This window comes from Amphibalanus amphitrite, unplaced genomic scaffold (genome assembly GCF_019059575.1).
Source record: "Amphibalanus amphitrite isolate SeventyFive unplaced genomic scaffold, NRLGWU_Aamphi_draft 000453F_arrow, whole genome shotgun sequence".
NCBI classification, from domain to species: Eukaryota; Metazoa; Arthropoda; class Thecostraca; order Balanomorpha; family Balanidae; genus Amphibalanus; species Amphibalanus amphitrite.
In genome coordinates this window covers 1-140,313 of record NW_024881947.1, presented here as the reverse complement: position 1 = coordinate 140,313, position 140,313 = coordinate 1, and the positions used below count along the sequence as shown (strand labels likewise).

Genomic DNA, 140,313 nt, shown 5'->3' with positions numbered 1-140,313 from the left:
CATACTCTGCAATTTGCACCATTAGTCACAGGCATTAGGAGCAATGTCTGAATTAAATGCGCCACGCCAAATCGGTGTGTCGTCGTCTTCCCGTTCCGGATTGCTGCTAATCATTCGCGATGATCTGATGACCGTATGAAATGCTGACTCGATTACTTGCAGTTTTACAAAGGAAAACTACATTGGTAGTGCTCTATGCTGAGTAAAACGATACAAAATATTGGGAAAAACCGTTGAGCGCAGAGCAGCTGGAGCTCAACGGTATATAGATAAGCGGTTAACGCTAAAAGCACACTAAAGTCTAAAATACCTACAGCTAACGATGACACTATTATTTGCAGCCGGAAACGTACTTCTGTATTTCGTTGAAGCTGGACCAAAACAACGACCAATATGTAGGTAAGTCTAATGCTACAATCACACACTACTCCAGTCTCCATATCAGTAGTCTATGCTAAATATAAATCGCTTTAGTGATTGCAACATTGCAAGTGCATTGCCAATCAAAACTAATCGCTTAGAAAAATATCAATATAAGGTTTATTATAGACGTTTTATCAATGGAGCCTATCGATGTTAACATCCTATAGCCGTTTTAGTACGGCGCGCCACCGTGAACGACTCTTTTCTGTGCGCGTAAACTAGTTCATGTTTGCACTTTTACACGCCGCCTTGCATTGGGACGCCGAAGTAAGGCGCCCCCGCCCTCCCCCTCGAACGTTTGCCGTCTAACGGGACCGGAGACGAGCAGCTGACACGGTGCGACGAAAGCGGCGCGTCACGATTGTCGCCCTGCGCCACATCCGCGCCAGCTGCGCCGCGCTCCGCCGCCCTGACAGTGCGGTTGAGTCATTAGAGCGGAACCGCGCGTCGGTTGAACGGGACGGAACCTGAGAGGTTTACTAGACTGACCTGACCCGGTGCAGCGCGGTGGTGTGAATTATGCGTAGATGGTATTTTATTGTGGAGCAGTTGGTCAGATGTACCATAATTTACCGAGTTGAATATTGAATAAACGGGGATGCAGTACTGAACAGTGAACACTACAACAAACTGCTCATCTGTTGAATTCCAAAATTTTACCTGAACATTTGAATTAGATTGAATGTAATGCCTCTGATGGCTGATGTAAAGCCCTGATGCTGAGTATCAATAGACAAGTAAAATAAAGTACGCAGTTCCACCCACAAAATGCTTAGTCAGCCTGGTGTAGCGTACCATGCAGACAGGTTGTAAAGCTCGCATTCGCTCACCATACGAGTACGACGTTCGCTGCCCGTGTTCCGAATCCACTGTCCTGCTTTTGTAACCAGCGGCAGAACGCAGGTCACGCTCGTGCCCAGACACCGTGTAACCGGGGCACTGCGGTCTAAGGTAATTTGACAGACACCTGCAAACACAGGCACAAAGGCAGGCTCTGACGACAGCCAGCGGTGACGGTTTTGCCGCCATGCCACTAGCTTCGTGTTTTAAAAAGAGGACGGACCGGTGCGAGCGTAAACACTACTGATTATGCTGCGTGCCTTTCGCTGACGACCTTATGTTGGTCATACTGATGCGCTTCCCAGTTACTTACGTTAGCCCTCGCCGGCAGTGCTTCCCAGTTACTTACGTTAGCCCTCGCCGGCACAAGCCATTTTGAGTCCTTCGACGGCACAAGGGGGGGGGGGTTGGTACGAACCCCCTTCGCGTTTGGCCCCTGATCGAGCTAGAGCTTCGCAAAAAAAAAACGAGCGTGTTGCCCGTCACGAGAGGAAGCCGATGATACCCAATTTTAAGGTCCTAGGTCATCGGGTGACCTTCCAGGTCAGGTCAATGACCCGAAAACCGGGAAAATCGGGACCTGTTAGAAAGTCGTAAAGTGTGGCTGCTATGTGGTTTTCCGGGGTGCTGATCACGAATATCGTGTTAGTTTTGATCAGAGATGATGTCTTTAAGCATTTAGACCAGGTCGGGTCAGGTCAGGTCAGGTCAACCGGTAGGGGTTGTGACGGGTATTCGTAATACGTGTCAACCGCCTCGGACAGCTTCGTAACATGTTACGAAGGCACCAAAACTTCTTCGTAAATGTTCAAATGGTTGCTAAATTCGAATTCAGCTCCAAAAACTAGCCTAGAAACATGTAAAACTCGAAAAGGTGAACCGAGGTCACCCGAGGTCACCAAAGGTCAATGACCTGACCTGACCTTCAGGTGACCTTGACACCCACCCTAATGCATGGGGGCAACATCAAATCACATGTTTGAACGTTTGAAACCACGAAAAGCTTGCAAACGCGCGGCTAATGCGAGCCGACATGCGCCGAACCGCGATTTCGGCCAAACATGGTCACAGAAAAGAGGTCACAGGTCAAAGGTCATTGGGGTCAGGGTCATGAAATTTTCAGGGTAGGTGTAAAATTGATCAATGCGAGGGTACTGAAAGTTTCGTCGCGATCGGCCGCTTTTTACGCGAGTTATTCGCGAAAAACCTTAGGGGGGTTGCATCAACCCCCCCCCCCCCCCTGTGCCGGCGAGGGTTAGAGTAGGAAGTTAGTCCGTGTCCTGTATAATGTAACAGAAAATAGATTATACGAGTAGTGGGCGCTCTATAATAGATACATTTTTAACCTTCGCCCCAGTGGGGGGGGGGGGGCATATGTTACCACCCTGTCGCGTTTTTTTGCGCGTAAATAAAAAACCGCGGCGCGTAGCGCCGCACCGCTTGGGGTAGCTTTTGGTACATCAATTTTAGACAATGTGTGAAATTTTTGACCCCAGGTTATGTCAGATCAGGTCACCAGGTCAAGTTAACTGACCAAGCCTAAAAAAAAGTTTGCAATCATGTCCAGCCTGCAGTGTTTGTCAGAAAGCTTTTAAACTTGGTGGATTGCATGCTGTTATGGGCGCCTACAATTTGTATATCTCGGATTTTTTATATCCGTGACCTAAGTCAGGTCAGTGGCGTGACCTTTCCATTACAAGTCAATGGAGAAAAATGAAAATGCCTCTAGATCCGTGTGTACGCATAGGAACAGTCCAAATATTTCAGAATCACAACGATTTAGTCCACTCGTGATGACCAAGGTGTCATTTTTGCTGATAGCCTCTAGAAAGGTCATCCGAGGTCATTTGAGGCTACAAACAGGTTTTTTGCCAATAACTCGCGATTGGAAAGAGATAGAACGCTGGGGATGGTCTCATTGTGTTTGTCTTGTTGAGCCGCATCGACTGATATGCAACATGACCTTTTCCGGTCAGGTCATGACCTTGACCTGAGGTCAAATTTTCAAGTTGACCTTTCAAGGTCAAATTATAGTTCATTCGACGCGTCTCGGCAAGGGAAACACGATTCTGGCAACAGAAATGTCGTGGCTTTTTGTAGTCGAAAGTTATTATCGAAAACACTTTTCGTAAAAACAGCTATTTTTGGAGTTTTTGCCCTGTGGAGGCTAAACCGTTGACCTGAGGTAAATATTGATAAGGACCTTTTCAAAAGAAGAGTTCAAAAGCTATCGTTTGCTCTTTCATGCGTTTTTCTAGCTACCATAGTTCCTGAGATAGCGGCATGTTTTCTGAAAAATATAATGACAATTGACAAATTTTGACCTTTGATGACCTCTGGTCAGTGGCGGTCGCAGGGGGGGGGGGGGCCATCAGGGCCATGCCCCCCCCCCAAAGGCAAATCAGGGGGGCCATCATATCATTTGGCCCCCCCCCCCCAAACAACCGATGGGCCCCCATGTGCGTATTGGGGCCCTGGCCCGTATTCGATTGTCACGAGGCTCGAGAAACCCACGAGGTCCTACTAACAGCTCCCATACCGGTCTTTGAGGGTCCTAACTACACTCACCTCTGAGGGCCCTTCAGTGGCGGTCAAGCGCCCACATTGACCGCTGAGGACCCACGTTGACCTCTGAGGGCCCTCCACTGGCCTTTAACCCTCGCCCGCACATGCCATTTTCCCATCCTAGAACGCACATGGGGGGGTGGTTGCCACCCCCCCGCGCCATTTCGTTCCTGTTGGAGATAGAGCTTAGCAGTAAAGACCAAAAAGATTCTTTGGGAAGAGACGAATCCAATGATACCCAGTTTTACCTTCTCAGGTCAGTCATTGACCTTCCAGGTCAGGTCAAACTAAAAAATGTTGCTGTTTTGGGTCACCGTTGGATATCAAGTGCGCTGCTTATCAAATACCGATGACGATGCTGTTTTCTAGTGCCAAGCCAGCTAGAACCTCTTTGTCACACTATCCGACCAGAATTTTGCTGCTGAGGTCATTTCAGGTCAAGTTAGGTCAAGGTCAATTATATGTGTTTGTATGTCTGTGTGTGTCTATGTGTATACTGATGTGTGCACCGATTGTTTTTGGGTCCATATCACATGAAATCATGATCTGAGAAGCTTTTACCAAAAATGCAGTCAAAAAACTTCACAAAAAGTAAATTCCGCTTGCCTAAAACGCAATTAACTTAGATGACCTAGGTTGACCTTGACCCTGTCCTTGACCCCTGTACGTCGTCGAACAACATGTTCCATGATAGGTGGGAGGTAAGACTGGCAAAAAAGGCCGAAATCAGAGTGTCAAAAGCTCACAAGGCCCATGGCAAACGCAAGATGTTGAGAATTGGCCATTTGGGTCATGACATGACCTGAAAAACAAGGTCATATCTCCGAAACCAAAAATCACAGAAACTTGAAATTTTCAGTGGACATCAAGGAAGGATAGACGAGCAGCTATACGAAAAATCAGCCTTCTAGCTCTAAAAATGTTGAGTGCAGAGCAGAAAGACTGCCGGGGGGGGGGTGGCAACCACCCCCCCCCCCATGTGCGGGCGAGGGTTAAGGGCCCCTAAACCGGTCTCAGGGGCCCAACCGGCGGCTGAGGGCCTCACACAGGCTCTGGTGGCCTCATTTCTATCTCAAGACTAGCCTTTAATTGCCTCTGAGGGCCCCGCACTGGATTCTGAAGACCCGATGTCGGCCACTAAGAGCCCGGATCGACCTCTGAGGGCCCCTCTTGGTCTTTGAGGGCCCTCCGCTGGTCTCTGGGGTCCAACGCCGGCCTATGCCGGTCTTTTAGGGCCCCACACTGACCTCTTAGGGCCCCATGCTAGCCTATAAGGGCCCACATTAGCCTCTGAGGCCCCCCGCACTGGATTCTGAAGACCCAATGCCAGCCTCCAAGGGCCCGCATCGGCCTCTGAGGGCCCATCTTGGCCTTTGAGGGCCCTCCGCTGGCCTCTGGGGTCCAACGCCGGCCCATGCCGGTCTTTTAGGGCCCCACACTGACCTCTGAGGGCCCCATGCTGGCCTGTAAGGACATACATTAGCCTCTATGGGCCCCGCACTGAATTCTGAAGACCTGATACCGGCCTCTAAGGGCCCGCATCGGCCTCTGAGGGCCCATCTTGGCCTTTGAGGGCCCTCTGCTGACCTCTGGGGTCCAACGCCGGCCCATGCCAGTCTTTCCGGGCCCCATTCTGACCTCTGAGGGCCCCATGCTGGGCTGTAAGGGCGCACATTAGCCTCTGAGGGCCCCACACTGGATTCTGAACACCCGATGCCGGCCTCTTAGGGCCCGCATCACCTTTGAGGGCCCATCTTTGGTCTTTGAGACTGGCCTCTGGGGTCCAACGCCGACCCTTGCCGGTCTTTAAGGGCCCCACGGCGGCCACGCTAACCTCTGAGGGCCCCATGCTGGCCTGTAAGGACCCACATTAGCATCTGAGTGCCCAAGTCGGTCTCTGATGGTCTCAAACTGCCCTTTGCAGGTCTTGTACTGGTCTCTGAGGGCCCTAAACTGGCCTCTATATGCCCCCAACTGGCCTATGAGGTCTCTACACCGGCCACTGATGGCCGTATTACGTTCTTTGGGGGCCCAACACTTACCTTTGGGTGTCACGCATTTGCCTCTGAGGGTCCACATCAGCCTCTGGGGCCCCATCTGGGGCCTTTGAGGCCCTTCGCTGACCCTTGGGTCCAACGCCGGCCTCTAGGGGTCTGACACTGTACTCTAAGGGCCACATTGCAGCCTCTGTGCGATAGGTATCGCCGAAGCGTTATCCATGGGCCTATTAGTGTAGGAGCCACGGGTGCAGTGGGTGAAGTTGCACCAACAATAATTATCCAGTGGGTGCAGACAATGTATTCTCTACCCACAATAATCTGGAATAAAACCCATTTTCTCATCAACACTACTTTCGATGCAGCACGACAAATTCAGGATATTTTGCACACTACTATCCATCTTTCGATGCATTTGCTACTGTCATGGTCTTCAAAACTTACTTGTGTGCTCAAGTGAAAAATAAGAAACGGAACACATGTGATTGAACACATACCGATGACCCACTGTCAAAAGTTTTAGCACGATATCTTCAAAATGGCTAAGTTAGCCGGTTTTACTTCTTGCGGTAGTCAATTCACAGTTGCGTGAATTATTGACATTACCAATGCTTCCAAATGAACTTACCTTTTCGACATAGTACACTCTCAAAGCTGGCAATGAGCCTCCGCTCGGGTGCCGCTCCCTACCCCCCCCCCCCCCCCGCTTCACCGGTCATGGCTGGATTTCTGCACTCATGCACTACGCCCGTGGGCCCCTTTAAGCTAGCACCGGGCCCCCCGGGTCAGTGCAGGGGCCCCTTTGCCAAGTTGGCCCCCCCCCCCCAAACGCCAAGTCTGCGACCGCCCCTGCCTCTGGTGACCCCAATATTGCTCTAAGGTGAAAAATGACCGAAATATTTTCAAACGTACGCATTGAGAGCTATCGACTGCTTTTTACCGCGTCTTTCTAGCCCTCTTAGTTTTTGAGTTAGAGGTGGGTGGTAACATATGCCCCCCCCCCCCCCCCCCCCACTAGGGCGAAGTTGGCTGAGACCGCCACTGGGGCGTGGGTTAATTAGGGCGCTACATATATCCGCATTTCATTATCGGCTGTCATTTTCAGTTACATTTCCCCTGTAGTGCTACACCGAACCGGTAATAACCCGACACAACCCCCTTCATCTGTGCCATTTCCCCTGCCCTGCGCCTCTTCAGTGAGCTTCGAGCCGAACGCCACGATGGAGACGGCTCACCACATGCTGCTGTACGGCTGTGAGCGACCTGGGACCGACGACAAAGTGTGGAACTGTGGGGATATGGCCATCAGCGACCCGGACAAACGCACCGGGCCCGTCTGCCGCGGCGCCAACAAGGTGGGTCAGGTCATCCGAGGTCAGCCAGTCGTAACAGCGTGAACAAGGTGGGTCACGGCAGTTTAGAGGCCAGATTGCCAGATTAAGTTAGCGCCAACAAGGTGGATCGCGGCAGGTCAACAGAGGTCAGATGGTCACCAGAGTGTCTCGAGGCAGACGGAATATTAGTAGACGTGGTGTGCATTGACGGAGTATATCTGGCTGTATTTATTTCACGTCTCGTTGTTTGACAGATTATCTACGCGTGGGCCAAAAACGCCCCAAAACTCGTTCTGCCAGACGGAGTTGCGTTCAAGATCGGAGGAGCAACTAAGGTTAAATACCTGACCTTACAAGTGCATTATGCTGATGTTTCACTATTCCAAGGTGAGCGCTGCGCAATCTAGCACAAAAGAATTAGGTACACGACGATAGTAACTATTTGCTGATCACTTACCTATATACATGCCTCTCAGAGAAAATGGTTACAATCAAACTTAATAGAATATTTAGGCGGTCCATCAAATTGAATTTTGGCTTTAATTAGGCATAGTTATTAAATATAGTTATTATAGTTTTAATATAAAAGTCATCTGCATGGATTCAGTGCTTCGAAACTCCGTAGGATCATTTAAACATTGTTCTATTACGACTTAAATCAATTCAAACATCTAACTTGTTTCTTTATTTTACAGACGGAAAAACGAAAGACGACTCCGGGGTGTTTCTCACATACACAACAAATCCGTTAGTATCCGGCATTACATCATGTTTGCTTGGAAGTCTTTCACCGCCGGCGAAATGGTTTCGGTCGGCGACTGAAACTGCAGGCACCGACTTCCCTGCGTGTGAAATGGGCATGCATTGTTAATAGTGAAATCCGTTGAATCATTACCTATTAGGTATATTTTTGCTGTTACCGATGTGCTCACTCGTCCTCAACTGTGGTTTGATAGTCGCGTTTTGCGCTGTTTGAAGAGTGCTAATAAGCTCTAAGCTACTAATTACTTATTAATTATTTATTAATTATCAGTACAGCCCTATCCCGAAGTACAGACACATGTAACATTTGCAGTGCTGTGTTGAGTTGCTCCCTGACCACAAGCTGATGCTCGTCTGCAGTCAGCCCAAGTCAGCGGGCGTCCTGCTGATGGGCACCGGCGGCTACATCTTCCCCAACTCGGAGGAGCACATGGAGACCGCCTGCGACATCACCGAGGACACCGTCCTGCACCCGTTCGCCTTCCGCACCCACACGCACCAGCTCGGTATGTGTGCAGGGAACTGTGAGCCGTGACGTGACGGTGGCAGCATCTCTAACGTCTGACAAAACGTCCGACAAAACGTCTGACAAAACGTCTGACAAAAATGTCTCACAAAACGTCTGTAATAGCTCGTTTTGCTATTATGCTAAAAAGATATTTCTCACCAGTCACATCTGACGTTATCGTGAAAAGATAATTGCAGCGTTTGTGTTTTTTTTCTTCAGTTTTTTTCCCATTGTTTTCTCCTGCTTACATATCGTGATATTGTCATTCGGGATTTGCGATGTCTATGTAAAGTGATCGTATTTTGTCTGATTTCCTTATGTATAATTAATAGACACATTTGTCCTACATATGTCCCATTCGATAGCGCTATGTTTCTGCAGGCACGGTGGTGTCGGGCTGGCGCGCCCGGTACAGCCGCTCGGACGGCTACCGCTGGACGCTGATCGGCAAGATGAACCCGCAGCTGCCGCAGATGTTCTACCCGGTGCTGGACAACGTCACCATCACCACCGGCGACATCGTGGTACGCATCACCATGGGCAGGGCATGGTCTGATCCTGGTTGATAGCATTGTTTATGGTTTTGACCTACCTAAACTAGCGAATTGCGAAATGCAGTGCATCGTTTACCAACCAATGGCCGCTGGACTATGTTGACCTCCTGGCGTGTTTCAGGCTGCAAGATGCACGATGAATAATTTCCGGTCACGATTCACAAAAATCGGGTGAGCAATGAGCGCAAAGTCCCACAAAGTAAAATAAATATGTTATTTTTTCCGGTGACAGATCCCAATTACTTGGCTGATCAGTATAACGGCCAACAAATTGCTTTGTAAATGTAACACTGTGCAGCATGCATTTCCAATTAGAGTATAAAATGAGTAGCTGTTGCACATTACTTAGGGAGGGAGGCGTTTTTAACTCATGGGTACATCGCAAAATTGGCAATTTACTGTAACTAACGAGTATCTTATACCACAATTTTACCAGCATCGTTTCTCTGTCGCAGTCTGACGGCCGAAGACGAGATGTGCAACTTCTACATGATGTACTGGACGGACGGCGCGCCGCTGTCCCGTAGCAGCTGCTTCAGCTGGGGCCCGCCGTTCTCCTACTGGCACCGGCTGCCTTTCGGTCTGTCCCGTCTGTTCAGCCACCCCTGGCTGACGCAGATACCGGACGAAGAGAGCGCCTCGGCCATCAGCAGAGAGGAGCTGAAAAAGTACTTTACCGGACGCATGATCGGCGCCTAGGCCAGTGGCCAGGCGGGCAGTGAATGGTGGTCAAGTGCTTGTAAACTCACTTTCGTTGGTGTTGGCGAGTTGAGGGCGTTGGTAGGCGCCTTTCGCTGAAATCTTCAGCGTAATAGGTGCACAGACACTACAGCAGGGTAATGTGCACAGCGCACGTGAAAAATAAGATCGCATGTTGAAACACAAAGTTGATGACGAAACGATTCGCATTGTAAAAACTAAAAAGTCGATGCATTGCATTGCTTAACGAATGGGCACTATATTTTCTGTGAAGATCGTCTTTAATTTTGGTATTTGTGTATGTGTTCGGCATATGAATGTCGGAATCATGCTTGTTGCGCTTCGGTATTTACTTTTCACTATTGATTACGTGCATTTACTGTTGCTGGCATTAAGTAATTTATTTATTAGGGTAGATTGTTGCTGCTTATGGATATAAAAGCCGAGGGAGCAGAATACATATTACACAGTCATCACGATCACATCTATTTAGCATTTTAGCTTAGTGCCAACACCCCCACTGGAGTTATGAATTCTCAAGCATTGCTGGAGGAGAGAGGGGTGGGTCGAACAATTAAAACCCATCTAAATTCGTTTAGTGCTTGCTGAATGTAAGGCTTTTAAATCGTTTCATTGTTTTAATACATTTTTTTTATTTTTTCAATACAAAAATACATGAATGAAAAGTATAATTTTGTAAGGAGTTCATTCAAAAACAATAAAAAACCATCTAGCTCAATCCATGGTCCACGTCAGTTCGAAGGTTTGTTAAAAATCGCTTCGCTCATTACTCCGACAGACCAATGCTTATTTTTACACTAACACTGAGGAAGTCTGATACCTACTGTCAAGGGACTGGTTTTCATAAACTGTCATATCTCAGCTCACTGGCTGTAATGCTCACCGGACATTCAAAAACAGCTGACAGATAGCGGCCGAGAGCACCTTCCTGGTCGTTTTTGGTCGGTCGTCGACGGACGTCCCACTTCCGCTCGGAGTATCTAATCGCCGCCTGAGTCGCCGTTTGTGCACCGACCGGCCGGGGTCAGTCCACTGTTGGAGTTGGCGACGCGCTGTTGTGGCCCATCTCTCACTCTTACTCGACTGCAGTGTCTTAGCGAGCAGGAGAAGCAGTGTCTGCTCCGCTGCCGTCATGTGGCGCTGGTCGGTGCTGCCCCTCCTGCTGGCCGGCGGCGTCCTGGCGGGGACCCGGTTCGAGCGGCGTTCCTTCACGGTCGGTCCCGACTCGTTCCTGCTGGACGGCCAGCCGTTCCACTACGTCTCCGGATCGGTACACTACTTCAAGGTGCCGGCGGCCTACTGGCGCGACCGTCTGACCCGACTGCGAGCCGCCGGGGTCAGCGCGCTGCAGACGTACGTCGAATGGAGCTCCCATCAGCCGGAGGAGGGTGTCACCGACTTCAGCGGCCAGCAGGACCTGGAGCAGTACCTGCGGCTGGCGCAGGAGCTGGGCCTGCTGGTCATCCTGCGGCCGGGGCCGTACATTGACGCCGAGCGGGACCTGGGCGGCCTGCCGTACTGGCTGCTGCGCCGGCAGAACGTCAGTCTGAGGTCGTCCGACCCGGCCTACATGGAGGCGGTGACGGGGTGGTACGACCAGCTGCTGCCCAGGATTCGGCCGCTGCTCTACAGTAACGGCGGACCGGTTATCATGGTGCAGGTGAGCGAGAGCGACGGAGAGGTGGTCACACAGAGCAGCCGACGGAGATGAAATCACTCAGTAGTGCTACTGAGTGATTTCATCTCCGTCGGCTACGCACAATACGCACATCATATCACAATGATGTGCACATGTGCACATGCTCATGTGCACACAACCCCTTATTCTTATATGCATATTGTATAATATTGTAACGGTCAGATCAGTCACGGAAGGAACGTAAGCGTTAGGTGTTTTATTCAGCGTTATTGTTTCGATTCATTGTGAGTCGATTCAGCGTTTATTAATTAAAAACTAAATAAAAAAGAAAATAAATTAGGATGATGTACTTAAAAACTGATGACGTTTTTGCAGTGGACAGCTCCGTTTAACCCTATTAGTGGCAGGGGGGGGGGGTTGTTTTTATCCACCCCTCAGGTTTTTCGGGAATATCTCCGAAACCGCTGAAGCTACGATGCTGAAATTTTCTGACTTTTCCTAAAACTAAATTGGGCACATTCCCTGAAAATTTCAAGTTCATAACTTTACCAGGGGCGGCTCCAGAGCACTGGGAATTGGGGGGTCCTATTCGTGAAGCGAGTCATTTGGGCGAAGATCACGATGCTGCACCAGTTTTACGAACAGTGAATAAAAGGTATCATGTGATAACATATACAGTTATTGTGCATCCTCTTTTGACACGTTTTTGCTATAATAGGCGGATCCAGGCGTCCAAAAAGGGGGGTTATGTTTTACCTCCCAACATAGGTGCCCTGACACCGCCTATGCATTACCAATACAATTTTAGTCGTTCTCTCATAAGAAAATTATAACATAACAAGACCATTACCACCCTTTTTAGAAACAGTACCAACAAAAACCTTATTTACTATACTTTTTGTGTACCCCCAATCTCAATGATCTGTATCCGCCTATGATTTTTGAAAATGCATATTTTTAGGATCCATGTGAATTCCTGGTTCATTCTCTATCGATCGGCAAAAGTTGCGTTAAGATTGGTTCAGAAACCTGGCCGTGATAAACAGTCTAAAATGTATCTGCAATTTGCCCGTTTTTACCCCCCTCCACCCCCCATATTGACATTTTTTAATTTTTATTTTTTAGAAATGTAGATCACGTTGAGCGAAATCGAATGCCGTTTGAATTTTGAAAATCGGCCCGTTAGATCTCGAGATATCAAGGGGGGTCGTAAACAGCCCCCCCTGCCACTAATAGGGGGTAGCCAGGAGCCTGCCACTAATAGGGTTAAAAGGCCGTGGACTGGGATTAATAGTGAACCTGACTCCCATTGTCGTGATCCCGGATGAATGAGTCCTTCCATGGCGTTCGATAACATGGTGCTCATTCTGTAGCTGACCACAGCCAGTTGGTCAGTGAGTATTGTCAAGCAAGACATGGTTGTTAATATTTTTGTTTATATGTTTTATCTTTGTCTATTTATTGTCACCCCTTAAACCCTAGACCGGCGCGATAGGTATCATGACCAGATAAATATGACATAACCTGACTTGGCCCATCCTTCCAAGTGAGGATTCTTCTTTCTTCGATCCGTTCGCTCAAAAATATCCAAGCGAAATTAAAGAAGAATAAATGCCATGTCTCGCCTACTGTTAATTCCCTGGAGGGATCTTCTGGTACCGTTAATTATAAATATATAGTTTCTTTGTATTTTCTTGTAGTCGGAGTCTTCTTGAGTCATAGAGAAAGAAAGGACATCTTCTACGGGGTTTATTGCTTGAGTGACACTCTCATAGGCGGTATCTTAACGCAAAACATTACCGTTTCAATCGTGGTCACCAGCAATTCCTCGTAATATGCACTGTCTACATTATATGAATATTTCTCTTAAATGTTTCACATTTGCTATTTCCTTAATATTTTCCCCGTTACGAAGTTTATGACCTCCTTACTAACTAACTAAAAACCTTGACCTTTCTTCAATCAAAATATTTACAACAATTAAAACACTTCGCTCGCGTGATCATTTCCGGGAGCGCTCTCGGTAGAATATTCAACACCCTCCCCTTGAAAGAACTCTTTCAACATTTACATTCGCAAGGTACCTACGACATGACATACACAGTAGTCATACACAGCACTTATTACATTTTCACAAGTTTGGTAATCGGACGCTGCACTGTAACACCTCTGATGTTCAGAGTCACCGATCTCACTAAGCCGTCTTTTGACATCTTGACTGACTCGACCCTACCGATGGGCCATTGGCCCCGTGGCACACTATCGTCAGCCATCAATACCAAATCGCCCACAGCCAGGTTTTGCCTGGCCGTAGCGGTGCTGGTGGACCGCTGCTGGAGCAGTGGAACGTACTCTCGACGCCAGCGCTTCCAGAACACATCTGCCATATAGCTCGCCTGTTTCCACATTTTCCGTTTGTCATTGTCAGATGCAGAGAAGACATTCAAGGGTGTCGTTCCGGAACTGGCCCCGAGTAAGAGTATGTCGTTTGGAGTGAGGGGCGGAGCATCGAGGGGGTCACTCGATGGCGAGACCAGAGGCCGGCTGTTCACTATCGCCTCGGCTTCACACAGGAACGTTTGCAGCGTCTCATTCTTCAGTGTTTTCGCGTGGAGCATCGTGTCCAGAATCCGTCTAACTGTTCTAATCATTCGTTCCCAGGCTCCACCATGATGAGACGCTCCTGGAGTGTTGAACTTCCAGTCAATGTCGTTGGCTAGCATCTCCTTTGCCACCCACTCTTCCTTTTCCTCCAGCCGCTTCAGCTCTTCACGTAGTTCTCTGTGGGCTCCAACAAAGTTTGTTGCTCGATCTGATCTCAGAGTCTTGACGTTCCCTCTTCTAGCTACAAATCTTTTCAGCGCACAGATGAACGAGTCCGATGACAGATCCTCAGCCACTTCAATATGTATGCAGCGCACTGATAGGCAGGTGAAAATAACACCATATCGCTTAACTTGTCCTCGACCTTGGCTGACGTAGAAGGGTCCAAAGTAGTCTACCCCAGTTCTTGTAAACGGTCGCTCCCCCGCTGTGATCCTGTCGCCTGGAAGATTTGCCATCTTTTGTTTTTCCGTTTTCGCACGTAGCCGCTTGCAGGTGAAGCACGATTTAAGCACTCTCTTGACAGCCGATGTGCTCTTCAAAATCCAGAACCTCTTCCTTAGTTCTGCCAAAACATGCTGTCGGCCAGCATGTCCTGTTCGTCTGTGGACGTCTTCGACAAGTAGCTTCACATAGCTCGCATGACTCGGGAGAATGACTGGATGCTTAGCATCATATTCAAGAGCTGAATGTTGCAGTCCTCCGCCGACTCGGATGATGCCGTCTTCAAGGAAGGGACTAAGTTTGCTGAGCTTGCTTGTTGCACGAATGTCTTTGCCTGAGTTCAAGGCCACCACCTCCTCTGGAAACGCAGCGGACTGTATGCTCATCATAATAGCTCTCTCTGCTTCTCGGATGTCTTGAGTTTCCAGCAAAATCGTCTTCCTTTGCGTCGTGACTCCTTCCTCCTTACTTCGACGAATCAACTCCTGTTTCACCTTCAAGATCCACGCTACTGCTCGGAGAAGCCTGTGCCTGTCGCTGTAGTGTGCAGTGAGTTTCAGCAGTGGGTTTTGAAGATCATCTTCTTGAGTCGCATCATAAGCCTTCGCTGCACACACAGTCATCTTCTTGACCTCCAGGTCATCTGTCGTGTCTTGTAACGCTTGAGGCGTTTCTGGCCACTGAGTTTCGTTTTTCCAGAGGTATTCTGGCCCTGTCAGCCACCTGTCACTCTGAGTTCCTCTTGACACATCGTCCGCCGGATTTTGAGAGCTGGGCACATGCCTCCACTGAGCAGGGTGTGAGCCGTCATGTATGATTGCCAGCCTGTTCGCAACGAATGTGTGAAATCTTGCTTTGCGGTTGTTGATGTATCTCAACACCGTAGTGCTGTCTGTCCAGAAGAACTCTTCTACTTCAACCGACAAGCGCTCTAACTGGATCTTCAATGCACCCAGGATCAGTGCACTGAGTCTCACGCCTGTCACAGCGGCCATCAGTTCGAGTCGTGGGATTGTTACCATTTTCAGAGGAGCCAGATGTGCCTTCCCTTTCAGAAAGCTCACCTGAACGGCACCGGCAGCGTTCGCCAGCCTGATGTATGACACAGCGCCATAAGCTGCCTCGCTCGCGTCGACGAACGTGTGTATCTGACAAGTGGTGACACTCCCAAAGTCCCTAGGCTTTATGCATCGCGAGATGCTCAGACTGTCCAAGCCTTCCAGAGTCGAAAGCCAGCCATTCCAAGCTAGTTTGTCCTCTTCTTCCAGTTCAGCGTCCCAGTCCATCTGCTTCCGGGTCGCGTATTCGCCAATTGTATTACACGAATCGGCCAACCAATAGCTTGCCTCCTGAGTGACGTCAGCGTGGCGTCATACTTTCGGTCCTCGCCCTGGTGGCGTCTATTGAAGCTAGGTTTTAACTTATTGACATTTAAGCTACATGGGGTACATTACCGCCGTGGCTAAGTGGTTAGAGTATCGGACTAGTAATTCAGAGGTAGGTGGTTCGAATCCACTCGGCGATTCCGATTTTCGTGTCATCTGTCATTGTGCGTTTTTTTATACATTTGTAACGGCGTGCACCTAAGAAATCTCAAATCAGACGTAGGCATTCTTCTAATGAATATGTTGCATAAGATAGATATTTGCAGTCCAACCGATTGGTTCGGTTTCGGTATTTTCCAATGGTCTTTGTTTGTATTTGGTTTGGTAGCGGTGTTCTGATTTTCTGTGATTGACATCACTAATGCATAGTGCATACTATGCGAACGTAGCCAATGGAAAGACAAATGGTGCTGGGCGATGGCCATTCATTGATCAATATTTCTCACTGCCAATGGGTGATAGCACGCAGCATTGACAGGGGCGGCGCTGACCTTTTGAAAGTAGGTGGGCACTTGGCAAGGTAAAGTACCTAAAAGTAGCGAAACCTAAGATGAAAAGTAAAAATCGCACGCTGGTAAGCAGGCTATTAGATAGCTTTTCGTGTAAGAATCACCATGCACAAAAAAAGTTCGGCATAGCTGTTAGCGTAATCACGGGACGAGATAATCAGTTTCCAGCCGTCAGAGCGTCATCTATAGGAGCTATGCCCTAACTATAACTTTTACATTTCAGCCGCCAGGGGGATACCTAAGTCCTCTTACTTGGAATCTAGTTAAAGTCAAAAGATTTATATTAGACGTTTATGAAGATAACTTGGGACTGGTTGTTAAGTTGCATGCTCACGGCGGGCTGTCATCAATTTATCTCTATACATGTCTTATCTGATCGATGAAATAATACAGGAATCTGTTGTCATTCGAGTGTGTTTCATAATAGCTCTTCCGACTTTGACGAATATCGACAGTGCCGTAACAAAATTGGTAGTTCAGGTATAGACTGCAACTGCAGTTCTTTTGCAACTTATTCCTTAATCAGATGAACACTTGTCAGAGATTTATTGGGCGTACGATATTGGCGTGCGAACGTAGGGGCCAAAATGCGCGTGTCTACGACAGACTTCTTTTTAAGAGAAAAGAACCGCTGAAGCAAGAATCGATCCACCGACCTGTCGTCAATCACACCAAGACTCTAGCCACTCGGCTACGGCGACACATATATGTCTGGCAGCCATATACAATGCAAAAATAGTCTCAACTCAAATCTAGCCTCAATGCATGCATTGTCGCGGCGGATGGCTATGACGTCGCACTAGAGATGTCGCTAGTTGATGGGCCGATTCGTGTAATACAATTGGCGAATACGCTTCCGGGTCAACTCTTGCAGGAGACGACGTCCCTGTATCACGGTTGGTTCAGCCATACCTAGCGGGTCATATACCGAGCTCACCACAGAAAGCAAACCGCGTCTTGAGCAGGTCTTCACCTTCGCGCCCTCTGTTTGTGGAGACAGCTTCAGAAGATCATGTTCTGGGTGCCATATCACCCCGAGCACCCTCTCGGTCGGCAGCTCATCCCAGAGGCCAGACCATTTCTTCATTTCAGTCGATCTGTCTTCGTTTTCGATGGCTTCTACCACGGCTGGGCTGTTCGATGCGAATTTAGTCAGATTGAACCCTCCCCGTTTGCACAGGTCCTTTAGCTCATTTGCTAGAGTGATGGCCTCTTCGTCTGTCGGAACTGATCGTAGCACGTCATCTACATAGAAGTTTTCATTGACAGTTGTCACGCACTCTTGCGAGAAGTCGTCACCCGCGTCGGCTGCAGTCTTTCTTAAAGCATAGCATGCTACGCTGGGTGAGCTTGTGGCCCCAAATAAGTGGACCGTCATTCGATAGTGACGAGCGCGACCACTGATGTCTCCGTTCTCAAACCAGAGGAATCTGATGAGATCTCGATCGGCTCCATCGACCTTCACTTGGTTAAACATTCCTTCAACGTCGGCTGTGACCGCCACCCGTTCTAGCCTGAATCGCAGCAGCACGTCCACCAATGAATTCGTCTGATCTGGACCAGTCAGGAGCATGTCGTTGAGTGATACGCCATTGTATCTTGCTGCGCAATCAAAGACAACGCGTATCTTGTCAGGTTTTGTCGGGTGATACACTGCGTGATGTGGCAGGTACCACACTCGTCCATCTGCTCTTCTCTGTTCTTCTTCCGGCACTTCTTCTGCATACCCCTTGTTGATCATTTCTTCCATAAATCCTTTATAGTCCTCAGCAAGTTTTGCATCCTTTCGCAGTCGCGATCGGAGATGCTCCAGTCGGTTTTCGGCCATCTTCACATTCACTGGCATCCTCTCTTCTGGCGTTTTTGTTGGCAAAACAGCACTGTAATGGCCTTCTTGCATCTCCATTGAGGATTCAATTTTTTGAACCCATTCTTTGTCTTCCACTGATAGGCCTCTTCTTGTGCAGTGCAGTTTCTCCTCATATTCGCTGTCGTACATGTTACGCACCATTTCTTCGATGGACGCTCTCTCGTCTTTCACAGCCGCTCTACACACTGTGGTGTGCGACTTTCGTGATGGTGAATCAAGACCGCTGACCACCCAACCAAATCTAGTCAGCACCGCGTATGGGCTTCCGTCTACACTTTGAATCACTCTCACTGGTTCCATGGCTAGGAACGCATTTGCTCCCAAGAGCAATCCAACTTCACTTATCTCGGGCTCTGGTAGCTCTAAATATCTGAGGTGATCCCATCTTCTTACATCTTCTGTCTTGGGGTAGTCGCTTGGGTCGGCAGGTATATTCTCCATGCTGAAGAGCTTTGGTAAGTCCATTCTGTTATCTCCGCACAGGTCCGTGATGTGAAGTCCTTCCACTTCCCGTGTTGGAATGCTGATGTCCTCCTGAGCCACAGTCGTGATGGTCAGGTGCCTGCTGGGCTGCTGTTTAATGCCGAGTTGATCCATCAAGCTTTCAGTAGCGAACGAATGGGTAGACCCACTGTCGAGGAATGCGAATGTCTTAATCTTTATGTTGCCGTTACAGACGATGACTGGGACCAGGGGTAGTGTGGGCCGATCTGAGTTTTCCGCTCCTGCAGTTCCGCACACTGTCGCACCAGTAGTACCGGTCCTCTCTTGTGGTGGCTGAACTGTCTCTCTCGGTGGTCCAGTTTCATGGCCACGACTTTGAATGGCGAGTTCATGACGTCCTTGGTCTCGGTTCTCTCTCTGTGGGCGTTCCAGATGCATCGCAGTCGGATGACGTCTTTTGCATATTCTGCACTCAGCTCGTCTTCGGCAATCGGCGCTCATGTGACCTTGTCTTAGGCAAGAGAAACACAGGGACCTGCTCATTGCGAACGCCTTTCTCTGCTCCGGTGAAGTAGCTCGAAGCTGCTCACAGTCGGCTGTGACGTGCCCTATAACGTCACAGAACACGCAGGCTGCCTGATTCTGGGTTTGGGCGGCTGCAACAACGGGCCTGGTGCGCCTCACACTGCTGCTGCCTGCTCTGCCTTGGGAGGGGAGCACTGCGCTGTTGTCGCGACTGTACATGAGACGACCGTAGGTGGGATTGGCTGCTATCCTAGCCTCATCTCCTACAAACTTTACGACGTCTTCAAACTTCACTTCACGTCCCTGCCTCTCTTCAATGTCATCAGCATGTCTCCTCCAACTGTTCAGCATCGTCTCCGGTAGCTTGCTGGTCAAAGATCGCATTGTTCTGGGATCTCCCATCATGTGCGAGGAAGAGCCGAGGGCATTTTTGCAGCTGAGCAGCAACAGCGCAAATCGGTCGAGCGCCTCGACATCATTCGCCTTAATGGTACTGAACGAGTTAATACGATCCATGAATGCTGATGCTATATGGCTAGGCTGGCCGTACCTCTTATTCAGCATTCTTATAGCCTCTTGGTATCCGTTCTCCAGATACATGCAACTTGTCACTATAGCGTGCGGTTTGCTGCCCGGTGCCATGTGCTGTTCAAGATAATAGAGCTTCTCTTGTGCGCAATCCAGCTTTGAGGCTATCTTGAGCTGGAAACCCTTCATGAACTGAGCGAACTCGGTCACGTCTCCTCCGAATTTCTTCATCTCTATGATCGGTAAGCGCATCAGTGAGGCAGTTCGCTCGCGCTCTTGGGTCAGCTGTCTGTTGTCCGGCTCGGGGTTATCTGACGCGCCGTCGTCCCTGGCGAAGCTCACCCTGTTTGATGACGTGGCGGGCTGGTCATCGATGACAACCGCGCTCGTTGACTTGTCTCCACCGACACCAGACTCGGCGGTCGGCACTGGACAACGGTGAGATCCTTGCGAGGTATTACATTCGTTGACTGCGGCACCTGCCATTTCTTGATCCTGGAAACATTTAATAGCCTGCTCTCTAGCGGACACTTCTGCTATCTTGGCTTCCAAATCTAGCAGTTCCTCTTTACGTTTAAGCTCGGCAACCTGTCTTTCTATTTCCTGTTTTTCCTTAACGGCCTTCAAACGTGCCAGCAGTCCAGCTCTGGCGGCAGCTTCATCTGCCTGTCGCAAAGTCAGAGACTCTGACGTCGTTACTCTTGTACCTGCTTGGGATACGCTGTCATTTGGCTCTACGTTGTCATGTTCTTCTAGAGCCTCTGCCAATCTAAGCCTAAGCTTTTCCTTATTTCCCTGGCATGACAAACCTCGTGCCTTTAACTCGCGCTTCAAGTCCTTGACGTTCATATTTAGCATCATCTTACAGCTGGTCTTATAGCATCATGACACGAAACGAATAGCAATAAAAGGACATGAATAAGATTCGTAAATTACCTTGTAGGAGCGCTGATCCATCCGCATCACATCAAAATTGAGTACCTTGTGATGCTTGAATAGGTAGATTTTACGTGGTCATATCGTTCGTATTTAATATAATGAAACTATTCCTTTGTTATGAGCAAGAACAAACTTCGTAACTGTTAATTCCCTGGAGGGATCTTCTGGTACCGTTAATTATAAATATATAGTTTCTTTGTATTTTCTTGTAGTCGGAGTCTTCTTGAGTCATAGAGAAAGAAAGGACATCTTCTACGGGGTTTATTGCTTGAGTGACACTCTCATAGGCGGTATCTTAACGCAAAACATTACCGTTTCAATCGTGGTCACCAGCAATTCCTCGTACTATGCACTGTCTACATTATATGAATATTTCTCTTAAATGTTTCACATTTGCTATTTCCTTAATATTTTCCCCGTTACGAAGTTTATGTCCTCCTTACTAACTAACTAAAAACCTTGACCTTTCTTCAATCAAAATATTTACAACAATTGAAACACTTCGCTCGCGTGATCATTTCCGGGAGCGCTCTCGGTAGAATATTCAACACCTACCGTCTTAGTATAATATCGATGATGTTTGATAAAAACATCATCTAAGTATTATGTTTTGTCATAACCCAAAACATCTAACGACAGATGATCTATGTCATTTACGTCTTGATGCACTTGTTGCCAGATATAGGTAACGTCTGCGCAGTTAATTCGAGTGACAATACCGTACCTGCTATCTTGAGCCCTGTGACCAGCAATCGTGACTTCAAAGCGGCAATTGTTCAGATCTGATGACAGCTCAAGATAGTAAAACCCTCTTGACTCTTGACTGTTCACTTCACTACCCACCTATTACAACTGCAACATCTGAGAGCTGATATGATGGGTAAACATGAGATAAGCGTGTATGAGATGTCTCAGATGTCTTCTTGTCTGCGCTCTCATTGTGATATGATGTGCGTATTGACGGCAATAATTACCTAACGTACCTATCCAATCTATCAGATTGAATTTTAACAGTCTTGTCTCATTGTCACGTATTATAAAAAATTAACAGTGACTGCGAACATCACCTATGATTAAGAATGTAGTTAGTTATGCACATTTTACACTACATAGAATTAGAAAATAAGAATATAAGCATCTTATCATCCTGTCCTTCTCCACAGGTGGAGAACGAGTACGGCAGCTACTCGTCGTGCGACGCCGTGTACATGACGCAGCTGCGCGACCTGCTGCGGCGTCACCTTGGCGACGACGTCCTCCTCTTCACCACTGACGGCGGTGCCGACTACTTTCTGCGCTGCGGACCCGTGGACGGCGCCTTCGCCACCGTCGACTTCGGCACCGGCTCGGACGCGGCCGAGGCGTTCGCGGCGCAGCGGCGACACAACAAGATCGGGGGCCCGGCAGTCAATTCGGAGTTCTACCCGGGCTGGATCAACCACTGGGGCTACCCGCGCAACATGGTCTCCACGGAGGAGGTGGTCAACGCCACCAAGACGCTGATCTCTCTCGGCGCCAACTTCAACGTGTACATGATGCTGGGAGGAACGTCGTTCGGTCTCAGGGCCGGCGCCAACATGGGCGACACGTTCGAAGCCTGCACCACGTCCTACGACTTCAACGCGCCGTACACGGAGAGTGGCAACATCACTGACAAGCTGTACGCCCTGCGGGAGCTCATCTATCCTTACACGAACATGACAGAGATGGCGGTTCCCGACCCGCTGCCTGTCACCTCTTATGGCGAGGTGAAGATGACGTGGCAGACCAGTCTGCTGGAGGCCGTGCAGGCGCTGAACGTCACCCGGGTGTCAGACTCGCCGGCGGTGCCCTTCTGCGACGTCCACCAGGCGTACGGCTTCGTGGCCTACTCTGCGGCGGTGACGTGGAAGCCGCCGCAGCCGGCCGTGCTCTCCGTACCCGGCGTGCGCGACCGAGGCTACGTCTGGCTGGACGGTCGTCCGGTGGGCGTCCTGTCGCGTGCCGAGAGCGCCTTCTCCATACCCCTCCTCGCCGCCAAGGAAAGCACAGTCACCATCATTGTCGAGAGCCTAGGCCGCATCTGCTACGGCGACATTCACGATCGTAAGGGGATACTGGAGGCGGTCACCCTCGGGGGCAGGGAGCTGACCAACTGGAGCATCACCGCCCTGCCGCAGGACCTGACGCAGCTGGTGCCGGAGACGCCGACGCCGCAGGGGGACGCGCTGCACCCGGCGCTCTACAGGGGCACCTTCTCCGCGGCCGACCCACCCGCCGACTCGTTCATCCACTTTCCCGGCTGGCACAAGGGAGTGGCGTTCGTGAACGGGGTGAACCTGGGACGCTACTGGCCCGCCGTCGGACCTCAGATGACGATGTACGTGCCGGCCCCCTTCCTCCGCGCCGGGGAGAACACCGTCACCCTCCTGGAGCTGGACGGCGCGCCCTGCGGTCCGCAGGAGTCCTGCGCCGTGGCGCTGAAGGATTACCCCGACCTGAATGGCCCGACTCCGGACAGGATCTCTCCCTAACGAACGGTGCAAGCCCAGTCTAACTAGATGACAATTTTAGGCATTTGTAGGAACATTTGGGGATTACAACCTGGCATTTATATTGTTCTTCCACGGGTATCATTTGCGAGTGATTATACGTATTGTAAATTCTAATGTTACAAGCTTAGAATGTGAATAAAGAGGAGGCTTCGTCGAGGACTTCAATCGTTCTCAATCGGGCGACATCTTTAAACTATGAACGAAAACCACTTGAGCGAATTCGCTTTGGAACTACTTTTTCATCAATCATATTTCAATGCTTGAAGAATCATATTTACTCCCCGGATATCCTCTGTAAAAATGGAGTTCCCTTGATTCTTGTATCGGTATCAAGTGCGTTCTAAAATCAAACAGAAATGAAGATTAGCAGTTAAATGTCAAAGGCTTCAGCTAATTCTTCCTTATCTACGTATATATGACTCCAGAGTAAGGAGACAAGCGTGTCATGTATGTATTTCGGCACAATATTTGCACAGTCAACCCGCGTTTCGTCAGCAGTATCGTTGGAACAGGCCGGGTGAAGGGTCTTTCGAGTACAATATCATATGGTAGTGGATGGCGCATCAACACTCACTAACAATAACCATTTTTAACAAATTCAGCAGCCACCGATTTGTTTTCGCCTCGCCTTCCAAAGTCAGCAGGCAATAGCCGCAAGACACCACAGTTAGTGGACACCATAGTAGTTACTGTTCAGTGGTCAGCTGGTCGACAAAGCTGAGGTCGGTGCCGAGCAGGTTTTCTTCTATCCAGGCGTCCATCTTTTTGACCATCTCGGGCGTCAGGTGGGCCTTCCAGCTGCCCGTCTGGCCTGGCGGTGACGTAAAGCAGGAAAAGGAAACATTAAAGTGACCATCCCACCTTAACATTAGTTTTGAGTTGAGATAGCCAAATGGTGGCCATGGCCTGCAAATACCGGTTTGGGCACTCACAACATCGAAAAATGCTTCAATTCGGAGAAATGGAATTTCAAACTTGCAAGTTTCGGATTCTAAGGGGCTAATGCATTGGAATGCCCCCTTAGAATTTGTGACGTCAGCGGAGATCTAACGATTTTTAAAACTTTGACTAAAACGTTTGGTAGTACGCGGTGGTATTCGCTGCTTTCCGCGCAACAAATGCCGCACTTTCAAATAAAGTCGCTATAGTCTGTTTTTCGTATCTTCTACCTTCACTCAAAGACGGTAAATTCTCTAATCACGTGCTCCAGCGAACATCCAATTAAATCAACACCGCTGCAAAGTCAATTTTTATCTCGAAGCAACTGCAAGATCGAACGTCTGTCCCCTTGGCCTATCCCGTTAATCCAAATGCGATGTTCTTTGTCAAGTGAAATGCATTTGCATAAAAACGTGTCATCATATTTTCATTCTGGCAAAATTATCCCTTTCTATAGGAACGGAATCCCTTTCTATAGGAATCCCTTTCTATCCCTTTTTATAGGAACAGCGGAGATCCCAAAATGTAAACAAAAATAAAAGTCTAATATCTCGAAAACCGGTGAATATCTTTCGATGAAATTTGGTAGATATTCGTTTTTGCTCTTTCTGAACCGAGCGACATCACTTTCATGCCAATTCATTAGCTTTTCTGAAGGTGGGAGGGTCCTTTTAACATTTATCCCAGCGAGACAGCTACGTTGACAGCAGCTATGTAAGCTGGTTGAAAATTAATGGACTTCATATTGTATTATACACTCGTGGTATACAAGTAAAACAATGTATTCAAGCACGTATTGGAGTACTTAAGAGCTGAGATATGCACTAAGCAGTGATGATAACGGCAGCGCAAAAATGCCTGTGAAATAAACCCAAAAATGTAATTGCTTGCAAGTGTTATTATGTAACCTAAAGCGTTTTTTCAGCATTGAAATGTACATTTCATTTAGGATGATAAGAATATCCGTACATGTTTATCCTCATTTTCGATCCAGAATATTTCTTAACTATCTTTTTCTTCAGCTTATCCCTTCTTATATTATTAACCCGCGCACCGACGGGGGGGGCGGATATCCGCCCCCCCTGAGGTTTTTCGCGAATAGCGGGAAAACCGCGGCGCGTAGCGCCGCGAAATTTGGTATGACTATAACCTCATCAATTTTACACATGGTGTGCAAGTTTGAACCTCCTACCTTTCAAGGTCAGGTCACCAGGTCACTTTGAATGACCCAACCTCAAGTCACTTTTTTGCAACTTTGTCACCGTGCCAGAGCTACAGTAGATGTCGGAGGCCTTTGAAAGTCGCAGGATATTATAAGGTCATTAGTAGCTACAAGTTGTATATCTCGGAATTTTGTTATCGGTGACCTAAGGTCAGGTCAATTTCGCGACCTCCCCATTATAAGTCAATGGGGGAAAAATCAACTCCCTGTTTTTACCACTAAAACGGGTCGGAATGGCCCTATATACCATACATGACTTCATATACGATCAACCTTCACTACCTTGAGGTCTGTTTTGCTGTTGGGCAGCTGTGAGGTCATGTGACGTCATCAAAGGTCACCAAAGGTTTTTGGCCAATAACTCCGTACAGGAACAAGGTACAGACGCGTGGATGGTCTCATTGTGTTCAGCTCGTCAAGACGCATCGAATGATATACATGATGACCTCGAGGTCACGTGACCTGAGGTCAACCTTTGACCTTGACCTTTCGAGGTCAACATATATATCATTCGATGCGGATTGACGAGGGGATCACGATGATGCCCTTAGTTTGTTCCTATCTTGACTAATTCGAAAGTTATTCGAGAAAAACTCTCTCAATATCTAGCGCCGCCATTTTGACTTTTTCGACCCCTGTGACGTCATCTTTGACCTGACCTGAGAATGACCTTTGTAAAAATTGTAGATCTTGGCCGTGCGTATCCGATGCCGTTTACCGCTTGTCGCTATCTTGCTTCGTTCTCGAGATCTCAGGGGGGGGGGGCGGTCATCCGCCCCCCCCCCCCCGTCGGTGCGAAGTTGGCGCAGACCCCCGTCGGTGCGCGGGTTAATTTCCTAACAAATTTAGGGTAATCCCGTTCAAACCATATCCACGTTACAGACATACATACACACCCACCCGTTCAAAACCTTCAGCAGGACGGCCTTACCTTTGTTGATGAACGACCGTTCCGGGTCCATCAGGCCCGGGACATCCCTCAGAAACTCGTTATTGACGTTGGGGTTCTTCCTCATGTTGTCGATGTGCAGGTGATTCACTAGCTTCTCCATCTGTTCATCCGTCAGCGTCTTCCCGAGAAACTTGGCCACTTTGGTGATGACGCTCCTCAGATCCTGCATAGAGAACAAAATCATTCGTCCGTTAACCGGAGCCCCTGGGTAATTTTGAACGAGAATAAAGTATTTTGATTGACAGGTTTAATTCAACCATAGATCACTATATATCTATATTTAGTGGTATATGATTCAACATATTGCGCACAGAAAAAAAAAACGAGAGTAAAGACTCAGTCGACCGAGGAAGGAACGCATCACTGTCGCTATTAGTTCCAAATAATATGTACGATATTGAATACATTACACATACCCACGCGTATCTACATATAAGCCTACCTTTTTCATGTCTTCGTAAAAGATGAAGCACATATTGGGGTGCCGCCGGAGGTGCCAGGCCTCCAGCACATGCGGGAAGAACGGTGTCTCCAAAGCTGCAAAACAAAGTAGGTAGGTGTTTATTTACACGTTATTTATTTACGCGTTAGTGTCCGATCGCCCATACCGTGTTTGTGTAAAGCGAAATCAAAATCTTTAATCGTAGCCAATAATCATTTAGCATTGAACTAAATTTGAAGTGTGAATTGCACAATTCGCCTTAGCTAATTCAGTTTTGAAGGGGTACATACCTACAAATTAAAGGGACCCTCCCACCTTAACATTAGATTTGAGTTGAGATAGCCAAAATGGGGTCCCTGGCTCACAATTACCGGTTTCGGCACTCACAACATCGAGAAATGCTTTAAATCGGAAATATTGAATTTCAAAATTGCAGCATTTTGATTCAGAGGGGCTAATGCTTAGGAATACCCCTCTGAATGTGTGACGTCAGCGCAGATATCTAACGATTTTTAAATGTTTGACTAAAACGTTTTGTAGCACGCGGTGGTATATGCTATTTGCGCGAAACATCTGCCGCAAACGCCGCACTTCTAAAATAAAGTCGCTAGAAACAGCGGAGATCCCAAAAAGGTAAACAAAAGTAAAAGTATAATATCTTGAAAACCGGTGAAGATTTTTCGGTGAAATTTGGTAGATATTCGTTTTCGCTCTTTCTGAACCGAGCGACATCACTTTCATGCCAATTCATAAACTTTTTTGAAGGCGGGAGGGTCCCTTTAAACCACACCTGGCAAAAAATGACGACACGGAAAGGGATATTCCTTCTTTAAACATTTTTGAGTGCGCACTTTGTACATTTGTGTAAGCATGCCGTTGTCTTACTTTGGCCGTTGATGAAGTGCTCGAACAGTGTTGCGAAGTCTGAGTCGAAACCCTGGAGTTTTAGAGCCTTCAGATGGTTGAAATAGGAAACAACCATATCCTTTGGGTTTCTTGCCACGTATATAACCTGTAAGCACTAAGCAGTCAACGTCTCACAACATGTAACCAGTGATTACTCCCGTAACCAGTGATTACTCCCGAAACCAGTGATTACTCCCGTAAGTCCAATAAAGAAAACGATTTTTTCTGCACGCAACTCCAAATCACCAACTATTAACTAAAATGTTCCTCAAACCATTGGTGTCATCACCTTGGCCTTCTTCAGAAGGTCCGGCGGGTTCAGCGACATCGGCAGGTGGGACTTGACGAAGCGCGAGTGCTGAGTGGAGACCGCCAGCCGCTGGGCCGGGTCGAGCGTCATCTCGGGAGCCAGCTTCTTGGCCTCGGCGAACATGTTCCGTACATGGTCCGGGTCATGGAGAAGTGAGAATCTGCCGGACCAAGATAACAATTTACTAATATGCCGGACGACGCCGAGAAGGTAGCTCAGTTGGTAGATGCTCTATCAACTGAGCCTGTCCCGTACCTCAGTTGGTAGAGCATCGGACTCCCGGTAGTGAGAGCCCGGGTTCGAGGCGCTCCGGCGCTCGATATTTGAGACTCCTGACGGGGATGGTCTGCAGGTGGGAGCAGCCGCAGCCAGTTGAAGTCAGTTGAGTGGGACAGGCCGTGTCCGGCTTTGAAGGGCACGTTAAACTTTGGCATCTAAATTCTCCCGATACCCGGAATTGCACGATCGGATGGTAGGGGTCGGGGTCTACGCAACAAGCTCTGCTTAGCGTGGGCTTCGGCTCTGTCAATCCGTCCATTCAAACATTCGAGCTAAATTTATAAAAAAGGTAGGAAGATGCGCGTGGGAGACGAGATGGAATCGTCGCCAGACCTTTGGGATCTTATATAAAGCAGATATTTGTATAGAAATACGACATGAATTATCTATGGCTGATGGCATAGTTATTCAACAAAATCCAACTATGTTTGAACTGAAGATCATAAAAATATGCGAAGGAGTCGTAAGAATCAGTGAAAACGTGGCCGTGCCCTGGCCTCTATATTTCCTCGTAGACAATAGCGTTTTCACGACGGCCATCTGGCACACATTTGGCGCAGGGTATATTGAATTGGCGCACATCTGGTGCAGATTAGGTGCAGGTCTGGTCAAATCAGGTTCAGTGTGTCTGTTAGCAGTTATCAGCTAGGGTTGCACTAATTGCTGATATGCCTGCTTTGTCATATTATCAGAGAGCATATTCGATTAAAACACTGAAATAAATTCATAAAATGAAGATATTTGCTGTAAAAGAATTAGGTGCAGATTTGGTCAAATTAGGTGCACTCGCTGGATAGCCCGTCGTGAAAACGGCTAATGTCCTATGGTAAATAAATAGATAACATTTAAAAACTTTGACATCCTTCTGGTTTCCGAACGTCCTGTACGAGAGTGGTGAAAAGCCACTTACTCTAGAAAGTTGTACCGGTCGTCCAGTGGTCTGGTGGCCGTCTCGTACTTGAGGTCATTGGCCAGCAGCCAGACCATCTCCTGTGTCCACGTGGTCCCTGTCGGCAGGGTAACCGGGTGACAGTGAGGACTGTGGGTGGGTGTATCTGCTGCGTAAATGTCATTTATGGTGCCACATCACATAAGAAAAGGAAATCAACTGATTCATACAAAAGTACTTAGGTATGTCCTGGACTGACTTACCACATTTGGGGAGTGAGACAACCCAGATATCTCCGTCCTGAACCGGTTTGTTGTAGCACTGCTGGAGCATCTCTTCTGTGACGTGACCCATCAGAACGACATCCCAGTGGTTTGCCTTTACAAACCCTTTGGGAAATCCCTTGCCGAAGTCACGGGTTATCCTCTCCTGAACGTCTTTTTCAAAGGGACGCACCTTGAAAGGAAGCTCTTTTGGCGGGTCCATGGCTGGCCTGTGAAAATAAAGGACGTCTTGTTTTAGTAACATTATTGCTGAGTGCGTGAGCGTATCTCACATCTAAACCACTCAAGTGAGGATTGGTCCGTTTGTCTCCGATAGTCGGTACTTCGGCAGTTATCTAAAGGTTAGGGAGGCTGAATAGTGGACGGCTATGTGTCACGCTACTCTGTCTCTCTGTCTCTCTGTCTCTCTGTCTCTCTGTCTCTCTGTCTCTCTCTCTCTCTCTCTCTCTCTCTCTCTCTCTCTCTCTCTCTCTCTCTCTCTCTCTCCCTCCCTCTCTCTCTCTCTCTTTCTCTCTCTCTCTCTCTCTCTTCTCTCTCTCTCTCTCTCTCTCTCTCTCTCTCTCTCTCTCTCTCTCTCTCTCTCTCTCTCTCTCTCTCTCTCTCTCTCTCTCTCTCTCTCTCTCTCTCTCTTCTCTCTCACTGTCACCCTCTTTAGTCATGAGAAAATCATCAGTGGATGATGCATGAGCTGGTTTTTACTTAGTTATTTTGTATAGCCTATGTTTTGACAAAGATGTATTCATTAGCTCGTCAGAATCATGAACACTTATTCCATCAGCAACTAAATTGTATACCCGTCACCCGATTCCCGGACCCACAGAAAGTGCATATAATTATTGTCTTTAACTTTAACTGAAAGCCCAACTTGCTGTCAGCAATCATATGTATGCCTCAGTAGCGGCGGAACACCTTCAATTAACCCGCGCCCCGTAGGGCTACCGGCGGACCCTACCACCCGTAGGGGGGGGGGGGCGTTTCGCCCCCCCCCCTAAGATCTCGGAAATTTACCGGCCAATTTTCCAAATTCAAACAGCGTTCGATAGCCCCATCCGGGAACTACCTTGGTACCAAATTTCATTGACCTAGGTCAAACCGATGACGTCACAGGTCAGGTCAAATGTCGGATTTTCACCGTTCACAGGCATTTCAAGAAATGTGTTGTGAAATCGAGTAAATTGGTAATTTATTGAAAAACATCGATGGTGCATTGTTCGTCAAACACATACTCTGCTATCTGAGGTCACTGATACCAGGTCAGGTCACAGCAAGGTCAGGTCACCGGGGGTCACAATATGAAAGTGTCGTGTGATACATGTTTTATGGTCCATTTTACATGACAAATGCGATTATGTGGGTTAGGCAGCCTTTGGAACCAGCCTAGGTCAGGTTTTGGTGAAGGTCAGGTCAAGGTCAGGTCAAATTAGGTCAAATCTCAAAGTTGATATTTTTGCATAAAATGGATATCGATGCAATGCAGCTCGTCACGGGGAGTCTAATGGTGGTCTTTGTTTTGCTCTACGAGGTCTAGAATTGCCAAAAATTGTTTGAAAATTTGGCGTCATCATTTTTGAGCAGTTTTTTGGCTATAACTTGGCCAAAAAACGAGGTATCGATCTGAAATTTGATATGTAGATAGAAGACGGTAGGTACTATCACATATATTCCGTTTTTTTTCGAAATTCATTTTTTTTTTTTATTTTTTTGGCTAATATATAAAAAAGTGCTTTTTTGAATTTTGGGGGTCGAAACTCCAAAATTTCAAAAATCCGAGATAGCAGTTTTGTAGCCCTGTCAATTCTACATCTTCTATGTCCTGATCATTTTTTTTGCATCTTCAAAGCTGTAGGCTTGACAGATCTTCTTGCGAGGGTCTTTTTTCGGTCGAAAGTGACAGAACATGACGTCATTCTGACGTCATTTGTGGCCAACCTATCACAGCCTCTGGAAAAATGTTTGGTGACAATGTGTAAAATTGATGCCCGGAGGGGTCCTGAAAGTTTGGTGGCGATATCTCTAGCCATTCAGGAGATATCGACGGAAAAAGACAGGGGGGCCGTTTCGCCCCCCTACGGGGCGCGGGAAGGGGGGCACTGCCGACTTTTGGTCCCATTCTTTCCATGCAACGCCCATAGGGCTAATGTTAAAATGCTAAAATCAAAGGGGGGCACGGTGCCCCGGTGCCCTCCCCGTTCCGCCTGATATGCCTAAATAGCGAACATCTCCTGCCAGTCCGTTCAATAAGACGGCTACTCACCTCTGCTGTCGGTGGCCGACTGCCGATTGTCTGTAGCCCAGTGCACGTGGTCTGTTGTCTGTTCTCGGTCGTCGGCCGCGGCTCCGTCCCCGCTGACCTCGGAGTTACGACTGGTGTACGGCCCCGTCCGACCAGTTTGTACCATGATCTCTCCTAGAGATGTCAATTGGATACCAACGTTTTGGTATACCGATACCAAACCGATACCAACTTGGTACTTGGTATTTCAATCGTAATGTGTTTGGTATTTTGTTGGTATCATAAACCCTCACTAATGTATAAGAGGCTAATAAATCGGTAAAAAGTTGGTATTTCCCTCATTTTCCCAAGTTGGTTTGGTTTCGGTATTTTCCCGGGATTTTCGTTGGTATTTGGTTAGGTATCGGTATTCTGATTTTCTGTAATTGACATCACTAATCCCTCCAATGGAGCACGTCGGTGGGCGGGGAGGAACGAATTCGACCAGTCACCGTTACCATGGGCGCCTTGGAATTGTCGTGGCCTTGACGGAACGACTGATAACAAATCGCCATGTGATGAACAAGGGTAAACTCAGCCAGGGGCGGATGCAGCCGGGCATAGCCTCTCAGCATGCCCTGTTTGAACTGTGTGGGTAAAGTCGGCAGTTGTATACTTGACCCCGTCTAACTATGTAACGAGGCTAGTAGAGAACAGCAATGACCAACTTTTTATCAATGGTGTGTCTGGATGAGTAAATGATGCCTGGACCACAATGCGGCGACGATGTCGGATCCGATCGTTGTTCATTGAGGCGAGAGTTAGGGGCGTGAAGACACTTCCCGCAAACATGGCTCCTGGGACACGTTTGCGTCGCGATAAACGGATAGGTAACGTTCAAAATGCAGTCAAATTTCAGATTAATTATTTTAATTAATCAGATGCGCCCATATGGTTCTCTTTGAACCATGTTTACTGCAACTTTTTTTCTCGAGAAGACCTGATAGGTATGCGATCTTTCTCTCTCTCTCCTCTCTCTCTCTCTCTCTCTCTCTCTCTCTCTCTCTCTCTCTCTCTCTCTCTCTCTCTCTCTCTCTCTCTCTCTCTCTCTCTCTCCTCCGACGGGCCAGTGGCAGGCACTACCCCGAGAAGGGAGATACCAAGTAGTACTGCAATCCCAGACCTTGCCGATCATCGTTATCGCGCGGTAGCTCCCCTTTGCTGGCGAGCTAGTCCGAACGGCATGCTATGTCGCACCAGCTGTTCCCAGTAGAGGACAAGTACGCAATTGTTTTGGAAATACCGGCATGTTATGAATCACGGTGAAGTGCACCCGTTCTCTCTCCCTGCGGGTGATATGTAACCGTAGCCGGACCAATTGGTTTTTTACATACGCGCCGGCCGAGGGCGGAAGCGGGGGAGGGGGAGTTGGTAGGCATGTGCGACCCCCCCCCCCCCCTTTCGCCGTTTCGCCCCTGATGGAGCTTGTGCGTCGCGGAAAAAAACGAACGTGTGCGCCGTTACGAGACGCAGCGACTGGTATCCGATTTTAAGGTCTCAGGGCAACCGGTGACCTCTGAGGTCAGGTCAAGTGGCCCAAGGCAATGGCTCGGTTATTATAATTAACTTCGCAAAGAACGGTCACAGCATCATCGTGTTCGCCTCGCTAAGGCGCGTCGAATGGTGTACTTTTTGTTCGGATGTCAACTTGAGGTGTTGAGTGTTGACCTCGGGTCAAGGTCAGGTCAGAGTCCCAGGTCATGGAGTTGGTCAAAGGAGGTCATATCGCATATCATTCGATTCGGCAGGCCTTCCTGAGTCCATTGGTGGCTTTCCTGACTCGCTAGCTCAATTTGATCTGGAGTTTTTGACGAAGAGTTCTTATGACCCTAGTGATGTCATACATGACGTTACGTTACATGACGAAAGGTCAACAATGCAAAAGTGAAGCATCGGAATTTCCTAGGAGTGCATGAAATCAGGACTCCCTGTGCTTGAGATAGTTTGAGATCGTTCCCGGAGCCAAAATAACAGTTTTCATTTTTTCTAATTGACTTATGACGGTGAGGTCACGTGACCGACCTGACCTCTTGTGACATTTAGAAAAAAAAATCCGAGATATACAAGTTGTGAGAACAAGTTTCCCGGTCCCGTAGCTCAGTTGGTTAGAGCGTTGGACTCCGCGTGGTGAGAGCACGCGTTCCCGGTTATGACAGTCCGGGTTCGAAGCGCGACGGGCGCTCGACATTTATGGGCCTCCTGACAGGTATGGTTGCGGTTGGTGGCAGGCCGTAGCCAGGCGAAGTCAGCGAGGGGACCGGCCGTGCGCGGCTTTGTGCGCACGTTAAACTTTGGACTCCAAATTCTGCCATAGAATCGGAATTGCGCGATCGGAGGTAGAGGGCAGGGTCGTCGCAACAAGCTTCGCTTAGCGGTGGCTCTGTCCTTGTAAATCCTTCCCATCAAAAGGTTCGGACTAAATTTATAAAAACAAAGTTGTGAGAGGATACTACGTCCTGTAAGTTGCACCTCCCTGTGAAAGTTCCTCTGGCACTGAGGGCGTTCGTTACGAAGTTGCGACATCTGATGACCGTGCATAGGTTCACTTTGACGTCATAGGTCAGTGACCTGACCTGACCTGAAAATGTGGTTGGTGTCACAAGATCTGACTTGAATCAAAGGTCACGCATGCCAAGGCTCAGCTCTCTAGCGCTGGCGAGTTTGGAGCTATCGCGAAAAGTATCGGGGAGGGCACTCCTCGGCCGGCGAGGGTTTAAAGGGCCAGCCATCATTCTAAGAAGTATTTTGAAGTATGCTTGTGTTGTGACCTTTGACCTTAAGTGACATTTTAAATCGTGTATGCAATTTGCCAAGGACCAGACCTAACAACTATCCATAGTCTGTACATATTGATTGCATATCATTATCGATTGCCAAAATAAAAAGAAGGTCGCGTCACACCGAACTCTGCCATAGCTGAGCATATTTCAAACAGCAGTGGCCGCCAGGAAAACCCACTGACGGATCCATAGGGGCATTTTGGGCAAAGCCCCGCACCTCGTGGCAACCGAAGGTCGCCGTGCACGGCTACGAAAATTTGCGTTTTTTAGAGAATAAAACTACTTTACTTTAAAACTATGTACTAATTTAATTAGGAACAGTATGCTTTAAACTCCACAGCAGTGCGTAATGGGTCGAAATCCGAGGAGTTTTCGGAAGTTGGAGAAACTTTTTTGGGAGTATGCCCCCCGCAGCGTCCAGACCACCGTTCTGGATCCGCCAGTGGAAATGCCTCGCCATTCACATAGAAGCTGCCGTGTCGTGCATTATATGTCATCTTATACACACAGTCTATGATTGTCGCGATACGTATTTTGTATTGTCGCTTGCATGTTTTTCGAGACACATGGGTGAAATTGATTTGTTGGAACATATAATTTCAGTAATTTCAGTCAGTTCTGTTAGCATTAACTATCAAAGACCCATACTACGGGAATGACATGTCTGACACCGAATTAGGCAATAAGACCATTACCGGTAAGATTGCATTACTTCCTATTAGAGCACATGTGGCGATGACCTTTAGCAGGGGAGGTCGGTGCGGATGATTGCGGCGCTCTGAGAGCAGAACGTCTGCGTGTTGTTCTGGCAGAAGTAGGAGTCGGGTCCCGGGCTGCAGACCCGGTCCAGACACCCCGCCACTCCGTCGACCACGCGGCAGGTCGGGCCGGCTGGGCCGCAGGTCACGCCGTCGCAGGGGTTCGGGAACGCGGGCGCCGTGCAGCTGCTGCTGCCGGAGGCGCCGCGGCAGCAGAGCAGGCTCGACGGACAGTCGTTGTCGTAGGTGCACGGCTTCACGCTGTCGGCCGGCACCAGGCTGGCCGCCGGACAGAAGCCGGGCTTCGGCCGGGCCCTCGGCACGCAGGCCGAGGTGAACTGGCAGCCGGGGAACGGGGTGCAGGCGGGCTGCGCGTCCGGCCGCCGCTGGGTCACACAGCGCGTGCCCGGCTGGCCGCAGAGGGCCAGTGCGCACGGGTCGTCGATGCAGACCGGCACCGGGTAGCAGGGCTGGGTGACGGCGGCGCACACCACCTCCTGCAGCACGCACACCTGGGTGCCGGCGCAGCGGATCGCCTGACAGCTCGGCGGCCCGGACGGCGCCGGCGGCTGCACGTCAACACACGCCGCCAATGAGAAACACCACAGGCCCTTCCAGCATTTCCGCACCAGCTTACATTCTTGGCCGGTGGGGCACTTCTTCTTGCAGCTTGTCAAAGGCTCTGAAAAAAGTAATAGCAGTGACTGCATAGAAATACGCAAGAGCGATATGTTTCTATTCACTCTCAATACCTCGCTTCATGCATATAATGCAGGACTCCAGTCTCCAGATAGCGTTAGACGTTTAAGCAGACTGCCACCTGGCTTTTTAACTTTAGAGACTGTAATGCTTGAATGAGAATAACACCAAGGGCCCATATTTGGCTTCCGTGTGCGCTGAACAGCGGAACGCTCTATTTGATCACAAATTATCGTAACAGCTTATGGAGACATGTGCAAAACTTTGAAGTCTGGAGACCGTGGTAAGGTAGCTTTGGTTCGAGCTTTGGATATTTTAGGCATGATAACAATATTCCATTTTAGCCTTATTCGACCTCTTTTGACCGAATATGCACTAAATAGTTTTCAGATGATCCATCGTAAAACACTTTTTATCCAATCGCTCGCGCCGTACTGAAGACGGCATATACTTGTTGCGTAACTTCTACATTACACACTGCGCTGCAAGCTTTGCAACTGCAAGCAGTTGCCCAATGCCGAACAATCTGCAAGCTTTCGTTAGTCAAACTTACCGTGAGCCCGCAGTTCGGCGCAGCAGAGCAGTAGCACCAGAGCCACTGCGGCAGATACCGACACAAGACGCCCCATGTCAACTGATCGGAGACCGGTGGTAGACTAAGCCACGGACAGCGGCCACGGACACCAGTGACAGACTAAACCCCCCCAGCGTTCCACCCGACACAGACTGGATGACGGAGTGAGCGGCGTAAAACCCCACCGCGCCGGCGCCGGTCGGCCTCTGGCTGTGCTCTGCAGACCAAGGCTCTATAGAACTGCAGACCACAGCACTACTGCGCCGAATGTCAGAACAGCCGCCCCGCACGTAATTTGACGGCCCGTCACCGTCAGAACCGCGCGGCAATATGACAGCTCATTGACAGCTCAACAAAACGAATGTCATGGCGTTAAACTCCGACCAATCCCACACATGCTACCCTATAAGTCAGTCTGTGCACGCCCCTGCCTGAACAGGTGACCCGGGTTCGAATGGGAACTGGGGTAGGGAGCCACGTTGATCTTGACGCACGAGTCACTCACAACTGCCCCAGGGTGCCGCTCCCCACTGGAGTTCGCCATTAACCCGCGCCCTGCTGGGGGGTGTTTGAACACCCCCCTTGTGGTTTTTCGCGAATATCTCAAAAACGGCGGCGCTCCGCGCCGCCGTTTTTGGTACACCTTATCATACATCCATTCTACACATGTTGTGAAAATTTCAGACCAAGGTCATTCAAGGTCAGGTCACCAGGTCACTTGAAGTGACCTCACCTCATAAAAAGTTCCAATGTCTGTCAAAGCTACACCGAGTGACCGATCGCTTTGAAACTTTCAGCGATTGCTAAGAGCAATAGCATGTATATACAAAATGTATATCTCAGAATTTTGATACCGATGACTTAAGGTCAGGTCAATTTTGTGACCTCCCCATTATAAGTCAATGGGAGAAAATTGAAATGCGCCTCTTTTTGACGAAGGACATTATAAACACTCCCAAACACGGAATTACAAGTGGTTTAGACACACTGAACATGAAAATGGTGTCCGTGACCCCTGTTTATGCCCTGAGGTCATCTTAGGTCACGAGTGGTATCTAACAGTTTTTCGCAAATAACTTTTGATAGAGGCATGCTAGAGCGATGAAAACGCCTTAGGTGTGTTCAGCTCGACGATACGGATCGACTGATATGCAACATGACCCTTCCCGGTCAGATCATGACCTTGACCTGCGGTCAAATTTTCAAGTTGACCTTTAAATGTCAAGTTATAGTTCATTCGACGCGTCTTGACGAGAGGAACACGATGCCGGTAAAAGTAAGCTCGTACAAGGCTTGGGTCAAAAGTTATTGCAGAAAAAAAAACTGTCTCCGAAAAAAATCGGCTATTTTTGCAGTTTTTTCCCCCTGCAGGCAAAACCGTTGACGTTAGGTCAAATCTGAGAGAATCACTCAGAAAGGGCGTTAATAGGGCTATCGAATGCGCTTTTCCGCAGCGCTGTAGCTCTATTGGTTCCCGAGTTATGCGTTGGCTTCTTGGAAATTGTCGACATTCGACCTGGAAATCGGCGAAATTTTGCCTTCAATGACCTCTGGTGATCTGACCTTTGACCTGACCAAAAAATTGACCGAAGTGATTTCGTCATTATTTTTGACGCTCTTTCGAACGCCGCCTTCGGCGTATCGCTACGTGGCCCAGGAGCCGAGTTAGAAGGGGGTGTTTGAACACCCCCCCCACCCCAGCAGGGCGTGGAAATCCAGGACCCCCAGCCGTATACGAACTTCTTCCCATACGTAGCTCACTAAAGTTTCACAAAATGTAAAACAAAAAGAAAACAGTCCGGCAAAGCCATTCACCGAAAGTCGGATATCCGGGCACTTGGCCTGACCTCAGACGTCACCGGGTGACTTGGCGCTTAAAATTAATTATCCCAGTCGCTGCGACTGGTAACGGCGCAAGCTGCACGCGTCTTCTTCCGCGATACTCTAGCTAAATTAGGGGTGACACGGCAAAGGAGCGGGTCCCACCATCTCAAGAAGACCGAACGATACGCGATATGAAATCAATTGAACGGATTCGTAACCTGAGTGGCTGTGACTTGATCTTGGCCTGAGGTCAACAAGCTAAGGCAACATCACAAAAACAGCATTTGACGCGTCTGGGCAGTGAGCATGACAAACACGACGATACACAATTTCCCAACAATTTGCAGCTCCGCGACCATTTTTTTTTTTTTTTGTTAAGCTATTTACCAAAAGTCAAGGCCCAGCCTAGGGGCTCTCGAGTCTCGACCCGTATACATATTATATTGAACATATATCGGGTCGAGTTGAACATATACCCATATACTCGTACAGGTACTATAAATTGAATTCGGATTTCGGAGCAGCAACTCAGTGGTCGCCGGTTGGCCACGTCCATTTCTTTCCGCGAAGCTCTAGCTCAATGAGAGGCAGAACGGCAGGACATCTGATATCTACCGTCCCCGTTGGCCGGGTAGGTATGCAGAAAACTAAAAGGTACGGCGCAGTGCTTTCCGCGATAACTAATTTTCGGACCTGCGATAACGAGAAAACGATAAGAAAGGTTTGCGATAACGATAAACGATAAACGATATTTTTTTTCAAAAAATTAACAGCGATAGCGATAAAGCGATAAAACGATAACGATAATTGTTTTAACAGCGATAACGAAACGATAAACAATAAAACGATAACGATAATTGTTTTTAACAGCGACAACAAAAGCGATAAGAAATACCTTTACATCTTAAATAAGTCACTTAAAGTCTATTTGCAGATCTATACCTACCTACAGCAGAGGGCAACAGGTTGCGCACACATTCTATCGCGCGGCATACACTGTCGATCGTCTTTCATTTTTCCATCATCCCTTTTTACGTTTTATCGTTTATTGTTCATAATTTTTTGTAACTAGCGATAAGTGTATGAGCGATAATTTTGAAAATTCAGCGATAAACGATAACGATAACCGATTTACTTAACAGCGATAATTATCGTTTATCGTTTATCGCTCATCCTATCGCATGCGGAAACCACTGGTAGGTACGGCGAGGCTTAACAACATTTCCGATAAGTTCACACACTGGAGAGCGCCCCAGGCCCAGAGACCGATCATTGAACTCCATCCTTGGCGGGACTAGCCTGCAGTCAGGGCCGGAGATGCTTCACGTCCTGTTCTTCACCGCACCACACCCGTTGACCGTTCCGATGGGCAACGATATACAGCCTCGGTTCTGACTTTCGAGCGTTCCGAGTGTTGAACCATAGTTGCGGCACTCGGCCTGTATAGCATAGGCGGTAGGTGTCGGGCCGCGAGCGGTGGGCGCTCGCGGCCGAGTCAGTCTGGTCCCGCTCTGAACTGTCTCGAGCTATCGCGAGTTATCTCGAGCCCTGTTCGCGGGTGGCGCGTACCCGTGCAGAGGGTGATGACTACCTATGTTTGGAATGGAACCCTTACTAATACTAAGTGAACTAAAGCCGGTGCGGACTGCGGAGTGCGGAGCTAGTACCTACAATCGGTCCTACCTATTCAGCTCATCGTGACTCCGAGCAGCTCCGAAGGCCACCGAATACATCTACGCAGTACGCTGCACCTACGGAAGCTCCGGCGGCACTAGCTTCTGCTCTGCATTGGCCATGGGGGTTAGGGCCGAAACATTGACAATTTGATATCCTCTTCGCTCTCACAAGCCGTACTAAAATTAGAGACTATAGTATTTACTAGTCTCATTCCTCTGTGGATTTCATACAAAGCTGGTGTCCAAGCTACAATTGTATTGTTTTATATTGTACGTTTTACTGCTTACGCAAGCAAAATCTCACTATAGTGCTTTGCAAATTTTCTGCTCTCGAAGGATCGTTAATAGCACTGCGTTAGCTATGAACATTACCTACTTGCACAGTGTATATGCCATATCGTTAGTATCTATGACCGTGCCAATGCCATATCGGATAAGGGTATTGAATCAGGAATGCATGTTGATATTGGCTGTAAATGTCGGTGTAAAATTATTTGGTACCTTCATAGCCTTTGTACCTGTAGGCTGTACCTACTCTCTTACAATTCGAAGTGTTGTTGGCGGTAGTTGGCTGGAAGGCTGCTAACTGTTAATACTAACTGTGATTTATACCTACGTTGGGGTCAGTACCTAGTCCGGTTGATATTGGTACCATTTTATGCAGAGTGTTTTATATACCTTCCTCAGGGTTAATTGCTCGTCACCTTGAATTACTTCAGGGCTCCAGCTCATAAGGAAGTAGCAAATTTAGATGTAAATACATGATAAAGTGAAGATAAGTGGAAAATGAGGGAACAAAAAGGGGCATTAGTAGAGCTTCCAACCGAGGAGAGGTGCTGTAGGTTTGCCAGACTGGAAAAAATACACGTTTTGCCGAATATGTCCGGTGTAGTGGCGGGATTGCACCAAAAATTTCAGCGCACGTCCGGCGTAACTTCGCATGTGCCGCATTCAGCGCATGGTGGCGGATGAATTTTTCGGCGCAGGGCGGTCGCATAATTTTTTGGCAAAATACGATCACCGAATTTATGCAGTACGCTGGACCCTCGGCGTGGAGATAGGTAAAGAAGACCTTGTTGAACATCGCCAAGCGTCGTTAAGCAATACCACATTGGGTTCCTGCCCACTGCGGTATCGAGGGGAATGAGAGCGCGGACGACCTGGCAAAACAGGCGGCCGCCCTGCCCTCAAACGCCCACTCGCTGACCAGGGCAGTTCACTGTGCGGCCTCGCATCGCACTGTCCGGCGCAGAGCGCGACAACTGCTCAGAATCACTATTCATTTCAAGCCACTCCTCGGGAGCACGCCGCCGCTCCCTATCCCCGGAGAGGACCGAGGATGCCGTTTCGGTGCACCAGATGAGGGCGGGCCACTTGGGGCCGCTCGCTCCAATACGAATACGGCACCGAATCGGCTGTCTCCACTCCGCGGCGTGCCAGCAGTGCCCAGACAAGCGGTGACCCGTGTGCCGAGTGCCGTGTGCCGAGAAGAGGGTGATGTGCCGGAGCACATGCTGTCCCGCTGCCCGGCCCTCGCTGACTCCCGCCAGCCTCGAACACATTGCTCCGCCGATATTAACATCGGCACTGTGGCACGGCCCTCATCGTTGTGGCCCCGGAACTCACGGCTCCAGCTTTGTTTCACGGCATGAAGCTAGAGTGCGCTAAGACTATTGAGGTATTGGGTTTCCGTGAAATCAAAAACTCATTCGGACGCTCAAACATGGGAGAGCGTACAAGGCCCCGGAACGCTCTGTCTGGTTCATATAGCCTTGATCGGTAGATGTGCACATGACATGTCACATGTGCTTTATATAAAAAGGGCTTAATTTTCGCAGAAATGGGCATTGAGCACCTAACTTTTGGCGCAAATCACAGAAATTTCAGCGCAAAATCGCTTGCGACGAATTTCGGCGCAAGAGGGTCTCACAGGCGTCCGGCGTAGTGTATGGATGTTTTCCAGTCTGGTAGGTTTGTAGGTTGTAGGGTAGGTTTGTAGGTTTGTAGGTTATAGGTTGTAGGTTTTTAGGTTGCAGGTTTGTAGGTTATAGGTTGTAGGTTAGGTTAGGTCAGGTAAGGTTAGGTTTGTTTAGGTTTCCCTAGAAAGAAGCACCACCGGGTATGGCGCCTCTCCTTGGTTGGAAAACCTTCGTGTGACGTCTGCTCTACTAATACCCAAAAAGGAGTGGAAAGCTGAATGTAAAGTGGAAGTGTCTTGTTCTTGTAAATGGCAGCTGCCAACCACAGCTTTTTTCTTAACACCTTTTAATCTGCAGCTGCCAAGTTTTGGATCTGTTTACTAGGAATTTATTTTTGAGAACCCTGCAAAATAAATAAGCCAAATCTGGGGATAAAATAGGAATTGGGGGTAGGTTATGTTTCCTGAGACCCATGCTAACATTCCTGGGCAATGCTACCAGTGCCTGGCCACTTGGAACAGTGTGAGAGCTCCGCTCTTGGTCCGCTGGGTGCTGGATATATGGTGCTTAACCCAAACCAACCAACCAGCCCCATGCTAATGAAAAACCTAATGGGACTTTAGCCCCACTTTTCAGATGTCCCTGGATCCACCCTTGCTTAGACTTCAACTAGCCTGTTCTCTTCAGATAAACACACAATTCTGCTACATGCTGTCTGATTTCTGCTGTAGGTATGGTATGCCAGCCCTGCCCCATAACAGCATGACTGATCTTGTATCCTCTTCTATCTTTACCAGGAGAAGCTTCCAGGATTTGCTCCCTCTGTGCAAATCAAGATCAGCTCCTGGAGAAGAAATTTAGCTTTGTTGGATTGTCATGGCTCAGGATAGAAAAAGAAAGAACCGTGAGTACCTATTCCATCTGCATGAGAACTGCTAGCTCATTAAACCAAATGTTTTTATTTTGATACAAAGTGAATGCAAATTGTTTTTACTTGCTTTCAAGGGTATTTAGGTACATAATCTATGGCATTACCATTACCTTTTCTTTACCTAATAGGGTCTGTCTTTGAAGGTCTACAAAGGAGGCTTAAGAATTTGCTCTACCTTGATATATTTGTTTTCTTGCAGGCATTTCACTTTGCAAGTTTCTGAAATCTGAAGTAACTCGTAGCTACTTCCTTCAACAACATGAAGAGCGATATGAGTTCAAAAGGGAGCAAATATACACATTTATGAAGATCCCTAGAGAGATTGAAAAATTGATTGGCTATGGATTTTTCCAGGTGAGTCTAGCTTTCCCTCTTCTTATCTTTAGACATGTTAGCCATGTAATTGTACACAAATGTCTTATTGATAGTCACTGAATTTACTTAAACTGCAAGCGGGTGACTGGTTGATGCTTTAAATCTGATTTTGGTAATGATAAAGAGGCGGTGCCCAGGGACGGTAATCTCAGGCGGGTATGACGTCTCACATCACGGCTGTGACCCACACCCACGTCTCACGTCACCGGCCGCGGCGGTGACCGTGGCAGTGAGTGCAGTCGAAGTTCAGGCATTGATGCATCTCAACTGTTGAGATTCATTATTATGTGATTGCCAGTTAACCCGCGCCCTGCTGGAAGGGGAGGGGGTTGAACACCCGTCTTCCGGTTTTCCACGAGTGTCGAGTATAGATGACTTTTGATAGAGACATGCTATAGCGATAAAAAGACAATACCTTGGATGTGTTCAGCTCCACGATACGCATCGATTGATATGCACGTTGACTTTTTTCCGTCAGGGTTTCGACTTTGGACTTTATTGCATTAACCTTAGCTCAAATTTTCAAGTAGACCTTTTTTATCAGATTTTACTTTATTCGATGCGTTTCGACGAGAAGCTCACGATGCTAGTAAAATAAAGGTCGAGCAACCTTGGCGACGAGTATATTTTAACAGTTTTTGTCCTCTATAGGCTTAACCATTAATCTTTAGTCAAATATGGAGGCAATAATTAGAAAGATCGTTAAAAGAGCTATGAAATGCACTTTTTGGCGGCGCTGGTAGCTCTATTCGTTCTTGAGTTATGCGCCGAATCGTCGAAAATTGTCGCTAACTATATGCGAAATATGTCTCTCTCTCTCTCTCTCTCTCTCTCTCTCTCTCTCTCTCTCTCTCTCTCTCTCTCTCTCTCTCTCTCTCTCTCTCTCTCTCTCTCTCTCTCTCTCTCTCTCTCTCTCTCTCTCTCTCTCTCTCTCTCTCTCTCTCTCTCTCTCTCTCTCTCTCTCTCTCTCTCTCTCTCTCTCTCTCTCTCTCCCTCTCCCTCTCCCTCTCCCTCTCCCTCTCCCTCTCCCTCTCCCTCTCCCTCTCCCTCTCCCTCTCCCTCTCCCTCTCCCTCTCCCTCTCCCTCTCCCTCTCCCTCTCTCTCTCTCTCTCTCTCTCTCTCTCTCTCTCTCTCTCTGTCTCTGTCTCTGTCTCTCTCTCTCTCTCTCTCTCTCTCTCTCTCTCTCTCTCTCTCTCTCTCTCTCTCTCTCTCTCTCTCTCTCTCTCTCTCTCTCTCTCTCTCTCTCTCTCTCTCTCTCTCTCTCTCTCGCACCCATCCTTCATCTTACCAGGACAGCGCCTGAGTGACATGTGCTCTCTCTGTACCACCTCCAGGTGGTGGATGCGTTCCTGTTCATCTTCACGTTCCTGCCGCTGCGTTTTGTGCTGGCCGTGTGGGCGCTGGCTACCAGACCTCTGCTGGGTGCCATCGGGTGAGTTCCCTACTCTGCGTGTACCACGTGCACACCGGTCAGAAAGTCGCCTCCTTTACGGGCGAGACGGTGCAGGGTAACGATGGATGCTATCCTCGAGTCTACACGCTAACTCGGTGTATTGATGAACTGGAGTTTAGGTCTGCCGGCGCCCTTTGGGGAAAAAATGAAAGATTATCCGTGAGTGCGGATATGAAAACTTTTGGATGATTTGGTTTGATGTTCAAGCGTCCATGGGCTAGGCTGTAGTTTATACTTTATTTGTAGGTACGATATCTGATCAAATTTTAACATCTTCGATATTTAGCAGCAATACTAGGCTATTTGAGTATTTGCCAAACCTTAATTTATTGTGTTTCTGTTGGTTTAGTGGCCCTGTGTCTGCAGACTGACGTGGTAGGGCAGCCACGGCCAATTCTAGTGTAAAGTGCGACTGTTTGCTAGCGTACTCTGTGGTGTGTCTGTTGATTTAGTGGCCGTTCTTTTTCAGTTTGAGGCGGCAGGGCAGCCACGGCCAGTGGCTGAAGCCCTCGGAGATCATCGACCTGATGAAGGGTCTGATTGTCATCATCACGTGCCGGATGATGGCCTTCATCGACACCTCCATGCTGTACCACGTGGTGCGTGCCCAACTGCCGGTGACCACCGCCCGTCTCCTGCATGGTGCAGTGATGCGTGCTGTTAACGTCAATCAACTTTTTATTCTTATTGTGAACTTGAAAAGCCATTGGGAAGTGAACATTCCATGATTGTCAGTTCACAGGAAAGCTGTGACGTCGTCGGTCTGTGCTTGATTCAGTGTCTGAGCTCCAACTGTCTGTCGAGTCCCGGGAACTGTGGGACTCACCTTTCCCCCTTTCAGGTGAAGAGCCAGTCCATCATCAAACTGTACATCTTCTACAACATGCTGGAGGTGGGCGACAAGCTGATGTCGTCCTTCGGCCAGGACTCGCTGGACGCTCTGCACTGGACGGCCACTGAGCCGCGCCGCCGCAAACGGCAGCACCTCGGCACCCTGCCGCACTTCTTCCTGGCCAACGTCTATGTCTGTATCCTTACCGGGCAGAGAGACGGCAGGGTCAGGCGCGGGGTGGTTGTTGGCGAAGGCTGATGAATGGGAAAAGGTAGAAGCCTGCGTAGTGTTTGTGCATATTTAAGTGTTGTGTATTGCTTGGGTGTTCAACATAATTTTGTTTTATGCAAATATGTGTGCTTACGTGTCAGTTTTGCGCATATGAGCTTTACAATCTGAGATGCTAATGACTGTCTCGCCATCATATACGATATTCGGCCTTGACTCGGCATTACGCAGTTATGCACAGTATATTGATCCTGTTTCAAGTAACGGTGCTGAACGTCGCCATAAACTCCAACAACAAGGCCCTGCTCACCGTCATGATGTCCAACAACGTAAGTACATACCGCTCCCACCAGTTTGGTGTCAATGGTGCATCGGGCGGCCATCACGGGACGGGCTGTTCGCTGAAAAATGACGATGACTTTTACTGCGGTTACCGGGCGGCCCCTGTCACCTCCTCCCCCGCCTGTGTTACTGGTCGGCTAACAAATGTCAGATGTATGTGTCAGAAAAGACACGTTTGACAGACATTTAGCGACACTATTTCGATAAATGCGTCGTTTATAATGACATGGCCGTTAGGATTATTTTACGCTTGCGTTTTAAATGAAAAATATGTACTGATATCATCTTTCTATAAATTCGTGGGCTACTTAATGCTAAAGCTAACCATGGCTGGCGATTTTCTGTTCGCAAAACTGGAACCGGTGAATTGTATAGCTTTTGACAGGATTTCCATTTTGTAGCCCAGATTCTGACACCAACCAGTAACTAGATGCTTTTTTAGTGTTCGTGTGCAGCTGACCATGCCGTTCTTCACTGTTTTACGGGCCGGCTCCGCCCCGTCCGCAGTTTGTCGAGCTGAAGGGCTCCGTGTTCAAGAAGTTCGACCGCAACAACCTGCTGCAGGTGGCGTGTAGCGACATCCGTGAGCGGTTCCAGTACTGTATCCTGCTCATGCTGGTCGTCGTGCAGACCATGAAGGAGTTCGGATGGAGCGAGGGTAGGTGCGATGTTGTCGGAGTGACTGGCCTTCTATGATTTCGATGATTTCCGGGTGACCAAGCCTTCGAGTTACTATCGGTTTTGTCGAAAAAGAATGCCTACCACGTAGTGAGACCAGCCGTGTTTACTGAAGGTGTTGTCCGTCAGCCCGTGTGTGCTGCTCCCCGACTGATGTATGTTATCTCATATCTGTTCTGTCCGACAGCCCAGCTGTTGAGTGTTGACTGATGTATGCTGACTGCAGTGGCTGTCTGTTCTTCCCGACAGCCCAGCTTGGGTGCTGCTCCCCGACTGGCGTTTATTATCTGTTTTGTCCGACAGCCCAGCTGTGGGTGCTGCTCCCCGACTGATGTATGTTATCTGTGCTATGAGGTGACTGTCTGTTCTGTCTGACAGCCCAGCTGTGGGTGCTGCTCCCCAACTGGTTTATACTGACTGTGGTGGCTGACTGTATGCTCTGTCCGACAGCCCAGCTGTGGGTGCTGCTCCCCGACTGCGCCATGGTGCTGATCGCCGAGCTGTTTGTCGACTGGGTGAAACACGCCTTCATCACGCGATTCAACGAGATCCCGGCCGACATCTACCGCGAGTACACGCTGACGCTCGCCTACGATCTCATCGCCAGCAAACAGAAATATGTGAGTGGCGTGACGCTGACCTTTAGTAACGATGTCATATGAATACTCCATGGCCCACGCATTATGTGGTTTGCTGCAGAGTGAGTGTAAAATGCTTATTTTCGCGTATGATTCGATAGAGTAAGATCTCGTTGGCAACGAGTGGCATTTCTTGCCTGCGATCAACCGATCTGGCATTTGTTAAGTGATCAGTGAGGTCCCGCTGCCAGTCCAGTGACGCTCCCCTCTCCCTCGGGGACCACTGACACCCTCCCCTTCCCCCTCAGGCGTCCAGTGACCATTGATAGTGACACCCACCCCTCCTCGGCAGGCCTTCATGAGTTATCACTGACCACTGGCTGTTTGCAGGAGTTCAGTGACTATCCGTCCAGTGACCACTTACTTTTTCACCTCCCCCTCCCCTCCTTGGCAGGCGTCCAGTAACCACTGACCAGTGACGCCCCCCCCCCCCCCCGCCGCAGTCATCCAATAACCACTGACCAGTGACACCCTCCCCCCCAGGCAGGGGTCCAGTGACCAGTGACCACTGACCAGTAACACTCCCCCCTAACCTAACGTAACCTAACCTAACCTACCCCCCCCCCGCAGGCCTTCAGTGACCACTCGGACGTGGTCAGCCACCGGATGGGCTTCATCTCGCTGCCGCTGGCCGCTCTCACGGCCCGCATTCTGATGCAGTCAGTTCGGCTCAGCGGCGCCGCCTCCTGGCTCGTGCTGGCCGCCGCCTACCTGGCGCTCACCGCCTTCCGCGTGCTCAACACCATCATCATACTGGGCAAGGTGAGAGCGACGTAGACACCCAGAGCAGATCAAGTAGGGTGTTGCGTAGTTGCCTATCAACTTGGCTGTGCTACCTGGTAATGGGAGATGTGCGGGGTTAGTTTCTGTCTAGCTGTATCAACCTTGCATCGGATTTTTTTTGCGTTCCAAGATTGTGACCTGTAAATTGCAATAAGGTGTGCAAATGTCGACTGAAATGTATTTTCTTTAACGAAATGAATGTATTGTTTGTTTGTTTGTCGATATAAAACGATAGTGCCGAATCAGGATCTAGTTTAATTGTGAAAGACGTATTTTAGCCAGACATTCGAAAAACGGTAGTAGCTTGAGGTCTTCAAATGACGTGTTTTTAATCTTCAATGTACATTCATCTGGTTCTACCGTTCCTTTCATCCCTAATCATCGTCCACTATCGGCAATCGTCACATACCCGCGTGTGACTCCCCCGCTCGGCAGGCGTGTGACCTGATTGACACGGAGGCGGCCGAGCCGTCGGGCGCGGCGGCGGCGGCCGCGGCCGAGGCCCGCTCGCGGCACGTCTCCGAATGTGAGCCAGCCGCCGACAGCTCCATGGCCGAGCCCTACAACGTGTTCCGGGAGTTCTCACCCCCGGACCCCGTAGACGAGGACGAGGGAGAGACGGAGACGGTTGGAGCGGAGTGTAGGTGCGCGGCGCACGGTGACGGAAGGTGCCAGCCGGCCGCCGGCGCGTCGTGACACGACTCAGGGGGGGGGGGGGGTGCCGACTGTGTCGGCGGGTCAGTGCCTGAACCTGTGGTAACCGCTGCGGTAGAGTCGTGGAATATGGAGGATTGTTGTTTGTTGTTATTGGGATAAGACATGCGTGCTGTGAACCGGAAATACAGGTGTTTTTATTTGTGTACTTACATTACGCTTGTCTTTACGGCTGCTGCACACAGGGCAGATGTGCCTAGGTTCAGAGGCGATTATGGGCTTCGGCTTCCCCGGATGCATAGTGGATACATGGCGCATGGTAAAAGCTGTCCAAGACTGGTCGAACTAACGACGAACTGTTGTTCATGGAGCATAGTGGATTCCACCAGTTTCCAGTCACTCGCGTTGAGCTTTTAACCAATGCTACATACCCGTGTTTCATTTAAATCTTATATTTTACAATGTATCTTTCACGTGCTTACACATTCAACAAAATACAAAAATACATTTCAGCTCATTGCGTACAACTTCTATCGTAAAAACTGTTCATCACAAGCAAGATCAACGCTCTTACAATCCAGTACGATGTCTAGCAATATTTGGGCACCCATACGACCATCAGCGGTCGCACTTCGGAGCCACACGGACACAGCGAGCCTGACGAGGCGAGTATACTGCAGTGTTAACATCCCTTGATAGGACGCCCACATTACGCCGAACGTGCACTGAGCGGTGCACGGCAGATCAGCTGTCGTGGTTCACCCGGGACCAGATCAGACCACGAGGGTGAATCAGACTCTCCCCCCCCCCTTATTTTCTCAGGCAGCAGTAAACAATGGTGTCTCCCGTCGTTCCTCTATCTCGGCAGGTACAAATTGATCACTTTCAACGAGCGCACATTTCCCTAGTCGGTGGGACGAGCGGCACCTTACCGAGCGTGAACTCGGCCGCCGCGAACTGCTCGCGATCCTGTTCACTTAGCTCCGAGGGCTCGCTGTAGGCGTCGGCGGGGGCGGCGGTCGGCTGGGTGCCGGCCGCGCCAGCCGCCGGCGCGCCGCCCTTCCCGAACAGGCCCCCGCCTCCCCCGGCCGGCTGCGCTCCGGGCAGTGCTGCCTGGCCGCCGAACACAGAGCCGGCAGGGGCAGCGGCGGCCGGCGCCGGCTGGCTACCGAACACCGAGCTGGCCGCCGGAGTCTGCCCTCCGAACGTCGACCCAGTCGTCTGAGGCTGCCCACCAAATGTTGAACCGGTCGTCTGAGCTAGACTGCCGAACGTTGAGCCGGTGGACGCAGTTTGACCGCCGAAGACTGAGCCGGTGGACTGAGTCTGTCCGCCAAAGGTCGACCCACTCTGTCCTCCAAACACAGATCCACTCGGCTGAGTTTGCCCTCCAAATACCGATCCACCCGACTTGGACTGGCCCCCGAAAACTGAACCAGTCTGTTGAGTTTGACCCCCAAAGACTGACCCAGTCTGTTGAGTTTGACCTCCAAACACCGATCCAGCTGCTGGCTGGCTTTGACCTCCGAACACTGACCCTGTTGACTGTGTTTGACCTCCAAACACCGAACCTGTTGGCTGGCTTTGTCCTCCAAATACCGAGCTTGTTGATTGCGCTTGTCCTCCGAATACCGACCCGGTCGTCTGGCTCTGCCCGCCAAACACTGACCCGGCTGCCGGCTGACTCTGTCCTCCAAATACAGATCCCGCTGGCTGGGTCTGTCCACCGAACACTGAGCCGGTCGGCTGCGGCCTCGCCCCGAACACAGACGCGGAGCCGGTCTGAGCGCCGAGCACTGACTGCCCGGTAGACTTTCCGAACAGGCCCGCACCGGTGGCCGCGGCCGCTCCGCCACCGCCTCCGAACAGAGACTTTGAGGTCTGCGGAGCGCCGCCGAACGTCGAGCTGCCGGTGCCGCCGCCGCCGCTCAGAGACGAGCTGAACATCTGCTGCTGCGGGTCAGAGACAGGCACGGCTCACACACTATCCTGCCAGCACTGGTCACCGGTCGCGGGTTACACACTTGCTTACGCTCACTGGCGGTCACCGTTACAAACCATGCCTTTGGTCACCACCACCACACAAAATCTTCGCTCCAAGTTGAACAGCTGGCGGGTCATCGATGGTCGACACATACCATTTCGCACAGAGCTTCAATTAATATGTTCCACTTTGATCTAAAATAAATATATTCGACCGAATTAATCCCCTTGAAGATGCCTCCGGCTCCTTCCTAAAGACCGGTCCTCGATATCCCTCGGGACTGCACTAGGCCTTATACCCCCATGACGTCATGGGCGACCATCCCACTTTTCGGAGCGGTATCGGCACGCTCCTAAGCACTCTAACCGTCCGTCCCCCGACCGTATGTCAGAGCGGTGACACTTACCATGTATGTCCTCATCTCGGGAGAGGCGTTATGCAGCGACGCCCGCTTCTGGCGATACTCGGCCACCTTGGCGTTGAAGAACTGCAACTGCACGCAGTGTGTCAGAAGGCTAGCGATGGCAGAAGTTAAAAGCGAACCAGCAATAGAAAACGGACACTACGCCCAGCACAGGATAAACCGTGCACGAGTTCTCGACGTTTGCCGGTAGAAGTATAAGTAGGATTTAAGGTAACAGCACACTTACATAAGCATCCGGCGTGTTGGCCACTTTGCTCTTGTACGCCTCCGCCCGCACCTCCTCCGGTGAGAGGTCAGTCAGCCCTGAGCGTGGAGCAGTAGGTCACACAGGATGTATACACAATTACCGACCTCTGAAAGCTAATACTCCATGTCAGGTCAGACAGCCCTGGAGTGCGCAGTCACAGTGACAGATTACGCTCGTACACCTGTCCTCTGTGATGAAAGTGTGGCAAGCCACTCTATATAGTTGTGGCCTCATATAATGAACCATGAGAAACGAAATTATTTCACAGACAGAATCGTGATCGGGAACATCAATGTGGCGCTGGAAATAGGGGAATAGGCAGTTTAGTGATAATAACAATCGTCAGAGCCGCCACACGATGCAGTAGTCGGGTAGGTCTCTCACCTGGGATGCAGGGCTGGCCCTTCAGTGGTGAGAAACAGGAGAAGGGCCACTGCTTTGAATTCTCCCACACCTTCATTTCATTGGCGATCCCGGTGCTGGAGAAAATAGTTTCGAGTCATTGGAAGTTCAAATTACATTTTGGTGGGAAAATAAGTGGCAAAGCGACTGTATGAATGAGGAAATAACATAAAACTGTCTTGATATGTCATATCTATGAAGAGACAGAACCCCCAGGTTAAGTTTGTCAGTAAACCTAAGGTACTTACAGCAACTCATTGAATGAGCTGGGAGTGCCTGCTGCAGCAGCTGGCTGCTGTGCCTGGGCTCGATAATTGGCCCCAGCGCCTGTGGCAATCAGGAGGAGTGGTCACAAGACAAACACTGACAGAAGGGAGCATTCAGTCATACCATCAGTCAGCATGAAAACATGCTCTGCGATTATCATTTGCAAACTCAAGACCTATAAATCTAATCTAATCTAATATAACATAAGATACCTAAAACTTTGCCACAACTTCTGAACAGCTCAACTCGAAAAAACAACAACAATAAAGTTGACCTTAAATTGTTAGGTTCAACATCCATCGCAAAAGATTGACAGCTCCAAGGAGTTTCAAGCATATGAATTATAAAAAAACAGCGGTGCATGACAAGCAGGCTGCACATGTCTACCATGAGGTCTTGAGGAGCATTTCTTACCTGCTGTTGGGCCCTTGAAGGGATGGTCGAACCTGCACCGGTCACCATAGCGGCAGTATCCCTGGTTGTAGTAGGTGCACACCACCATTGTTACACTTCACCTGTAAACATGTCATCGATTGATGAAAGAGGAAGACCAAAGCTGTTCCAGGCCATGTAAATATTAAATAATATCCAAATAAGTGTCAATTTATTTTCCATAAAATCTCGTTAAAATCAGAGATACTCTGAATAAGAAAACAACAGATGATTGTGGCTCTGGTAGTGGTGACATGGCTAGTTGCAGTTAACTGTTAAGGCACCCTCCCCATGGCCAGAGTTAGGATTTTGGAAGTTTCCAGTTTTGAATCTTGGTGCCAATTACTCATGAGTTGCAAGCCCAAGCTGCACCAGTCCAGGGATGGAAAAGGCTCCTAAGTCCTAGTCTCATTGCAGCCATGCTGATGCCCAAGGGAGGGGAATGGAGGAGAGGAGCATGATCCCTTCTGTAAATGGGCAAAAAAGACTGATTAACAAAGATTGATGAAAAAATGAAATAAAGATGAAAAGAATGATGAAATATGAATAACAAATAAAAAGCAATTGCTCCCTCTGGCATTCCATACCAATGAAACTGAGGAAACAATACTAATACAAATAAGAAAACATCTCACCCATTTTAAGCATGAACCTTTGAATTGCGACAGTAGGTACCAGTTCAGGTTCAGTCTACAGATTTGATTCTTTTAGCATTACACTATTCAGGATCTTTCATGGAAAAAACAGGCCCAAGTCAAAGCAGTCAACCACATAGCCAATAAATTGTGGTAGTTGTAAAGCAGGCGTCACACTTCTGTGTATATGGCTGGAGGTAGTGTGTTTTCGCTCTTTCTGATCCGAGCGACGTCACCTTTATGATTATACGAATTCATTAACTTTTTTGATGGTGGGTGGGTCCCTTTTTTAACGTGTATACATAGCCGCGCACACACTTACCCCACTCTCCAGCTTTGAGCTTGAGCTGAAATTTTTCAGTTCAAGTTTAGCTCAAGGTAGAAACAGATTGAGATATCAGCGGCAATATCCCTGGAAGCAGAATGATATCTTCTTGATGATTTAGCGCGTAATAATTGACCCCTTATAGCTGGGTACACATATGACAAAATGCTTTTCTAATTTCTGTGTAGTAGATAATAAATTACCAAAACCTCTCAAAAATCTCTCAATCCCAACCAATCTCAACCCAAGCGTTCAAAACAAAAAGCGTCTGTTTCGATTTTGAAACAGGTCATCCACTTATGTCGCATTTTGCTTCCTCAGTGAAGGAAATTCTCTCGCTGAAATGCTGCCAAATAATTATACGCATTGCACCGCGCGGTTCCCACGGGGTTCGGACGGATACGGCCTTGGCCCTTGGCCCTTGCTGCGATCATTGATGATTGTGCCCACTGGCGGTCGCAGGGGGGGCCACGGGGGCCATGGCCCCCCCTTTGGTGCTGAAAGGTGGGGCCATACTATCTTTTGGCCCCACCTTTCAGATCGAACAAAAGTCCTAGAAAAGCTTTTCGTATGTTTCATTTTCTTTCTTGCGCCATCAAAGGACGTAAATTTCACTCATGAGTGGGCTCAGTTTCGCATTCTGTCAATTTGGTGGTCAGCGTCGCTGGCACCGGTTCACGAGTATGGCCGGATCTTATATGGAATATCAGCGTGGGTTTACTTAAGGCTCTCGTAGGCCCAGCATTCAGCAATGGCTGGCATGCGACCCTCTTCGGCAGTGGCGGGTGGGCCCCGCTAAAGGAGATTGGCTCCAAGACGCTAAAGTAAGACCTCATAGGTTGGTGCTGTGCACCTCAGAAGCCCGGTGGTGATGCCGTATGCCGGCTTGGTTACTTAAGGATTAGCGTGGGACCTTCGGGGCCTGCATAGAGTTTGCATGAGCTAGTATGTAATCTCAGAGGCATGTGTGTAATGTGTACACAGTGGCGGTCGCGACTCGCGGGGGGCCGGGGGGGCATCAGGGCCATGCCCCCAAAGGTCAATAAAGGGGGCTATCATATCATTTGACCCCCCCCCCCCCTCAAACAACCAATGGGCCACCATATAGGTGTATGGGGCCCTGGCAATTATTCGATCGTCACGAGGCTAAAAAAACCCACGCCAAGCTATTAATATAGCTCCCACACCGGTCTTTGAGCGTCCTACACTGACCTCTGAGGGAACTTCAGTGGCGGTCAAGCGCCCACGTTGACCGCTAAGAGCCTACATCAACCTCTGAGGCCCCACATCTGGCCTATGAGGGCCCCTAACCGGCCTCAGGGGTCCCAACCGGCGTCTGAGGGTCTCACACCGGTCTCTGGTGGCCTTATTTCTGTCTCTAGTGTCCCAAGACGAACCTTTAGGTGCCAATAAGGGCCCGCACTGGCTGCTGAAGACCCGATGCGGGCCTCTAAGGGTCTGCATTGGCCTCTGAGGAGGGCCCATCTTGGCCTTTGAGGGCCCTCTGCTGGCCTCTGGGGTCCAACGACGGCTCATGCCGGTCTTTTAGGGCCCCACGCTGCCACCTCTGAGGGCCCATGTTGGCCTGTAATGAGTAAGGACCAACATTAGCCTCTGAGAGCCCAACTCGGTCTCTGATGGTCTCAAACTACTGGCCTTTGTAGTTTGCAGGCCCTGTACTGGTCTCTGAGGGCCCTAAACTGGCCTCTACATGAAAACATACATGGGTGGGTTTCTGAAGATCAGAGGGCTCACGCAGTCTCCGGCACAGCCTTACGTTGGTCCTGATCGAGATTGCTTTACGTCCTGATGGTCCCGCGCTGATTCCCTCATATTTCGACGTCGGGACCCCATGAGCCGGTGTGGGTCCTGGGGCTGGCAGAGACTGATGAAGTCCTTAGGGCTCAGGGCCAGTCTTTTTAGCAGTAGGACTAGGCAGGTTGGAGTGAGCCCCAACAGAGCCGTTGCGAAGCCCCGCAGGAGTCGCGCGCGGCCCTCAGATGCCAATTCTGAAAGCTCGGCACTGGCGGATCCAGACTTGCGTTTTGGGGGGGGGGGCCAACTCATGCAGGAGCCAAACCTAGGGTACCCCCAAATCCTGTTTTCTCATCGGATTTAGGCCACTTATTTTTCGTCACAGCCCTGACACTATGAATATTTTTTTTAACTAAAAATAAAAATATATAAATGGTAGCCCACCCGACCCATGCCTTTATATTACTTTGTAAACACTTACTATTGCTTTTGTCGACCAGTTAACCCGCTTCGAGTCAGTGCTTGGGTCCCTTTGCGGGCCGGGAGGTGGTAAAACGGGAGGTGGTCTAACTCGGCTCCTGGGCCAGGCACTGATTGAACTGTGCTTCATTATCGCTTGGGGGAGGGGGCAAACGGGCCACTTTAGGCCTCTGGGAAGGGGGCATGGCCCTAAATGCCCCCTCCCTGGATCCGCCAGTGTAAGAGACCATTGGAGCTGCAGTTGAGTACCTCAGACGTCAGGGTACGTCCTCAGATGTATAGGACTCGCATGGAGACCTCTTATGCTATAGTGGACTGAAAGGACCCAAAGGAGCCTGTCTAGGGCTCCCGGAGATAGACGTGGGCCCTCAGGAGCCCGCCAGAGCCCCCAATGAGGGATAAGTGAGGGATACCAAGTGCCTGCAATTGCATATTGCATAAGCCATAACGCCATTACAAATCAATATAATATGTACCAGTGGCAGATCCAAGGGGGGCCACATGGGTCATGACCCCCCTTGGTGCCCGGGGGCACCACAGGCCTGTCAGGGGCACCACCGGCCTAGCAGGGGCACTACCAGCCCGCCAGGGGCACCACAGGCCTAACAAGGGCACCACGGGCCTGTGAGGGGCCCCACAGGCTAGGCTTGTCAGGGGCACCCCAGGTCTGTCAGGGACACCAGAGACCTGCCAGGGGCGCCGCCGGCCTCGCAGGGGCACCATGGGCCTGTCAGGGGCACCAGAGGCCTAGCAGGTGTACCACAGGCCTTACAGGGGCACCTTGGGCCTGTCAGGGGCACCACAGTCCTGTCAGGGCCCAGGGGCACCAGCGGCCTAGCAGGGGCACCACAGGCCTGCCAGGGGCACCACGGGTCTGTCAGGGGCACCTCAGGCTCCCGTGCCCCCCCCCCCCCCCGGATCCGCCAGTGATGCCACACCACGCGAAACACCGCCAACTCCCAGCTACCGCGCCATAAACACGTGCCAACAAGTCTTTTTTGAAGGTCGACTCCACTCGCGCAACTTTTGACTGACCCTCACTGCTACCATATTGCTTCCATATTATGCTGTGGAAAGCTTTACTTCACCAAGTGGCTAAAAACCTCCATCAAGGTATATTTTCTTAGCAATTTTTCTTACGTTTTGGGGGGGGCCAAACAGGCCACTTTAGGCCTTTGGGGGGGGCCATGGCCCCCGTGGCCCCCCCCTGGATCCGCCAGTGAAGCTCGGAACCTGTGGGGGTCTCCAGAGGTCGGTGTACCTACTCTCTCCCGCCGCCACACAACTAGGTACCTATATGGGTAAATGTCATAGTCTAAAAATGCTCTCTGGGTTTCACATGCTTGTTCAAAGCAAGAGGTATCTGCACTTTTTAGCAAGAGGTATCTGTACTTTTCCGAATTGTTTTATAGTGGTAAGGTCATGAATCCGCGTGCCTGACCTTCCAGTATACTATACCTATGCTACACCGATCCGTCGTCATGGTGCAGCGGCCCGACCGGTGGGCACACCGTGAGACGGTAAATGGAACTGGTGATTTTGCCTTAAATTGAGCTCAAAGATTTCACGCAAGAATGAGATGGATGAAGCATAAGTAATGCCAACTGTGCGGCGCTCGTGGACGTAAAAAATTTGCCGATCACCCCCCCCCCCCCTCCCGGTGACGGATAAATGTTATGTCCCGCGAGTGTGACTTTGGCCCCCCCTTTTGCTAGCGGCTGCGACCGCCAGTGATTGTGCCGGTGTTGTGACTTGTGAATAGTGAATTGTTGTGATCTTCCTTCGATCTATTCACTCCTTAGGTGCTTCAGGAATCTCATTCTCAATTCGATCTTTCCATCCGCCATGATCCCCATGATCAAGTATCAGTATGGCTCGAATCTGCCGCCTTGGAACAGTCGGCTGGACACCACTGAAACATCGGGCGCAGAGGAGGCACACGATCCCGGGCCCGGGGGTCAAGGCTGAGAACGAGAAGCGGTAAGTCCAAATGGCCAAGTTGCCTGGCGAGCTTATCCTAGAGACATATTACATTTGCAGGCTTACCCCTCGCACTACTGCTACAGTGGCAACTGGCAGTTCTGGCAAAGCCGTATAACTACAGTGGGGGGGGGGGAGTGACCCGCCCTCGGTTTTCGCCAATAACCGTGCCCCGTTGCAGTTAGGGCTCCTGGATTTCCACGCCATGCTGGGAGAGGGGAGGGGTGGTTGAACCCCGCTCGGTCCAGCGACATGATTTTTTTGGGACAAACCTCATTCTAAATCAACCCTCGCATGTGTAGGGGGGGGGGGTCGGATGGACCCCCCCATGGTTTTTCGCGAATAACTCGCGTAAAAAGCGGCCGATCGCGACGAAACTTTCAGTACCCTCGCATTGATCAATTTCACACCTACCCTGAAAATTTCATGACCCTGACCCAAATGACCTTTGACCTGTGACCAGGGGCGGATCCAGGAATTTTCGGGAGGGGGGGGCGGCAAGTCGAAATAGGGGCGACCTGGCAATCCGGGGGCGCTCCATACAAAGGGGGCGCCAAACCGTCAAAATCGGGAGCTAAAAGCCCGCGCCGTGCTACACTGTAAAAAATATTGACGAGCTGTGTGTCAAAACAAGGGTCTCGAAACAGTCAGCAGGTCGTCAATGCTTCCGGTACCTACCACTTGACTAGTTACCGCTTAGTTAGCTTACAGGCTGAGAACTATCCAGATCATTATGATACGGTATTGTAATGATACCCTAGGTGTACCTTTGTTTTGAAGTGCTGAATTATCTATCAAGGTTGTTTGACGTTTGTTTTCGCCTCAATCCGAAACGAGGAAGACCCTCATCAAATTATTAGGTGAAAGCGAGCCTCAAGATGATCAAAATACTAGGGGTAGTTTTGTCATAGTAATCTGTGAAGGGTGAGGAACAAGCCGTAGCAATGCACTCGTCACTAAACCAGCCTGAGATTATTCGCCAGGTAGCTGCTGCGTTTCCCTACTTGCTGAATCATGTTTGCAACTTTCCATTTCCAGACACTTTTTACGGCAAATAAATTGTTGGGTGATTTGGAAGGTGAATGACAATTTTATTTCTATAAGTCAATACATTTGTATTTCCGATTGCCCTAAAACTTTTTTTTAATCGTTTGCGGTAGGTTTTTATTGTTCGCAATAAAGTTGCGCACCTGTGAATCCTTCACTTAATGCGTTCCCGGCTTCCCGGCGCCAGTTGCGCTGTGCCGTGCCACGTTCGGTCGGGGGTGCGCGCGTCTGTGAAGTGCGAGTGTTTATCACTGGGCAAACCTGTATCGTTTCCATTTGTGCAGTGTCTAGTTATGAAGAATTGCTTGCCGATATATGACCTGCAGTGATCGACGTTCTGATTCAATAACTTGCCATAAGCCATTATTCTCAACCAAATCGCGCAGAGACGTTTGCAAAGTTGTCGAGGGGGGGGGATAAGAGCGATTTTAAATGAATTGCTCTCCATGCAGTGCAATAGGACTTAGGTTTAATTTTTCGAAAGTTGTGGAGCCGCCCCTGGTGTCCGGCCTGGCCAACTCTCTCAAGAACCGACAGCTAACGGAACACTGAAGTTTCACTACGACGATTTCCGCCAAAGTTATGAAGAAAAGGCAAGTGCAAGAAGTACAAAACTTCTCTTGGTAATCAAAACTTAGGTTTGGCAAATTTCAAACCCTAAGTCACTACAACTGTGGATATAAATAAGCTGGTTATTGACGGCCAAGCTCTGGCCAATCTGAGGTTCAGACCTATCATCAAGTTCATGAGGCAGCTGCGGTTTGGGCGGCTCACGGGCTCCACTGCATAGGCTCAGACAGGTACTCTACAAAATGTCTTCTGTGTTCTTAGGTTCAGATCTATCGATAGGTATGTGCATGCTTCTGATTCGATCGATAACTGTAAACGGGCGCTGGAAGTGAAAGGTTCGCTTGATATACGAAAGGTGCATTGCAAGAAAGCACATTATTTCAGAAATACATCTTCATTTTATCTTGAGCGTTTTTGGAATGGGCCGGATGAATTCGTCATCAAACTGGTAAGGGATTTCGTTTGAAGACCACCGATATTTAATAATATGATGGTCTTCAAACGAATTCGCTGGCAAATTCGATGACTGGATTGGGCGGCGTAGGATCTGCTGGTCATCTGACTATGGGTTGATTAGGGCCTAGTTGGGCCCCTAGTTTTGACCTAGTTTGAGCTTCATTCGTTAAGTAGGAACAAGACGATGCTTCTTTTGAACATCGTCACTAAACAAGCCGCCCTCGTTTTGACGTTGTTTTTCGTTATTATTGTTACTAGGTACTTTGTTATCATACACAGCATTAACGAGGACCTGCTTCCAAAACAAGGCAGAAACGCTCCAGCTATTTTTGGGACGTGGTAAAAACTAACTGACATCTGGTAACTGTCATCTGACGAACACAAAACAAGCCAGGGGCTCGCAGCGTGTGCCAAAAGTAGGATGCAAAACTAGTCTGTACCCCCGACATTTAGCGTTGAGAATCATTTGACGAGGGGCTAGTCAATATTTTTTACAGTGTAGGGGGCGTTATCGCGCTCCCCCTCAGGTTTTCGCAAATATCTGAGAAACGGCTGCGCGCAGCGCCGCCATTTTCAGCATACCTTATCGTGCATCTTTTTTGCACATGTTGTAAAAATGTCTGACGCGGGTGATGGAAGGTCAGGTCACCAGGTTATGCCAAGTGACCTGGCCTAAGAAAAAGTTCAAATGCTTACCATTGCTATACCGAATGAATGATTGCTTTGAACCTTTCAGCGATTGATGAAAGCAACACTATTCATGAAACGTATATCTCGGAATTTCGATATCTTAAGGTCAGGTCAGTTGTGCGACGTCTCCATTAGGTAGATAGGTATAATTAAGTCTTTGGGAGAAAACTGAAAGGCATCTCTTTTGGACGAGCGCCATTCTAGACAATATCAAGCATTGGGATACATATAAACGTTAGGCGGCACGGGCGGACATCGATAGCAGCGCCTCTATCGGTCACTAGGGAAAGCTGGGCTGTAGACGACGAAATACCGGCTGAGTTGTCACAAGTTAAATAGGTTTATAGACATCCGTCTTGTGAAAAAGTTGAACTTTTGCCTTCAATATTTCTACAGGCAATTTTAGAAGTGCCCTCACATAGATTACAAAACCGTTTAAATTATTTTATTCACTTCAAGCCTTCCCTATTGCTCTTGATGATGCGGGAACTATTTCTAATTAGTGTTTCTAGCTTAGTAAAAGAACATATTGTGCAAAAGATGAAAAAAGCATAAATGGAAGATTTTAAATGCAATTTTCTGTAACAAATAATGGTAAATTCTCTACACATCAAGGAAAAGGTGCATGCTAACTGATAATTTAAAGTTCTTGGGGCCAGTTGGTTTCTTCTTTTCTTACGTCGCCCCAATGGCCGCGAATACACTTGTGATAACGCCTATCGAATTAACACACTGAATAAGAACATTGCACCTAGTGTGACCACTCATTATATCTCAGAGGTCATCCCATGTCATGAAAGGTCCGCAGCAGTTTTTTTTAAAATAACTTTTGATAGATTCAAGCTAGAGAGATAAAAACACCTCAGCTGTGTTCAGCTCGACGATACGCATCGACTGCTATGCAGCATGACCTTTCCCGGTCAGGTCATGACCTTGACCTGAGGTCAAATTCTCAAAATTACCTTTCATAAGGTCAACCTTTAGTTTGTTCGACGTGTCTCGACGACAGAAACGCAATGCTGGCAAACGTAATGTCGAGACTCTCTTGAGTCAAAAGTTATTGCAGGAAAACATTGTTCGTAAAAAGGCTATTTTTAGAGTCTTTTGCCCTCTGAAGGCTAAACCGTTGACCTGAGGTCAAATCTGAGCGCAGCTTGCAGAAACACCTTTAAAAGGGCTATCGAATGCGTTTTTCTGCGGCGCTATAGCTCTATTGGTTTCCGAGTTATGTGCCGCTGCTTCGAAAACGGAAATTTTTTGAAACAGGCAACATTTTACCTTTGATGACCTCTGGTGACCTGACATTCGACCTGACCTAAAAAATGACCGTTTTGTTTTCGTCCTGTTTTTTTTTGGCGATCTTTCGAATGCCGCTTATCGCGTGTCACTACGCGGCCCAGGAGCCGAGTTAGACGAGGGAGTGTGCCCCCCCCCCCTCCCCAGCAGGACACGGAAAACTCAGACCACCAGCACGGCACGGGTTAAAAGTCGTAGATGGGCACCGCTACCCTAGCAAAAGATATTAGCAAAAAGGTGGCCTCCATTTACTGGTGCAGTCCTTCTTCTCCCGGTGATGCCCCCTCCTTTTTTCTGGAAGCGTCTCACTTATGCTGGTATGCCTCACTTCCCGGGGGCGCCCAACCTCTGCTTGGATCGCCTAATCCATTATGGAGAGACCCACTTTGCTTAAGTCGCCTCATTTCTTCCTTCTAAGAACGACCAATTTGCTGTAGGCGGCCCACTTATCTGGGACGCCCATCTTCTGCTAGAAGTGCCCCTCTTCTTCCTGATGCGTCCCACTTCTACTACGAGTGCACCTTTTCTGTTAGGGCGCCCCTTTGCTGCTGAGGAGTCTTTTTTCTACTGTGAATAGGGCGGCCCTCTCCTGTTGGGCGACCCCAAATTCTGCTGGAGGCGCCCCACTTCTGCCCAACTTTTGGTGGGGTGCCCCTCTCTTGCAGGGGGCACTTCTCTTTTGCTGGAGACGCCACTCTTGTGGGGACGCCCTTCCACTGCGGGGAACGTCTCTCTTCTGCCAGAGGCACCCCTTTTCTTCTTATGGGGCTCCTGTTTTTTTTTTCTGGGGCGAGGCGACCCTCTGCTGCTCGGAACGGGGCACGCCTCTCCTTTTACTGGGGCACCGCCCCTCTGCTGAGGTTGCCCTTCCGCTGTCGTCAGGGGCGCCCCTCTTGGTAGAATATACTCCTTTTCTTTTTGTAATGGGGCGCCCCTCTTCTACCGGGGGCGCCCATCTGCTGCTGGGGCGTCTGTCTTCTGCCGGATATTGTCAATGGGGCACCCATATCCTGTTTGGCGGGCCCAAACTCTGCTGGAGGCTCCCCATTTCTGATTAACTTTTGCTGTGGCGCCTCTCTTCTGCTGGGGCGCCCCTCTTCTGCTTGGGGCGCCCGTCTCCTGCTGGAGACCCCTCTCTTCTGCTGGGGCGCCCCTCTTCTGCCAGTGGCACCCATTTTCTTATTATGGGGCTCCTTTTTTGCTGGGGCGCCCAGCTGCTGTCAGGGCGCCCCTCTTCTCGGAATGGGGGCGCCTCTCTCCTTTTGCTGGGGCGTTGCTCCTCTTCAGGGGGACACGTCTCCTGCTAAGGGTGCCCTTCCGCTGCCAGGGGCGCCCCTCTTGAACAGCAGGTATTTTATATTCTTGTAACGAGACGCCCTCTTCTGCTGGGGGCGCCCATCTGCTGCTGGGGCGACTCTCATCTGCTGGGAATAGGCAATTGGGCGTCACTCTCCTGCTTGGTGAGCCCAACTTCTGCTGGAGGTGCCCTATTTCTGCTGAACCTTTGTTGTGTCGCCGCTCTTCTGCTCGGGGCGCCCTCTCTGCCGCGGGATATGGGCGCCTTTTTTGGATGGCGGGGGGGGGGGGGGGCGGCCGCCCCCGTCGCCCCCCCCCCCCTGGATCCGCGCCTGCCTGTGACCTCTTTTCCGAGACCATGTTTGGCCGGAATCGCGATTCCGCGTATGTCGGCTCGCATTAGCCGCGCGTTTGCAAGCTTTTCGTGGTTTCAAACGTTCAAACATGTGATTTGATGTTGCTCCCATGGCCCCATGCATTAGGGTGGGTGTCAAGGTCACCTGAAGGTCAGGTCAGGTCATTGGCCTCTGGTGACCTCGGGTGACCTCGGTTCACTTTTTTTAGTTTTACATGTTTCTAGGCTAGTTTTTGGAGCTGAATTCGAATTTAGCAACCATTTGAACATTTACGAAGTAGTTTTGGTGACTTCGTAACATGTTACGAAGCTGTCAGAGGCGGTTGACACGTACTACGAATACCCGTCACGACGCCTACTGGTTGACCTGACCTGACCCCACCTGGTCAAAATGCTTAAAGACATCATCTGTGATCAAAACTAACACGATATTCGTGATCAGCACCCCGAAAAACCCCTTAGCAGCCACACACTTTACGACTTTCTAACAGGTCCCGATTTTCCCGACTTTGGGTCATTGACCTGACCTGGAAGGTCAACCAATGACCTAGGACCTTAAAATTGGGTATCATCGGCTTCCTCTCGTCACGGGCAACACGTTCGTTTTTCCGCGAAGCTCTAGCTCGATCAGAGGCCAAACGGCAAGGGGGGGGGGTCCAACCGACCCCCCCCCTACACATTACTATTAGAAGCTGGCAAACGCCGCACACATGCGAGGGTCAAAACACCGAGTTACAAGCATGACACACTGAACCGGAAAATGGCACCCGTGCGTGACCAGGGCTGCGGAGACGGCACTGTGGGAGACGCAGTCGGAGTCGGAGTCGGCAGTTTTACCTGGAGTCGGAGTTGGAGTCGTTAAAATCTTTCCGACTCAGACTCCGGAGTCGGAGTAAGCACTTCATGGCTCAGTCATGTCCTACACGTGGCTGCTTGACGACATTTTGCTCCTTTACCTTTCAAAATCAGATTTTGTTGAAGCCAACGACATACCCCTGATTTGGACGAGAGTTTTCATTAAAAAAGCTAAAGACGGCCGCTTCGTCAAGACTTGTTTTTATTTCTGCATGCTATTTAACCCGCGCCCGAGTGGCGGTCTCAGCCAACTCATGGCCAACTTGGCCCTAGTGGGGGGGGGGGGGGATATGTTACCACCCACCTCTAACTCAAAAACTAAGAGGGCTAGAAAGACGCGGTAAAAAGCAGTCGATAGCTCTCAATGCATACGTTTGAAAGTATTTCAGTCATTTTTCACCTTAGAGCAATATTGGGGTCACCAGAGGTCATCAAAGGTCAAAATTTGCCAATGGCCATTATATTTTTCAGAAAACATGCCGTTATCTCAGGAACTATGGTAGCTAGAAAAACGCATTAAAGGTAGTGTGCCAGCTTTCCTGGACTGTATGTAGTTAATGGCCCAGATAAGGAGAACCGGATTTTTAGAACTTATCCATACCTTCAAAACTCATGGAAGCGTCTTTAATTCTTCAAATTTTGAGTACCCCAGTGCGAAATTCGCCCCGACGGGTTGTCGGTCGTACCCCAACCACATTTCACACCACTATGAACAATAAATGCACACACTGAAATCGCTATTACCGATATGCTCATCCAATCAAGTTTCGATAAACCCGTTCATCATCATCTCCTGCGGTTTCGAACACGGCTGTTAGGTGGTGCGGTAGACCGCGCCCAAAGCCAGGGCCCCGGTAACGTGAGGTAGCCGAGTCGGGGCAGCGTGCGCTGACCCAAGCCGGGGCCGCGCGTCCTCCCGGCGTCATGTGATAGCCCGGGGCTGCCCGCGGGGATGCGGTAGACCGCGCCCAAAGCTGCGGCCCCGGCTTGGGTCAGCGCACGCTGCCCCGACTCGGCTACCTCACGTTACCGGGGCCCTGGCTTTGGGCGCGGCTTCTGCTCATACTTTGTGGTGCGGTGGTGGTGCGTCGGGCCGCGCGCTCTGACTTCGGCCAAGAAAAATGCGTCAGCTGATCATTGTCATTTCTGTAACTTGCGTGTGGTGAAATGGGGTCATAACTTAAAGGGACCCTCCCACCTTCAAAAAAGTTAATGAATTGGCATAAAAGTGATGTAGCGTGAATCACAAAGAGCGAAAATGAACATCTACCAAATTTTACCGGAAAATATTCACCCGTTTTCGAGATATGACTTTTATTTTTGTTTACTTTTTGGGAAATCCGCTGTTTCTATGACGTCACATAAAGGTTTTCTTTACGTCGGCATTTGGAAGCAATGACGTTTATTTGGGTAATGCCTTTGCAGCGGCGGTCAATATTGATGGCCAATAAAGGATTCCAGGACAATTCTTATGGCATTTCTTCGTATCGCAATTCTTCGTCTGCAAATCTTCGTCAGGGCATTTATTCGTACCTATCGCATTACTTTGTCTCGCACCAGGGTATATGAAAATCGGCTCGCATTTCTTCTTCAACGCAAATATGTGCAAGAGTAAGCATTGAGGGACAAATAAATGCACCGACGAAGATTTGTAGACGAAGAAATGCGGACGAAAAATTGTGCTACGAAGAAATGTCATGCGAGGATTCGTTCGGGTACCATGACATTTATGTGATTTCAAAGTCAAGGTTCACAGCTGATCTGCTAAATCAAGCCAAGAATCCAAACTATCAAAAAACTATAAATATTTGTTTGTCTGTCACAGAGGTCTCAAGCAATATAAGGTTGACATATGTTGAATCAAAAATCTACTGCCACAACTCACATCTCCTGCCTTAGTTTATCATTGTTGTTTTAACTTGCTTTCAAGAGAAACAGAAGCCAGTATCTGATATCACTTCAGATGATTGTTTCAAGATCTGAGTTCAAATGGAAATAAAAGCAAGATCAAGATGAAACAGGGATTATTGCTGTTAAAGTAGTTTGGCCATGATACAACAAGCACATAATTCATAAATCACCATCATAAATCAAGCCAAATCAAATACTGGTTGGTTTGTCAAGATGTTTGTTGTCTGTCGTCTGTCGAGCTGCTATGAACACTGAACGCTCTCACTCTTACTTTAAAGAGAGTAGTTTTAAGTTTAAGTTGAATGGTAGTGAGCTGTAATTAGACAAAGCAGCTATTCAGTGCTCACATCAAGCCAGGCTAGGAAATGGGTGGGAGGAAGCAGGTTCGGCAGCCCTATGTTGTAAACTTCTGTTATGTCTTGTGTTTGATCAACTGATGTTTTCTGCTCTGTTTTGTGCAGTGATAGTAGCAGGTAACTGCATGCTTGTCAAATTATGTGAATAAACAAATTCATAACATTGCATTTTTCTCTCCATGCAAGGAACAAGTAAGATGTTGTAGAAAATGTAATAGAGGGCTGCATTGCTGATTTTGCACTTTATCAGAGCTTTATTTAGAATTGCTTTCCTGAAAGCTACACACAGGCCACAGTGCTGAAATTCACAATGTCATAGCTTTTGGCAGAAAAAAGAAAGGACTTACCTAGGTAAAATTGGCTGAAAGTATGGCAGAGCAGGTCTTGATGCGTATGCCCATCTGTGTGCTTGCCGAAGCCGAACTGACTGCAACACATTTAACTCTGACCCACCATGGTGGCTGGCATATCCTGAACATTCACCACTCTAAACAAGACAACTTTCAGCCCTCAGCATTGTATTAAACCACTGAACAAAACACTCAAAGTTTGTTTCAGTGCCATCCACGGACAACATCAGTCGCCATTCACCAGGCCAGTAAAAACAGAATAGATAATAGCTTCAAACCCATGTAGTCAGAGTTACTAGGTTTGCACCTCAAAACAAAATCCAGGTGACATTCACCACGCCAGTAAAAAACAGGTACTTAGGTAACGTAACAGCTTCAAATCTGGTACCATGTTGGTCGGACTTTACACTACCATATTTACATGGAATAATATGATACCAAACAATAGTGCAACCATTCTGGACAACAAAAGTGTATGATAAAATTAATTTAGAATACTTTGGCAGCATGATTTACGAGCACAGGCAGATGTTACCTACCATCCTTCTCAATGCTTGTAAAACCAACATTGTAGTTTTGATTTTACCTTACATGATAACACACTTGGCTGCAATGGCACATTTAATTTAATACTGTGAAAAGACCAGTTATAACCACTTCACAAGCACAATTGCACCTCATACCGACATCCTTTTCCAAAGACAGTCAGCAGCGTCTTTCGTCAAAACTGGAAGATAAATCCCCTTTCAACTGTTAACATCAAAAATATTTCTTCATGGTGTGACTGTGATCTCCATATGGAAACCTTGCAGGAAAAGAATTAATGTCAATTGTCAGCTCTTCAAATTTCTTTGGACTTTAACTTGCAGTACCATATCCAGTTTGCTTTGATATTTTGTTTTTTATTCCATGTTGAAGTTGAACACCAAGCTCAAGATATAGCAGGCAGCTTGATCATCTTCGGCCTTGGTATAATATCAGTCCAAGTTCCAGTGGTGGGTATCTTCTAATATTCAAATTAAAATGAAAAGCAATAGGCTTTCACAGCGCCGACGACGGATTTCACGTTGATTAAAAAGGGAGCTCAAGGTCAGCAAAACTCGGGTTCAAGGAATGGCGGGCGTTGAAATGACTGCTGACGTCATCAAAAAACCGCTAATGGTTAAGAGATAGGGACTAAGCTGGTCCCACCCTGCAAGTAAAGGGAAGAAATTTCTTGAACACCATAAAGCTGCGGGGGTTGCGACGGATAAATGGTGGTTTCTGAGCCTGGCCGCAAACTTGGCTATCTCAACTCAAAACTAATGTTAAGGTGGGATGGTCCCTTTAAGAGACTTTCATATCAATTATTTTACATAAAACAATATTTCAAACATAAATAATGTTCGACAGCCAAATAAAAGAAACAATACCAATACAGGCTTACAGTTTAAAGGGACACTCCCACCTTAACATTAGTTTTGAGTTGAGATAGCCAAATTGGTGGCCATGGCCTGCAAATACCGGTTTGGGCACTCACAACATCGACAAATGCTTTAATTCGGAGATATGGAATTTCAAACTTGCAGTTTTCGGATTCTAAGGGGCTAGTGCATTGGTATGCCCCCTTAGAATTTGTGACGTCAGCAGAGATCTAACGATTTTTAAATCTTTTACTAAAACGTTTGGTAGCACGCGGTGGTATATGCTGCTTTGCGCGCAACAAATGCCGCACTTTCAAATAAAGTCGCTAGGAACAGCGGAGATCCCAAAAAGTAAACAAAAGTAAAAGTCTAATATCTTGAAAACCGGTGAATATTTTTCGATGAAATTTGGTAGATATTCGTTTTCGCTCTTTCTGAACCGAGCGACATCACTTTCGTGCCAATTCATTAACTTTTTTGAAGGTGGGAGGGTCCCTTTAAGGCTCGACATTGTGTTGTCTACGATTAGACAGCTGATAACTCATTCCCGTACGTCGTATGGTCGTAACTCTATAATGACCTTTGCTTATTGTCACATGTGCGCCGCATTCGCGATTGTTGCCGACGCCTGTTTACAGGTCAGCCCAACGTCCATCAATTGAGCAGCAGATTGATATTCGCGAATATCAAACTAAAAATTCGATATTCGGACGGGGAACGCAATAACTCAAGAACCAGTGAACCGATTTTGATGAAAATGCCCTCATTCGATTCCTCGTTCCTTATTGCAGGTTGACAGCGATTTCCAGGTCACTAGGTCATGACCTTCAAGGTCAGGGTCAAGGTCAAAGGACGGGGAACGCTCTGCAGCGTAAAGTTACCGTCCGATTGGCTTGTAAATGGTCTCAATCGATTCCTCGACCCCGATTCCAGGTTGACAGCGATTTCCAGGTCACTAGGTCATGACCTTCAAGGTCAAGGTCAAGGTCAAAGGACGGGGAACGCTCTACAGCCTAAAGTTACCGTGCGATTGGCTTGTAAATGGTCTCAATCGATTCCTCGACCCCGATTCCAGGTTGACAACGATTTTCAGGTCACTAGGTCATGACCTTCAAGGTCAAGGTCAAGGTCAAAGGACGGGGAACGCTCTACAGCCTAAAGTTACAGTCCGATTGGCTTGTAAATGGTCTCAATCGATTCCCCGACCCCGATTCCAGCTTGACAGCGATTTCCAGGTCACTAGGTCATGACCTTCAAGGTCAAGGTCAAGGTCAAAGGACGGGGAACGCTCTACAGCCTAAAGTTACCGTCCGATTGGCTTGTAAATGGTCTCAATCGATTCCTCGACCCCGATTCCAGGGTGACAGCGATTTCCAGGTCACTAGGTCATGACCTTCAAGGTCAAGGTCAAGGTTCGCGAATATCAAACTAACAATTCGATATTCGGACGGGGAACGCAATAACTCAAGAACCAGTGAACCGATTTTGATGAAAAGACCCTCATTCGATTCCTCGTTCCTTATTGCAGGTTGACAGCGATTTCCAGGTCACTAGGTCATGACCTTCAAGGTCAAGGTCAAGGTCAAAGGACGGGGAACGCTCTACAGCCTAAAGTTACCGTCCGATTGGCTTGTAAATGGTCTCAATCGATTCCTCGACCCCGATTCCAGGTTGACAGCGATTTTCAGGTCACTAGGTCATGACCTTCAAGGTCAAGGTCAAGGTCAAAGGACGGGGAACGCTCTACAGCCTAAAGTTACCGTCCGATTGGCTTGTAAATGGTCTCAATCGATTCCTCGACCCCGATTCCAGGTTGACAGCGAGTTCCAGGTCACTAAGTCATGACCTTCAAGGTCAAGGTCAAGGTCAAAGGACGGGGAACGCTCTACAGCCTAAAGTTACCGTCCGATTGGCTTGTAAATGGTCTCAATCGATTCCCCGACCCCGATTCCAGCTTGACAGCGATTTCCAGGTCACTAGGTCATGACCTTCAAGGTCAAGGTCAAGGTCAAAGGACGGGGAACGCTCTGCAGCGTAAAGTTACCGTCCGATTGGCTTGTAAATGGTCTCAATCGATTCCTCGACCCCGATTCCATGTTGACAGCGATTTTCAGGTCACTAGGTCATGACCTTTAAGGTCAAGGTCAAGGTCAAAGGACGGGGAACGCTCTACAGCCTAAAGTTACAGTCCGACTGGCTTGTAAATGGTTTCAATCGATTCCTCGACCCCGATTCCAGGTTGACAGCGATTTCCAGGTCACTAGGTCATGACCTTCAAGGTCAAGGTCAAGGTCAAAGGACGGGGAACGCTCTGCAGCGTAAAGTTACCGTCCGATTGGCTTGTAAATGGTCTCAATCGATTCCTCGACCCCGATTCCAGGTTGACAGCGATTTCCAGGTCACTAGGTCATGACCTTCAAGGTCAAGGTCAAGGTCAAAGGACGGGGAACGCTCTACAGCCTAAAGTTACCGTGCGATTGCCTTGTAAATGGTCTCAATCGATTCCTCGACCCCGATTCCAGTTTGACAGTGATTTTCAGGTCACTAGGTCATGACCTTCAAGGTCAAGGTCAAGGTTCGCGAATATCAAACTAACAATTCGATATTCGGACGGGGAACGCAATAACTCAAGAACCAGTGAACCGATTTTGATGAAAAGACCCTCATTCGATTCCTCGTTCCTCATTGCAGGTTGACAGCGATTTCCAGGTCACTAGGTCATGACCTTCAAGGTCAAGGTCAAGGTCAAAGGACGGGGAACGCTCTACAGCCTAAAGTTACCGTCCGATTGGCTTGTAAATGGTCTCAATCGATTCCCCGACCCCGATTCCAGCTTGATAGCGATTTCCAGGTCACTAGGTCATGACCTTCAAGGTCAAGGTCAAGGTCAAAGGACGGGGAACGCTCTGCAGCGTAAAGTTACCGTCCGATTGGCTTGTAAATGGTCTCAATCGATTCCTCGACCCCGATTCCAGGTTGACAGCGATTTCCAGGTCACTAGGTCATGACCTTCAAGGTCAAGGTCAAGGTCAAAGGACGGGGAACGCTCTGCAGCGTAAAGTTACCGTCCGATTGGCTTGTAAATGGTCTCAATCGATTCCTCGACCCCGATTCCAGGTTGACAGCGAATTTCAGGTCACTAGGTCATGACCTTCAAGGTCAAGGTCAAGGTCAAAGGACGGGGAACGCACTACAGCCTAAAGTTACCGTCCGATTGGCTTGTAAATGGTCTCAATCGATTCCTCGACCCCGATTCCAGCTTGACAGTGATTTCCAGGTCACTAGGTCATGACCTTCAAGGTCAAGTTCAAGGTCAAAGGACGGGGAACGCTCTACAGCCTAAAGTTACCGTGCGATTGGCTTGTAAATGGTCTCAATCGATTCCTCGACCCCGATTCCAGTTTGACAACGATTTTCAGGTCACTAGGTCATGACCTTCAAGGTCAAGGTCAAGGTCAAAGGACGGGGAACGCTCTACAGCCTAAAGTTACCGTCCGATTGGCTTGTAAATGATCTTAATCGATTCCTCGACCCCGATTCCAGGGTGACAGCGATTTCCAGGTCACTAGGTCATGACCTTCAAGGTCAAGGTCAAGGTTCGCGAATATCAAACTAACAATTCGATATTCGGACGGGGAACGCAATAACTCAAGAACCAGTGAACCGATTTTGATGAAAAGACCCTCATTCGATTCCTCGTTCCTCATTGCAGGTTGACAGCGATTTCCAGGTCACTAGGTCATGACCTTCAAGGTCAAGGTCAAGGTCAAAGGACGGGGAACGCTCTACAGCCTAAAGTTACCGTCCGATTGGCTTGTAAATGGTCTCAATCGATTCCTCGACCCCGATTCCAGGTTGACAGCGATTTCCAGGTCACTAGGTCATGACCTTCAAGGTCAAGGTCAAGGTCAAAGGACGGGGAACGCTCTACAGCCTAAAGTTACCGTCCGATTGGCTTGTAAGTGGTCTCAATCGATTCCCCGACCCCGATTCCAGGTTGACAGTGATTTTCCAGGACACTAGGTCATGACCTTCAAGGTCAAGGTCAAGGTTCGCGAATATCAAACTAACAATTCGATATTCGGACGGGGAACGCAATAACTCAAGAACCAGTGAACCGATTTTGATGAAAAGACCCTCATTCGATTCTTCGTTGCTCATTGCAGGTTGACAGCGATTTCCAGGTCACTAGGTCATGACCTTCAAGGTCAAGGTCAAGGTCAAAGGACGGGGAACGCTCTACAGCCTAAAGTTACCGTCCGATTGGCTTGTAAATGGTCTCAATCGATTCCTCGACCCCGATTCCAGGTTGACAGCGATTTCCAGGTCACTAGGTCATGACCTTCAAGGTCAAGGTCAAGGTCAAAGGACGGGGAACGCTCTACAGCCTAAAGTTACCGTCCGATTGGCTTGTAAATGATCTCAATCGATTCCCCGACCCCGATTTTAGGTTGACAGCGATTTCCAGGTCACTAGGTCATGACCTTCAAGGTCAAGGTCAAGGTCAAAGGACGGGGAACGCTCTACAGCCTAAAGTTACAGTCCGATTGGCTTGTAAATGGTCTCAATCGATTCCCCGACCCCGATTCCAGGTTGACAGCGATTTCCAGGTCACTAGATTTCCAGGTCACGATTTAAAGGTCATGACCTAGTGACCTGGAAATCGGTGTCAACCTGGAATCGGGGTCGAGGAATCGATTGAGACCATTTACAAGCCAATCGGACGGTAACTTTAGGCTGTAGAGCGTTCCCCGTCCTTTGACCTTGACCTTGACCTTAAAGGTCATGACCTAGTGACCTGAAAATCGCTGTCAACCTGGAATCGGGGTCTAGGAATCGATTGAGACCATTTACAAGCCAATCGCACGGTAACTTTAGGCTGTAGAGCGTTCCCCGTCCTTTGACCTTGACCTTGACCTTGAAGGTCATGACCTAGTGACCTGGAAATCGCTGTCAACCTGGAATCGGGGTCGAGGAATCGATTGAAACCATTTACAAGCCAATCGGACGGTAACTTTAGGCTGTAGAGCGTTCCCCGTCCTTTGACCTTGACCTTGACCTTAAAGGTCATGACCTAGTGACCTGAAAATCGCTGTCAACATGGAATCGGGGTCTAGGAATCGATTGAGACCATTTACAAGCCAATCGCACGGTAACTTTAGGCTGTAGAGCGTTCCCCGTCCTTTGACCTTGACCTTGACCTTGAAGGTCATGACCTAGTGACCTGAAAATCGCTGTCAACCTGGAATCGGGGTCGAGGAATCGATTGAGACCATTTACAAGCCAATCGCACGGTAACTTTAGGCTGTAGAGCGTTCCCCGTCCTTTGACCTTGACCTTGACCTTGAAGGTCATGACCTAGTGATCTGGAAATCGCTGTCAACCTGGAATCGGGGTCGAGGAATCGATTGAGACCATTTACAAGCCAATCGGACGGTAACTTTACGCTGCAGAGCGTTCCCCGTCCTTTGACCTTGACCTTGACCTTGAAGGTCATGACCTAGTGACCTGGAAATCGCAGTCAAGGTGGAATCGGGGTCGGGGAATCGATTGAGACCATTTACAAGCCAATCGGACGGTAACTTTAGGCTGTAGAGCGTTCCCCGTCCTTTGACCTTGACCTTGACCTTGAAGGTCATGACCTAGTGACCTGGAACTCGCTGTCAACCTGGAATCGGGGTCGAGGAATCGATTGAGACCATTTACAAGCCAATCGGACGGTAACTTTACGCTGCAGAGCGTTCCCCGTCCTTTGACCTTGACCTTGACCTTGAAGGTCATGACCTAGTGACCTGAAAATCGCTGTCAACCTGGAATCGGGGTCTAGGAATCGATTGAGACCATTTACAAGCCAATCGCACGGTAACTTTAGGCTGTAGAGCGTTCCCCGTCCTTTGACCTTGACCTTGACCTTGAAGGTCATGACCTAGTGACCTGAAAATCGCTGTCAAGCTGGAATCGGGGTCGAGGAATCGATTGAGACCATTTACAAGCCAATCGCACGGTAACTTTAGGCTGTAGAGCGTTCCCCGTCCTTTGACCTTGACCTTGACCTTGAAGGTCATGACCTAGTGACCTGGAAATCGCTGTCAACCTGGAATCGGGGTCGAGGAATCGATTGAGACCATTTACAAGCCAATCGGACGGTAACTTTACGCTGCAGAGCGTTCCCCGTCCTTTGACCTTGACCTTGACCTTGAAGGTCATGACCTAGTGACCTGGAAATCGCTGTCAAGCTGGAATCGGGGTCGGGGAATCGATTGAGACCATTTACAAGCCAATCGGACTGTAACTTTAGGCTGTAGAGCGTTCCCCGTCCTTTGACCTTGACCTTGACCTTGAAGGTCATGACCTAGTGACCTGGAAATCGCTGTCAAGCTGGAATCGGGGTCGAGGAATCGATTGAGACCATTTACAAGCCAATCGGACGGTAACTTTACGCTGCAGAGCGTTCCCCGTCCTTTGACCTTGACCTTGACCTTGAAGGTCATGACCTAGTGACCTGGAAATCGCTGTCAAGCTGGAATCGGGGTCGGGGAATCGATTGAGACCATTCACAAGTCAATCGGACGGTAACTAAAGGCTGTAGAGCGTTCCCCGTCCTTTGACCTTGACCCTGACCTTGAAGGTCATGACCTAGTGACCTGGAAATCGCTGTCAACCTGCAATAAGGAACGAGGAATCGAATGAGGGCATTTTCATCAAAATCGGTTCACTGGTTCTTTAGTTATTGCGTTCCCCGTCCGAATATCGAATTTTTAGTTTGATATTCGCGAATATCAATCTGCTGCTCAATTGATGGACGTGTCAGCCCACTACAGTTGTTATACATATCGAAAAACCGATAAACTTTTAGGCGAAAAAGGCACTAGGTTCCAGGCCCATTTTTGATTTTTTTGCGATATTAGGTAAAAACAGAAGCTTCTTATCCTAGGAAAAATAAAATGGGAAATCTTGTAAAGGTGGCACACTACCTTTAAAGAGCAATCGATAGCTTTTGAACTCTTCTTTTGATAAGGTTATTATCAAAATTGACCTCAGGTCAACGGTTTAGCCTCCAGAGGGCAAAAACTCCAAAAATAGCTGTTTTTACGAAAAGTGTTTTTCGACAATAACTTTCGACTACAAAAAACCACAAGATTTCTATTGCCAGAAATGGGCTCCTCTCGCTGAGACGCGTCGAATGAACTATAAATTGACCTTGAAAGGTCAACTTGAAAATTTGACCTCAGGTCAAGGTCATGACCTGACCGGAAAAGGTCATGTTGCATATCAGTCGAAGCGTCTCAACAAGACAAACACAATGAGACCATCCCCAGTGTTCTATCCCTTTCCAATCGCGAGTTATTGGCAAAAATCTGTTTGTAGCCTCAAATGACCTCGGATGACCTTTCTAGAGGCTACCCGCAAAAATGACACCTTGGTCATCACGGCTGGTCCAAATCATTGTGATTCTGAAATATTTGGACTGTTCCTTTGCGTACACACGGATCTAGAGGCATTTTCATTTTTCTCCATTGACTTGTAATGGAAAGGTCACGCCACTGACCTGACCTTAGTTTCTGACAAATACTGCAGGCTGGACATGATTGCAAACTTTTTTTAGGCTTGGTCAGTTAACTTGACGTGCAGGTGACCTGACCTGACATGACCTGGGGTCAAAAATTTCACACATTGTCCAAAATTGATGTACCAAAAGCTACCCCAAGCGGCGCGGCGCTACGCGCCGCGGTTTTTTATTCACACGCAAAAACGCGACAGGGTGGTAACATATGCCCCCCCCCCCCCACTGGGGCGAAGGTTAAAAATACTTAGGCACTTGCAGTGCAAACCCTTGTAACGCGCAAACGGTCGCTTCAGGAAAGATAAAAAGATATCCGACATGAAATTCCATTTCATTGTATGGACTTCATGAGCAATGTCCGGAGTCGAAGACGGAGCTGGAGCTGGAGTCGGAGTCGGAGGCGGAGTCGATTTTTGAAGCCGAAGTCGGAGTTGGAGTCGGAGTCGCCTAAAAATCCATCGACTCCGCTCCGCAGCCCTGCCTGTGACCAATCCTTATGTCCCTGAGGTCATCTCAGGTCACGATATTTATGCAACAGTTTTCGCTAACAACTTTTGATAGAGGCATGCTAGAGCGATGATTACACCTTTGATGTGTTCAGCTCGACGACACGGATCAATTGATATGCGACACGACCTTTTCCGGTCAGATCATGACCTTAACCTGAGGTCAAATCTTCAAGTTGACCTGTCAAGGTCAAATTCAAGTTCACTCAATGCGTCTTGACGAGAGGAACGGGAGCTGGTAAACGTACCTAGGCTCGTACAAGTTTTCAATCAAAAGTTATTGCAGGAAAATTTTCCACAAAAGAGTATTTTTGGCAGTTTTTGCCCGCTGTAGGCTAAATCTGAGACATTCTGAGAACTTTTAACATTTGAATAACTCAAAATGAATGACCTTTTCCTCGAATATAGAAAGTTTAAATGTCGAAAATGATGTATTTAGGTGAATTTTCGCCCACAGGGCATCATCAGACAAGCCATTGGCACAAATTGAACATCAAACACCATATCTTCAACAACAAACACAATATCAAACACCATACAACATCAAACAATCTGAGGACAATTAGGGAAGCGTAAAAAGAGCTAGGTAGGTATCGAATGTGCTTTTCCACGACGCTGTAACTATCCGTTCCTGAGCTTTGCACCGGTTTGTTGACAATTGTCAAAGTTTTACCAGGAAATCGGCGATTTTTTACCTTCGTTGACCTCTGGTGATCTGACCTTTTACCTATTAGACCGAAGTAATTTCTTCATTATTTTTGACGATCTTTCGAGCGTCGCCTACGGCGTGTCTCTAGGTGACCCAGGAGCCGAGTTAGTGTTCAAACCGTCCCCCAGCAGCCTGCGTGGAAATCCAGGAGCCCCATGTGGGACGCGGGTTAACCCTTAGATATTAAAGAATTAACCACAGTAGCTGCATCGTAAACGCTAAACAGCAATGAATGTTTTTTTTTTTTTGGAACTCTTTACATTCATCAAGGACTTCGATGTCCGGGCTCCATGGGCCTTGACCCCGTAACGTTGCGTGAGTAAAGAAAGCCGTGTCGCGCAGCACCCCGAAACTTGGATCAGATCGTTTTTGACCTTAGGTCATATCAATAAGGTCAGTTCACCAGTTCAAATTAAGTGACCACGCCTTAAAAAAGAAACTTTTTGATTCTGTCATTTCTACAGTTTATATCCTAGACGTTTGAAACTTGAGTTATTGCATGAGGGAATCAGTACCAACAATTTGTATGCTTCGGAATTTTGATATTGATGACCTAGGGTCAGGTCAATGTTGCGATCTTTCTATTAGGTATACATCATTGAAATAAAATTGAGAGGCGCTTTTTTGGACGAACGTCATTTTGATGAGCTTAAGTGATATGTAAAAATGTTTTATATATGTATAAAAGGTGTAGAATTAACAGGGCTATAAAACTGCAATCTTGGATTTGTGAAATTTTTGGGATTTTGACCCCCAAAATAATTTTGTTTAAAATATAATAGCTAAAAAACCCAAACGTTTTTTGAATTTCGAAAAAAAACGAAAGTAATAGTCCCTACCGCCTTCTATTCACATAACAAATTTTAGCCACACCTCTTTTTTTTGGCCAAGTTATAGCGAAAAACTTCAAAATTGATGACGGCGAATTTTCGAACTCAATTTTTAGCAATTCTAGACCACGTAGTTGCTGTTTCATTACAACTGTCAACTTTGTAGTGAAAGCAAGTGCAAGGAATGTCTATCACAAAAAAAAATCATTTAGTCCTCGAAAACGCTCGTTTTGGAATAGAATATGGTGTTAAATCTAACATGACATTCATCATGGGCGCCGCCACCGGGGGGGACGGGGGGGACGCGTCCCCCCCACTCTCAGAAAGGAAGGGGGACGTCCCCCCCAAACTCATTACGGAGCGAGCGAAGCGAGCGTAGTCTTTCGTATAGGTTAACGGAAATTCCTGAGTATGCCGTGGTCACGCCTTTGCTAGGCTTATATCTCAGCAACCACTTGACCGATTTACATGCGGTAATTTTTGTAGGGTAGCACTAGATTCATTCCTTCTAACGAGCATCGGACTATTCCCAATGCATGTGAGTGACCCCATATGCACGTACCACGTGAAAAACGAAGATGTGTCAGTTTTGTAACAATTTCAATATCTCGGCAACTACTGGGCCGATTGCGCTGAAAATTGGCATGTAGGTAGGTATACCCACTAGGCAATGCATAACCGTGTGCCACAGTTGGGGTGCTGCTGCACGTGCGCACATGCAGGGGTCGATTACAGATCTCGAGAACGGCTGAACCGATTGTGCTGAAATCTGATACACGGTTAGGGACCAGTTAGTAGGGTGCCGTGCAAAAGTCAGTTGGGACCCATTTTGCACGTGCGCACGTGCAGGGTGCCGCTTCCAGATCTCGAGAACGGCTAGGCCGATTGCGCTCAAATTTGGCACATGGTTAGGGACCGGTTTGAAGGATGCAGTGCACAAGTTAGTTGGAGGTATCCCCTCACAATTTCGCACGTGCAAGGCCCACCCCACCCTCTCTCTCGCTCCGTTGGTCGCCCCAAAAGGCGTTTTACTGGTTCTTATCCTACTCGAAATTTGATTAGGCCCTTCGGTCCAATGAGACCATTTCAGAGCCGCAAGTATGAAAGAATTAGTGGGAGACATTGGTCGGGGCAGCCACCCCAGTGAGCCACTTGGGATGAACCCGACCAATTGAACAGGCAGCCCAGCCCACTGGCACTCACTGCACCCGGCAAAGGACTATAGCTCCAGTGGAGCCATTCCCGCATGGGGTAGAGTTGCCCGTCCAGCCCGGAGCAGGGGGTTGCGGCGTGGAGTATGAAGGATTTGACTGTCCTGAGGATGGAAGAGATGGAACGGCCGGTGCCGAATCTGAGAGGGTCCAGTAGGTTTAGATGCTCAGTATATGGGGTGTGGGCCTACATGCATTGGTCTGACCCCTGCCACCTCGGCCAACAAAGTCTCCAGCTCTTATCCGACCTGTCATCGCGGAACTGCCGATTTTTGATATCGTGATCAACGTGTGTCGTATAACACGACTGGCCGAACACGGGCCTAATATACCTATTTCGTCTAACCAGCCAAGAGCATGAATTTACACCAATCCGACCTCGAAGTCAAAATCCGAACATTTTTCGAAGACTTCAACTCCGACTCTGGCCAAAACTGGCCAAAACAGTCAACTCCGACTGATTCTGGCTCCGACCCCACACTTCTGCAGTCACGCTACACTAAATTTCCAGCTTCTAAGAAATAAGCTATACGGTTGACAGGACCACAAAACTTTGAGGCGACTTGACTACTTGACTTGGTTTTCCTGACCTAAGGTTTTTCTGCTATCAAGCTTGTTACACGGGCTGCAAAATTCGTATTTTGGAGCAGTTTTGCCTTATGTTTTTTTGCCAATTTTCGGCGCCGATTCGTGCAAAAACCAAAAAGAGAGATTTGTGACTATACACGTGTGACTCCCCCACGCAGGTATGCAATATGCATTACCTATGTAATATGCATTATCGATCATATTGTGGCATACATCAGCAATTATACCGTGATAGAACACGAGGCTTTGCCGTGTCAAACTGAATCGGACATCAGATGTGTATATAGGTAGGTACTCGGTGGGAATGCGGTCTATAGCCATTACTTTAAGGAAATACCTAAACATTGGTGTCCATTTCCGCCAAGTCGGGGTGCCCGAGCTCTCTAAATTCCCCGCCGGCTCGGCCGGCTTGGCTTTGGAGCCTCAACAGACCGCGCGGGTCAAAAGGTCACCGCTAGGGCGGCGGCGGATTTGCTGCGCACGGGCACCCCCAACTCGGTAAAAATCGACACCTGTGTACCTAAACTATACTTTCCTCAAACCAGTTGTTTTGCCACAGTTTTATGAGTTTTTAAAACTAAAAATGGTCAGGAAATAATGAATATTTGCAAAAGGATTTTATATTTATTATTACATCACTATTCTCCATCTTTCGTAGAGGCTACTTACCTATATTGCAGCGGAAGCTGATTACGCGTTGACCAAGCATAGTACGTAGTTCAAACCAGCTGAATGCTGATTGGCTAGCATTTTTCCGTAAGGGAATGGATTCCTCGGTAAGAGAATGACAAAGTGAAATTTATGGGAATGACTTCAGTCTTCAAACCTAAAATCGATACCGATATACATACGATATACGATAAATATCGATAAATATACGATCAATATAAAATCGATACCGATAGGTATGTATTTGGCTAGGGTGATCGTTGGGCCATAAAAGCTCCTGATTTGTTCTCGTCTCAGCTCAAGCTACAAAACTGTTACTTCAGTTCAAAACCCTATGTTAAAACTAAAAGCGGCATATTTGCTTTAAACGTTGAATGCATCCGACCGAAAAAGCCACGGTAAGAATGTCTACTTTTGGGTTTTCAGTCGGTCAGTCCGTCCCCCCCCCAGTCAAAAATCCGTGGCGGCGCCCCTGACATTCATATTCGCTTAACTGCTGTTGTTGTACATCCGATAACCGATGAAAATAATGCTGAACTTGAATCACTGCAATATCCACATCTTTTTTTTTTACAAATATTCCCACGTTAGTAAAACAGAAATGCCCTTGAGCCGAAAGTTTTTACCAAATACCTATGACACAGAGCCTCAAGCGGGCAGTAAAACGTTTACCGCCGTCACGGGTTTATCCTAAAACATGCTTCGGCATACGGTAATAACTGTTTTTAGCTGCTGGCTTACATTTGGTCACCTTTGGTATGATTTGGTCAAATCCGGTTCGTAGTTGTTTCTTAGTAGTTTTCAGCTTGGGTTGCACTAGTTGCTTATATACTTTATGTATTGAATTATCTGACAATGTTTTCGATTGAATTAAATTCATGCCATGAAAACCTTCACTGTAAAAGAGATTTGTTTATATTTGGTCAATTTTGGTGCATTCGCCAGACAGGCCGTCGTGAAAACGGTCACTGACATTTCGGTGGCGATATCGGCATGTCTTTAGCAATTAGCGTATATTTGAGTTAGCGGGCTTGGGATCGGCTCCCCTTTTCCCGACGGCCGACAGGGCGTGGCCCAGGTCTGTCATGCTGTGCTACTTTCTTCTCCGTATCTACGTCGGCCCTTTGCGTTGTGACGCACGTTGGACGCAGCTGCGTGCGCTCTGTTGTGGTCAGCCGTGCCCGCTGGCCCACTGGCCACAGTGCATCAGTTCCGCACTGCGCAATTGCAGTTGCTCGTGCGGTGGCCGGTGCATTCCAAGGCCGAGCCGGTGCAACCAGATAGAGGCCCCGCCGAGCGCCGACCCAGGAGTGCTAGAACGTAGGCGCGACCGGCCCCTGTCCGCCTGACCGCAGCCGGCCGGTCGGTGGGCATCACGGAGGCTCAGCTCGGGGAAACGCCGTGGCGGAACAGGACGGGGTGACGCTACTTGATCGGCGCGCCAGGCTGTCCTTGATTCGGAGGTACCTACTCCGCGGTAGTCTATTTTTAGCCCTTCTGTGTGTGGTCGTCTGACAAAGCCAGGCACGAATGTCGTTCGGCAGGTCTTTTATCAGCGGCTGTGAGATGCATTACTGTCCACTCGTATTAATGCATGTAGACGGGGTACCTAGATAGCTGGTCTTTGAGTCGAGTGTAGAACGACTGATGGCTCCAAATTATAGTTGATTCCTTTTTTTATAACGGCGTGGGCTGCCTGGTGTAGCCTGTATGCTGTCTGTAGAACACCTGTGCTGTGATGGGTAGGGTATGCCTATCAGTGGACAGACACAGATGACAGCGCAGCTGTATGTACGCGTTTGGCCAAGTGGTGACACATCGATAAATGCCCGCATATGTAGTGTACTCATACCTACTCTGTAGGTAGGTGCCTGAATGTTGCGAAAGTTTCACAAAGATGGAGTAAGTACACAATAAATATAGCAAGATGTGTGAGTGAGTGAGTGATTGAGTGAGTGAGTGAGTGGGTGAGTGAGTGAGTGAGCGAACGAGTGAGTGATAAAAAAGGGGTGAGAGGGGAAGAGTCCTCCATATAAATATACAGGTCAACATAAGCATAACAAAATTCCTATGTTTTTTAAGTATTTATTTACAAAACGACATTCATGTTTGGTTTGACATTGCACAATTCAAATCGGACGCGCACATGATTTCGCAATTCCGTCCTTCGGTAGAAAAGACTCACGGACGAGTGTAACATAGTCGCTTATCAAAGCAACTTCAGCTTTAGCTCATATCACAGAATCGCGTCCTGTCTTTCAAATCCGTTTTACCTGACCCGTGTACATATGAAGCCCTGGCCTCGTACATAAAGCGCAGGCGCGACATAGGAAAAGGAGGACAGTGACCGAGCACACTACACATTGCACACCAACGAGCACAATCCCAACTACGGACCGGCCAACAACAAGGCGTAACTTTCTATCCGCCTGCGCACTTTTCTGAGTTACAGTAGTGTTGCAACCACGGGGTATAGCGGGGCGGAAGGAGCCAGCACCTACAGATAACACGTCAGTCAATGTCCAATGACGCAACGCACACACGTGCGCACACAACCTCACACACCGTTATCGTTCAACGAGGTTATCAACATCGCCGCCTGGACCTCATGCGGCTTCTCTGAGTTGGCAGCCGGTGTCGCCTGCTGGTGTGAGACGTCTACTGGTCTCTGGCGCTCGGATTCCCGTCTTGAATACAGACTGTCTTCGACATGTCGAGATGTCTGCGTCTGTCTGCACCGCCTCGCTGCCCTGAATACAGAACTGTCTGATGGTTGTCCTAGCCAGCTCCTCACTCGTGCCTGAGTGTCGACTGTCGACGGTTTCCGGCTACACGCACCTCTGCTCGAAGTGCCAGTCGCACGTAAGGTTCGCACCAGAGCCATCGAAGTGCCAGTCACTTCAGGTCCATACCAGAGCCACCAACAGACTGACGACGGCGAAAGACTATAAACAACTGACTGACAACAAAGTCTCCCGGCATTTTGCGGCGGTTGACCTGGTCTCCTCGTCTTACCAGGAGCCCTCGGTGCCGCAGGACCCTCAGCGCCGCTGGGGTTTTAGTGACTCTGGGTCCGGCAGTGCCTCTGAGGACCATCAGTGCCACTGACTTCTCAGTGCCGCTTGGGCTTCAGCGTGGCTGGGCCCCTCAGTGCCACTGCAGGATCCTCTGCCATTGGGGCCTCAGTACCTCCGAGGCCCTCAGTGCCGCTGGTGCCGGCCGCTGCCGGGACCGTAGCCGTTCACCTTGTGGTAGTAGGCGTAGGCGGCGGCTCCGGCAGTGACCGAAGCCATCAGCTGCAGGGCGCGGCCGGCCGGCGCCGGTGCCACCGCCTGCACGGGCCGCGCGCCGTACCCCCACGGCCTGCTGGGACAGCCGGATGGGTGCACGGCCCGCCACGCCGCCGCTCCGCCCTGGCCGCGCGTCTCACCGGTCGACGGGAACATGGCTGCACCTCGGCACCGCTCTAGGACTGGTCTCCGCGCCGCGCGCGAGAGCACTGACGGGGGTGTCGGCGCCGACCTGCACCACTCGCCGGCGCCGGCACCGGCCGGTGGCAGGCCGCCAATCGCCGGACAACGACCGGCCGCCTGCGCGCGCCGCCGCCAGGGGCCGGGCGTGCACTGAGGCCGGCCCGGGGCGCCTTTCTCTGCACCCTGCACGCCCCGCCGGTCATGGGTATACGTGAGCCGGTTCACGCAGTTGCTGCGGGCGTCAGGTGCTGCGCAGTTGATTTAAGCCGCGCGTCAGGCCAGCCGAGCGGAACAGAGCACGTCCAGCCAGATGCCAAGGAACCGTGTCCGCGCTAATTTTGGCACTGGCTTTGATATCAAGACCCAGCTCTTAGAAACCGAACCAGTGTTCATTATGGCTCTGCTAGATCGTTTACGGACCCTGCCATTAATATCTCTCATTGTCATGCATTGTACATATGATCACGTTGCAAAAGATAATAAGTTGAAAACATAGGCTGCGCAAGGGTTAACATGGAACGTTCAATACCGGACTACAATAAGTTGGACTCAACTTGGCATGCATCATCGACAGACGCCCTGTGAGCTTACTATCTCAAGATGAGATACGCGGTTATTTCGTTTTCTCCTGCGTTTGTGAGTAATGCGTACGTTTTCTATATTTTTATGTGTTAACCCGCGCCCCGCTGGGCTATTCAGCCATACGCGCCCTGCTGGGGGGGGCAGATTCTGCCCCCCCTGTCTAACTTTCGAACCGATGGTCGTAGAAAGACGGGAAAAACGGCAATCGAAAGCTCTCAACAAGGCGGATCTTAAGAGCCCAAATTTTTTTGCTTAAGTAGGTCAGAGGTCAGGTCAAGGTCAGGTCAAGGGTACAAAATGCAAGTTTCTACAGTATCGGCCTTGCACCGTAGTTGCCGAAGAATGGACTGAGACTGGTTGCCCAAAACGTGTTCTTAGACTACCAAGACAATATTCGTTGCATACAATGTCATTCAAAGGTCAAGGTCAAGGTCAGGTCAGGTCAGGTCAGGTCACCAAAAACAAAATATAGTAAAGGGCATGTGCGACACATGTTTTATGGGTCATTTTACTCATAGAATTCAATAGGCACACTCAATAAGTGATATGGACCACCTCTGGATGAATTTCAGGTCGAGGTCAGGTCAAGGTCAGGTCAAGTGAGGTCAAATTTTGAAGTTGGTTTTTAAGGCCTAAAAAGGTGTCTATCTGATGCAGTTTGTCACGGCGAATCGAATGGTGCTATTTTTGTTTCCGTACGAGGTCTAGAACTTTCAAAAAAAATCATTTTTAAAAAATTTTGTGTGTCGTGACGTCATTAAATTTTGAATAACTCCCACATTTTTGAACCGATTCTTCTCAAAATTGGTATGTAGGTGCACATAGACCACTTCTCTGACATATATTCCGGTTTTTTCGATACACTCAAAATTTTGGATTTTATAATTATTTTCCCAAAAAAGTCAGTTTTTTGAAAAAATTTGGGCCAAAATCCAAAATTTTCAAAAACCGAGATAGCCATTTGATAGACAAAGTGGAATCACGCATAACCTTTTTTGTTACGTCTTGATTCCTTTAAAAATGAAGATGTTAGCGGCGTTTGAAATTTTGCCGTTTTTGAGGCGAAAATGGCGAACATGACGTCACTAAAACGTCAATTTCTCAAAAATTTTCCGACGGATTTTGCTCAAATTTTCAGGGAACGTGTCAAATTGATGTATGATAAGGTACCGAAAGTTTGACGTCGCTGGCGTAACGCGTTTAGAAGTTATTGGCGAAAAACGGGAGGGGGGGCAGATTCTGCCCCCCCCCCCAGCGGGGCGCGGGTTAACGGTAAGCACTGTCATTTGTCTCTGTTCTCAGATGTACACAAATAAACATGCAACTGCTTTATTTAAAAGAAAAATCGCTGCATCTTCAACAGAGAAATTTGGCATTCACATTTGACAGCGTGTGTAGGTATGCTAGCGCAATACATATCTGTCAGTGGAAAACGTACCCCGCCGTCAACATTAGCCCACATTTATTTTGTTACCTCGTTAATATTAGAACCAGAAGTCTGTGACATTATTCGCTTCAGTACCTAACTTCTTCCCTGGTGTCGCACAGCTTTCATGCATTATTTTTACCGCGGTCCTGTCAGTGTCTGCCCATATTTACTCTGCTGACCTGCGCCCTCCAGCGTCTGCTGACCGCCCTACGACTACTCCCTTGCTCTCTCATTGAGCGTCTATCGACCGTTAGCCACCGTACGTCGGCCGCCCGTCAGCGTCTATCGCTGCTTCGCTGCTCTCCCGTTCAGTGTTTGCTGGCCGACCTGTGTCGTTTGTCGTGCTGCTCAGCTGCTCTCCCGGTCAGTGTTTGCTGGCCGACCTGTGCCGTTTGTCGTGCTGCTGTTGTTTGCGCGCGCGCACCGTCTGTCGAATTTCCTGCGTCATCCGCTGGTGGTCGGCGTACTCCTTCTTCAGCGTCTGCAGCTCGCGCACCAGGCGCGCCTCCTCGTCCACCCGCGCCTCGAAGTCGCGGAGGAGCGCCTCGTGGCCGAGCAGGCCGGCCGTGGCGCGCTGGCTGGCCGTCCGGTTGCGCACCTGGTCGCGGCGCTGTTTGAGCTGCGCCAGGCTCTCTCGGCCGTGGGTGACCTCTGCCGACACGGTCTCCAGGTGCTCCCGACGGCGCGTGTTCTCCGTCTGCTCGAACTGGATGCGCTCCTTCAGGTGGGTCAGGATCTGCACCGTGCTGCTGATCTTCCTCCGTAGCTTGGTGAGATCCTCGTTGCGCTCCTCGATTTTCTCGGCGTACGTCTGGTTCTCGATTTTGAGCTGCTCGAAGTCGATCAGGTGGATGCCGCCAGCGAGCTCCTCGCTCTCTCGCAGAGTCTGCTCCAGACGGTTAAGGCGCGTTTCGCGGCGGAGGCTCTCCAGACGCGCCTCCTGGACCTCGACCTCCTTCTGCTGCTCGCGGCTGATGAGCGCCTCCACCTCTGAGGCAGCCATTAGCCGTCCAGTACGGCTGCTGCGCGACTTGAGAGCCACCTGTCTGCGCAGGTCCACCACCTCGGCGTAGGCGGAGGCCACCAGCTCGCTCTGCTGTTCCACCTGGGCGCGGAAGGCGGCCAGCTCCTGCTGGCGCCGCTCGCGTTCCTCGTCGGTGAAGCGCTGCTGCTCGCGGATGCCGTTCAGGTAGCGGCTGTAGCGCGCCTCCAGCTCGCCCACGTTCTTCTCCACGCGCTCGGCGGCGTCGTCCGTTTTGCGGCTGAAGTGCTGGCTGAGCCGCTGCTGGAGACGCTGGTTGCGCGCCAGCAGCTGGCGGCGCAGCAGCAGCAGCGCGCGGTGCTGCTGCTCCAGGTTGCTGCGCTCCACCAGACGCGTCAGACTGCTGCGGCCGCCGCTGTCCGCCGAGCCAGGCGTGGTCGCCTCCTCTGCCGAGGACCGGTCTGACGTGCTCTCGTCCTCTGGTGTGTGGACGGATGTGCTCTCCGCGGACCCGCGCTCTGTGGTCTGCTCCGCGGCACTCGCTGTGTCTTCTTCGTCCTCCGGCTGTTGAGATGTAGTGTCAGTGACCCCACTGTCCTCCTCTTCCTCTCCCTTTCCAAGTGAGGACGCCTCGTCCTCTGCAACCGATGGCTGTCCTCCGACGGTAGAGGCGTGAGTAGCCTCGCCGGTTTCCTGTTGACTTGCGCTAATGGCAGGAGTGTCTCCCGATTCCACCTCCTGAGGAACAGCTTCAGAGAGCGGTGCAGCACCTCCTTCAGGTTCTCCCTCTGTCGGGATGACATTCTCTCCCTCCTTCGCTCCTGGTTCTGGAATTGGTTGGACTGCGCTTTCCCCATTAGGTTCCGCCGCCGCCTGTTGGCCTTCTGGACTAGGCGGCGCAGGGCTTCCTTCCTGCGCTCCCTGATCGCCCGGGTCGGGAGGTCCCTCAGGAGGGTCAGCTGCCGGGGTCTGTTCAACCGCCTCCGCCTCCGGAGCTGCGCCAGCCCCTTCCCCAGCTGGCGCGGACGCGTCTCCGCTCGGAACCTCCTCCGTCTGCTGTGCGGGATCTTCGGCCGCAGTGGTCTCTACAGGGACTTCCTGTACTTCACCTTCCTCAGCCATGATTATAAACGACAATAATTACTTCAATGCTGCTTTTGGGTCAAATTGGGTGACATGGATATAACATGTTCTGGAAATGCTGAATCGAGGAATAGGCCGTGGGGAACAAATGATGGAGAAATAGCCCTGATATAAAAGAACGAAATATATAGACGAAGTCAGATATTATTTCAGCTTATGATGGCTATCTTGAGCCCGGGTAAGTGCAAATGAAATAGTGCTGAAGTCCGTAACTAAAATTCTCTGACGAACAAAAATGGACAAACCGTCTGTAAATTTCGGTGTTAATTTGAAGTTTGAGCAAGGATTGAAGCATCTTGTTACCTGTAACGTGCTCCGTTTTACAGAACCCCTCCTGCAAAAGTGAGTTATATGGATGGGTTCTGATTCGCCTTGACTGGTATATCCATAGAGATCATAAGATCTCAAAGATCTCTATGGGTATTTGATCATTCCTATAGGTACTCAAAAGAACATGCATGTTTTACTTATTATTTAAAAAAACGCCTATAAACATACCAGTACCCTGTAGTTGAACTGAGCTCAAAAGATGCACTATCGGGTTCTATCGAGTCTAACTTTGCATAAATCATCAAGCGTGTGCCTCAACCGTCCATGACCATTGTCCAATGCCTCATTTACAAGTTTCCATGCTAAAAGTCTTCGCCGTTTGCAGAAGGCTTTCCATTCCCTATGGGTGACTTCGAATCCTTCAAAGTCATTCAAACGTCCAGCTTAGATCATGCTCATTGCATAAAAACAGGACCTTTGATGTTGTGCATTTTTATTGATTTTCTTAAAAATGGCAGTACTTGTGCTCTTAACCTATGGATGACACACAATAATGGTACACAGTTAAATCCCTGACTGGGCTGTTAACGATGCCTTATATTACATACGATGCAACAAACCTACCTAATGAGTGGCCAGGGGCTGCGGGTTCGCCGCCGGGCCGGCCGGCCCGCAGCAGCAGCGGCCGGGCCGGCGGCCGCGGCGGCGCCCCGCGCCCCGGGACGCCCTAGCGCGCCCCCGGCGCCCGACAGAGCCCGAGGGGCGCGGCGGCGCCCGCCCCGCCCCCCGGGCGCACAGCCACCCAACCGTGATGTGTTCTGCAGCACCACCGGCGCTCTCCAACGCTCGCTCCGCCCTCTGTCTGCTCTCTCCACTCCATCCGTCCGCTCCCTCCGCCCCTCTGCCCGCTCCTGACGGTTTCCCTCTCGTCTCTCTCGTCTCCTCCATGTCTCCGATCTCTCTCGCTCCACTGTCGGCCTGGATCCGACCCTTTTCCCGTCGCCCCGCTGGTCCTCAGTTGTTGTGTTCACCAGCCACTGTTCCGGGGCGCTGGAATCCTCCTGTCTAAGGCGCTGACGTCTGGTGAAGCGCCCCTGCCGCTCAGCGCAGACACAGGGGGCCCACCTCGAAGCCGAACGCCTGGCTGGGCACGCCGTAGTCTACGGGCAGGAAGTCCTCGAGGGGTAGCTGGTCGAGCTCGGCAGAGCTGACCTCGAGCACGGTCTGACCGGGACCGCGCCGCGTCTGTCGACACAAGGGTGCGCACGTGATGCGGACAGCATGACACGCTGACACGTGTTTTGGACATGACACAATGGCTGCGGCAAAAGTAGACTACGACATGACCGGCAGTGGTACACAGTACACACTGAAGTCAGTCTTAACAAGACCGTCAGTTCACAGACAGACGTTGAGTCAAGCATCTTCTGACATGTTAAATCAACGGCAGGGGCCGTACAGTTGTTTGTGATCTGCGTGTAGTTCCTGCTGGCCGTCGTGATTCACAGCTTGGCACTGATAATGGCCGGTCTAAACATCACCACAGCGGTACTGCTTTTGCCTCAACTTAAGCATAACGCTGTCGTTTCTCACTGCCTGATGGGGACTCTGTTTGTGTTTGTCATTGTGTTTAATAAATGGTCATAGAGTTGATTATAATTTCGGATGCTATCAACACAATACAGCGTCTTTACGGTGCAGATAATGGCTGTTTTCTACATATAAATGCTTCTAAGCCCAACTGATCGAAGAATAAAATGTAATAAGACCTACCCGGCACCCATCCTCTTGTATCCGAATATTTCTTGCGTATTCTTTGCTGCTGAAAACAACGCCATTCGATCCGAGGAACTTGATACTTTTGTCGTGATTCTTCTCTTTCGTGTCGTACCTGCAAGCACGCCATAATTAATTATTGCGACAAGGTGAAGAAGAAAATAGTTTTATAAACTAAACGTATAGCAACTTGTGCTTAGAACTGTAAAGATGAGCATGCCTGTGTCAGCTGTTGTCTCAAAGTTCCCTTATCTCTAAGAAAGTAATTTTTCACCCGCCTTCCGGTGTTTCGTTTGAGCCACAATGGCAGAACAAGTCGGGTTTAAAATCGGCACCTGACGTCATGCAATCCGACGTCTGGTAAACACTTCCCGCCGCCGGCGGCTCGCTCGGCCAACAGAGACTGTGAGCTGCCGAAACTGACGCCGGCTGAGCAGGAAGCGCACCTCACGCGTGTTGCTGTTGGCAGCGCTGGACGTACTCACCAGGCGGCAGAGTTGACGCATGAGTAGGTGAAGTTCTGACGCCCCTGCTCCGAGAGCAGTCGCAGGAACGTCATCTGAACAGGCCCGATCGATTCGTACGTCATCTGGAAACATACGTACAGACGGGTATAAGTGGAGTCACCGCCAGGGTTAGTAACCGATGACTGGTCGGAAACAAAGGGCAATGAACTCCGTTTCGCCGCATCGAACATGAACAGTGAAAATTGAACAGGCTTTGAGTTTTCTCCGAATTCTATCGTATTGAGATCATCGATGCAGCATGTGTTTGCTATTTTTAGCGTCGGCTTTTTATTGCCAACTGACTGTAAACAATGATTCAAATCCTGAGCATAACAAGCTGGCGTTTCCGCAGGCAACAAACTGTTAGTAGATGGAATTGGCCTACATTTTGATAGCTTCAAATTTGTGTTCTTCAAATTTGTGTTGTATATCCAAACAGGATGAAGTCACACAGCGCTGCGATTTTTTGTGCTCAATTTTCACCTTGAAGCCCCCTCTTAGCGTGGAGAACCAGTTGGCCTGTTCGGTAGTCTTTCTCCAGGGTATCCTGGGCATCTTGCTGGCGTGGGGGTCCGGGTAGACGCACGTCTCGCCAGAGCTGGTGATGTTACAGAACACCAGGATGGCGTCGTCCGGCATACCCAGGTTAGGGTCGATCCAGTACCAGCCTGCGCAGAACGGGCAGATGATCGGTGCTGCAAGCGTTGGTGCATTAGCTACACTGAACGATATATCTTTAAATGGTGTATATTGATATCACCCCTACTCTGATCGATCTCCTTTACTCTATGATTTCCATTATTCTCCCCTTTATTCTTATCGTTAATCTAATCAACGTCTACCGATTTCTCCTTGGTTATAACAATATAAATTAGGACTGTACCGTCTCCGAATTGCGGGTGTCCGTAGAAGAGGTCGCGGCACGTCCGGACCGGGTTGTCCTTGGTTCCGATCGGCTTCTTGACTCGCTCCAGGTCCTGGCGCATCGTGTAGATTCCGCTGTACATGTCCAGCAACTGCGAGGAGAAGGCCGTCTCGCCCTTCACCTTGGCCGACTCCTCGTCCCTGCCGCGCAAATCGACACGTAAAACATTGCTCGTTGCTTCTGTTCCTACTGACATACGTGTGTAAACTTCTCCATCTAAAAACGCTGCTTTCATTTCGTCACCTGATTAAAAGGCATATCAAGTTCCCCAGTTGCCACCGCCGATGAGCAAAGCTATGTGTTTCTGTAAAATTTCAGCCTTACTGTATTGCGGAACAGCGTAACTTCAGGCGTTACCGCTACCGCCACCTAGCGGCAATTGTGAAAGCTCTACTTATCAAATTACTGAGGCGCGGCGCTGCTGTAGCATCGCAGTCTGGGAGCGGACGGACGACGATGCCATTGACTGGGTTGGGCCTAGTTTTTTTTTTCAAATACAAATACTATACAGAAAATTGTATGCGTTAACGATACGATTGACCGTTTGCTTGTAATGTCTATCGAGTTCTCGGTTCTCCCAATGCATTCTTGTTACCTCTCCGATACACCCGACGTATGTCGCCAGTTCAATCCCCGGTGTGCCCACTCACGTCTGCCTCCTCTTGCGGACGAGTCCCTTGGTGTTGGACTGCTGGAAGAGCAGCTCCGGCGGGATGATGGGCTGCTCGCCGGGAGGACCGGGGGGACCGGCCGGGCCCGGCATGCCGCGGTCTCCCTTGTTTCCGTCGGGGCCCGAGCTGCCCTTCTCGCCGGGACGGCCCTCGACTCCGGGCAGACCCTGAGGCCCCGGATCGCCCCGGGGCCCCTCGTTGCCGATCGGACCCTGCAAGAGATTACAGGGATTAGCGTGTCAGAGTGTGTCATACAGGCACCGTAACGACTGTATTTTACAAAGATATGGCGTGGGAATTGGCGTGGCACGATATGATTATTCTGATATCGGAATGGTAAATGCGCATTATTTCGAGTAACGTCCACAATATGCAGCATATTTAAGCTACAGGTACATTTGGCTACATTTGGTTGGTTCGGTTACTGGTTACAAAAGTAGTTAGACGCTCAACTCGCTATTGTATCCGACTCACCATTTCGCCCTTCTGACCAGGCGGGCCCACCGGTCCCTTTGGTCCCGGCTCGCCCTTCTCGCCGATCTGGCCCTCCTTTCCGGAGATACCGATCTCTCCGCGGTGGCCCTTCTGTCCGGGCCGGCCGGGACGGCCCACACGACCTGGAGGACCCGTGTCTCCGGGCAGACCGGGTTCGCCCGGCTCTCCGGCCGCTCCGGGCGCGCCGGCCTCGCCCTGAGGGCACAGCGAACAGTCAGAGGATTTGACCAGGAAGGAACACAGGCTCGGCGCTCTACCGGATTCTAACAGCTGGAAAACTCCTGGTGCATTTTTTTTAGAGTGAACATGCTTTGAAGCTGGCAAGACTGTCAATAAAACCGAGGATTATTGAAACACATCACTTTTCATGAGAAACAAGTACACAACATGTCAGAGGCTTTCAACAGCAGTAAAAAAGCATCAATCAGTCAATCGCTGAGCCCTTACCGCCGGTCCGGGCGATCCCCGGATGCCGGGAGGTCCCTCGGGGCCCGGCAGGCCGCTGGGGCCCACTGGACCCGGAGGGCCCGGCGGCCCGTCCGCGCCGAGGTCGCCCTTCTGACCGGTCACACCCTCGCTGCCCTGAGGTCCGGCCGGTCCCTCTGGGCCCTGGAAACGGACTGTGGTCAGCGGCTGATACATTGATACCTATGGATAGGTTAGACCGAGTCGGGTTATGATGCCAGTGGGGTTACTTCCATTGACTGGCCTTTCGGATATCTCCAGAACCGAGCCAACCAAGCATATCATAGCTTCGGTCACAACGTTGTCTTAAAGGCGACACATTTTCATTGAACGTAAAGGAACAACACCGATTTTATATCCACCAAATGTCTTATCCTTAAGAACATTCAACACTTGTTTTGCGTAAAAAAATGTCAAAAGAGTGCTGATGCTGTAAAAAGGCCAGCATCACAGCAAGAGCCATTTCACGGTTTGTTCGCTGTTCAAATAGCAATATAATGCTTAAATATGTGCCCGATATGTTATGTGTATGTGTGAAGCCGTAGTGGTAACTAGCTTCTGAAAGCTCCTTACCGGTGACCCCGGTCCGCCGTCCTGCCCGGGCTCTCCGCGCGGTCCTGGGTCACCAGGGGGACCGGTTGGGCCCGGCTGGCCGTCCTGGCCCGGCGCTCCCGGCTCGCCCTTGGTGCCCTGAGGAGCCGCCGGATAGAGACGTGTCAGTCGGCAAAAGGGGCAAACCGGTCGTCGAATGGAGACGGGTCAAACAGACCACGGGAGGTCAGCATGAATTGCATGTACATGCATATCAAACTAGTGTATGTAGAACATGAGTGAATTGACCAACACTTATAATTTTTTTTTTTATAAATTTAGTCCGAACCTTTTGATGGGAAGGATTCACAAGGACAGAGCCACCACTAAGCGAAGCTTGTTGCGATGACCCTGCCCTCTACCCTCCGATCGCGCAATTCCGATTCTATGGCAGAATTTAGAGTCCAAAGTTTAACGTGCGCACAAAGCCGCGCACGGCCGGTCCCCACGCTGACTTCGCCTGGCTACGGCCTGCCACCAACCGCAACCATACCTGTCAGGAGGCCCATAAATGTCGAGCGCCCGTCGCGCTTCGAACCCGGACTGTCATAACCGGGAACGCGTACTCTCACCACGCGGAGTCCAACGCTCTAACCAACTGAGCTACGGGACCGGCATATAATCCCTCATCATCATCAGCTCATCGGGATAATGCCGATGAGCTGATTAAGATTTGCAAAGTTTTTTTTTTCACCGTCACGAAAGCAGCTTTGCTGAACTCCGAGAGCGCGATAAAAGGCCAGGCTAGCGCTGTTGAGGATGACTCACATCCTACCAGTTCACCCGTCACCACTCAGTGCTTACCTGCACTCCGGACTCTCCGGGTGGCCCGGGGGCGCCCTCGGTACCGGGGCTGCCGTTGGGCCCCTCGGGGCCGGGCGGGCCGCGGGTCCCGGGCGCGCCCTGCAGGCCCAGCAGACCCTGTTCTCCCTTCTGCCCCTGCCGGCCGGGCCGCCCGTGCTTTCCGTCGGGGCCGTCCGGTCCTGGTGGGCCGGTGTTTCCTGGCTCGCCCTTGGCTCCCTGCAGGCCTTCAGGGCCTGTGGGGCCCGGGAGGCCCTCCTTGCCGCGTCCGCCGCGGTCGCCGCGCTCCCCGACCTGACCCGGCGCGCCCACCGGACCTGCAGACGTCACCCCGGTCACCATCAGTGAATGATGGCATAGCGTGATGAAAGGACCGTTGCAGTTGGTATAACAGCAGCTGTAAACTTCAAAGTAACCGTAGGGTGAAGTCGTATAAGAGTACGCACTTAGTGGATTTCTTGCTCTCATTTGTTTAATATTTGAAGGAAAGAAATCGCAAATAGGGAATATTAAAGTTCATTGAATTAGCCATCAACCCATGGGGCAACGATCCTTCAGCGTAAATGGAAGTGGTCTAAAACTGACATTTTCTGAACCGTTGCACTTGCGTACTCTTACCATATGGAGTGTGTAAGAGTACGCACGCCAGGCGGGTGGAGTACGCAAGCATATGAACACACACCTATGCAGCTTGCACTGTCCAAATGCTTAACTTCAAACTCAGAAGGCATTTAAGTTAATTCTAGTATCCAAAAAGAAAAACATAAAATAAATCTTTCAAGTCTGTAAATCAGGAAATAATCATGTCGTGTGTTTCTTAAAATGCACGATCAAAAAGGAGAATAACTCGTATTTGGAAGAATTTCGGGTACGCATCTGCATCACAGTGCTCCATTGATGATATACCTACAAAACAAACGTCATTGAGCGAAAGATTAATAATTCTATATTTCTGTATATTCGATTTAATGTATAATTCTGCGTACTCTTACCCTCCTGAACAGTGCGTCCTCTTACCGTACATGCAATTCGCGCACAAAACAACCCCGAAACGTTGTGCAAAACTTCGCAAACAGAATATTGCACTGTACAGTATTTCCCCAGATAACCTCACAAGTTTCCTACAACAATCACGGAAATTTACCTTATCTCAACTGCCAAGTATCAAAATTATTGTACCATATCATAATAATATCATAACGCTCGAAAATAATATTCAGCGCCTTAAACTCAACAGCGTCGCCGCTCAACGCACACATTCCGTTGGTGACATGCACGTACTGGCGGCTTCATGTCACTTCATGAACTCGACAAACCCGCGTTGCTAAGCAACCGAAACAGCTGATGCGTACTCTTATCGCCCGCGTACTCTTACCCGCCCTTACCCTAAACATTTTTTTTTTAAACAACACGTTGGTAGGTCGATTGGCTCGTTATCATCACTCCAAAGTCCTAATGCCTCCCGAGGGCCTAGACCCGTCCCTGTCGCCCTCTGTGTCCCCTCTGACCTTTGTGGCCGCGGTCGCCGGTGCTGCCCTTCTGGCCGGCGATACCCGGCAGACCCTGTCTGCCCGGGGCGCCCGCCACGCCCGGCTTGCCGTGCGGTCCCGTCTCGCCCTTGCGCCCCGGTCGGCCCATCTCTCCGATGAGACCGCGCTCGCCGGGAGAGCCGGGCGGACCGGGCTCGCCGCGAGCGCCGATGGGACCCGTCGGTCCGGGCACTCCCTGCCAGACGCATGGGTCAAACAATTAGAGCACAGAGAACTGCGCTCTTAATGCAGTTTTCAGACATTGTGTCTCAGACCCAGACCCATATAAAGGCAGTATCATAGAAAGAAAGGTCGCACCACTCGGGACACTTAAAGCAGCATCGTTTTAAAGTTTAAGTCACATTTAAAGTAAAATTATTTCTGCTTCGTAATAAATGCCATCAAAAGCTTACATACTCGTAAATATGTGCGGCAAACAATAATCGCGCCTGATGAGATATTCAAACTCTTTCGACTCACGTCCCAAATTCTGTTCATATGCTCTCCTTCGGCCCACCGCACCCCTTCCCGCCGTACCATGTCTCCCCGCTCGCCCTGGTGGCCCTTCTCGCCGGCCGGTCCGATGTCTCCCTTCTCCCCGTCTTCTCCAGGTGCTCCGATCGGCCCGGGGGCGCCGCTGAGACCCCGCATACCGGGCAGGCCGTCCCTACCGGTCGCACCAGGTAGTCCAGGCGTGCCCTGGGGGAGGGCAGAATAGCGGTCAGGATACAGAGTGGCCAGAGCCTGTGACTGGGTGTGATATCGCGGTTTTATTCATCACGTGATGATTGAAGTTCATGTTTTGTTTGATGTAGGCATGTTCTTTTAGGCGTTGACACGTTTAGCAAAGTTGGTGTATTCCCGCCATGAATGTCTTCTACATCTGTGATTACTAAGCACTTTATGATAAATGTTTTTGGCACATTTCTTGGAAAGCGATCGTAAGAAAACTAAAAATATATTTGTGATATTCGGAGATCGCGTGATTTCTTCAGAACAAGGTCGTGTTTATATTAACAAGATCATTTAGCTCACCTGATCACCCTTGGCTCCGGCGGGCCCCTGCCCTCCGACAAGTCCGATGGGCCCACGAGGTCCTCGAGGGCCCTCCTTTCCGGATGGACCCATCTGGCCCTTGTCACCTTGGACTCCTTGGATGCCCTCTGGTCCCATTTCGCCCTTCAAGCCTTGAAGACCCTGCGAAAGACACAGACGGTGTAAATGCTGTGCATTATCTGCTTAATGTTTTTTTTCTTATTTGACGCTCTTGACCATTTTTATTTGTATATAAACGAATAAACATTTACTTATCGGCTGTAAATAGCAACTTCTTGAGAAATTCTGGAGCTATTTTGAATTTGCTGTGATAATTGTATGATCTCACACTGCATTCGTAAATTATGAACATATACGTTCCCCTGTGAACTCTTATACCAATTACGAAAAAAAACTCGGACCCGTTCCGCTAGTTAGCAGCTACCAGCAGTCAGTTCAGTGCGGTGCCGCAGCAGCACGTACCGGCAGTCCGGGCAGGCCGCGGTCGCCAGGGAAGCCCGGCAGGCCCGGGGAGCCGATGGCGCCCGTTTTGCCCTGGGGTCCGATCGGGCCGATGGGGCCCTCCTTCCCGGCGGCTCCCGGAGGCCCAGGCTGTCCTGGCTGGCCGGGCAGGCCGGGCGCTCCGTAGTCGCCGGTAGGACCGGGCTCTCCCATGGTGCCGGGAGGGCCCACCACGCCGGCGGGGCCCTGGCGGCCCGGCGGACCCGGCTCGCCCTGCCGATACACAGACACACAGTGTCAGTGGAGGGAATGTAGACGGACAAACGGAACAGACGCCTGTCGGCCATTATATGAAATAAAGTACACAGAAAGGACAACAGTGGTACGGAAATGCCGTTGGACTCTACGGGAACCGACATCAATGAAAGCGGCAACTAAAACCAAACAATCTCGGAGAAGATCGTTCCAAGCTGTAAGTTGTAATTTGCAGGCTGTGGTAAAGTATTGATAAGCTACCTTTTCGACCTTTTCGATTGATAAGCTACTTTTTCGACTTCTCTGCCCCCGCTCCGCCCTGTCCATTGTCCAACCCATTCTTCCTTACTCACCTGCTGGCCCCGCTCTCCGGGCGGTCCCGGAACACCGTCCTTCCCGTCGACTCCCGGTGGGCCCTGCTCTCCCTGGAAGCCGCGCGGGCCCTCGGGGCCCACCAGACCCGACTGGCCCTGGGGCCCGGGTGGGCCCGGTCGGCCGGTGTCTCCTTTGGGTCCGATGGGCCCTCGTGCTCCACGGCGGCCGCGGGATCCGCGGAATCCCTACTCGAAAACGACACATCAGTATGGCGGATCAGCATTAGTTTGCGATAAAAGATCAGAAATCGTATGACATTTTACCGACTGATCAGTACTGTACTCTGTCTCCAGCTCAAGGCTGTCTCATTGGGTTTTAATTGGTTTACTTGCTGGTATATTGTTTGAAATGAATTTGCCATCTCGACTAATCCTAATAGGAATCCCACTAATCGGAAATCAAAAGCTCGTATGCAAACCTTTTCCACTCTGATAGACCCTCTCTGGTTTTTCGCCGCTCGCCAGCACCAATCCGTAAGCCTCTCAGCTCGGTCGACTCACCCTCGGTCCGCGCTCTCCTCGCTCGCCGGGAGGTCCGTCCGGCCCGTGCTCGCCCTTGTGGCCCGTCTGGCCCTGCTGGCCCTCGGCACCCTTGTCGCCCTTTTCGCCGGGCGAGCCGGGGTAGCCCTGGAAACCCTGCGCACCGGGCGTGCCCTTGTCGCCCTGCAGGCCGACCGGCCCTACCTCGCCGCGAGGCCCCTCGAAACCCTGGATAAACGGGGGAGGGCGGGAGTTGGTCAGTAGCGTTCAGGGATGAACGGCTGGGGTGGTTGATACAATGCACTGCCTTCCTTACAGCGTTGCTCGACAAAGACACGTCACTCAGGTATATGAATGTTATGGTTGAAGTAAACTCACAGGTTCGTCGACAAACTTCAAAGGTTTTACACAGTACACATGTATGATAAGAATAGACAGCATTACGAAATGTCTGCAACGATACCACGATTTGTACAACGCTAGCAAACACATAACAGACACGGGTGCTAGTGCCGATTTATAATTCATGTTTACAGCCAGAAAGTGCCGGTAGCAATTCATTGTTGTTGATTGAGCTGTATGTCAGAGACATGCCGGTTACATATTTAACGCCATGATGCGCTGTGCTATTACTGGCCAGGCCAGTTGTCGCCTGTCTCTCACCTTGGCTCCCTCCGGTCCCTCGAGGCCGGGGAGACCCTGCGGCCCGGTCTCTCCGCGTTCTCCCTTCTCCCCCATGTCTCCCTTCTGGCCGTCCATGCCCATGTCTCCCTTGGAGCCCTTTTCGCCGGACGGTCCGCGGCCGCCCCGGTCACCCTTGGTGCCGCGAGGGCCCGGGAAGCCGACGGCGCCCTGAAAACGCAGCGGAGGGTGGTCAGATGGGGGGCAATGACAGAATAACAGTTAATTGACAATGCTACATACCTACTCGACATTCGGCAACTTAACCCGCGCCCGGCTGGGGGTCCTGGATTTCCACGCCCTGCTGGGGGGGGGGGGTGTTTGAACACCCCCCCTTGTAACTCGGCTCCTGGGCCATGTAGCGATACGCGGAAGGCGGCGTTCGAAAGAGCGTCAAAAATAATGACGAAATCACTTCGGTCAATTTTTTGGTCAGGTCAAAGGTCAGGTCACCAGAGGTCATGGAAGGCAAAATTTCGCCGATTTCCAGGTCGAATGTCGAAAATTTCCAAGAACCCAACGCATAACTCGGGAACCAATAGAGCTACAGCGCCGCGGAAAAGCGCATTCGATAGCCCTATTAACGCCCTTTCTGATTAATTCTCTCAGATTTGACCTAACTTCAACGGTTTTGCCTGCAGGGGGCAAAAACTGCAAAAATAGCAGATTTTTTCGGAAACAGTTTTTCTGCAATAACTTTTGACCCAAGCCCTGTACGAGCTTACTTTTACCGTCATCGTGTTCCTCTCGTCAAGACGCATCGAATGAACTATAACTTGACCTTGAAAGGTCAACTTGAAAATTTGACCTCAGGTCAAGGTCATGACCTGACCGGAAAGGGTCATGTTGCATATCAGTCGATCCGTATCGTCGAGCTGAACACATCTAAGGCGTTTTCATCGCTCTAGCATGCCTCTATCAAAAGTTATTTGCGAAAAACTGTTAGATACCATTCGTGACCTAAGATGACCTCAGGGCATAAACAAGGGTCACGGACGCCATTTTCATGTTCAGTGTGTCTAAACCACTTGTAATTCGGTGTTTAGGAGTGTTTATAATGTCTTTCGTCCAAAAGAGGCGCATTTCAATTTTCTCCCATTGACTTATAATGGGGAGGTCGCAAAATTGACCTGACCTTAGGTCATCGATATCAAAATTCTGAGATATACATTTTGTACATGCTATTGCTCTTAGCAATCGCTGAAAGTTTCAAAGCGATCGATCACTCGGTGTAGCTATGACAGACATTGAAACTTTTTATGAGGTGAGGTCACTTCAAGTGACCTGGTGACCTGACCTTGAATGACCTTGGTCTGAAATTTTCACAACATGTGTAGAATTGATGTATGATAAGGTGTACCAAAAACGGCGGCGCTCCGCGCCGCCGTTTTTGAGATATTCGCGAAAAACCACAAGGGGGGGTGTTCAAACACCCCCCCCAGCTGGGCGCGGGTTAATCAACAATCCCTGTTCACCATGCCAATGCATTCGTCCGGCCCGTTATCACGAATGACCCATGTCCCCATTCACTTTCTTTCCCTCTTTGTCCTTCTCTTCTTCTCCTTTCCCTACTCACCGGAGCCCCGATGAGGCCTTGGTCTCCCTTGGCGCCAGCCTTTCCGGGCAGACCCGGCAGACCGGGCGTGCCCTCGTGGCCCGGCAAACCCTGGAGACCCTGCTTTCCAGGCATTCCCTACAGACACATACGCAGCTCAGGTCAGCAAGTTTGTAGGGTCAGGAAAGATGGGGTCAGATGGTAAGATATGGCGTATGGTGCACTAACTGGTAGGTCATACGAACTGAGTTGCTCCTCATAGAACCTAAAAAAATGCATACTTGCTTTTGATTCTGATTGAGCAATTCAAACAGCGCGCCCTTGCATTTGGATATTTGTTTATGAACGAAAATGGAATTTTCAGATTCATACATTGCTGAGCTAGATCGTACGCAATATTTGTGAGCTATATATGCGCAGGGCTCCTGATCTACCAGCCATGGCCAGCTCTGCTGCCAGTGCGGACTCACCGCTGGTCCGGTGGGTCCGACGGCGCCCTGGGGGCCGGTGGTGCCCGGCGGGCCCCGCGCGCCCGGCTGGCCCGTCGAGCCCGCCTGGCCCGTCGGACCGGCGTTGCCCTTGATTCCGGGCGGGCCCTCCGATCCGGGAATGCCCGGGTTTCCAGGCAGGCCGCCGAAGCCGCGAGCGCCGGGGAAGCCGCGCGGTCCCATCTCTCCGGGCACGCCGGGGGCGCCCTGAGGGCCCTCCTCTCCGCGGGGCCCGTCCCGGCCGGTGGTGCCCCGCTCTCCGCGGGGGCCCCGCCGGCCGCGGTGGCCCTTATCGCCAGGAAGGCCTGTCGGACGGAAGGGAATATGGTGATCAGCCCATCAATAAACCTCGGCTAGCTGTCAGCACACACGCACATCACGCACAATGTAGCATTCACTTGGGCAATCAATGGTATCCAATTGGTCATGAAAGCAATCGAAATACTGGAAATAGCACGGGACTGTTCGCGAGTAAGTTCGGCTGCCGTCGCGCTCACCTGGCATTCCTCTCAGTCCCTGCTCTCCCTTCTCGCCGGTGGGTCCCGAGAGGCCCCGCTCGCCGTCTCTGCCGGCGGGCCCCCGACGTCCGTCTCTGCCAGTGGGCCCGGCGGGGCCGCGCCGACCGCGAGCGCCCTGACACGGAGAAGGAGCGGCAGTCAGTTGTGGGCCCTCACTAGAGCTAATAGACACAGATGCGACCACGGACGCTCAACAGGGCAAAAGAAACACAGAAAAGTGCTTAGTAAATAAAGCTCCAATGAACAAAGAGCTTAAAGCGCTTAAACGCATAGCACTGTCGTTTCATGCTCCTTTTTAAAATCGTACGATGCTTGACTCACCGGCTCTCCGGGTTCGCCGGCCTCTCCTTTGACGCCGGCGTGACCGGTAGGGCCGACCGGGCCGGGCAGGCCGGCCATTCCCCTCGGACCCTGGGCGCCCTTCATCGAGGCCATGTGCTGGTTGAGCATCAGTCGCATCGACTCCACCTCGGCGTCGGGACCCTTCTCGCCGTTGGCGCTGTTGATCTGCGAGGGGAAAGGGAACGAGTTTTGTGACATGACTGATGCCGAACGATGAGCAGGGGAAGACACGATAAGTTTGGGGAGATCGATGATTACGCAAATGCACGTTTGATTATACGTCATGCATCCATATAGAATCAGGAGAAAAATAATCTTGGGCACCAAAAAGTGAGCAGCTATTCAGACAACGCCGATATAATTCGCATGAATTTTTTGTCCCAAAACAAACAACAGTGAAACTGCACAACCATGCTTCATCCGCCACCATCTCAAGAACCCCGTTATTCATGACTGGTTACACCACTCAGCCAGTCTTATGACCCAACCACCGCATCAGGTGCCGCTCAAGAAGATGGGCGTGTGCCACTGACCGGGATCATGAACACGTTGCCCGGCGGGCCGGAGATGCCGTTGCTGCCGGGCAGACCGTTCCTGCCGGGCTCTCCCTTGGGTCCGGGGGGCCCCGGCGGGCCGGGTAGGCCCCGGAGGCCCTGCTGGGGAGGAGGCCGCGGCGGTCCGGTGGAGTCGGAGCCTCCCAGAGGAGGAGGCGGCTCTATCGGCGGCAGTGACTCCTCCGGCGGGGGCTGAAAAAGGGTGGAGTCCGGTCAAATCACAGGGTTCGATCATTTTACAATTTACTTTGTGTTGTAGTTGAGTTGAGTTGGGTCCAGCACTTGTGATTGATCATCCTAACTGATCATGCGACGGTGATTCGATTTATTAAACGATACTGACTTTAAAAATGCAAAACGTTCACAAATGTCATTATGTGTGTGCCTAAGTCCATGAATCCTGTACTTGTGATTTCATGAAGAGACTGGCAATAATACCCAAATGTGTAAACCATTCACCCAGACGTGCTTTCCTCCCGCCTTTCCCCGTTGTTCCCACCTGAGACTCGGCGTCGTAGTCGATGTCCTGTCCGTTGTAGTCTCCATAGTCGGTGATGGGCAGCTGTCGGTCAGTTGGCTCCTCCAGCACGGGTAGCGGCACGGTGCAGTCGGGCGAGAACTGGGTACAGTAGTCGTAGGCGGCCGCCGGGCTGGGCACAACCAGCACCTGCTGGAGGTCACCCTGTGGGACGGAGGGAGAGGCGGAACAGGCGTTAGCTGGCTAGGCGCTACATTACGGGAGGCTGTGCATGTAATTACCACGTGAGTGTGTTATTAGTGATGTTATGTGACTGTGCGTGACATCTGACAGCGCTTTCGTGACAGCGTGTTTGGTGTGTGTACTTACATAACGGTGTTGGCTATATACTATATTATATACCTACATAAGAGCGTTTTAATGTGACACCCTCCCCATGTGACCTCACGTTTGCTTGCGACAGGTGCCTGTGTTAGAGTGTCATTTATAAATGACAACGTACCCCTGTGACAGTGTTTATAGGAGCATACAGTGAAGTCAATGTCCTCACCTGGAATGCCTGGCTGCCCAGCAGATGCTGTCCGACGATGGTCACTCCGGCGGTGTCCAGACGGAAGTCGGGCCTCCGGTCCAGTGCCTGTGTCAGGGGCTGCTGGCCGCAGTCGACAAACAGGGTGGCCGAGTCGCCCTTGATGGCCACCGAGAGACGGTGCCACCTGCACAGAGAGAGGTGAGTTAGCTGCTATTGAGAGGCGGTGCCACCTGCACAGAGAGAGGCGAGTAAGCTGTTATTGAGACTGGTGGTCGGTGCAACCTGGACAGAAAGAGGTGAGTTGGTGCTATTGACGGCCACGGACAGACGGTGCCACCTGGGCAGAGGGAGGTGAGTTAGCTGAGTTATATACTGAGTTAGCTGAGTTACATACTGAGTTTGCTGCCACTGGCGGCCACCGACAGACGGTGCCACCTGCTCAGAGAGAGGTGAATTAGCTGGCTATTGACGGCCACCGACAGACGGTGCCACCTAGACAGACAGAGGTGAGTTAGGTGCTATTGAGAGGCGGTGCCACCTGGACAGAGAGAGGTGAGTTAGCTGCTATTGACAGAGACAGAGAGAGGTTAATTAGCTGAGTTACATACTGAGTTAGCTGTTATTGACGGGACGAGGTGAGTACCGAGCTAGTCGCCCGCTTATGAACCAAATGATCCATCTCGTTTGCTGCATTCACACATGAGTGAAAACAAACGAAGAGAACAAAAAGCTGCAGAAGTAGCGGGCCTGCCGTTCGTCCGCCTGATTGCAGTGTGGTAACTCACTTGCCGTTGTTGATCTTGGCTGGGAATTCGATAGTTTGCGCCTTTCCATCGTCTGTTCCGATCGTGAGTTGTACTGTATCGCCGACAACTAGCAAAAGTTGATCCTGTAAAACAGCGGTGACCAATTCTCAACTGGTAGTTCTGGTTTTCTACGGTGCTGTTCGACTCTGGATATATCCGTTCTTCAGTGTTTGCTTCGAGACTTCACTAAGCAAAAACAAGGTAATACAAACACAAAGATTAATGCAGATGAGCATAACCGTTACGAAGAGGGAAAAGGGCCATTCTTACCTCTCCTTCGTTGCTATATATACCGAGTACGATGCCAGTCGTTCCTTGTTTTGATCGTATTGTTGTTAAAATTGAGAAGTCAGGAGGAAGGCTCTCTGAAGAAAAAGACAAGACAAAGGTTAACAGAGCATCCCGAAAGTTCTGTCATATAATGATCCCAGCACTTAAATAAATAAGAACGTAATTATATGGCACTTCTGAAAAACTAACATTTAACTATAGGGTAGTAAGTTTAGGGTCATTCGAGTATAATCAAGGCCTCAAGGGACGTATAATTTGTAGGCAAAACACGCAAGTCTACAAAAATGCCGGGAATTTTGGAGCTATAAGAAGGATACACACATGAAAGACGCTCCATTAGGTTGTTTTGCGTGCTATACTGACCGGAGGCCTTTGCAAGTACTAGCCGAAGGTCGTTGCGGGTACCGACCGAATGCCTCTACGAATACCTATGTACTAAACGGCACCTACTAAAGTCTAAACAAAGGCCTGTGCAGTGTACTGACCGAAGGTCTGCGCGGTGTACTGACCGAAGGCCTGTGCGGTGTACTGACCGAAGGCCTGTGCGGTGTACTGACCGAAGGCCTGTGCGGTGTGCGGTGTACTGACCGAAGGACTGTGCGGTGTACTGACCGAAGGCCTGTGCGGTGTACTGACCGAAGGCCTGTGCGGTGTACTGACCGAAGGCCTGTGCGGTGTACTGACCGAAGGCCTGTGCGGTGTACTGACCGAAGGCCTGTGCGGTGTACTGACCGAAGGCCTGTGCGGTGTACTGACCGAAGGCCTGTGCGGTGTACTGACCGAAGGCCTGTGCGGTGTACTGACCGAAGGCCTGTGCGGTGGGCACGCTGGCGATGACGCCCGGCTGGATCGAGTAGGCCACATCGTCCGCCAGCGAGCCGTCCGTCTGTGGCCGGTCCTCACAGCGGCCCTGCTGTGGGCTGACCTCGAGCAGGCCGGATGAGATGCCGGCCGCCCAGAGCAGGTCGGACGCCGCGCCGCTGCCGCCTGCTGCAGTGAGGACACATACGGAGGGAGTCACTCACTGCTGGGACACTCACTATAGGTCGGACGCCGCGCCGCTGCCGCCTGCTGCAGGGAGGGACACACACAGGGGGAGTCACTCACTGTGGGGGATACTCCGCCCAGAGCAGGTCGGACGCCGCGCCGCTGCCGCCTGCTGGGGAGGGACACAGACAGGGGAGTCACTCACTGTGGGGGATACTCCGCCCAGAGCAGGTCGGACGCCGCGCCGCTGCCGCCTGCTGGGGTCACATACAGGGGGAGTCACCTTATGTGGGGCACTCACTGGGCTGAGTACCGAGTGTACATATGGCGACGGTTGACACTCACTGCGCCGCTGCCGCCTGCTGGGGAGGGACACATACAGGGGGAGTCACTCACTGTTGAGACAGCCGCCGCTGCCGCCTGCTGGTGGACACATACAGAGCGAGTCACTCACTATGGGGGATGCTCCACCCAGAGCAGGTCGGACGCCGCGCCGCTGCCGCCTGCTGAGGAGGGACACATACAGGGGGAGTCACTCACTGCTGGGACAGCCGCCGCTGCCGCCTGCTGAGGGACACATATGTACAGAGCGAGTCACTATGGGGGATACTCCGCCCAGAGCAGGTCGGACGCCGCGCCGCTGCCGCCTGCTGGGGACACATACAGGGGGAGTTACTCACTGCTGGGACACTCACTGGACGGAGTACTGAGTGTATGGGGATGGTTGACACTCACTGCGCCGCTGCCGCCTGCTGGGGGACACGTACAGAGGATTTGCATTGGGAGCGAAACCACCCATGTGCGAATCTCCTATCTATTACTGACAAAATGCAGGATGATCTAGGATCGTAGCCTGATTCAAGCTGATTCGGGTCTCCGATATGCTTCGAATGAAGCCATACTCTAAGCATTTAACTGAAACGTGCAAACTGTTTAGTGCGCATGTTTCTGGAAGTGCGCTGGCGCGCATAGCGTGTCGGGGTCGGCTGCTCCACTGTTTATCTGTGCAGGGGTCGGTACCGGTCTCGGAGATCCGCAGTGTCTGCAGGATTGGCCAGCTGCGTGCCGAGGCGGCGAGCGAGTGAGCCCACAGGACCCGCGAGTGACGGACAGACTCCACAGGGAATCAGAGCAGCACGGGGATTCTGAACTGCTGCCGACGTCTTCAGACGGAGCAATTGCAGAGACTGACATGTCTCAGCGGTTGGAGGATTTTGTTTAGTTTGTATTGAATGAAGCGATGTACGAATAGGCTTGGTGAATCATTTTCCGCTATAGGTCAGTTCGAGTAGCCTTCAGCGGTGACACTTTCTGGTTCAGAAACTATGGTACCGGTAGGCTAAAAGAGCTCCCAATTTTAAAACTATTGGTCTGGGAACGCCATCATAGGGAAAATTTGCATCACTATGGCAGACGTTGGAGAAACTTCATCAGCTGGCATCGCTGACTTAAGTCCGCTAGGTTTCAAAGCATAATCCATTTCTTACAACCAAACATGCCTTTTGTCGAGTGAAGTTCTTCCTGACAATGTTCAGAGCCTATTCTTCTTCTCCTGGTTGCACTGACCGCCACTGCCGGGCCTCAACCGACTATCGTGTCTGCCAATCTGCACCCTCCACCAACGCTCCAACCAGTCAGCAATTCTACATCCCGCCCCGCGCCCAGGCTGAGCGTGAGAGTGTTCCGAGGCGGGGATGGGGCCCGCCGCGGAGCCGGGCGGCACTGGTCGCCGGGCTGCGACCCAGTGGCGCGGCTGGAGGAAGGTTTTGCCGCTGGGGTCGTCGGCCGCAGCGCCGGGCCGGCCGGACGGACACGGTGAATTCGTTAGAGTGCTCAGCTCGTCAGAGCGGCTAGGAACAACATTGCAGCGGGCCGGCGACGGCTGAGACGAGCCAGGCGCGCCCGGACGCGCGCCGGTCACCAGGAATTTGGGTCTCTGTAGTGTAAACATTCAGAAGACGAGCCGGGCGCACTGGGCACAGAGCGGACTCGTCGGCCGGCCGGCCGCCATCCGCCGCCGAAACCCGTCAAAGAGCGAGCTCGGCCGGGGCGACGGCGGACGACTGTGTCAGGGGACTTAGCACGAGTTTGACTGAGCCAAGGACTGAGCCACAGACGTGCGTAGAGATAGGATGAGGGTTCAGAGGAAACAGACTTTGTGGGCAGATACCTAGATTTCAGCCCTCGATGCGGTCTTTCGGTTATAGACATGTCAAATACGCTCGCCAAGATGGATGTCAAGTAAGTTCGTTTCCCGTTTTTGCTCGGCTGACTTCTAACGGTCCTGCTGCTGGGACTGTAGCGATCCGGCTGTTTTCTGAGGCCGGCTGCAGCTGGCGGCGAGTGGATCCGGCGTCCGCAGACGCGCTCACATGCAGGCGGCGAGGTTTGTTTAATTGGCGGTGCCATCACGTCAGCCCGGACACGGAGCCGGCACTGAGGGAGCCGTGGCTCCGGGCCGGCCGTGCAGCGGCCGCCCCCGCCGACCGCGCCGGAACGGGTGCCGGAACAGCGCGGCTGCACCAGCGTAACGGCGTGCTCAGCGAAAACACGCCGAGCCGCACAGCCGTCTTAGTTTGTGTCGTCACGCAGAATTGAGCGTAAATGAGCCGTATAGCAGTCGGACCTGCGTGTTTTACCCAGAAAGAAAACAAGACTGAGCTTTCCCTAAAATCCTTTTCATTCCTCCAATATTTGAAATATTCGGAATAATGCTAGGAATTCAATTTATTTTTTCCCACCCGTGGGTAATCGTGATCTCAGAAAAAAATACATTTTATTTGGTTGTCTAAAACATGAAGCAAGCTCAAGATGACATTTTTTAAACACCAGTCAGCTCTAGGGTAGCTCTGGGATAAGGGCATATGTAATTTAACAGGCGCTTTTACAACCTTTTCTACTTTTTTCAACTGATGGCGACAGACAAAAAGTGAAACACCGGAACTGAAAGTGATGTTCACGAAATTCAATCGGTGGCACTTTAAATTCACCTCTTGCAAATTTATGTTTATCTGATTGGAAGTTTCTATCAAACAATTGGTCTCATAAATATCCACCAATCATTGATATTTTTACTGTCAATTATCATGGTTTGCCATTTAAAACACGTGTTTGACCAAACATTATGTCGCTCGGGGTCACACAACATCTCAAAACGTGAATTGTTAAACCGCGTCCATCTTGGCTTGAACATGAACACCCCCTAGAGTTTTTTTTTTCGTTAAAATCTAAAAAAAAGTTTTGGCACACCTTTTCATACATAATTTCTGCACATATTTTAAAAATGTCAGACCCGGTTCATTCAAGGTTAGGTCAGGTCAACAGGTCACGCCAAGTAGCATTAAGCTAGAAAAAGCTTCTATGCTTGCCATAGCTTGGTACACCGATCGGCCGATCGCTTTAAAATGTTCAGTAAATGTGGAGGGCAAGAGAATGTATGTACCTATTTATAATTCAGAATTTTCAAATCGTTTACCTAATGTCGGGTCAATTGTCCATCGTCCATGGGATAACATTGGACTGTGCCTGTTTTGGACGGAAGTCACACTTAACTCCAAAACATCTGGATGCAGGCTATCATTAAGCATTGAATCGAAAAATTGCACCCGTGATCCCGCTTCATACTGCTGAGTGCTAAGGTCATCTCGGGGTTACGAAACGTCATCAGCAGTTTTTCGACAACTTTTGATAGAGGTTATGCTAAAAAGATACTCTTAACTGTATTCCAGTTCAAGGATCCGGTCCGGATCGACTGATATGCAACACAGGCTTTTTTGGTCAGGTCATGAGATGGTCTTTGGTCAAAGTGTGAAGTTGACCTTTTAGGGTCAATTGGACTCTCAGCATTTAACCCTCGACCCGTTGGGGGGGGGGGGCAATATGGCCCCCTGTGATTTTTCCTGAATAGCAAGAAAACAAATTTTCAGTACCTTTTCGGGCATTCACTTGACACCTTCACACAAAATTTCAAGCCTAAGGTCACCTTAGGTCAGGAGTTATTGAGGTCAAACTGAAGTCATGTTCGAGCAAAAATGAGCAAAAAACATGAAATCTTGAAAGGCTCACAAAAGATACAGTGAACAAGCGATTTCAAATTTCTTTATATGGTCGTGTAGAGAAAAGACGGCGCTACACAACTGCTATCTCGGGTGTTTAAAATTGTGTGATTTTGACCCAAAAATAAAAGATAATTCAACAGCAAAAAAATCCCATTTTTTCAATTAAAAACAGAATATAGGTATATGATAGTCCCTGCGCTCTTCTATCTGCATAACCAATTTTAGATCGATACCTCCTTTTTTAGCCAAGTACTAGCAAAAAAAAATGTTCAAAGTGGATGAAAAATTTTTTACCTCAATTTCTGGCAATTCTAGACCACGTAGCACAAAACAAAGACCACCATTAGACTCCTCATGCCGAGCAGCTGCATCGAATCGAAACGCATTTTATGCAAAAATATCAAGTTTGAAATTTGACCTAATTTGACCTGACCTTGACCTGACCTTCACCAGAACATAACCCTAACTGGCCCTAAAGGCTGCCTGACCCACATAACCCTCGCACGACCAGGCCATTTCTCATAACACGAACGACCAGGGGGGGGGGTTGTTACGACCCCCCCTGGCGTTTCGAAACGGAAGGTCGTAGAGCTTAGCGGAAAAAACCAACGGATTGCTCTCAACGAGATCTCGCGATTGGTGATATATTTTTTGGTCCTAGGTCAACATTTGACCTACTTTTGACCGGTCAAAGGTCAAATTTTCGGAAAAATAGACTTTTTCAACTTTCGGCGGCGATTGCGGCAAAACGGTGGGAGATATCGACTTGAAACCTTCACTATCGTGTTTCTTGATCAATTCTCTATCGTTTGGTATGTATTTCGATTCCCTAGCTCTAAAAATGGCGCGTTGGGAGCGCCGGAAGTCGGCAAGGTCACAGTCGGCGGCAGAAGTTCGAAAAATCAAAATTTAATTTTTTTGAAATCTGATTGTATTTTTGGATTTGGGAGGTCCATTTGCTCCCTATAGAAGCTAATATTGCTGCATATTCCCATTGAGGTGACAAGAATTAGCAAAATAGTGGTTCGGGCGCTTTTCAAAAATAGTACCGGACGCTGTTCCTCTTGTGACGTCATAGCTCCGTGACCTGACCTGACCCGGTCAAATTTCTTATACCATATGATAGCCAATACTTGCCCCAACATGCATGGGAAGTTTCATCACGATCCATCAACCGATGTCCGTACCACCGGCAGGAAACCTCAGGCGTTGGCACTCAGTTTGTGAAAATCCGGCCGGAGGCTGTACCTCTTATGACGTCATACCTCCGTGACCTGACATGACCCGATCAATTTTTTTTCGGCAAAAGATGCGCAAAGGTTGCCCCAGAGCGTATTGAAAATTTCAGCCCGCTACGACAAGCCGTTTAGCGTGCACTTCGAAAAAACCTCAGGGGGGGGGGGTTGATACAACCCCCCCCCTAGGCGTTCTAGGGATAATAACATTTGTCATTTGAAAAGGACCATAAAACATGCATCACATAGTATTTTCATATTGTGACCCTCAGTGACCTGACCGCTGTGACCTGACCTGGTATCAGTGACCTCAGATAGCAAGATATGTGTTTGACGAACAACTCCCCATCGATGATTTTCAATGCCATGCATTTTACTCGATTTTACACCACATTTCTTGAAATGCCTGAACGGTGAATATTCGACCTTTGACCTGACCTGTGACGTCATCGGTTTCACCGAGGTCAATGAACTTGGGTCACTCACAAGTTAGTTCCCGGTTGGGGCTATCCAACGCCGTTAGCTGCTTGTCGCTATGTTGCGTTGTTCTCGAGATCTTAGGGAGGGGGGGGGGGGGGCAAAATGCCCCCCAATGGGGCACGCTGCACGGCAGACCCCAACGGGGCGCGGGTTTAAGTCAAGTGTCGGTAAATATTGATAGAGAAATGCTAGATTTAGATGCATTCAGTTCAACGATACGGATCGACTAATATGCAACATAACCTTTTATGGCCACGTCATGACCCTGGTCTTAGGTCAACTTGTCAATTTGACCTTTTAAGGTCAACCTATAATTCATTCGACAGGTCTCGATGAGAGAACAGGATGCCGGTAAAAGATCTATCGCATGCATCTTAACGCGATTTTGTGGCTCAAATAATTCAACAGCTAAAAAAATTACCTAGCTATTCCAAAAGGTCGAAATGGGGAAGATTTTACTTTTGATCACCTGTGGTGACATGACATTTGACATGATCAAAGATGATTGAATTATGTATCGTGATATTGTACGTGATATATCACGTGCTTGAACGTTTGAAATCATGAAAAGACTGCAAACGCGCGGCTAATGCGAGCCGACATACGCCGAATCGCGAGTCCGGCCAAACATGGTCTCGGAAAGTAGGTCACAGGTCAAAGGTTATTTGGGTCAGGGTCATGAAATTTTTAGCACAGGTGTAAAATTGATTAACTCGAGGATACTCGAGGAACTTCGTTGCGATCGGCCGCTTTTTACGCGAGTTATTTGCGAAAAACCGAGGGGATTTCGTTCACCGCCCCATACGGGCGAGGGTCAAGTAGTGTTACAAGCCACTATGTCTGTCTGTCCGACCATTCATTGAACGAGCTGTGATAACCCGGTGGCCGGTCTGCTGGACCACCGGACCATGTGATCACTCGGTCCTTTGGACCGCTCGAGACCGCTGTTCCTCACGCCGCCTCTGGTGTGTTTATACTGGTAGCGGTCTGCCGCAGTGGCGGTCCCAGGGTGATCTGGACTGCGTGCTCGGATCTGCTGTCACTGCCCCCTACTTGATAAGAATTGGTCAAATCAGCCGCAAATGATCACTGAGTAGTACCTCTATGGACGGACGGAGACGTCACGCAGTTTCCTCGGATGAACTGAAGAGGACCTATGTGTGTAAAGAAAACCATGGCATGCAATGCTGCGAAACTGTAGAATACCTACAGCTCGTCATTCATCCATTTTGCATCGTATGCAAAAATGTTGACCCCAGACGATCTAAGATCAATGGGGCAGCCTTTTTGAAATTGCAGTCGTTCGTTTCTACAGATCAGGTACCTCCTAGTTCAAGTTTTGAAACTCGCTGTGTTGCACAATGGCATTAATTCCAACAATGTGTATATGTAAATTTTCACAGTGTCTCCCACTCGGAGTCAGGAGAGAATTGAAAAACAATGGGGAAAAGTATAAATCCCTCCTATTATGAACAAATGCGCCACAACTTCGAAATGTTTTCAGAATCATAAACTCTTCACCCATATGCCTTTGACAGGGTGTCGATAATGGCGGCAGCGAGCACGTGAAAGATCATGGTAGGTCATGTCATAAGCAGCTTTTCAATGGCAATCAAATTAAATTCAATGGCATCTCATAAGCAGAAGATCAACACTTGATGTAGCCAAGGCAGAGCGATGAAATCTCCTGGCATTTGTTGAGCTTTGGGTTTGTGTTTGAGGACGCCTCGACGACGAAGGCCATTTGGCCATTTGTTGAGCTTGAAAAAAAACGGATCGAGAGATATGCAGCGTGACCTTCTCTGGTCGGGCCATGACCTAAGCCTCTGCCTGAGGTCAACTTTTAAGAGAGACCAATTCAGGTCACTATTGTAAATCGTTAGACACTTATTCACATGGTAAACAGTTGAACTGGTGCTTCTAAAATGAATTTCATACATCGATGAATGCTAAGGAAGTTGTAGCGCAAACGTTTCGGGAATATCGGTCAGTTTTGTTCGTTTTCGACCTCTGCGGGTCAAATCGTTGAATTGACGTCAAATAAGAGGACGTGTCAGGCAGCGGAAGAACTTTGATAGATATCTCGAATGCGCTTTCCGTGTCGTTGCAGCTCGTTTGGTAGCTGAGGTCGTTGTAAAGCTCAAAGCTGAGATTAGCCGTGGCTAGCATGCGCTGGTTTATAAAGCGTTCCAAGATCGGATTTTTTTTACAAAACCCTGCATCTTTGCATTTGATAACCTCTAGTGACCAGTTTTGACTTGAATGAAAAGCGACTTTATACCTGTAGAGCAGTTATTTAGAGCTATAAATTGCCTTTCTGTGTCTTTCTAGCCTTTGACATAGTGGGGTGTGGTCGTCACCCCATCCCCTTCTACCATGGTGAAGATGCCTGAAACTCACACCCTGCATTTGAGACCCATAGGTATGTTATCGGAACTCCTGATTGGTAGGTGATTCTGAATAGGTGCGACGGCGTTTATTTCATGGTGATAATACAAGTTTGCGATCGCTATAATGGTAAATGATAAAAAATGCTCATTAAAGTCATTTTTTCAATTGATCATCTTTAACCCATGAACAGGTGGGGGGGGGGTCATAAAGTTAACCCCTTTACATTTTGTGGAATATCTCCGAGACCTGATGAGCTATGAACGTGAAAACTGAAACTTGGCATAGCTTCATATGAATACCTGGGCAATGTTTGAGGAAAGTTTGGTGCGGCTGTAGCACTTAAGATGACGTCACAGTGACGTCATAAATTTTTGCTATTTTCTGAAATGGACCGTTTCTGATGTCGCTGTGCATGAAACTCAACTGTAAATGAACTAGACAGCACCTGCTGTCATCCTAAACATCTAAGTACACTTCCACCTAGTTCCTGGCCAATAATTGGTCCTTTATATTCGGTCTCATATATCGGATATATCGTGAGGAAACTGAGAGTCGCAAATCTACAATTTGACTTCTGACGTCACTGAAACGTCATTTCAAATGGGATCGACACCAAGTTTAGACCTCGGCTAGGTATTCAGGAAGACGTATGCGAAGTTTTGCGTTTCTATCTCTTCGCGTTGCGACGATATCGTCGCAGAAGTGAGGGGGGGGGGGCAACTATATGCTCCCCCCCAGCGGCCGGCGGGTGGCGCGGAGGCCCACTGGGTTAAATTGACCTATCAAACATTCAAGCCTGCAGTATGTAGGTAATATTTAATTAATCACATTCGGTAGGAAGTGAGAAAAAAAACGGAATGACAAAGAACAACTATGTTCAATGCGATCGACGTCAGCTTTGACTGGATTTACACCCAAGACGCGTCGCATAGTCAGATGATGACAGCGAAACGGAACATGCTGCAAGCTGAATATGTTATACCTTCGCCCGCTGATCTGCCGGATGTGAGGTGTGCGCACAGCGCAGGGTCACCTGACTGGGCTGCCGGGTGACCGGAGGCCGGACTGACCTGTCTGGGGCACTGGGCCGGGGGCCGAACTGACCTGTCTGGGCGCGGACCCGTGCGCTGAGGCCGCCGCCGACAATCAGCAGCAGCAGCGGCAGCCGCCAGCTCATGGCTCGGGCGGCGGGCGGCGGCGGCTCAGCACGCCATGCTGCCGCCGGCGGCCTGGCGGCCTGTCTGGCGGCGGGCGCCGAGCGGCGGCCGCCGCGCCACTGCCGCGCCGCCCCGCCACCGCCGGCCGCCCGCCCCGCCCCGCCCCGCCCCGCCCCGCCCGGCGCGACGTACCGCCGGAAACGACACCAGCCGCGCCGCACACGACAGACGAGGGCCCCCAGTGGTCGGAGAGGAGACCACCGAGATGTCCTCAACCCGCCAGTGGCTGGTGGGGGCTGTTCTACCCGTCGGTTATCGAAATTCGGCACCTTATCTTATTCAGAAGTTCAGCCATGAATACAATATTGGTGTTCTTCTTTCACTGTGAATTGGAATGTCCTGTTTGCCGTGACATCCACTTATCACACTTTTGTCCACACACAGAAAAATATTAACACCGTTAGCGGTGTAATTGCACAGTACATATCTGAGCACTTGAGGAAAGTTAATTTAGTCCCTTCCCCGCTTAAATTACTCGCGCTTCCAAATGAACACCAGGAAGAAGGTAATAGAACACTGTTAGGAGGGTTGGGTGTTTTGCTACATGTAGTAAGACACCCAACCCTCCTAACAGTGTTCTATTACCTTCTTCCTGGTGTTCATTTGGAAGCGCGAGTAATTTAAGCGGGGAAGGGACTAAATTAACTTTCCTCAAGTGCTCAGATATGTACTGTGCAATTACACCGCTAACGGTGTCAATATTTTTCTGTGTGCATGTTTTTAGTCAACCTCCGCTTTCAAGAAAATGAAACTAGTAAAACGCCTTTTTGGGAGACCAACGTAGCGAGCGAGAGGGTGGGCCTTGCACGTGCGAAATCGCGAGAGGTACCTCTAACCAACTTGTGCACTGCACCCTACTTACCGGTCCCTAGCGATGTGCCAAATTTGAGCGCAATCGGCCTAGCCGTTCTCGAGATCTGGAAGCGGCACCCTGCACGTGCGCACGTGCAAAACGGGTCCCAACTGACTTTTGCACGGTGCCCTTCTAACCGGTCCCTAGCCATGTACCAAATTTCAGCGCAATCGGTTCAGCCGTCCTCGAGATCTGAAAACGACCCCTGCACGTGCGCACGGGCAGCAGCACCCCAACTGTGGCACATGGATATGCATTACCTAGTGGATGCCTACCTGCATGCCAGCTTTCAGCGCAATCGGCCCAGTAGTTACCGAGATATTGCGTTTTTTTTTAAAGACCGGTATTTTTGACGACTTTCGAACACCGTCTATTGTTCGTTATTTGTTGCTCCAGAGCCGAGTAAGATATTGCAGGAAATACCCATCCGTTCAAATGTGATACGATCAGACTCTTCGCTTCACCGATAGGTGCATAAAGCACAATTATAGAAAGGAAAAACGGTTGTAGACGGAAATCAAAAGTTGCACAAAACATAGTGAGCAGTTTACCTAGTTGTCGGACATTGGAAGCCTTCCGTTATTTCGCCTGACGCCTTGTGAATGTATAGCAGTGATAGACTTGAAAGTTACGTTCAATTAATGTATTCATCAATGTCATCAATCAGTTTCGTAACTCGTCATCAATGTACAGGGTGTCCCAAAAAATGTACCTCATTTGAAATTAAGATATCTCAGTGTCTGAACATACAATGATCCTAAATTTGGTACCATATGAAAGCTTATTCCTTAGCATTTTGTTACGGAGCGAGCGAAGCGAGCGTAGTCTTTCCTTTTACTGTATGCCTGGCCTATTCAAATACATTAGCCAGAGGGGTGTGGTAATAACTGGTGTAAGCAAATTGACCACGGTCAAAAATGCATTACCAGAATGCACTTAAGCCAACATTTTGGGATGGTCTCGTTCCTAAGTCGGCTAAGAGCTTCGGTCCAGAAAATAAATTTATCGTTGGCATACAGTAAAATACATACCAAACTCGGCCGGTGATAAATTTTCAAGACCTCAGTCCTTACTGATTTTTGAACTCGGCCTTCGGCCTCGTTCAAAAATCCAGTAAGGACCTCGGTCTTGAAAATTTATTTACACCGGCCTCGTTCAGTATTATATAAGATTAACGGAAATTTCTGAGTATGAGTGGCTGGCCGGCCGGCCGGCCGGCCGGCCTTGGTCACGCTTTTGCGAGGCTTATATCTCAGCAACCACTTGACCGATTTACATGCGGTAATTTTTGTAGGATAGCTTCATTCCTTCTACCAAGTATTGGACTATTCCCGATGCATGTGGGTGACCCCTTATGCACGTGCCACGTGCAAAACGAAGAGGTGTCCGTTTTGTAATTGTTGCAATATCTCGGTAACTACTTGGCCGATTGCGCTGAAAGTTGGCATGTAGGTAGGCACCCACTAGGCACTGCATATCCATGTGCCAGAGTTGGGGCGCTGCTGCACGTGCGCACGTGCAGGGGTCGATTCCAGATCTCGAGAACGGCTGGACCGATGGCGCTCAAATTTGGCACATGGTTAGGGACCGGTTAGTAGGGTGCCGTGCAAAAGTCAGTTGGGCCCCATTTTGCACGTGCGCACGTGCAGGGTGCCGCTTCCAGATCTCGAGAACGGCTGGGCCGATTGTGCTCAAATTTGGCACATCGCTAGAGACCGGTTAGTAGGGTGCCGTGCACAAGTCAGTTGGAGGTACCCCCTCGAAATTTCGCACGTGCAAGGCTCACCCTCTCGCTCGCTCCGTTAGTCGCCCCAAAAGGCGTTATACTGGTTTGATATAAACTATTTTACTGTACGTTACGTGACAGCCGAGTGATAACGGATGAGCAAATGAGCGTTTAATGTAAATGAAAGTGCCTTAACCCTACAACTTGCCTAGGTATGTACACCTTACATCTTTATAGTAACAGCAAACCTTTATTCTAGCTACACAGATGAAACGGTCGCCTACAAACTTCGGCGTTACTTATTGTATCAGTGTTTATAAATGTTATCTCAAACTTAACATTTTGATCCGGCCTACCGACCGCCTAACCAACGCTAATGAAAACAGCCACTGTTGAATAAACGCACATGGGGCCTATAGCTTAGGCCCTGGACATTTACCTACATATAAACATCTGCGTTTTGGAACGCACGCTTTCAGTACTAGCAACTGCAGTGGTTTTGTGCACTGAGGCACAGGAAAAACTAGCTCCAACTCCAGAGGACTCGCGAGGATTGGGGTCTGTGTTTGTCCCGTGGTAGGTGGTAGGTAACCCGTAACCAGGCTGTTACTGCTGCCTTATCCCTACCAAAGGACCATTTAAATGTGGTAGGCACATGTGACAGCGTATCTGGCTCGAGTCGTCTTCGTACCATGCATTGGCCGACCTCTCTGTTGGAAACAGCTGCAATGGATCAGGAATATTCGTTCAATCTGTAATTAATTTAAAGTATTTTTTATTAACTTCAGTCTGTAATTCGGCTGTTAACCCGTGCCCTGCTGGGGGTCCTGGATTTCCACGCCCTGCTGGGGGGGGGGGGGTGTTTGAACACCCCCCCCCTTGTAACTCGGCTCCTGGGCCACGTAGCGATACGCGGAAGGCGGCGTTCGAAAGAGCGTCAAAAATAATGACGAAATCACTTTGGTCAATTTTTTGGTCAGGTCAAAGGTCAGGTCACCAGAGGTCATTGAAGGCAAAATTTCGCCGATTTCCAGGTCGAATGTCGAAAATTTCCAAGAAGCCAACGCATAACTCGGGAACCAATAGAGCTACAGCGCCGCGGAAAAGCGCATTCGATAGCCCTATTAACGCCCTTTCTAAGTAATTCTCTCAGAATTGACCTAACGTGAACGGTTTTGCCTCCAGGGGGCAAAAACTACAAAAATAGACGATTTTTTCGAAAACAGTTTTTCTGCAATAACTTTTGACCCAAGCCTTGTACGAGCTTACTTTTACCGGCATCGTGTTCCTCTCGTCAAGACGCATCGAATGAACTATAACTTGACCTTGAAAGGTCAACTTGAAAATTTGACCTCAGGTCAAGGTCATGACCTGACCGGAAAGGGTCATGTTGCATATCAGTCGATCCGTATCGTCGAGCTGAACACATCTAAGTTGTTTTCATCGCTCTAGCATGCCTCTATCAAAAGTTATTTGCGAAAAACTGTTAGATACCATTCGTGACCTAAGATGACCTCAGGGCATAAACAAGGGTCACGGACACCATTTTCATGTTCAGTGTGTCTAAACCACTTGTAATTCGGTGTTTGGGAGTGTTTATAATGTCTTGCATCCAAAAGAGGCGCATTTCAATTTTCTCCCATTGACTTATAATGGCGAGGTCGCAAAATTGACCTGACCTTAGGTCATCGATATCAAAATTCTGAGATATACATTTTGTACATGCTATTGCTCTTAGCAATCGCTGAAAGTTTCAAAGCGATCGGTCACTCGGTGTAGCTATGACAGACATTGAAAGTTTTTATGAGGTGAGACCACTTCAAGTGACCTGGTGACCTGACCTTGAATGACCTTGGTCTGAAATTTTTACAACATGTGTAGAATTGATGTATGATAAGGTGTACCAAAAACGGCGGCGATATTCGCTAAAAACCACAAGGGGGGTGCATTCAAACACCCCCCCCCAGCAGGGCGCGGGTTAAATATGTAATTAATTTCGTTTTGCCAGCGACCGTCTCTTATGAATGTAGAGACGATGAGAGCTCAATGACCTCTGAATAAATTCGCTGATGTGTCACACCTTGTCTTTATGGATGTCCCCATGTCTCTGACCCAGATCAAGATGGGAGACCTGAGCAGCCTAGGATGAGCCCAGTGCGTGCACTAGTGCCACCTACAGTCCATGAGAGAAAACCTTTGGCCGAAGGCTGTTCCCCTCATTGAATGCTGATATTGACGAATTTGACAATCAAAAAGTGTTAGAAACCGGGCACTATATGACCTATCTTATATTTATAGAAAACGTGCATAAAGATTTCAAACGCGTTTTCATCACGTGGCAAGAGGACACTTTACCTGGGAAAGGCTTTACATTGCATTCTGCGTAACGGAAGCCAGTTTTGAGGCGTGCACGTTTATTTCCAAGGGATATATTGGCCCGCTGCGATCTGCACGGGAACGAGATGTCGCTCTGCTCGTTCCGATATCTGTGCCGAGATGTCGTTTCGTTTAATTTTGAGCACAAAAAGGCTTCAGAAAGTGTCATAATCAACGGTCCCTTTTTGAAAAAAAAAACTGCTCGCCTTTGCAAAATCTGGCCTTACCGGGGTGAATCGTTGTCGTAGAGTTCGATTTGATGCTGAGAGTGGGCAGCATTGCTCCACTTCCTCCTGGGGTGAGACGAGGGCGTTAGGTGCTGAATAGTGAATAGGGGAAGTTGGGGGAACGCCGAATACTTTTTTTCTGACGCCCGTAGCACGCAAGGTAGACAACATAAGCTATTCTTGTTGGCGTCATTCGAGAGGCCAGTCTTATGCCTTTCAAACATACCAGGCGCATTTGATGAATTCGCATACCGTTAAGCGCACAAACTAAAAATATCAAAGAAGTGATTTTTTCGGCGTTGCCCCGGACTGCGGGGAAAGCCGAAAATGGGAGAAATGATCTACGGGGAATGCCGACATTGATGTTTTGCCACTTTATCTCAAACTTTATCCAGAATTTATCAAAGCTGACACGCGTTTTAAGAGCTTGAGGACGCTTGGTGCACACTGGAAGTTATAATTGTGTGATATAGTAAGAAAATGCCAGGTAAATAATTCCTTATAGCTAACAGGCCGTTGTGTCGGTTGAAAGTGTAATTTGTGTGACTAAAAATTCGCGTTGCTATTCTACAGCAGTAAAGTCCACGTAGCGTGCTTTAACGTGCGTAATTGCACGTTTTCGGCATTACCCCAGCCAGCCATACTTTCATTTGCAGGCCCATAACTTTTCAACGTGCGGTATAAATTTCAAATAGGCAGCACACTTATGCAAAGACATGCTGAAGATTACTTGACCGAATTGGCCAGACAAACGGTAGCATAATGAGTAAGAAATGCAGCTTCAAAGGCGCATGTAGTACAAGGAACGCGTACCTTGAAAACGCTCTTGGCGCCCTCACAGCCGAAGTATTCCGAATGACGACTCGTAACAAACATGCGATAATTGTAGTCACTTAAGCTTCAGAGCATCACTGACAGGTGGCATCCATGTCTTACGGTTTTCGAAATATCTCGAATTTCGGCTTTGCCCCAACTCCGGCATTGCCCCAACTTCCCCTACCGTAATGTTGTCGGCTGTTGGTTATATAATTTTTACCTAAATCATACAAACATGAATGTAAAAATGGATGCTGTCATGTTGATTCTACCTGTAATGTTCAAAGTAAGGTTTTTTTAATTGAGTAGAAAGCATACAAAAATGAAAACGGAAACCCATATTTGTCCCCATGGTACGCACACAGGATGTGATTATGAAATATTACTCTGCCGTTGTGTTTAATTGCCACATTTCTATGCACCAATAACTTCTCATTGCCGCTTATATGTATGCCATTCTGGCAGCGTATTTGGCCGTTATCACTACGGTGATGGTGGTAAAATCGGCACCATAAGACATACCGACAGGACAAGACGGCGTAATCGAGGCGGTATTACGGTCTAGCCACGACCGACGTGGATAATAATGATGAGTTTGCTGACGGTGTCAGTATGTCAGCAAGGAGCCGATTAGAATGATATGAAAACAGTAATACCTCTGGACAGGCGTCTTTGTCCATCGATCGGTGCCGAGAACGCCAAGAGCTGAGTGAATGGATGCTGAATGCTGAACGCTGATGCATAACAGCGATGTCGTACTTACATTGCATACAATTTCAGGCAGCATATAACGACAAAGCGGATTCCTTCCAAAACACCAGCCGTCGCTATTCACCGTTTACTGAAACGATAAACGCCACACCTAACCGGGCCGTTACACTCAACAAAAAGAGTTAGTGGCTCCGACTCGGCAAAGTGCATACAACTATCAAATTGTATGCATTCATAGCGCATGATCGGGACCGCCCAATGCATTGATTTTTTTTTTTTTTTGCTCAGCGCACTTCAGTTCTTTCTTCTAAACATTTCTAACCTTACAAGCATGGCCGCGATATAGGATATTGTCTTCTTCACCTGAACGTGTGCAGCTGGAAGACACAACTACCATCGCCTCTCCGGGATCAGCTGGTACGGACTCGGCTCCTTGACGAAAGGCTTGGACTCGTTGATGGCGAAGTCGTGCTGGAAGCCGTCGGGGAACCGGAGTCTGTAGCGCTGCACCACGCTGGTGACGAACAGGAAGAGCTCTGTGCGCGCCAGCGTCTCTCCCAGACAGGAGCGCTTGCCCACGGAGAAGGGCATCAGCGCGCGGCTGGGTCGCAGCTGGCCGCGCTCGTCCAGGAACCGCTCGGGCCGGAACCGCTGCGGCTCCGGGAACAGCCTGCCGTCCAGGTGGACGGCAGTCAGGTTGGAGATGACCTGGGCGCCGCGCGGCACCGTGTAGCCGCCCAACTGGAACTCGGCCGTGCTCACGTGCGCTACCCCGACACCGGCGATGTTGGACAGACGCTGCGTCTCCATGAGAAAGGCCTCCGTGTATGGCATGCTGGCCTTGTCGGCGAGCTCTGGCGGCCGCTCTCGGCCGATGACGCCGAGGATCTCGTCGTGGAGCCGCTGCTGGACCTCCTGGTGGCCGCAGAGGAAGCAGAAGGCCCAGCGCAGCGTGCTGGCCGTGGTGTCGAAGCCGGCGGTGAAGAGATCAAGGATGCAGCGCAGCAGGTGCCGGTCGGTGAACAGTTCCGGTTGGCGGCTCTGCTCCTGCAGCAGGCAGTCGATGTAGTCGCGCGGCTCTCCAGACAGGTCCACCGTGCGCCGGTGGCCCTCCAGTGCCGGCAGCAGCAGCTGGTCGATCGGGTAGTGGAAAATAGCGCGGATCTTCTTGATCCCGGTGATCCACTCCGGCAGCAGCATCAGACCGGGCACGTTTGCCATAAGGAAAAACAGCCGGGCTTCCTTGAAGAACTCCTCCTGTTTCTCTATGATCTTGAGCAGTTTAGCGTCCTTTATGCTGACGATCTCCCCGGCGACCAGTGCCCAGAGGATGTTCAGGATAGCGATGTTCAGGCTATGGTCCACCGATCTCGGCTGCCCTTTGTTGGGCTCCAGCACCTCCTCCATGAACTCTTTGATTTGATCGTGGATTATTTCAACCGACCTGGACCGACCCATACCAAAGTTTCTTAGGTGAAAAAGGGTGAACCGCCGTGTCTGGTGCCATATTTCACCACTGGTGAAGACCATCCCCTTGTCGGCATAGATGAGCTCGAAGCCGGGACTGCTCTGGCGGGCGACGGCCATCGGCCCGTTGAACGCCTCTCGGATGAGGTCCGGGTCGGAGAGGACGATCATGGTCTCCCAGCCGGCGGTCACCTTCATTATCGGCCCGTAGCGGCGGCTCCATTCGGTGAAACTGCGGTCCTGGTGTCCCCAGTCGATGGAGAGCGCCTGGCCGAGCAGAGGCAGGCCTCTCGGACCTGCGGGTGACAGACAGACCGAGTGACAGACAGACCGAGTGACAGACAGACCGAGTGACAGATAGACCGAGTGACAGATAGACTAGCTGAGTGACAGACAGGCGACATTATTATTGATACACTCTTCGGAGCAAAGAACTTTGGTATAATTCCAGAACATTGCTTATGCTTATTTCGGAATGAGATAGGGAGAAGACGGTTGGGGCGTCAGCGTCCGGGTAGGTATAGCTATACCCTGGTTCTAGCGGGCAGTACTGAAATTTGCATGAGAGGAAACTCATGAGTTTATGACAGAGAGAACCCCCCCTACGAATGCAAGGAGATAAATGAAGGAGATAAAGCTACACTTTCAAAGAATGTTGCACTTTTTCGCCTTCGTATATTCGCGATGTTGTAGGTAAATTGACAAATTTGATAAGCGAGGTAGATACCAAAACCGCCAAGACCCGGTTGTAAGCCCATATTACTGCTAATAGCACTGACCTGGCGGATGGTTATCCTTCTTGAACACGCTGTACACGGCGGCGGCCAGCACCGACAGCGTGATGATCAGCAGCGCCACGAACATGACGGAGCCGAGGGAGACACGCTGGAGCGCCGCGCTGGCTCGGTGAGCGACCCTGCAGCCCGCCGTCACAGCAGTGGAGTGTGGTGCTGCGCGCGAGCCTGCGTCACGAGACCCGGCAGCCAAACGCACGGCCTTGGAGCGCGGTTGGCGCTATTTAGTCGCAGATTTAGCCAAGGTCACATAGTAGTTATGCATGTGCTGTGTCATTCACGCTTTGGTCGGCTCTTCTAGACGATTTTATGACGAATGAGTTATGATGAGCCAAGGTCAACAGTCCGTGTGTTTGCGATGCATCACATAGCGTTTATTATAGAATGTAAACTTACCTTCAGTTTTCTGTGAAAACCCCACGCTCACGGCGTCTGTAACATCGAAGAGAGGTGCCTATTTGTTCGCAATTCCATTGATTCAGTGTTAGCTGCATGAAGAGAGAAATAATATGACACATAAAATGCAAAATGTCAGGTCAATATTGAAATGTGTAAGATGCTAATTGAGATGACTCGTCCTCTCCTCGCTAGGACCTTTGCTTTCCAGCTTCTACTGCACCTTCTGCTATATAGGTATAGCATAGCCATGTATATGTAGATATGCTTCCGGTTCGCGGTTCGCATGAAACAAAACATTCAGTGTTTTTCAAAAGCTCGTAATAGCAATAAACAGGCATTTCAATATGTAATTTATGTGGTAAAGGCGTTGCCTAAGCGCTAGCAAAGAAAGAGTATTTTTATTATAGATAACCGCTCAGAAGCTTGTGAACTTAAACAGAATAACGTCGCTAAGATTTTAGTTGACACGACATCGTTATATCTCATAGTAAGAACTAAGTGCTCAGTTAGCATGCATTCATGCCAAACGACAATCAACACACATGTTCCCAGCTTTTAGCTGCACTTCCATCACACATGAGTAAAGAATAAAGGCTCATTTTGTTATTTTACCATTCTGGTTATTTTTTCTTACAAGAGTACAGAGCAGAAGTGTAACACACATGAACGGATAGCAGGCACTGCTGGGTGGTCCGTCTCAGAGGCGGATCCAGCTCAGAGTTTTTTTTTGGGGGGGGCAAACCATAACAATTTATCGATTCTTTCTATGCATCGTCCATAGGCATAATGTTAAAATTATGCCGTTGGGGGGGGGGGGGCAAATGCCCATTTTGCCCCCCCCCCCCTGGATCCGCCACTGTAAGAACTCACTAACCGTTTCGTTGACAGCCAATTCATTTATTTTCTTTCATTTTGACCAATCGCTGGGCTATCGCACTATGGGCTTGAAAGTCATCTCGTGGAACAAAAGGAGGTCCTAACAGCGCTCACTCGAGCAATTCGCGCTATGGAAATGCAGAAGTAGACGGGACGGATTAATCCATGTGTATAAGTCGTGAGTTTGAGTGTTCACACCTCTAGTATGGACTGAAATGGTCGCTCCTCCGCCTCAGGCAGGCCAAGAGGCGCTCCTCTGCCTCTGCCGAGCTGAGGTGGGCGTCCGTCTGGCTCCGACGGCCAGAAATTGGCGTCCATTGAGTTAAAACGTCGGCCGGCGGCGCGCGATGTTCGGCGCCGACGGCGGTGCGGCGCGCAGCCGGTCGTCGGCGCCGGCGCCGGCCTCCACCATCGATCGCGGACCGGCGGTGGCACGACGGCGGCCCATCGAGCCGGCCGACGGCCATGGTGCTGGCACCCGGTGACGGGCCGACGCGCCGCTGACGCCCACTGCTCCGTGCACCCGCGGTCGTCCAGTGCACCCGCCGCGTACCCTGCGTGACCGTGTCCGGCCCTGGCGGCCCAGTGACGGTGACCGTGGACGGTGTAAGACGGCAGCTGAGGAGCTCACCCAGACCCTCCTGGATCGGCCGGCGGTGAGGAAACGCTTTGATTTGGTCACACTCTTGTCATATTGGCAGATGATGGAATTTAGATGGGCTGCCGAATAATGCGTACGTTGCTTGAACAGTGCTTGGGATAAAGGGATGGGGAAACGGGATGGATATTGAATAATAAGCGCCAGACCTAGAAAGCGATGGAGCCTTGGAAATGGACAGATAAAATCGGAACTACACGTAACAATGGGATAAAAAATAGATGGCACCGAATAAGAAGCTTTTTTGGTACCGATCAGGTGTTGTGTGTGACACATAACTCTTTGGTTCTTCGTCCGGGGAAACTGAATAACCCGGAAGATGGTGTTTGAGTTTCGGGAACGGTTGAAAACCACTTGGAGTGCATGTCGGAGCTGTCAGGGGGTGAAGGGGAGGGGGCGACGGCTCTTATTCTCAGCTTCCCCGCGCCTCGCTTGTGCTTGCTCTGACATGGAGTCTCTGACATGCCGAAGAATGAAGGATGATATGTTGGATGTCGATTCGAGTCGTGCTCGAGCGAGCAGTGGAGTGGCCAGTTTCACCAACAAAAAACAGACGGCTGCGATTATTTTTTGACAAAACGATAGTCTCAAAATGTCATTTACTGCTGAAAATACTAATCAGTGACTTGAAAAATGTAAAAACTTAGCTTTCAAGTGCTATATTATTTGGTCAGCAATTACTTTTTCCACCGGTAAATATGATTTATAGACTATCGTTTTGTCAAAAAATAATCGCAGCCGTCTGTTTTTTATTGGTGAAACTGGCCTCAGATATGTATACCGCCAGTGCAATAATAAGCCGTAACGCCCGGTATCGGAATCAATATTTTGTAGGGAGACGTTACCTATAGGGCAAAATCGCATCTCTAGTTCCCACAACTGGCATAGGTATCTCAGGCTGTCGTAAAGGTCACCTGAGGTCAGGTCGGCTAAGTGACGTCACTATTATAAGTCAATGGGAAAAATATGAAACTGCGCTATGTATTTTAGCAGGATGTAAATGATCTAAGACTATCTCAAATGCACATAAAATCGTGAGTTAATACATTTTGTGCAATTTGCAAGATTCAATGATCAAGATTTGCATTGTTGACCTTATGAACATAGTGACGTCATTTATGAAATTACTATGTTCATTGGGATTTCCGTCAATAATTCCCGATCAAATTGAGCCGAAATGCATCATGACATCCATCGACCAGCCTCAGCGTTGTAACTAAGGTGGCTTTGAGATAACCTTGAACTGACTATGAGGTCTACACCCTTAGTTGACCTCACCCAAACAATAACAAATTATTCGAAGCGCCTGAGCATGACGAACACAATGCATAAAATCACGACTCTGCAGTCGTTTTGTCGATTTTTTTTTTCCATCGAATACCGAACTAGTACCTTGGGGTACTTGACCTGGCATCAGAGGTCACCAGTTGACCTGAGACTTTAAAATCGGCTACCAAACAAATCACTGCGTCTTGTAACGACACACACCTTTTTTTACGCGAAATCTTGGCTCAGTTAGAGGTCAAGCGTAGAGGAGGGTTCACCCCCCCCCCACACACACACACATACTCACACACTCACTAACCCCCGGTATGTTTTCCTATAGTTCGGCCAGTCTGTTGGACCTGTCGGTAGGTACGTCGAAAACTGATGTGCCCGGCGAGAGTTAAAGAACATATTGAAATGTCGAAATGTTTCATTTCAGTTCACCTGGTAGGTCAAAATAACCTAATTAAGTAGGGATCGTTCTTGTTGTTTTAACGTTATTTACCATTTGAAGCTATTTCTGCCGTCATTTTTTACACTTTAACCTTTATACATATTTACACTTGACTGATGTATGTATTTGACGATTGTGTATGTTTGTTTTCAGAGCGCAGAAGCGGTGGCCCCGATGTGAGGGTTCTGCCTGACAATCGGTCCCCGAAAGCTGCCACCATTCTCTACACCTTCCATTGGTCCATATTGCGCAATGGGTCGGACCAGCCGGCAAACAGTACGTTCTCAAGATATATCGGCTTCGCTTGATCTTCCCTCCTTTTACCTGTTCATGCTCTTTTTCTTATATCTGTTTTGTCCTTTTCTTTATTTTATGCGCCTTTTTATAAAGATCCAAGAGAGAATGTAAAACAAACTGCAGCGCCTCACACTGAGTTCACTGACTCTTCCTTACTTCTTCCCCTCCCCCGCCCATCGCAGGTGACACGGAGATGGGAGAGACGAAAACGGGCTCCCGCGTCATGAGCACGTCGGGTCGCTCGACGGCCGCCTCTGCCGAGGTGAGCTCTCTGTCGGCCGCCGAGGGCCGGCTGGCGCCCGACTCTCCGGCCACCTCCTCGGACACGGTGGAGCTCGATGAGCGCTCCGGCGAGATGGTGCAGGTGACGCTGGGCCACCCGTCCGGCGGCGCCGGCATCGTTTACGGGCCGCCTCCGCCCACCCTGTCCACCTTTTCCGCGGCGGCGGCGGCGGCGGCGGCGGCCGCGCGCAGCCGGCCCACCAGTCTCGAGCGCGCCTCCAAGAGTCGCCAGCAGAGCCTGGAGCGGCGGCCCGGCTGCTCGCGCTCGCAGAGTCGCCAGTCGCACCACAGCGTCAGCTCGCAGCTGTACGGCGCCGGAGGCAGCCAGTACGGCGCGCAGACGCACTACGAGGCCAGCTACGACCCCTTCGACGACCCGGCCGTCGAGGTCGCCATAGAGCCCGCAGGTGGGTTCCTTATGTGGCCATAGAGCCTATACCGGTGGATACAGGGTCGCCAATCGCCATCATAGAACCCGCATGCAAGCTTGTTCGGGGTAACCAAAGATGGAAGATCCCGGCTTCCATCACTGTACTCATGCTGTGTGGTCTAAATTTTGGAGTAGATCTGACAGGCCTATAGAATGTTGATTTCCAAGGGTGTCGTTCGTTTTAACCCTATTCCTGGCGGGGGGGGGGCCTCAGGAGCCCCCCCCCTGAGGTTTTTTGGTTATTTCTCCCAAACGCGTTGAGCTAGGAAGCTCAAATTTTCTGACTTTTCCTAAAAGGCTTCTACGCAACATGTCTGAAAATTTTGAGTTGATCTGACCTCGGGTCAGGTCACCAGAGGCGGTTTGGTGACCCTACCTCAGAAAAGTTTGCAATCACGCCAGAGCTAGAGTTTTTGACCGATCAATTTCTTCTCTTCAGGGTTTAGTTAGGGTACCAGTATGTGCAATTTGTATATCTCGGAATTTTGATATCGGTGACCTAAGGTCAGGTCAATTTCGCGACCTCCCCATTATAAGTCAATGGGGGAAAAATCAACTCCCTGTTTTTACCACTAAAACGGGTGGGAATGGCCCCATATACCATACATGACTTCATATACGATCAACCTTCACTACCTTGAGGTCTGTTTTGCTGTTGGGCAGCTGTGAGGTCATGTGACGTCATCAAAGGTCACCAAAGGTTTTTGGCCAATAACTCCGTACAGGAACAAGATACAGACGCGTGGATGGTCTCATTGTGTTCATCTCGTCAAGACGCATCGAATGATATACATGATGACCTCGAGGTCACGTGACCGGAGGTCAACCTTTGACCTTGACCTTTCGAGGTCAACATATATATCATTCGATGCGGATTGACGAGAGGATCACGATGATGCCCTTAGTTTGTTCCTAGCTTGACTAATTCGAAAGTTATTCGAGAAAAACTCTCTCCATATCTAGCGCCGCCATTTTGACTTTTTCGACCCCTGTGACGTCATCTTTGACCTGACCTGAAAATGACCTTAGTAAAAATTGTAGATCTTGACCGTGCGTATCCGATGCCGTTTACCGCTTGTCGCTATCTTGCTTCGTTCTCGAGATCTCAGGGGGGGGGGCCGAATCGGCCCCCCCCCCCCGCCAGTTTCTTGTCCCGGCGGAGCCCGCCAGGAATAGGGTTAAGCGGTACTGCGCACGTATAAAACAGAGCAACTTCTACCCTTATATAGCTCTCTCCGGCCCTATCGCTTTTATAGGGGAGGGTGGGTGCGACTACCCCTCGCCGTTCCTCCCTAATTGAGCTAGACCTTCGCGGAAAAAGCGAGTAAGGGTGCACTTACGAGGCGAACTGATTGGTATCCATTGAATTTTTAACTCTTCACTTATGAAGGGCGGGGTGAAGTTGTATGGACTACTCCACTCGGTTTTCCTCGTATTACTCCCCTAAAATCTACGGGTTACGACGACATCGTCTCTACTCTCGGTTTAATCAGTTTTACACATACACTGACAATTTCATGAACCTGAACTAAACGACCTTTGACTTCTGACGTGTTTCTCGAGACCGTTAGGTCAGAATGGCGACTCGGCGTGTGTGGGTGTTATTTATCTGGGCGTTTTCAGACTTCATGTGATTAGAAACGTACTAACATGTGAAATGATGTTAAGTCATAGACCATGTGGGTGTCAAGTTACGTGAAGGTTAAGTAAAAAAAAAATCACCCTAGATGACACAAGTCGGCATTTTTAGGTTTACAACCCTTAAAGGTAATTTTTTAGCTGATTTTAAATTTGTCATTCATTGGAGCATTTTGGAACTAGTTTGTAAGCCCTGTTGTGAAGCCTTCAATATGATTAACACCTACCAAGAATAGCCGGCCTGATGGCTGACCTGCCCTGAGCCTGACCTGACCTGACCTACTTCAAATACAAAAATATATCGTGATTTAACCCGCGAGTTGCTGGGGGGGGCGTTAAACGCCCCCACTTTTTTCGCCGCGCCATAGCATAAAAACGACGCGCCGCAGGCGCGTCAAAATTTGGGTACATGTAGGGAATTGATTAAAGTTTATTCTGACAAAGTTTCAAAAAAAATCAGTCAGAAAATTTTTGAGATATCGAGGTTTTAGTGACGTCAGGATTTCTGAGTTTTCGACCAAAAACGGCATATGTTCAAAAAATCATATAAAATCACAGAATAGACATACAGACAAGCCGTCAACGCCGTTAGACTGCCAATACCATGAACAATCAAATGGCTATCTTCGATTATTGATTATCGTTTCGCATTTTTCAAAATCTTTAACTGAATCTTGGCAATTTCGCGTGACTACTTCCCGACCATGGTACAGTCCACAGCAGAAGTAATGTGCGGTTTCAGTCATGGGCATGTTCTGCTTCTGAAGCTTAGGAACGATTAACCAGACTACAATGGAACTTTGAATGTAGCTTATATGTATCGTCACCCTTGCAGCTGCAACTTTAGCTATTGACATCTTCTTTTCGAACACTCCGCAATCCGCATTAAACAATCGCCAGTCAAAGCCAACCGTTGAGATTGGTAAAACCCTACATTACTTTAGCGGTGGGCTGTACATACATTTCTTGAATTGAATTTTTGAACCAAACACGTACACATATGATAAAATGAATGTCACCATCGTGTTCTACGCCCAAAATTACCCATAAAACATGTGTCACAGTCTGCGAATGTCAGTTTTAATTTTCGGGGATATTTGCCTACCCGATTGACCTGACCTTGACCCTGACCTAAGATGCTTGACTGACCCCTACATGGAGCTGACACTCTTGTAGACATTATATGAAGGATTGTGCACCGTTTTGACAGAGCTTATGACGTCCTTGAAGTCCATGCTACTGAAAGCCCGATTTCAGGTGTTTGACTTGACCTTGACCCTACCTGTGACCTCAAAATTCAATTTTAAAGTACTCATCTGAAGCGTCTCGTCGCGTTCTTTCGTTTGCCGCCTCGTGCGTTTCGCTGCGCCTATTGGTTCTCGAGTTATCGGCTGGGGGCGTTTAACGCCCCCCCCCCCCCCAGCAAACGGCGGGTGGCGAAATACCCCAGCAACTGCCGGGTAAAAGACCGACATCCAAAATTCAGGATCAGGGGTCGAAAATATCACATACAAATTTCACTGCATCAAGTACTATAAAAATGGTACGCATATAAGCAGAACGTACATACATATTATAGCAGATTTAGATTTTTCGTGAGTTAGGTCACTGCCCTGACCAAGTTCAACCATTGACCTAGGACATTAATCCGCGCTGGGCTGGTGCTCGGCGCCACTCGCGTCGGGCCAGTGGTGTCTGAACACATCTCCATGTCCGCTAATTCGGGTCTCAAAATCATGAAGAAATGGCCTCAATAAATGTGTAGGTCAGGTCAATTGTCACGTCACTAAAGGTCATCAAATGTCAAATTTTGCCTCTTTTAACACTTGTTTACCAATTGGCCTATAACTAGGGAACGAATAGGAGCTACAAAGCCGCGGAAAAGCGCACCCAATAACTAAATTTGAAGGCTCTTTCTAATTTACATTTTCATATTTGACCTGACGCCTACGTTTTAGCCTCCATGTGTAAAAACTGTCCACAAAATGACTTTTTTGTGGAGTTTTTTTTTTTTTACTATAAGTAAGCAGGGCATTTATTTTATAGGTATCGTGTTCCTTTCGTCGAGACGTCTAATTAACTCTAACTTGACATTAAAAGGTCATTTTTAAAATTTGACCTCAGGTCAGGTTCATGGGTGCATGTCATGGTGCATATTAACCCGCGCATGACTGGGGTATTTTCCATAAAGCGAGTGACTAGGGAGGGGGGCTCTCCAGAGCCCCCCTCCTATCTCCGAAACTAGTGGGCCGATCGTGAAAATTCAAACGGCGTCTGATAGCCCTGGAAAAACTGTCGAACGAAACCTATTTTTATTGACCTCGAGGTCACCGATGACGTCACAGATCAGGTCAAATAAAAAATTATCGACATTTTTGCTAGTTCACAATTTAGGCTCTGACCGCCGGACCGCCGGTCCAATCAGGCTCATTTTTGGTTTACGCACTCCTTGACGGATGCCTGAGATACCCTGAGGGTACCGAACTTTTAATTCGAATTTTTAACCTTCCAGGCGGTGGGGGGCATTTTTTTGCCCCCCTTTAGTTTTTTTTTCAATATATCTCGAGAACCGCTGCGCCGATCGTCACCAAACTTCCAGTACCCTCCCGGGAGCAGCTAGCGCATATGGTGACCAAAAATTTTTTTCCAAAGGCTATGATAGGTTGGCCGCTAATGACGTCAGAGTTACGTCATTTTTGCCATTTTCGACCCAAAAAAAGGTTTCGCGGGAAGAGCTGTCAGGCCTACAGCTTTAGAGATACAGAAAAATGTTTCAGACATAAAAGGTGTGGAATCAAAAGGGCTACAAAACTGTTATTAGGGTTTTTCAATTTTTTTGGATTTTGACCCCCAAAAATAAAAAATAGATTTTTTGAATATAATAGCAAAAAAAATCCAAAAAGTTTTTGAATTTCGAAAAAAACGGAATATATGTGATAGTCCCTACCGCCTTCTATCTACATACTAAATTTGAGATCGATACCTCTTTTTTTGGTCAAGTTATAGCGAAAAAACTGTTCAAAATTGATGACGTCTAATTTTCAAACTCAATTTTTAGCAATTTTGGACCTGGTTGCGCAAAACAAAGACCACCATTAGATTCCCCGTGACGAGCTGCATCGAATTGATACCCATTTTATGCAAAAATATCAACTTTGAAATTTGACCTTTTTTGACCTGACCTTGACCTGACCTCCACCAGAAAGTGACCTAAATCGTACCTGATGGTCTTATAACCAACACCATTGAGTTGGAAATGAAAAACTGGCCATAAAACGTGCATCGCATAACCTTAGTAAAGTTGGCTCATGTGGTGACCCTTGTTGACCTTTGGTGACCTGACCTGTGACCTGACCTGGTATGACCAGTGACCTCTAATAGCAACATATGTACTAGACAACTGACGCCTTATCGCTGATTTTCGACAACGTTTTACTCGGTGTTATAGCGCTTTCCCTAGAAGCCCCGTGAACGGTGAAACATTTTATCTTTGACCTGACCTGTGACGTCATCGGTGACCCCGAGGTCAATGAAATTTGGTTTCCTTCGACAAATTGACAGGGCTATCGAACGCCGTTTGAATTTTCCGGATCCGTCCAGTAGTTTCGGAGATACGGGGGGGGGGCAAAAAATGCCCCCCCCCCCCACCGCGCGGAAGGTGGCTGGTAGGCCCACCGCCTGCCGGGTTAAGGTCAAGGCCAGGTCATCCTATGTCACGAAAATTGTACATCATGTATCGGTCACGTGACGCATGTTTTATGGTCCATCTTACTCGTAGATTTCGAAAATAGTGTCGTCTGTGTCATTTGAGGTCATTGTCAGCTGAATTTACCGGAGGTCAGGTCACTTTCAGGTCAGAAAAGGTCAAATTTTGAAAATGAAATTTTTCAACAAAAAAAAGGTGCCTATCAGATGCAGTTTGAGCTCAGGAACACGATGGTGCTATTAATGTTGCTGTACGATGTCAAAAACGTACTGAAAAATGGATTTGAAAAAAAACATAAAATTGTAAAATTTTGACAATAATGCGAATAACTTGGCTATTTTTGAAGATATTGGGCTAAAACTTGCAAAAGTAGTTCATCAGTGTGTGTTTTATCATATATATTCTGGTTTTTGCGAAAAGTCAAAAACTTTTTGAAAAAAATCTAAAAATATATTTTTTTAATCGTAAATACATATTTTTCAAAATTTTCAAACTTTCGAAAATTCAAGATAGCAGTTTGATAGCTACGTGTATTTGTAGTCCACTCATGCAAAGAAAATGGATCTAGCTTTAAAACTGAGCTCTTGAGAGCGTTTGCCGTAATTCAGTATTTTGCATGAAAATCGGCCGACATGACGTCACTCTGACGTCATTTCTGGCCAAACTATGGTAGCTAGAAAGCTGAAATTTTAACACAAGGTGTCCAATTGATGCCTCTGAGGGTACCGCAAGTTCCGTGTTGATCCGTCAAACGGTTTAGAAAATATGGCTGTAAAACGGGAGGGGGGCTCTGTAGAGCCCCCCCCCCCCCGTCGTGCGCGGGTTAATCGGTTCGTATCGTTGAGCTGTACACATCCAAGGTGTTTTCATTGTTCTATCATGTTCCTATCTTAACCCGCGCCCCACTGGGGGGGGCTATTTATAGCCCCCCCCTCCCGTTTTTCTGCAATAACTTCCAAACCGCTTGACGTATCGACGCCAAACTTTCAGTACCTTTGGCTGCATCAATTTGACACCTTGTGTGAAAATTTGAACTTCGTACCTACCATAGGTCGGCCGGAAATGACGTCAGAGTGACGTCATGTTCGGCCGATTTCGACGCAAAACATTGAACCACGGCAATCGCTCCCAAGAGCTCAGTTTTTAAGCTAGATCCGATTTCTTTGCATGAGAGGTCTCAGAATAGACTGCGCTATCAAACTGCTATCTCGGATTTTCGAAATTTTGAAAATTTCGAAAATTTCATATAATAAAATTCAAAATTTATATTTTTACATTTTTTCAAAAGTTTTTTGACTTTTCGAAAAAAAACCGGAATATATGTGATAGAACGCATTATTATGACTAACTCTAGCAAGTTTTAGCTAAATATCTTCAAAAATGGCCAAGTTATACGCATTATTGCAAAAAATTAACAATTATTAATTTTTCAAATCAATTTTTCAGCACGAATTTGACATCGTACGCCAATATAAATAGCACCATCGTGTTCCTGAGCTCAAACTGCATCCAATAGACACCTTTTTGTTGAAAAATTTTAACTTCAAAATTTGACCTTTTTTGACCTGAAAGTGACCTGACCTGAGCTAAATTTGACTCAAAATGACCTCGAATGACAAAGACGACATCAAATTCGAAATGTTTGGCCTAAATGGACCATAAAACATGTGTCACGTGACCGACGGATGATATAATATTTTCGTGACCTGTGATGACCTGACCTTGACCTGAAAATCAAAGTACAAGTTTGGTACCCTCAGGGTATCTAGAGCATCTGTTTACGAGTGTGTGAACCAAAAATTAGCCTGATCTGACTTGTAAGACGGCGGCCAGAGCCCAAAACGTGAAGAAGCCAAAATGCTAATAATTTTTACTTTGACCTGACCTGTGACGTCATCGGTGACCTCGAGGTCAATGAAATTAGGTTTCGCTCGACAGTTTTTCCGGGGCTATCAGACGCCGTTTGAATTTTGACGATCGGCCCAGTAGTTTCGGAGTTAGGAGGGGGGGGGCTATGAATAGCCCCCCCCCCCCCCCCCAGTAGGGCGTGTTATACGCAGACCCCAGTGGGGCGCGGGTTAAGTTATTGTCAAAACCTGCTGGAAACCTTTCATGACTTGAGATGACCTCAGGGGCATAAATAGGGGCTACTGGGTACAATATTCAGGTTCACTAACCGCAGACTGTTTGAAAAAATTGTCAAACACTATTTGTTAGAACATAGATAACAGAATTATGTTTTTCAGTGGAAAAAACAACCGGAGTCACTTCGTACACAACATTACCCTGTTGTCTTAGTCTTGCAAAAGTCTTAGCGTGTTTACAAAAGCGTCGCAGTTCAATTTCCTCCCATTGACTTATTTGACCTGACCTTAGTTCACTGATTTCGAATATCCGAGATACACGTTTTGGAATTGGATATCATGTCACTCTTTCAATCTCTAAAAGCTTCAAAGCAGTTATTTGGTGTAAATGTTACGATCATGAAATTTTCTAAGGTTGGATCATTTAACATGACCTGGTGACCTGACCTTGAGCGACCTGGGTCTGAACTTATCGCGGGATGTGCTATAAGATGCATTTCCGCGCGGGTTAACCCATTTATGCCCAGGAATATTGACCATCATGAAAATCGATGAAATCAAGATATGTTACGCTTCTACCAGGGCCTTGCATGGAATCGAAAATAATTTTTGCCGGCAGCAAAAGTTTTTCGAGAAAAACGTAAAAAACGTGCGCACACCGGGCGCCATCAGCGTTGCGAAAACGCAACGACGGGCACATCAGACGGACATAAAGTACACTAAACCGCCGTATATGCTAGTTTGTTTTAACATATATTTCACCAACTGTTGAAAAATATTGCTTGAGAATGCGGAACCGACATCCCTCATGCTTTATTATCCGTCTAAGAGCATCAATGAGGGAGCATAACTTAAGGGTTCGCGAACGGGTAGATGGCAACAAACGGTCATTATCAACAACAATTGTCCATTTAAAGTACCTAGTGGTCGGCACGTACCCTGGGCGGTGCTTTCTTTTTGGAAGTTAGACAGAGCCATTAGCCCATTACCCTCTCATATGAGAACCCCAAACTGAAAACAATTTAACCGAGGATCGGGAGTAAACCAGTGCCTCGCCTAAGCGCCTATCCGCAATACCATTGTTAACCAGTAACCACCCTCCTAGGAGTAAAGACAAATTCAAATGCAGGGTAGTCGTGCCCACTCTTAGCAAAAAATGAACCTATCCGGCTTTCACAAATTACCCGCGTAAGGCGTAGCGCGTCATAACAACTCGGCTTGAAGTGTCTCCCAGGACCCATTTATCACTTTACACCTCATCCAAAATTTTCATTGTCCCACTCTCAGCGACCTTCACACTTGTAACCTCTTTCTCGAGACAATGCCAGGGCAGACTGGTGATTCGACGCAGTTCACAGTTTCCAAGTGTTCCGTCAGTCCGTCCTTTCCATCTTCAGGATAGTAGAATCCTTCTCCTTCATGCCTCAACCCCTGTTTCGAGCTGGACGGGCAACTATATCGCATTCGAGCAGCTCACATAGGAGCACAGGTCTGTAGCCGGATACAGAAAGTGCTTGGGAAGGGGGGGAGGGGGGCTGGTTCATGGGTGCCTGGATGGATGGGCTCAGCCTCGACGATTCACCATGCCCGCTCAGACCAATGTTTTCCGTAATTCCAATAATGCTTCCAGCTCTAAAATGGTCTAATTAGACAAAAGGCCTACCCTCAGTAAACAAATAAGCAATGCTTCACATCAACCACCTTATCAATCCGTGCAAACCATGAATTCTAAAAATAAACTATTATTTTCCAGACGCCCTCATCACTCCTGCCGAAGGGGTCTGTTGCCCCCCCCCCCCCCCGAGGAGGCATATCCCACATTTGCCGACTCTGGGAGTTATCTTTTCTAACGTAAGGGCCAGCGGATTGTATCCAAGAATGACAATGCCTATCTGTCGTCTGATACCAGACTACGTCCCCATTATTTAGTAGGTACAAAGTAGATCCAATTTTCAAAGTACCTCGCTATCTCTCAGCTCCGTTAGCATCGCCGACCGTTTGATGCAGGTCCTTTTCCTACCATGCGATTTTCAGATGCTCGAAAACCCATTGCTTAGTGAACACTGAACAGCCCGATAATCTGCGAGAGAAAAAGAAATGAGTGTTTGATAGCTGTTTAAGTGAGTTAATGTGAAACGTGTCGCAACATTCACGTGCAAATGCACCTTGCACTTTACATACCTACACATCCCTCACGACTACAAAACGAGAGGGAGAGAGAGAGAGAGAGAGAGAGAGAGAGAGAGAGAGAGAGAGAGAGAGAGAGAGAGAGAGAGAGAGAGAGAGAAAGAGAGAGAGAGAGAGAGAGAGAGAGAGAGAGGGAGGGAGGGAAGGGAGAGAGAGTAGGGGGAGCGTGGAAGAGAGGGAGGAAGATTGGGGAGAGAAGGAAAGAACCCACAACGTATCACAAGTGAAGTCTATTTGATGTTCCTATACTTCCGCTGCCCTGCCAATTTGCCCCTCGTTGCGTTTTCGCAACACCCCTGTCTTTCCGATGTGCCCAACGTTGCGTTACCGCAACACGACTGTAGACATATTTGAAAATAGTCACAAACCCTATTTGCAGCAGAATTTGTTAATAAAATGCATATTTTAGCTATTGTAGGGACTCTGCAGAATATGTTCACACATTATTCATTACGATATAATTAATCACTTAATCTACTTATTTTGGTTTTCGTGACGTCATCACTGACGGGACCTACGACTTCCCTCTTGGAGCTCTGGACGGTAAGTTACCGGCCGCACAGACTTGTAACTGCGTAGCATCATGCGCGCAACCATGCTAAACGCGCTGAAACTTGTCTCATCGGTGAGACGCCATTATATACTTCTCAAGATTTGATCACGTCGACGCTTGCTTGTGTTGCGAAAACGCAACGAAGGGCGTAAATGGGTTAATAAGAACGCTACATAGGAAAGCAATGAAGCCGCTTCATCTCACGGGCTCTGTGCTGCTTTTACTGATATTGGTCCCAGAATCGGATTGATATAGAAGGATTTTATATGAGCCCGCCGGCCACGTATTTTGCGAATAACAGATGCACTGTAGATACGGATGAAGCAATACTTCCGCATGAGATGAGGGGTCGCTGTTCGATACTATGAAAAGCTGGGTTTTGCTGATCACAACGCAGTACCAAATCATTTACTTGAGCAGATTATTGGCATGTGTTGAGCTGGCCGCCATTAAACTGATTGCGTGGTCAGCTGATGGCGATAAGGTGGCGCGTGTTCCTGTATATACCGCTCAGCGGTGCGGGCGCAGTCCACTCGGAGGAGGAGGCCGGCTGGCTCTCCGGTCTGACCCGCGGCCCAGATCGATCAACGTTCTGTCTCCGGGAGGGGTGGACGGCCCCGGCTCCGGCGGCCGCTGCACAATCATCATAGAGATGGCGCACAGACGACATAAAATGGCGCAGCAGCGCCGCCGAGAGGACAAAACAATGACATGTCTGATGGCTATCGTATGTATGGATATGAGTAGACGCAGGGGTGGCGCGAATCTGACACTATACTACTGTTTTTCGTAGATATTATGTTCTTAATTCATAATAATTTCATAATAATTTCATAATAAAATGATCATCATGCGTTGAGCATTCGGTTCCATTGTGCAGGGATTCCACATGCTCACTACGACCAATGTTTAAACCTGAATCTATTTGACTTGAGGATCGACCTTCTTTTCAAAAAAAAAAAAATATTAAAAATATGCAAATATTGTCTGAACTTTAAAATTTGTCCGAGAAACCACTAATTTCCAAATTGCAGCGAAGGTGATATTATATACAATGAAACTCAAGCACTCAAAAGCAAGTCAGAGGCCTCTTGCACCAAAATCCTCTTGCACCAATGCTTGGATTATTTTGCATCGTACACCCAATCCAAGACTCAAATGTGACAATTTGCGTGTCAATTTACCAAGCACCTGTAGGGTTATGTATTGGGCTATTGCAAACAAATTTACCCACCGTTAGATTAGCTTATTCTTAAACCGATTTTTCGATTTTACCTAGCTAGGTAGTTTGTGCAAGAGG

General features: G+C 49.2%; 10 protein-coding genes across 12 annotated transcripts in view; 4 read left to right on the top strand and 6 right to left on the bottom strand.

Moving 5' to 3' along the window:
• The window catches only part of LOC122391754 (peptidylglycine alpha-hydroxylating monooxygenase-like), a 16,219-nt gene extending 6,004 nt beyond the window's left edge, over positions 1–10,215 (top strand). Inside the window, exons 2-9 of the mRNA XM_043385980.1 lie at positions 342–399; positions 7,023–7,180; positions 7,414–7,546; positions 7,855–7,906; positions 8,282–8,427; positions 8,811–8,953; positions 9,105–9,154; positions 9,439–10,215. Coding sequence (XP_043241915.1) covers positions 342–399; positions 7,023–7,180; positions 7,414–7,546; positions 7,855–7,906; positions 8,282–8,427; positions 8,811–8,953; positions 9,105–9,154; positions 9,439–9,682 — 984 coding nt within the window. The 3' untranslated portion in view covers positions 9,683–10,215. The remainder of the gene's footprint in view (positions 1–341; positions 400–7,022; positions 7,181–7,413; positions 7,547–7,854; positions 7,907–8,281; positions 8,428–8,810; positions 8,954–9,104; positions 9,155–9,438) is intronic.
• Positions 10,216–10,224: 9 nt separating this feature from the next.
• LOC122391751 (beta-galactosidase-like) lies at positions 10,225–23,289 on the top strand. Its single transcript, XM_043385974.1, has 2 exons — positions 10,225–11,363; positions 21,754–23,289. The coding sequence occupies exons 1-2, from the start codon at positions 10,836–10,838 to the stop codon at positions 23,101–23,103; spliced, it is 1,878 nt and encodes a 625-aa protein (XP_043241909.1). The 5' UTR covers positions 10,225–10,835; the 3' UTR covers positions 23,104–23,289.
• Positions 23,290–23,551: 262 nt separating this feature from the next.
• LOC122391752 (luciferin sulfotransferase-like) lies at positions 23,552–31,716 on the bottom strand. Of its 3 annotated transcripts, none has more exons than XM_043385975.1 (8): positions 31,602–31,716; positions 29,327–29,556; positions 29,085–29,181; positions 27,875–28,055; positions 27,565–27,700; positions 26,680–26,774; positions 26,217–26,400; positions 23,552–23,935 (listed from the first exon to the last, which is right to left on the bottom strand). In XM_043385975.1, exons 2-8 carry the CDS (start codon positions 29,547–29,549, stop codon positions 23,811–23,813), a joined length of 1,041 nt encoding a protein of 346 aa, XP_043241910.1. In that variant the 5' UTR covers positions 29,550–29,556; positions 31,602–31,716; the 3' UTR covers positions 23,552–23,810. The 3 variants fall into 3 exon arrangements, with proteins under 3 accessions (XP_043241910.1, XP_043241911.1, XP_043241912.1); XM_043385976.1 differs by having other exon boundaries at positions 27,565–27,691; XM_043385977.1 differs by having other exon boundaries at positions 23,568–23,935; positions 27,565–27,616; positions 31,602–31,710.
• A 3,155-nt stretch (positions 31,717–34,871) lies between these two features.
• On the bottom strand, positions 34,872–36,945 carry LOC122391750 (keratin-associated protein 10-4-like). Its single transcript, XM_043385973.1, has 2 exons — positions 36,410–36,945; positions 34,872–35,839 (listed from the first exon to the last, which is right to left on the bottom strand). The coding sequence occupies exons 1-2, from the start codon at positions 36,483–36,485 to the stop codon at positions 35,142–35,144; spliced, it is 774 nt and encodes a 257-aa protein (XP_043241908.1). The 5' UTR covers positions 36,486–36,945; the 3' UTR covers positions 34,872–35,141.
• A 6,018-nt stretch (positions 36,946–42,963) lies between these two features.
• LOC122391749 (protein TAPT1 homolog) lies at positions 42,964–48,975 on the top strand. Its single transcript, XM_043385972.1, has 9 exons — positions 42,964–43,134; positions 44,490–44,587; positions 45,078–45,207; positions 45,450–45,636; positions 45,900–45,997; positions 46,518–46,668; positions 47,139–47,308; positions 47,897–48,088; positions 48,545–48,975. Exons 1-9 carry the CDS (start codon positions 43,084–43,086, stop codon positions 48,803–48,805), a joined length of 1,338 nt encoding a protein of 445 aa, XP_043241907.1. The 5' UTR covers positions 42,964–43,083; the 3' UTR covers positions 48,806–48,975.
• A 224-nt stretch (positions 48,976–49,199) lies between these two features.
• On the bottom strand, positions 49,200–53,738 carry LOC122391748 (nucleoporin NUP145-like). Its single transcript, XM_043385971.1, has 7 exons — positions 53,477–53,738; positions 52,502–52,602; positions 52,069–52,147; positions 51,803–51,897; positions 51,398–51,474; positions 51,154–51,240; positions 49,200–50,716 (listed from the first exon to the last, which is right to left on the bottom strand). The coding sequence occupies exons 2-7, from the start codon at positions 52,587–52,589 to the stop codon at positions 49,649–49,651; spliced, it is 1,494 nt and encodes a 497-aa protein (XP_043241906.1). The 5' UTR covers positions 52,590–52,602; positions 53,477–53,738; the 3' UTR covers positions 49,200–49,648.
• Positions 53,739–86,204: 32,466 nt separating this feature from the next.
• On the bottom strand, positions 86,205–87,944 carry LOC122391771 (coiled-coil domain-containing protein 96-like). The gene has a single exon (XM_043386007.1). It carries the CDS (start codon positions 87,942–87,944, stop codon positions 86,205–86,207), a length of 1,740 nt encoding a protein of 579 aa, XP_043241942.1.
• Positions 87,945–88,711: 767 nt separating this feature from the next.
• LOC122391747 (collagen alpha-1(XI) chain-like) lies at positions 88,712–115,268 on the bottom strand. The gene is made up of 28 exons (XM_043385969.1): positions 115,101–115,268; positions 105,650–105,835; positions 104,825–104,919; positions 104,534–104,637; positions 103,767–103,932; positions 103,238–103,420; positions 102,718–102,930; positions 102,164–102,349; positions 101,822–101,957; positions 101,307–101,629; positions 100,858–100,974; positions 99,264–99,452; positions 98,622–98,828; positions 98,100–98,306; positions 97,513–97,764; positions 97,030–97,191; positions 96,532–96,693; positions 95,974–96,190; positions 94,469–94,782; positions 93,647–93,763; positions 93,056–93,217; positions 92,588–92,803; positions 92,093–92,325; positions 91,401–91,582; positions 91,001–91,185; positions 90,497–90,600; positions 90,009–90,126; positions 88,712–89,480 (listed from the first exon to the last, which is right to left on the bottom strand). The coding sequence occupies exons 1-28, from the start codon at positions 115,171–115,173 to the stop codon at positions 89,337–89,339; spliced, it is 4,953 nt and encodes a 1,650-aa protein (XP_043241904.1). The 5' UTR covers positions 115,174–115,268; the 3' UTR covers positions 88,712–89,336.
• Positions 115,269–121,413: 6,145 nt separating this feature from the next.
• LOC122391746 (cytochrome P450 2J4-like) lies at positions 121,414–124,323 on the bottom strand. The gene is made up of 2 exons (XM_043385968.1): positions 124,169–124,323; positions 121,414–123,685 (listed from the first exon to the last, which is right to left on the bottom strand). Exons 1-2 carry the CDS (start codon positions 124,251–124,253, stop codon positions 122,313–122,315), a joined length of 1,458 nt encoding a protein of 485 aa, XP_043241903.1. The 5' UTR covers positions 124,254–124,323; the 3' UTR covers positions 121,414–122,312.
• A 1,579-nt stretch (positions 124,324–125,902) lies between these two features.
• Positions 125,903–129,014, top strand: LOC122391777. The gene is made up of 3 exons (XM_043386015.1): positions 125,903–126,114; positions 127,990–128,112; positions 128,316–129,014. Exon 3 carries the CDS (start codon positions 128,327–128,329, stop codon positions 128,843–128,845), a length of 519 nt encoding a protein of 172 aa, XP_043241950.1. The 5' UTR covers positions 125,903–126,114; positions 127,990–128,112; positions 128,316–128,326; the 3' UTR covers positions 128,846–129,014.
• Positions 129,015–140,313: the final 11,299 nt, after the last annotated feature.

Excerpts from the sequence above, each read along its gene's own strand:
- LOC122391746 (XM_043385968.1), bottom strand. The coding sequence starts at position 124,253 with ATGTTCGTGGCGCTGCTGATCATCACGCTGTCGGTGCTGGCCGCCGCC. Across the intron at positions 123,686-124,168 it reads GAAGGATAACCATCCGCCAG|GTCCGAGAGGCCTGCCTCTG; the intron begins GTCAGTGCTATT and ends TGTCACCCGCAG.
- LOC122391777 (XM_043386015.1), top strand. The coding sequence starts at position 128,327 with ATGGGAGAGACGAAAACGGGCTCCCGCGTCATGAGCACGTCGGGTCGC.
- LOC122391750 (XM_043385973.1), bottom strand. The coding sequence starts at position 36,485 with ATGGGGCGTCTTGTGTCGGTATCTGCCGCAGTGGCTCTGGTGCTACTG. Across the intron at positions 35,840-36,409 it reads CGCCGAACTGCGGGCTCACG|AGCCTTTGACAAGCTGCAAG; the intron begins GTAAGTTTGACT and ends TACTTTTTTCAG.
- LOC122391747 (XM_043385969.1), bottom strand. The coding sequence starts at position 115,173 with ATGAGCTGGCGGCTGCCGCTGCTGCTGCTGATTGTCGGCGGCGGCCTC. Across the intron at positions 94,783-95,973 it reads CGGCGACCGCGGCCACAAAG|GTCCGGTGGGCGCGCCGGGT; the intron begins GTCAGAGGGGAC and ends TGACGTCTGCAG. Across the intron at positions 93,218-93,646 it reads ACGGCGGACCGGGGTCACCG|GGCCCAGAGGGACCGGCCGG; the intron begins GTAAGGAGCTTT and ends GTCCGTTTCCAG.
- LOC122391771 (XM_043386007.1), bottom strand. The coding sequence starts at position 87,944 with ATGGCTGAGGAAGGTGAAGTACAGGAAGTCCCTGTAGAGACCACTGCG.
- LOC122391751 (XM_043385974.1), top strand. The coding sequence starts at position 10,836 with ATGTGGCGCTGGTCGGTGCTGCCCCTCCTGCTGGCCGGCGGCGTCCTG. Across the intron at positions 11,364-21,753 it reads GACCGGTTATCATGGTGCAG|GTGGAGAACGAGTACGGCAG; the intron begins GTGAGCGAGAGC and ends CCTTCTCCACAG.
- LOC122391749 (XM_043385972.1), top strand. The coding sequence starts at position 43,084 with ATGAAGATCCCTAGAGAGATTGAAAAATTGATTGGCTATGGATTTTTC. Across the intron at positions 43,135-44,489 it reads TTGGCTATGGATTTTTCCAG|GTGGTGGATGCGTTCCTGTT; the intron begins GTGAGTCTAGCT and ends TACCACCTCCAG. Across the intron at positions 45,208-45,449 it reads CCTCCATGCTGTACCACGTG|GTGAAGAGCCAGTCCATCAT; the intron begins GTGCGTGCCCAA and ends TCCCCCTTTCAG.
- LOC122391752 (XM_043385975.1), bottom strand. The coding sequence starts at position 29,549 with ATGGACCCGCCAAAAGAGCTTCCTTTCAAGGTGCGTCCCTTTGAAAAA. Across the intron at positions 28,056-29,084 it reads GACCGGTACAACTTTCTAGA|ATTCTCACTTCTCCATGACC; the intron begins GTAAGTGGCTTT and ends TTGGTCCGGCAG. Across the intron at positions 27,701-27,874 it reads ACCTTCTGAAGAAGGCCAAG|TGCTTACAGGTTATATACGT; the intron begins GTGATGACACCA and ends TTGACTGCTTAG.
- LOC122391748 (XM_043385971.1), bottom strand. The coding sequence starts at position 52,589 with ATGGTGGTGTGCACCTACTACAACCAGGGATACTGCCGCTATGGTGAC. Across the intron at positions 52,148-52,501 it reads CTTCAAGGGCCCAACAGCAG|GCGCTGGGGCCAATTATCGA; the intron begins GTAAGAAATGCT and ends TGATTGCCACAG. Across the intron at positions 51,898-52,068 it reads AGCTCATTCAATGAGTTGCT|CACCGGGATCGCCAATGAAA; the intron begins GTAAGTACCTTA and ends TATTTTCTCCAG.